Source organism: Odocoileus virginianus, chromosome 14, assembly GCF_023699985.2.
Source record: "Odocoileus virginianus isolate 20LAN1187 ecotype Illinois chromosome 14, Ovbor_1.2, whole genome shotgun sequence".
Taxonomy (NCBI): domain Eukaryota; kingdom Metazoa; phylum Chordata; class Mammalia; order Artiodactyla; family Cervidae; genus Odocoileus; species Odocoileus virginianus.
The window spans coordinates 12,651,208-12,773,181 of record NC_069687.1 but is presented as its reverse complement, the minus strand read 5'-3'; the positions used below and the strand labels follow the sequence as shown (position 1 = coordinate 12,773,181).

The 121,974-nt window shown below is 45.9% G+C and overlaps 3 protein-coding genes across 4 annotated transcripts; 1 reads left to right on the top strand and 2 right to left on the bottom strand.

The window, feature by feature from the left end:
* Positions 1 to 11,710: 11,710 nt before the first annotated feature.
* OTULIN (OTU deubiquitinase with linear linkage specificity) lies at positions 11,711 to 48,707 on the bottom strand. Of its 2 annotated transcripts, none has more exons than XM_020878008.2 (7): positions 48,389 to 48,707; positions 39,532 to 39,608; positions 33,872 to 33,966; positions 31,584 to 31,727; positions 25,406 to 25,531; positions 22,280 to 22,549; positions 11,711 to 17,110 (listed from the first exon to the last, which is right to left on the bottom strand). In XM_020878008.2, exons 1-7 carry the CDS (start codon positions 48,538 to 48,540, stop codon positions 16,916 to 16,918), a joined length of 1,059 nt encoding a protein of 352 aa, XP_020733667.2. In that variant the 5' UTR covers positions 48,541 to 48,707; the 3' UTR covers positions 11,711 to 16,915. The 2 variants fall into 2 exon arrangements, with proteins under 2 accessions (XP_020733667.2, XP_070332603.1); XM_070476502.1 differs by having other exon boundaries at positions 48,478 to 48,705.
* On the top strand, positions 48,539 to 80,329 carry LOC110127667 (uncharacterized). The gene is made up of 5 exons (XM_070476408.1): positions 48,539 to 48,549; positions 48,639 to 48,789; positions 48,844 to 49,282; positions 54,658 to 54,758; positions 79,779 to 80,329. Exons 1-5 carry the CDS (start codon positions 48,539 to 48,541, stop codon positions 79,875 to 79,877), a joined length of 801 nt encoding a protein of 266 aa, XP_070332509.1. The 3' UTR covers positions 79,878 to 80,329.
* Positions 80,330 to 87,496: 7,167 nt separating this feature from the next.
* On the bottom strand, positions 87,497 to 115,390 carry OTULINL (OTU deubiquitinase with linear linkage specificity like). The gene is made up of 8 exons (XM_020878012.2): positions 115,213 to 115,390; positions 94,480 to 94,639; positions 94,360 to 94,391; positions 94,168 to 94,259; positions 92,815 to 92,964; positions 90,602 to 90,730; positions 89,451 to 89,720; positions 87,497 to 88,440 (listed from the first exon to the last, which is right to left on the bottom strand). The coding sequence occupies exons 1-8, from the start codon at positions 115,268 to 115,270 to the stop codon at positions 88,267 to 88,269; spliced, it is 1,065 nt and encodes a 354-aa protein (XP_020733671.1). The 5' UTR covers positions 115,271 to 115,390; the 3' UTR covers positions 87,497 to 88,266.
* Positions 115,391 to 121,974: the final 6,584 nt, after the last annotated feature.

Sequence of the window (121,974 nt, the reverse complement as noted above, 5' to 3'; positions counted from 1 at the left end):
AATCTGAGAAGATGGGGGGGGGGAATCTAATTGTATCGGCTTTTTTAAAATACATGACTAGAAAATTAAACGGCAGTATTTTTTAACATGTGTGACTAGTATTTCATGCTTGTGGGGTTGGAACCTAAAGAGTACATTGGAGAAGCAAATCCGTCCCCTCCAGATCGGGGCAGACCAGCTAGAGTCTTCATTATGCAGCTAGAACACGGCATTATCAGAGACATTTTCGGTGATAAGGGAGGATGGACTGTGGTGTTTTGTTAGCATTTCAGAAAACACAGGAAGGACGCCCAGACCCAGGCCACAATGACAGGGCAACAGTTGTGCAAATCTTTCTCCTGAGGTGCATGCCCTTTCCTCCATTTGCTTGGGCTGCTTAAGTCACTCACGTCACAGCTTGGGCTCCCAAGCACACACCTTAGCTTCTAAAGCAAAACCAAACCGTCAGCAGGTTCTTCTGCAGCTGTTCTAACCAAGACAGGCAGGAGAGGAATGGGGATGAGTCTCCTTCCCACATTTCACGGGGATGGTGGGGCATCCCTTTGACTTGGCTCCCCCAAAGAAACATTCCCCCCCACACACAGGTTTCTTCTCTCATGCACGTGACTCAGCTGACAGGGAGCGCCCTGCCTGGAGAGTCTCAGGTCAAGGATCATGAAAAGACCAGAAGTGGCTTTCTCAGTGGGGGACCCATGCCTCGTAGACACACAGCTGCTTTTATTTAGATGCTAAGAAGTGAGCATGGACCACTCACAGTGGTCTCCCCATCTTGAAGGCCTTCTCTGGGCCAGCTCAGGTCAAGAGTGGCTGGTCATGTGGCCTCTGCTTTCTGGGGTGGGGGGGCACAGCTGAGGTCATTGTCGACGCATCTCGGTGGACTCCGAGCGGGACCTCAGCGTCCCTGGCATCGATGAAACACCAAGATCTGAGCCAGGAGGAAGCTGTCCAGGCTTGCTCCAGCAAAGTCAGGACGGGGCGGGACCTGCCGGCCACCACTCAACTCAGGGCTCCCGGAGAGGTCTGCACACCTGGTTTGCACGATGGCTGGGGCCCCTCACCTGCTTGGCACTCTAATGTGGGCACGAAGGCCGCTGGTTTATGTCACCATGTTTAAAAGCCAGGGGGTGCCCACTCAATGCCTGCCTCAGCTGCTCTTGTTCCAGAGTCCATCTTCTCGGTTTTGCATGTATGTTTTGTTTTGCTTTTTTTTTTTTTTTAGCTCTAGCAGGTGATTTGGCTCTGGGAATGTCCAGAGACAGCCAATTACTCTCTGAAATTTTCAGCGTTGGTTTAAGATACGTCAAGTGGGACCATGTAAACATGGCTACAGTAGACTTTATCACTCCCTGAGTTCTCCCAATATATAACCACAGGAGGCCCATGAGGAGATAGGCCCAGGGGGTCCACTCTGGTCCAGCTCTACAGAGTAGTCCAGGGCACCTCCCAGCCAGGGGCCAGCTCTGTGGTCCTCCCAGCAGCCTTGTCTGGTCTCTCTTGGGGTTAGGATAATTACTGCATGTCCCTAACATCAGAGAGTTATTCAATGACACTTTAGAGCAAGAAGTGTAAAACTTAACAGCTTCCTACCCTCCTGACTCATCCTCCTCATTTGGGGGTCTTTTGAAAGGAAGGGGTAGGGAGAGATGCACATTTTTGTACCCTTAATTCCCAGAAACACATCTGTTTAAATGCTCAACAGTTCTCTGACCGGATTCTTTTTCTTACTTCAAACTGAAGTGGGAGAGAGACTGAGAAGTATTTATATTGTTGTATCAAATGACATTACCTTGAAAAATATTTTCTTATATTTAAATATTTTTTTCTCCATCTGTAACTCTCTATGCAGACCAGTGCCTAAGACAGCATGAACTGGTATGTACCAATTACCCAGGTTTCTGGCTTCTTTGCAGGTCCATGCATGCTCAGTCGCTTCAGTCATACCCAACTCTTTGCAACCCTATGGACTGCAGCCTGCCTGGCTCCTCTGTCCATGGGATTCTCCAGGCAAGAATACTGAAATAGATTGCCATGTCCTCCTCCAGGGCATTTTCCTGACCCAGGGATAGAACCCATGTCTCTTATGTTTCCTGAGCCATTGGGGACGCCCCTTTGCAAGTGAGCTGACCTCTAAACTTAGGATGAAGTTTTCATCAATCAAAGCAATGCACGGTCCAGGAAAGGGGCTGTCATGTTCTAAGTTCTAAATCTTTTTTTTTTTTTTTAAGAATATAACCGAAATTGCAAGAAGCAAGGCTTTATAGCTCATGGCGATTTGTAAGTGTTGAGATGTCTGGGTTCACGTGTAGCCCATCCCTAAAAGTAGGCTCCTGCCTGCCCCTTCTGAGATGTGCACCCCCAAGCACAGCCCCCACTCAGCTATTTCATAAAGAGCACTTGAACAGTAGGAAAGCATGTTTTTGAGCAACGTGTCTGGTGAACATTCAGGATGCTCCTCAGGGGGATTATCTGGGGTCTCTATTTCTGTCCTTTGAAGCAGCAAAACATCACGTGACTCATCAGCTGATCTAACCACACATGAAACAGGATGTCGAGAAAAATCGAAGAAAAATACACGAAAAGACCCTTTTGCCCTTTTAAAGGGTAAATGTCTAAAATTAACTACCTAAATGTGCACAATGATAAACATGTAATTACATAATTAGAATAGCCCACACCCCACTCTGAAGTCAGAAAACATGTAGCGAATTGCAGTTTGCTGTCTGATCTAACAAGGGAAGAGGAGATGGTGAGATCTCATTTGGACATTTCACTTTCTCCTCCAGACAGGAGGCTATTAAGGTTGTCATCATCTCTCGTACTCTGAGCAAAGAAGAGCACCGAAGATGCGTGTCCAAAGCCTATTTTTTTTTTAATCATCTTCATCCAGTCCAAGGGGTTCCAGAAGAATATTTTTTTTCTGCTTCATTTGCAATCAAGCAGGGTCTCTGAAAGACTGTATAAGATCCATGCACTTTTATAAATGGCTGTCAGCTACCCACAGCTTCAGCTCATGTTTCTGTTTGGTGCCTCTTTTTAAATTAGGAGATTAACCTAAAGTGCACTTTACTAGCAAGATGTGGCATCAGTGTCTGCAATCTGTGTATGTAAAACAGAACTCACAAGAGCCAGAATGCCTTTCTCTCTCCAGGATACATGGTTTCCTTAGGTTAAAGAAGGGTGAGATGGGGAGAAACCTGCTAAAAATGCTTTTACCGTCAACCGTCTGGCTTCGCAGAAATTCAGTGATGTATAGAGATTGGTTGTTACTATAAGATTTAGAGGCAGATGTGCATGAACCATGGACTAGGGACATGAAATGGTGCCTTAGGGGTGGAAAACACTATGCCCAGGTGGACTCTGGTTCCCTGAAGTTGTGGGGCCATTAATGCGGGGGACCCACAGTTTGGATGAACTGGATACTGAAGAAGTTCAAGCCACCCTGCTGGAACCCAGGAGGTTCAGAGTTCACATCAACTCTAGCCTACCAGCACCTGCCGCATGGACCAGTCACCAGGAAGCAGGCCACATTCACAAGGCTTACGGGCAAATACACTTGAATCAGGGTTATATTTGGCTTGTTTAGTGATGTATTCAGACGGCAAGTATCTAAAGCTAGAACAACCAAGAAACCAGTCATACAGCTTCAGCAACCTTGACAGAGCCACAAATGGGATTCTGTTCAATACTGACAAGCCTGTGCTTGTTCATTTAAGGAGACCTTCCAAATCACATCACTCGCCCCTCTCCAGCCACATGTTGGTCACCCAGATAATGAGAGGCTCAGGCCGTTATTGCTAAGGTTCCTTCCTGGTCTAACAGTCTGTGTCGGATCTGTGGTGTAGAACATGGTACAGGGTCCTGCAATGGAAAAATATAATTACCTCTTTCTTTGTTTCAGATCTGAACATTAGCAACAATCCAGAATTTTTTTTAATGAAACCAAATGTACTAGGAGTCATTTTTCTAAATATGGCTGTCAGTTTATAGGCTTTTCAGTTTTTTATCAAAACTGGGGATTTAATTTAAACTGTTGGAACCAATCACATTAAAATATTTGCACAGCTTTGATTAAAACTGATTGCAGAGGTCAGTATAAAATATATGTTGCATTTAAACAAGTGCTGTGTATGTATTAAATAGATGTCAGTTTTTGCATTGTTAAGAGAGTTTATATGTGCTTTTCTTGGGGGAGGGGTAATTTTTTGGGAGAGATTTGTGCACATATACTGTCAAATAGCTTTCAAATAATTTTTACTTCAAGTAAAACTTAAACGGTCAGCATATGATTGAGATTGCTTTCAGTTTCTTGATTTTCTTAATCTGACCATTAGTCTGTTTACATACTCCAGAGTACGTGGTTTCCTAATCCTGACTACAATTTCCCTTTTTTGCCAAACGTACAGGAGATATTCAAATTTCGCCCTTTGCCTTGGTAGCTGAAACCTCTGCCCACTGGGATATTTCCCCAAACTCTATGTCTTATTTAAATATGACCTATTTCTTCAAATTTTAATCCATATTAAAATGAATTTTTACATCCCATCATGGCAGTAATATTGAAAGCTCTTCTCTGAGGCCTGGCTTCTCCCCACCCCTTCTAGAATGGGGATACCAGATGGCCGGGCTTTAGGAACGTTGGGGGAACAGAAGGTGAAAACCCCTCCTGCCCACATCTAAGGAATCCTGCTCTTAGCAGTCTTTATGTGTAAAGCAATTCTCTTCTCTCAACCCTAACGTCTTAACCTCAAAGAATGAAGGCTCTCATATTTTTAACCTATGAAAGATTATATAGAGTATGAGTTTTTGCTTTAAATATGTATTTATTTATTTGGCTGCACTGGGTCTTAGCTGTGGCACGTGGGATCTTCAGTGGAGGCCTGAGGGAAGATCTAGTTCCCTGGCCAGGGATGGAACCCTGGACTCCCTGCATTGGGAGCATGGAGTCTCAGCCACTGGACCAGCAGGGAAGTCCCAAGAATGTGCTTTATTAGCTGCCTAAAATCAGCAAGGATGCTAGCCTGCTACCAACTTGCTTGAGATCACATATTTTTACTATTTCATCACTTCTTTGAGTTAGATCCCAGATCTCAGTGTGACCTCTAGCATGCTTCCCCACGACCGCCTCTAATGTGACCCGAAGTCTAAGAGGTCATGCTTTTTTCCACCCACATACTTGGGATGCAGCATGGCTTCCTGCCTGGCTGTGATGTCAGGATATGGAGCCGTGCTGGCCTAAGCATTGTCAGTTTTCCCCATGGGGAGCAGTCCTACCACAAGGGACAAATCCGCCCCTTCTCACTCTTTCTCCTGATGCCCCAAGTGAATGACATTGTCACTCTCCCAGAAACCTACTCCACAATCCCCCCATCTCCTGCCAGGGGGATCCCCCTAACCCCGATCAGTTTCCCTTCTAGATTCTTGCACAGTCATCCCTCTCCCTGCATCTTCTTTAGTCCCACTGTCTCAGCTCAGGGACTCTTGTCACCTAAGGAAACTGTTTCCCTTCTCCAGGCTCACGAGTCCCCCTGGGCAATGATGTAAACGACACTTCCCAGAGTTCTGCAGTGCAAACCTGCGCAACCATTCCCAGCAGCCTGCCCATGCCCGCCTCCCCGGCCCACCTCACATGGCAGAGGACCTTCAGTGTCCACGCTGTTGTCGCTCAATCGTGTCCAACTCTTTGCGACCCCATGGACTGTATGTAGCCCACCAGGTTCCTCTGTCCATGGGATTTCCTAGGCAACAGTACTGGAGTGGCTGCCACTTCCTCCTCCAGGGGATCTTCCCAACCCAGGGATTGAACCTGCATCTCCTGCGTTGGCAGACAGGTTCTTTACCACTGAGCCAGCAGCAAAGTCCTTCTAGTGTTCCTACTTGTCTTCATTACATTCTGCCCCCAACAAGCTCCAGGCTTCTGCCTGGACAATGCAAGCCAGTAAATACCATGCTCATTTCACAGCTCAGTACACTGGTCTTTGCACAAAAGGAACAAAAGAAATGAGGAGCCACGAGTCCTAGTTCTGTCTCTGCTGCTTATCAGCTGTGAGCCAGGCAAGCTCCTGGGTCACTCTGGATCGGCCTCTTCTGCCCTACTGACAGAACAAGATCTTCTCTAGTTCTCATCCGCTGTGACATCAGGCTTTGCAGAGCCGTCAGTGGTGGCACATGAAGACGAGGGTGCACGTCTGCTGAGCTTCCAAACAGTTTGGAAGTGCCCAAGCCAAGAAATCTATGAAAGTCACGCCAGCCGCTTTCAACAAAGAAGAACTACTAGAGCTTTACAGAACAAAACAAAGACTAATCTTAGGTTTGTGTGTGCTAAGTCGCTTCAGTCGAATCCAACTCCTTGTGACCCTATGGACCCTGTGGCTCCTCTGTCCATGGGATTATCCAGGCAAGAACACTGGAGTGGGTTGCCATGCCCTCCTCCAGGGGATCTTCCCCACCTAGAGATCAAACCTGTGTCTCTTAGGCCTCCTGCTTTGACAGGTGTGTCCTTTACCACTAGAGCCAAGTGGAAGCCCATTTCAGGTTCAGAACCATTGAATTCAAAGACCAAAAAATAAGAATGAACAAATAGAACAGTTCTCATCTAACTTCACATTATACTACCTATTAAAATGCTTTTCATTTGCTTCATGTACCAGGTTCTCTTGCTTTAAAGGTAAATGGCTGAAGAGAGCTGGCTGTGGTCAGCTCTGGTCTCCCCCAGTCCTGGGGCCCTGTCAGGACAGACGCTCCCAGATTCATGGGTGATGGAGTCAAAAAGCAATTTCTGCCCAATGCCTGGCAATGCCACGTCCTAGTTCAGCTCTATACTTCTGCCTCTCCCCCAGTGCAGCCACTGGGCAGACGTCAGTCGCTTTCTTCACTCTCCACCTGTTTCTTCAAAGCTACCTAACTCCATCTAATTCCTTAAAAAGACTCAAAGCGGCATCCACAGCCTGGGCCCCAGACCAGCTCCCTTCTCGGTTGGAATCTAGTCCTACATGCATGCCCTGGGTGACCTAACTTGGGCCTGCTTCCAACTCCAAGGGCACGCTGGGGATCCCCAGGGCTCTTTTGCTAGCCCTGACTTGTTCCAGAGCTGCAGTCCAGTCACCACTCAACCCATCCTCAGAGGGGTCCCCCAGGGGTCTTGGCACCCTTCCCCCACCACCCCTCCCACGCTGTCTCCAGACTAGATGAATCACATGAGCACCCACCCAGAAACCAACCCACACTGCGTCTTGCACCTCCCTCGGTCAAGTCACTCACCCTGGTGATTCTCTCTCCCCCATCTCTCACATCTCTTGCTTCCTCTGCAGTTTCACTGCTTAGTTCAGGGGCTCCTGGTCAACTAAGGCCTGGATGCTAAAAGCCTCCAAAATAGTTTTCCTTCTCCAAGCTCACGTGTCCTGCTGGACCATGAATGGCATCCAGTTTGGCAGTGTGCAACCTGCACAACCGTTCCCAGCAGCCTGCCCACCTCCTCCTGCCCCATCTCACCCTGCTCCTCCAGGCTGGCCCTCTCTCTCTCTCACTAGGCATTGGTGTGTTATAAGGAGGACTCTGCACTCACCTGAGTGGGCATCACACTGAGTCTGGGTGACAAGCAGTAAACAAGGGCCCGGCCAGAAAGGAGGATGCTAACACCCGTGGAGAAGCAGCAACGCAAAACAGGGACCCCCTGATGGTGGTCTGCACCCCAGCTCCAAGCTTCTTAACACCACACCTCCTTCTAGCACCCGTTTCCACTTTCATCCCTCATTCACCATGAGGGCATCAAAGGCCCAAGAGGAGATATTTTAAAAAGAGAATTTGTTTAAAAAAAAAGAGAGAGAATTTGTAGAGATGGTTTCTTTGCAGAATTTCACTGATCCCTTTCTCTCCTCAGGGGTGTGTGTGCACGTGTGTGGTGGGGAAGAGGATGGGGTGGGGGTGTCTCTTGACACCTTAGGCCTAAGGGCAGGGCTCTAGTTCACTCAGTGAACTTGAGATGGGCCCCTACAATGACGGGCACTCTGTGAACGGGTGGCTGCCAGGATGGTCAGATCTGACAGAAGACAGTCACCGGAGAAGGGGCCTGTGCCGTGTTTGATGACAGAAGGTGCCAAGTTCTTTCCTATGAACCAGGCCTGGCCCGCACAGATCAACCAGCTGACCGGTGGGCGGGGAGGGGATCTGAGGTCCTGAGTGGGTGAACGGGGCTCAGAAAGAGAGGCTGGAGGTGACACTGGATTCTTGGGGCTGCAAAGGAGGAAGTGGTGGGCCATGGGAGGGACCCTCAGCCACTGCGCAGGAACCGCCGAGGAGAGGCCCAGAGCTGGGGTCAGAGGGGTCTCCAAGATCCGTGGAAACACCTGGTGTGGGAAGGAAGGGACAAGAGCTGAGCCCTGGGCAGGCCTGGGAGTAAGGCCAGTGCAAGACAGCAACTATGAAGAGAAATCTCTCACCCTCTGCCCTACCAGCCTCCTTCCTCCTGCTCCAGCTCCAGACAGGGCAGGAAGTGATCAGTGATTCTACCCCTGGTCCAGCTGATCTAGGCAAGGGGCAGGCGGGATTGGGGAGGAGGGAACTGGAGGGGTGGCGAGAGGAGGCCTTGACCAGCTTGTCTCACAGCCCTGGTTTTGGCAGGTGCCTGCCCAGAGCAGACATTCTTCGGTGAATGAATGAAGTCATTCACACCTTCCTTCCCCGAACACGCTCTGATCCCTGGTCACCTGCGTTAACAGCCCTGTTTCCTGCGGCCTTTCTCACCTCCAATCCTCTCTTTCTGTCACTAAGGTTGATCCCTCCACAAACTAAGATAACCTGAGCCAGTTCTTGTCACTTGCCACTCGACACAGATCCCTGGGAGCCCGTGCTGGCCTTCCCTGCTGGAAGCTCCCAGCCCCGAATCTGTGAAATACAGATGGGACGGCCCAAAGCATTCTCACATACAACTGCCTAGTGAGAGAATATAACCACTGGGCAAAGGGCATGAGCAGAAGGCTCCCAGAAAATGACCCATGAACAGCTTCTACAAAAGGGAAACAGGCTTCCTCAAGGGAAGGAACGTACACTGAAAGACCAGCTATCGACTCAGCAAAGATCAAAGTTTGACGGAGCTCAGCGTTGGCAAGGGCCTGAGCAAACTGGCATTCCTGCTCTGCAGTGTAATCAGTCAGCATCATCTCCACAGACGACAATCTGGCGAGATGTTTCAAGCTCACACTCAGCTAGGAAACAGGTTAATGTCATGGGCAAAGCATGTAAAAAAGCAAGGCAGAGAAGAAATACCACTGACCCACAAATATCTAGGAAAAATGTTCACCATTATGAGAATCAAAAGCATTGAATGTCTTTGTCTTTTCAGTTTTTTTTCTTGCCAGGTGGTCAAAGTTTAAAGTTAAAATACCCTTAGTGTCACCCAAGGGACAATGAAGCAGGACCAGTTGATGAGGGTGAAATTCTTGAAACTTTTTTGAGGGAAGGTTGGAAGAGCCTTGAACTGGGTCAATTTAGAGATGCATAAAAAGACTGATGAAAGAGAAGGCTCATTATAGCACTACCATAATTGAAAAAACTGGAAATAGTCAATGGTGTTAATCACCTAGGGTTTTTTTTAAACCTCAGAGTGTATCACAGGTCCTCACCATCTAGCACAAATAGGATGTGAACTCCACAAACATGCAAGACGATGCCCATGGCGTGTTTGCTTTTTATTTTGTCAGCATTCTCTCTGATGCTCCAAGGAGCGCCACCTCCTAAGTGAACGGCCCAGCAGCAGTGTCTTCTGCGTAAGTGTATCTGGATTTGGGGAAGACGGCAGTAGAGGGGTATTTGGAAGACAGAGTCCTCAGCTTTACTGAATAATCCAAATTGTAGCAGAAATGAAAAACCACCCTCACCAGACCTCGCCACCATTCTTGGGAGGATCCTGCAAGAGTGCAGGGCTGGGGGCTGCAGGGTGGTGAGAAGGTGGCAGAAACATCCTCCTTCAGCCCTAAGGAGCTAAGGAGAGGGTCACCCCAGCCTGTCCCACCCCAGAGCCAAATTGGCTTTGCCTCTGGGACTGGGCTGAGGGCCGGGAGTCTGGAGAGAACCCTCCAGACTCAGCAAGTCAGAAGGTCGTTACCAGGCCACTCCCACGGAGCCCAGACCAGAGGCGCCGGTAGGAGTGGGAAGGGGAGACGACTTGGAGAATCTGCAGAAGCAACACCCAGGTTTCAAGCAAGGGAGGGGTGGTAGGCGGGAACACAGCTGTGCATGCTGTGTGCGCTCCGCGTGTCCACCCTGCGGCTGGGTGCGCTCCGCGTGTCCAACCCTGCGGCTGGGTGCGCTCCGCGTGTCCACCCTGCGGCTGGGTGCGCTCCGCGTGTCCAACCCTGCGGCTGGGTGTGCTCCGCGTGTCCAACCCTGCGGCTGTGTGCGCTCCGCGTGTCCACCCTGCGCCCCGTAGACTGTAGCCCCCAGGCTCCTCTTTGTCCATGGGGCTCTCCAGGCAAGAATGCTGTATATACATATAAACGCTCTCATTTTATATACACCAAACACGGCTGGTACCTTGATGGCTGTAATTCCGGAGGGCGTCCCAGGATCCACAGTCTGGGGCCCTGTTTCTCTCCACACTTCCCACCATGGGGGTGGGGGTGGGGGCGGGGGCGGGCATGGAGGAACCAGGCCTGAAACACTGCCCTAGAAATCGAGAAGAGGCCCATGACTCAGATGAGAGGAGGAAAGAGTGTATTTACGTCTGACATCTAGCTCATTGGGCTTCCCTGAGAGTTCAGTTGTTCAGGAATCCGCCTACCATGCAGGAGACCCCGGTTTGATCCCTGGGTTGGGAAGATGCCCTGGGGAAGGGAAAGGCTACCCACTCCAGTATTCTGGCCTGGAGAATTCCACAGACTGTATAGTTCATGGGGCCGCAGACTTGGACACGCCTGAGTGACTTTCACTTTCTTTCACTTTAGCTCGTTACCCAACTGAACGGGGCACTGAGGAAGAGCCTGCTATTACTATTCGGCCCGGGAGTGCCTTCACTGCCCCTCACCAGCCTGGCACTGCTGCTCTCTGGATGCCCAGCCCCTAAGTGGCGGGGTCTTCAGAAGCACAGCACCGTTTTGCAAGCTCAGTTCTCTGACTCACAGGAAGGCAGGGGCTGGCCCATCTCTAACCCCCAGAGTACCTCTGAACGCCGGCAGTCTTCCCCCTTTCCCGTTACTGACCTCTTTCAGTGGGCGCCTGACTCATACAGCGTTAGGTTCTTGCTGTCGCACAGGCTGGGGCATTTCCATCCACCAGTCTAGATGGTTCTTGAACACCTAAGAATGATACACACACCGCGGGCCCGTCCCTGGCAAACACTCAGCCAAGGCTGGGTCTGGATGGTGGCTGCAGCCCTGCCCTGCAGGCCAGGGGATGCACCTGAAGCCTCCGCGAAGGGCTTGCACCTGGCTCCACCCCACTCACCCCAGAGCAGGTGGTGTGGAGGTGAGGACTGAGCTGAGGGAGCGGGGTAACCGGCCCAGCTCCCTGAGTAGTGTGATGGAACTGTTCGACTGAATCCAGGCCCAAAACCAAACCTAATCTGGGCAGGGATCATGTCCTGAAAGTTCAGCACCAAAAAGTTGTCGGGCATCACAGGTCTGTCCTGGTAGTGCTGGAAAGTTAAAGCACCGAACCCCAATCTCCCAGGTCCTCAAAGTCAGGCATTTAACCAGAGTAACACAGCCAGGCTTCCGAGTTTTCATTCTTTGAGTTTTTATTTTTAGTTATTGTTTTTACAGTCCTTTGTGGCCAGGCTTGCTACAGGGGATTGACAGCAAAACCTGAGTTGGCTTGGCCTCTGACAGTAAAGATAGGACTCAACGCGTCAATGAGGAAACCTCCGCCTTGGAGGCAGGTGGGACCGTGGTCCCAGGCTGATGGGACCCTCAGGGGCACGGTTTTCAGAGCAGATGAGGTTTTTGACAAACGCTGACATCTTAAGAGTGCAAACTGGACACTCTGCTAAAATAAGCCAAGACAGACGAGGCAGCCAGGTTCACACTGCATTCCTGTCTGCCCTCCTTAGGCAGCCTGGCAGATGGGGAAGGAAAACCGCCACTACGGACAGACAAGGGGTGGGTATCCTCTGCTAATTCACAACACAGAGTCAGAGGCCGCGAAAACCCGGCGGCGAGACCAAAACATGTTTACAGACAATGGAAGCGAGAAGGGAGCTCACTACATACATTCATTTTGGCTTTCTTCCCACACTGAAATACTCAGAAGTAACCAGCATTACCACAGACTGCCCTGGCTCCTGGAAGGAGTACCGTAGTTTAGCACCATTTGTGAGACGACAAGTCAAGGCATTTTTTCATTATAGAAAAGGTCTTGAGTACAAAAGAAAATTATTTTGAAGTTCAGAACTGAACTCAACCACCCCTGGTTACTGGGGAAAAGGCTGCCAAGATTGGTTTAATCTAGAGTCTCGGATCCTTTCCTTGGATCTCCTGCGTTTTGGCAGTTTCACCCACCCCACACCTACACCCGAGAAACCAACAGAGTAAGATAAAGCTCTCCTCAGTGCTCTATTAAGCAGCTCTGGCTCCCAATGAGCACGCAAGGCACGGAAACACAGAGAGCCGTGAGGTCTCAGCCTGGCCTTGCTGAGTCGCTAAGTCGTGTGCTGATGCTACTGCGACCCCATGGACTGTAGCCCACCAGGCTCCTCTGTCCATGGAATTCTCCAGACAAGAATTCTGGAGCGGGTGGCCATTTCCTTCTCCAGGGGATCTTCCTGACCCAGGGATTGAACCTGCATCTCCTGCATTGCAGGCAGACTCTTTACCCCTGAGCCACAAGGGAAGACCCCTGGAAACAGAGAGAAACGTAGTAAGTGGTTTGTTGATAACACATTTCAATACAATTGTTATCTCCAGACTTTATGAGCACTCTGGAGATTTAATGATACCTACTAACATCCTCCACTATTTCCAGTAATAAACTGCAATTTAGCATGGGGGAAAAAAAAAGGCAAAAGGGACAGCTCACCTCCACCCTCCCAAACTCGCAGGGTCTCAGGCTGTGGGACCTCGCACACGGAACAACATTGTGATTTGACTGCAGACCACAGAGCAGGCATCTTCATACACACACGCCCGCCCGTTCCAGTCACGGCCGAGCCTACCCTCCCCTCATGGCCACCAGGGCTGGGGGCAGCCACGCCAGCTGAGTTATTTGCTTTTCGCGGCTCCAAGTTACTCCCTGGATCAGTTACAAGTACTGATCATCAGCTGTCCGTTGTCCCACTTCACAGCACGATTCAGCACTGGCTTCCTGGTCTCTCCAGCCCCTCAGAAGAGACCCCCAAGAAGGTTTTCTAAGAGCTCAGCATTACGCAGTCTACTTCTGTTACACAGGGGCTTCAACTTTAGAAAAAGGAATCTGCAGAATCCACGCACAGAAGTGGATTTTTATCCTTTTATTAACTTAAGCTGAGGAGGTCTGTTAGGCATCCGTTTTGTTTTTCAAAGGCATTTTTTCATCTAAAATCTGTTCGTCCCTCTTCAGCTCACTCCTTACTGTTCTTGGGCCATTTTAACACATTACTGACTGGGGGGATTTTCACAAAAACTAATGCCTGTGGCCAGTGATTTGTTATCTAAGTAAAACTGAAATATTTCTGGTAAGTTGGCAAAATTATTTTGATACTGTGCCCTGACTTTGCTCAACTATGTGGGGACTCTTATATCTAAATATAATATTTAATATCTAAATATAAAATTTAAATATTATATTTAAATGATATACAGATCATTTAAAAAAAGGGATCCATGTATTTTTGTGTACGCGTACAACTAAAATTCCCTGGAGGTTTGCATTTTTTTAAATAACTGTCTAGCTTTCAAAGGGGGAGTACCTGCAAAGTTTTGCTTTAGAAAGACAGACAGGAATGAGATCAAACTTTACCACCCCAAAGGAGACAGAGTCAGGAGGAGGTATGTCTGACGTCTATGCTGCAACGTCAGGAAGCCGGATGCTCAAAGCTGAGACGGCACCTAGCAGTCACCACCTGGAAGCGCCTCAGAAAGGGGACAACAGGCTCCTAGGTAAAAGAGCACCCTGAGGGGAAGAGGGCAGAAGGCTAACACAGACCTGTGAAAAATAAACAAGGGAAAAACAAGCACACAAACACCAACAAGGGTGTTTTTTCTGACAGTGGGGTGAGATTCAAGGGGTCTGAGATTTTACTTGACAAGCCCTAGAACTGGAGGGAAAAAGAATGACAGAATACCAAGGGGATGTCTATTTCCACAATCAAAGAAAACTTCAGATATTAATCGAATGTACAACAGTATAATAAAAGTGTAAATGGCTCTATGTAGAGAGCAGGGTCAATCCTGTTCTGTGCCTTTAAGGTGTTTTCAGATATGCTGAACTCCAAGGAAGAGGAACTGACATTTCAAGACTGACATCTTATTCTCAACTGCCACCATCACAATTCTAATTGAGTGAAATCAATGGAAGCTGTAAACGCAGGTGAGGAGGGGGAAGACAGAAGGAGCAGTGCTAATTCCATGGAACTTGCTACAGGGAAAGTCTTTTTAGGTTTAATGCACCTTAAATGAGCTCAAAGGTATAAGCCACACCTGTTCGAGGCAGGTATCTTCTTGCTGCTAAGACCAGAGGGCTCCAAAACCACGGAACTCTTGCAATAAATCCTGGGATAGAAAGTAAGCAAAGTGTAGTTCCTATCATCTTCCTTCTTCAGAAATACTCTTACCATTTTAGAGATTCCCCTCTAAGTAAATTATCCTCCTGAATCCATTTTGGTCTCAACTCAATTTCAATTCTACTGATGTCACCCAACCAAGAGCAAGAATGAAAAACGGAATTAAAACTCTGGGCAACTATAGTTGGATGCTGCAACAAAAAAATGTATTTTTAAAGTTCGCCGATCATCTACATTTCCTGAAGTACTGTTTCTTTGAAAGCTTTACTTCTCTGATGCTATGATCCCTCTAAACCTGCAAGACAGTCTGAGGGTAGAGTCTAATATGGCCTTGGGACAGAAAGCAACTTAAATGCACGTTTTTGAGGTTTTTTTTTAATCAATGGGGTAGTTAAGACCCAGAAGCCCAGATCAAGTTCACTAAGACTAGAACATTCTCAAAAATGCAGAGATCATGAGTATTGTTAAAACTCATCACAGGCGATCTGCCAGCGGTTTGACGGACACAGACACCAACTGCCTTGTACAACTGACGTGTCTGAAGTTGTGCTTTTAAACATGCTCAAGAATGAACTGGTAGGCATTTCCTCTTGTTAGCTGCATGAAAATCAAGTAACATAAAGTGAAGCATCCAAGCCAACAGGAAGTCATTATTTTCATTTGGCTTCTAGGTTCCTTATTATTTGAGGCACCATTGCATTTCACAGTGAAAGACAAAGCCTCTCCAATATATTCACACACATCTAGAGTAAAATTCAATTCAAACACCCTAATGAGTTAAGTATCTACCAAAATGTGAATATTATTGATGAGGTAATGGGAGGAATACACGTCTAACAGTCTGCATAGTCTTATGTGTCCTCTGAGTTTTTTCTCAACAGAAAATTTTGATTTTTAAGTGAAAGCAAAACTTACATTTTTCACAAAAGTTCTGTCCCTGGGGGGCGGGGGGGAGGGAGAACAGATTAGATAGCTTATCAACTATATTATATTAAACCACATAAAGATTGTAATTTATAATTATAGAATAAAGCTTGGTACTTCAGGGTAACACCATCTCCACAAATACTGAGCCAATCCAGGTGCCGCTGATAGTCTGAAAGAGTGAGGTGTCCACGCACCACGAGGATTCGAGCCCTGATGCAGACGAGGCTCAGCTGGGCTACCCGAGCCCACCCTCGCCGGCCAGGCACCACCCTAGCCTGAGACTGACCAGGCAGGCCAGCACTCGTGGCCAGATGCTGCCTCCCCCGGGCATCCCAAACCCAACCAAGGCCGGGTGCAGCTCAGCCATGCCTCTGAGCATGTCAAGCACATGCTTCTACTGAAAACTTACTCATGAAAACCAGAGACCCTCTGCTGCTACTGGTCCCCTCCAACAGATGTGAAACAGGAACCTGGCAATGGAAGCACTCTCCAGAAACTCATCAATTGGCCTTGGTTTCCTATAAAAATGCACATGGGTCTAAGCTTGACTCTGACTAGATGATAGTGAATCTGTGGAACTGCAGATGAAGGAACAGCCCCTGATCCCAGGGGCTCTCCTGCCGATCACCCACCCCCGCACCAGGCTCCCGAGCCGGGGTGTCCGCGACCACAGGCACCTGGCACATCCTGGCAGAGCAACAATGTCCTGGGGCTGCTGCCTTCCTCCTGCAGCCCCTTCTCTAGCCTTTAAGCAGCTCACTTTTGGACCCAGTTCTGATTCCTCTATTAGACACTCGGCTTATAACAGCTTTAATTAACATGTGAATTCAAACCACTGCTGGGTGAGACTAGCAGGGATGCTGGGCTGTTGGCAGGCTCTGCCCCCGACTTCTACCGTGTGAACTGATTGCATAGTTGTAGAGAAAGGGCACTGCAGACGCTGTGACCACCAGAACAAAAATTACCACCTTAAAAAAAAGAATTGAAAGTCAGTTTACTATGAGAGAGCGCTTTGGACACTTTTCTGTCCAGCACGCGACTCCTCTAAAACTGTGTGTTTTATGGAGGAGGTGTAGTTTGCACCTTGTAACAGGTGTGCACTGAAGATCCCCACGGAAACATACTGCATCATAGATGAGGGGGAAAAAATCGCAGTTACTTCTGATTTGCCAAAGCTAGTCCCCAGAACATTCCAGTCTGGCGAGGCTAACTGGGCCCAGGCGTCCTCAAAGGTCGGGCTCAGGGACCTGCAGGCCCGAGGCCCTGGCGAGGGGCTGCCTGCGCCCCTCGGCCGCGCGCGGCTCACAGGCTGGTCTCCTCGCACACCCGGACGGGGACGTTGTAGTGCCGGTCGTCCTCGGCGATCAGGGTCACCACCGGCCAGTCCCCGGGGGGGTCGGTGGGGTAGACCGTGATGAACTCCTCGGTGCCGTACTTGGAGAGCCGGTAAACCCGGATGGTGTGGCGCACGGCGTAGGCCAGGAGGAACATCTCGACCTGCGGGGAGAACAAAGGCTGAAAGATGCAGCTGGCCCCCCGCTCCTGCTCTGGGGTCCCCGCGGGGCACAGCGCCTTGGCCCGAGCCCTTCTTCCTCCTGTGGCCCAGCCCCAGTCCTGCTGCTTGTGTGGGTCCTGCCGTTCTGTATGGGTCATTAAAATCAAACACGTCATCAAGAAGGGGTCATATGTCTCATAAGGGACTTGTGGTTTGAATACATTAAGAACCTCTCAACTTGACAATAAAAAAGCCAATAATCAGTCTAAAAACTGGCCAAAGGAGTTGAATAGAACAGATTCTTCTCCAAAGATGAAATGCCACTAAGTACATATAATACTTATGTATTATAATACATATAATACATATAATATAATACCACTAGGTACATGCAAAGTCATCAGGGGAACGCAAATCAAACCCACAGTGAGACACCACTTCCCACCCACTGCAACAGCTACAATCAAACAGACAGATGATCACAGGGAGAGACTGACTCCTAGGCACCAGGTTTTCTTTCTTTCAGGGGAAGGAAGCTGTTTCGGAACTTGGCACAGGTAAAGGTCACACAATGCTGTAAATCTACGAAAGTGAGTGAACTGTACACTTTAAAATGGTTACTTTGGTGTTATATGAACTTCACCTCAATTTTAAAAAAAGTGGTAAGTTCATCACAGCACTGTTTATAATAGCCAGGACATGGAAGCAACCTAGATGCCCATCAGCAGACGAATGGATGAGGAATCTGTGGTACATATACACCATGGAATATTACTCAGCCATTAAAAAGAATTCATTTGAATCAGTTCTAATGAGATGGATGAAACTGGAGCCCATTATACAGAGTGAAGTAAGCCAGAAAGATAAAAGAACATTACAGCATACTAACACATATATATGGAATTTAGAAGGATGGTAACAGTAACCCTATATGCAGTAACCCTATATGCAAAACAGAAAAAGAGACACAGATGTACAGAACAGACTTTTGGACTCCGTGGGAGAAGGTGAGGGTGGGATGTTTCGAGAGAACAGCATCGAAACATGTATATTATCTATAGTGAAACAGATCACCAGCCCAGGTTGGATGCATGAGACAAGTGTTCGGGCCTGGTGCACTGGGAAGACCCAGAGGGATCGGGTGGAGAGGGAGGTGGGAGGGGGGATCGGGATGGGGAATACATGTAAATCCATGGCTAATTCATTTCAATGTATGACAAAAACCCCTGCAATGCTGTAAAGTAATTAGCCTCCAACTAATAAAAATAAATGGAAAAAAAAAATGTGGTAAGGATGTGAAGAAATGGAACTCTGAAACATTGCTGGTGGGGATATAAAAGAATGCAGCTGCTTTTAAAAAGTTTGGCAGTTCCTCAAAGTTTTAAACAAAGAATTGCCATGTGGCCCAGCAGTTCCACTCCCAGATTAACATATACCCAAGAGAATTAAAAACATATGTCCTGCAAAAACTTGCACATGATGTTCACGGCAGGATTATTCACAATCACCAAAAAGTGGAAACAACTGAAGTGGATGTATGAAATGTGATACATCCATACAATGGAATACTATTTGTCAATAAAAAGGAATGAAGTATTGATACATGCTGCAATACTGATGAATCTGGAAGACATTAGGCTCAAAGAAGCCAGTCATAAAAGACCACATATTATAAAATTCCATTTACATGAAATGCTCAGGATGGATAAGTCTGTAAAAACAGAAAGTAGTTAGTGGTTGCCTAGGGCTGGAGAAAGGGGAATGAGGGTATGAGGTTTCCTTTAGGAGTGATAACATGGTCTAAAGTTAGACTCCACGATGGCTGCAAAACTCTACAAACATACTAAAATCCACTGAGTTACACACTTCAAAGGGGTAAACTGCTATTTAAACATGTTACAGCAGACTTGTGGGGACTCAGAAAGGACTAACAGAAGTCTAATACGCAAACTATGCTCTACCAGGCTTGTTAGTGCAAGCTCTCTGCAGCAGTTCAAAAGACCTAAGTAACTCAGATTTCGAGCACAAACAACTTTTTTTAAGAGTTTATCTTCGATCCTGGCTGACTCAGCAGTGACCGCCATCTTAGCTCTTTCCTGTGTAACCAGTAAAAGGCAAGCTCCAAGTCAGCCGTGCAGGCAGGAAAGTGGCACTCTGAATGGAAAGCCTCGATGCTTCTCAGATTAGTTCAATTCAGTCACTCAGTTGTGTCCAACTCTCTGTGACCCAATGACTGCAGCATGCCAGGCCTCCCTTTCCATCACCAACTCCTGGAGTTTACCCAAATTCATGTCCATCATGTCAGTGATGCCATCCAACCATCTCATCCTCTGTCTTCCCCTTCTCCTCCTGCCCTCAATCTTTTGCAGCATCAGGGTCTTTTCAAATGAGTCAGCTCTTTGCATCAGGTGGCCAAAGTATTGGAGTTTCAGCTTCAACATCAGTCCTTCCAATGAACACCCAGGACTGATCTCCTTTAGGATGGACTGCTTGGATCTCCTTGCAGTTCAAGGGACTCTCTAGAGTCTTCTCCAACACCGCAGTTCAAAAGCACCAATTCTTCGGTGCTCAGCTTTCTTTAAAAGTCCAACTCTCACATCCATACATGACCACTGGAAAAACCACAGACTTGACTAGATGGACTTTTGTTGACAAAGTAATGTCTCTGCTTTTAAATATGCTATCTAGATTGGTCATAATTTTCCTTCCAAGGAGTAGGCGTCTTTTAATTTCATGGCTGCAGTCACCATCTGCAGTGATTTTGGAGCCCAAAAAAATAAAGTCAGCCACTATTTCCACTGTTTCCCCATCTATTTGCCATGAAGTGATGGGACTGGATGCCATGATCTTAGCTTTCTGAATGTTGAGCTTTAAGTCAACTTTTTCACTCTCCTCTTTCACTTTCATCAAGAGGCTCTTTAGCTCCTCTTCACTTTCTGCCATAAGGGTGGTGTCATCTGCATATCTGAGGTTATTGATATTTCTCCCGACAATCTTGATTCCAGTTTGTGCTTCATCCAGCCCAGCGTTTCTCATGATGTACTCTGCATATAAGTTAAATAAGCAAGGTGACAATATACAGCCTTGACGTACTCCTTTTCCTATTTGAAACCAGTTTGTTGGTCCATGTCCAGTTCTAACTGTTGCTTCCTCACCTGCATACAGGTTTCTCAAGAGGCAGGTCAGGTGGTCTGGTATTCCCATCTCTTTCAGAATGTTCCACAGTTTATTTTGATCCACACAGTCAAAGGCTTTGGCATAGTCAATAAAGCAGAAATAGATGTTTTTCTGGAACTCCCTTGCTTTTTCCATGAGCCAGCAGATGTTGGCAATTTGATCTCTGGTTCCTCTGCCTTTTCTAAAACCAGCTTGAACATCTGGAAGTTCATGGTTCACATACTGCTGAAGCCTGGCTTGGAGAATTTTGAGCATTACTTTACTAGCGTGTGACATGAGTACAATTGTGCAGCAGTCTGAACATTCTTCGGCATTGCCTTTCTTTGGGATTAGAAAGAAAACTGACCATTTCCAGTCCTGTGGCCACTGCTGAGTTTTCCAAATTTGCTGACATGTTGAGTGCAGCACTTTCACAGCATCATCTTTTAGGATTTGAAATAGCTCAACTGGAATTCCATCACCTCCACTAGCTTTGCTCGTAGTGATGCTTCCTAAAGCCCACTTGACTTCACATTCCAGGATGTCTGGCTCTAGGTGAGTGATCACACCATTGTGATTATCTGGGTTGTGAAGATCTTTTTTGTACAGTTCTTCTGTGTACTCTTGCCACCTCTTCTTATATCTTTTGCTTCTGCTAACAGAAGCATTTCTGTCCTTTATTGAGCCCATCTTTGCATGAAATGTTCCCTTGGTATCTCTAATTTTTTTGAAGAGATCTCTAGTCTTTCCCATTCTATTGTTTTCTTCTATTTCTTTGCATTGATCGCTGAGGAAGGCTTTTTTATCTCTCCTTGCTATTCTTTGGAACTCTGCATTTAAATGGGTATATCTTTCCTTTTCTCCTTTGCTTTTCACTTCTCTTCTTTTCATAGCTATGTATAAGGCCTCCTCAGACAGCCATTTTGTTTTTTTGCATTTCTTTTTCTTGGGGATGGTCTTGATCCCTGTCTCCTGTAAAATGTCATGAACCATGCTTCTCACGTGGTTGGCTATTCCACTAAAGGACTTAGGCTGTTCAGGGCGACGTAATGAACCCATCAAAGAAAATAGCAAGCAGAGCGTGGTGAGCAACAGGTGACCCACAGGACAGCACCACACTGGGTCTCTGGGTGAAACCCCAAACTTAGCCTACCTGCTGAAGATCCAAGAGCAGGCTGGCTCTCCTGGCTAAAGTGACTCCACTTCTATTTTTAAAGGATGCTACCTAATACGACAGCAGCCAAGATTAAACAAGGTCCTTCAGAGGACTCCTTCCCAGGGCGTGGTTTCTTTCTGGAGCCAAGGGTTCTGGTCCCACCCACCACACGACAGGAGAAAGTCCAGGCTGAGACAACCATGGTGGTTATAAAACAGGTTCACCCTCGAGGGCTGGGAGGTGGGAGGGAGGTTCAAAGGGGAAGGGACATATGCATACCCTTGGCTGATTCATGTTGATGCATGGCAGAAAGCCAACACAATATTCCAAAGCAATTATCCTCCAATTAAAAATAAATTAAAAAAAAAAAAAAAACAGGCTCACAATTCTTCAGCATGCCTGACTTGAGCGTGGGAAGAATGACCTTATCTGCTTCTAACAGACGAGCCTAGTGTAAGTGCCAGTGAGTGACTTCCAAGGTTTGATCACAGAAGGCACTGGAGCATCCTGGGGGTCTTCTTGGACCACCTTTTGAGAGAAGCCAGCTGCCATGTCAGGAGGACATTTGAGCAGCCCTATGGAAAGCCCCACACAGCGAGGAACTAACCACCAGTGAGGGACTGAGCCCTCCCGCCAACAGCCAGGTGAGTGTGCACCATGCTGGAGGTGGACCCTCTGCCACAGTCGAGCCCTCCAGAGACTGAAGTCCCGAGCAAGACTCAACTGCAACCTCCGGCAACCCTGAGCCAGAACCACACAACTGCACGGCTCCTGAGCTCCTGACCCACAGAAACTGAGGCAGAGGTTGATGGCTGACGCTGCTGCTCTGGGCGAATGTACTCCCCAAGGCGCGACTCACCTGTTCCAGGCCGCCAGTGTGCCCCACCTGGTTCAGATGGTTCCGCAGCAGCTGACCAGGGTCACTGGATGTATCCCGAGCAAAGAGAAGCACAGAGAAAAACGGCACTTCCTTTCCCTTCTCTTTATCGTCATAGAGTTCAATGGCTCTGTTCAGCATTAGGAATTTTACAGCTTCATAGAGGCTGTACTCCTCTTCTTCATTTGTGAACAGTTCATCACAAGCCATCTGCCTTGCTTCTGCAGTTCTCAGTTCAGCCAGGCTTGCCCACTATAATAAGCAAGTTATGTAATAATTAAATTGTTGTTCTGAAAGTCCCTGGTAAAACCCCACACTATGAGCACAAAATTATTTTCAGAATAGGTAGGCGACCACAGGTCATGTGGTCAAGCTCAGTGTTCAAGCTTCCAGCTCAAACAACTGTACTCTTTAGAGCACACACTTTCCTTATTCAGCTCTTCCCCCGGTAATCTGAAACAAAAGTATACTGCACTAAGGAGAAGCTCTGGGATCATGGAATGGAAATTTCAACTCTTGTATCTTCCCAGGCAAAGAAATGGAACCAGTCAATGCACAAATATTTGCAGGAGAGCAAACATGCTTTTGAGAGACCTGGTGTGATGATGCCCTGGAACATAGCTGAAATCACCCCTCCCTTTTGAGGGGCTTATGGCAGCCGATACCACCCCGAAACACCAAGCCAACCTTATAACGTGAAGACAGGCAAGGAAAACTGTGGCATCTCCTGAATACCTGTTTACTAAACTTACCCTTCTAACCTCTTAAAAATTTACTTGAGTTTCAGATGAATAAGTCTACTCAGGAAATTCATATTGACTTCTGATTAAAAATAAAGGAGAGAATCAGGTATTCAAGGAGAAGGGAGCAGCAGGTTAGATAGGTTAGATAGTATCACCGACTCAATGGACATGAACCTGGGAGCAAACTCTGGGAGGCAGTGAAGGACAGGGAAGCCTGGTTGCTGCAGTCCATGGGGTTACAAAGAGTAGGACATGACGTAGGGACCGAACAATAACAATCAGGTATTCAGCTAACTTTAAGCGAAGAAGAAAACCCTATAAATATATGGTTATGAGAACCTCCCTGCGAATAAGAGATGCCAACCCCAAACTAATCCTTGTGTATAATCAGTAACTACTGCTCCTCTGCAAAACCATTAAATTTTTTGATTCAAGAGTAAATTTTAATGGTAATAACTGTGCCACAAGACTCTGAAAGCTACAACATCTCATATTTTCCAGGAGTAGACAAAGCTGGCAGGTGAGAGCACGGCTCTGGAATCAGAGTCAGGATGGAACAAGGGCCTCACCACTGAGCAGCTGCTGGCCTCTGCAGGGCCACAGTCTCATCACCTATAAAGTGGGCACAACCACAGCCACAATGCCCTGCTGGTCTGAGAATTACATAATATAGAACACTTTAGTGTACAGCCTGGCACCTACGAGGTGTTAGCAGGGCTGGCTCAATTAATGAATAATTTTAATGGAATAATTATAAATTGGAATCACTTTAACATTCCCCCAAATCAAGATCTAATTACCACAGACTAGGTGTGTCTTTATTAGGTGTATAAAGCAATTTCTCAAGAACTTAAAAAGAGTTAAAATGGACAGTTACCAGTGGCTATGCTCAAGCTTTCCTGTTCACTCCCCAAGGCCAGAGCCCTGTGCTCCACCTGCTGCTAACCCAGGGCCTGCTTGGGGCGGCGGGCCTCCAGCCCCTCTAATTCTGTGTTCAGCTTCAACAGGCAACAAGAACAGACCCCCCCTGTCCTTCTCTTGCTCCCAAGTCTTTATCACTAGTCCTTCTTCGACAGTATTATTTTCCAGCACACATTTCTCGTTTTTATAAATAAAAACTAGGCTCCAGCAAGTCAGGGCTCTCCACTCATTCAACCAAATCTTTCCCAAATGCCTACTGTGTGGCAGGCTCAGTGCCCAGCACTGGCTGCAAAGGAATGAAGAGGCTGCTCTCCTCGTCTGTAAAATGTGATGGCCACAGTGACAGCGCCCTGATGGTGGTGACAATTATGTAACATAGAACACTTCAGGTACAGCCTGGCACATATGAAGTGTATGAAGTCTCTCGTGAGGCTGCAAGTCTCATGGGGGCAGCAGACCACAGTTAGGAGTCTGTGTGCTGATGACTGGAGTGTGTGCTAGGAGTCTTGAAAGATGATGCCTGACACCTCTTTACAGCCCTCCCTACTCCATCTACGAAGCCTGGAACAACTAACAGGCCCTCAGTCCAGGGTTCCTGGTGAGGAGGGCTTACAGGCTGTTCAGAGGCCGGCAACCGAGAGGTCCGAGCGGGCCAGCGTGCAAGCAGGATACCCCACCCACGTAAGACAGGGGAGAGCCACGGAGAGGGAGGGTTTAATGACCAAATCACTGACCAAGTCACTTCCCACAATTCTGCTTCAGAGAAACCCTGAGGACAGTTTTCAAAAGACAAGTTACTAAATCTACTGCACTGGACAATCGTCATAAAAGAAAACATACCTAATAAATATGGACAGAATATTAAAACATGAACATAATTGGGAAGAATTTAATAAATGAGAATTCACATCAGTGATAATACTATAAGAGATACACGGACTAATGATATCCCTGAAACTTATCAGTATGACTTAGAAGACTACATCTGTAAGGTTTGCTTTATACAAAATTAAACATTTAACATGTCATCTCCTCTAGAATGTATGATGTTGATACCACTTCATTTTACCAAACACCTCAGAGGAAGAGTTTGTGTTTGCTTAGAATTACTTTGTGGAAAATCCAGCCAAGAGCAAGTGGTAACCCACTGTTGTTGCTTAGTCATGCCTGATTCATGGCAACCCCATGGACTGTAGCCTGCCAGGCTCCTCCATCCATGCGATTCTCCAGGAGGGAACACTGCAGTGGGTTACCATTTCCTTCTCCAGGGGAATCTTCCCGACCCAGGGGCTGAACTCGTATCTCCTGCATTGGCAGGCGGATTCTTTACCACTGAGCCACCTGGGCAGCCTGTGACCCACTAGGTGAGGACTAAGCAGCGGTGCGCTGGGAAAATCGGGAGTCAGAGGTCTGTACTTAATGAAGAAAACTGCATGTTCCCAACCTTCTTCCTCAGTAAAGCGAGGGACTCCTTAATTTTATCCACCAGGTCCTTGCTCTTCCCCTCAAATTTCAGTCCCAGCTTCCACTGCTTGATCCAGCTGTATTTGCTTATGAGTTTTTCTGGTAACTAGAGTTATCAAGAAACAGAGAGAAAAAATGTTAACATTTCAAACAGTCCATCACATGAGCCAAGCTGTAAGAAACAATGTAACCTAGAAGACCAACCTTTGTGACCTTTGTTTCCAGAATTAATTTTTGCACATCTGTCTGGGTTTAGGTCGGAGGACCTCTATCTAGAAGTCCGGAGGTCAGAAATAGCCACCCTGAGGAGGGCTGCTAGAGTGACATGGCGGTTCTGGTTGAGAGCCACAGGCACAACCTACCTTGCTGGGCTCCCGCCACAGCCAGGAACACTCCACAGCTCTGTGTAAGGGTGTGTGAAGGCAGTGTCCACTCAGGTCTTGGCAAAAGCCACGCGGGCGCCAGCTGGGCTCACTGGTCCCCACCCTGCCACTCCCTGATGCCTGACTCGGGAAGGCACTTTGGGTCTAATGAGATGGTCCGGAAAACAGCAAAAACCTGCTCCTTTCCTGACTAGGAAAACAAAACCTAATTTCCAATTTTTACACTATCATCAAAGTTTTAAGATTAAAAAGAAACAAGATGGGCTCCAGTTTAAGCACCTAATCAGTGTAAGTAAGATAAAAAATTACAACTGAGAATCTAAGAATCAAGGGTTAAGGGAGCCAGGATGGCCTGGCTCATTAAAGAACAGACACCATTACTTGGCCTTGTTTCCTGGAGTGTCTGTTATTTTGTTTTCCCCTCATCATCAGTAGAATCTGGAGTCTGAAAGGCAAGCTGGGACAAAACTCAATCGATGTCAGCATGGGAACCCAGACTCTCCCAGGAGTTGAGGGTGTGTCAGGAGAAATTCATGTTATTGGGTTGGGCATGGGCATGTCACTTGGGTGCTATAAAATGCAGAAAGGAAAAACAGTTCACTTCCAAGTCAAAAGATCATTAGAGAATGATGAATTCTTCCCTGGAACAACAGCTCAACAATCATAAATATAGTTTTAAATGAGGCCGTATGTTCTGTTCTCCTGAATCAAAGACACAGAAGACCCTTCTTGAATGGTAACTTGGTTTCACCTTCTCTATCTACAGCAATCATGAGAAACTAAGGTTGTTTCACCTCTCCAAAGAGACAAAACCACAACAGGGACTGAACTCCTCTTCAGCTAGTTACCACAGTGAGGCCGTCTACACTTACTCAATCGTGGGGGGTGGGGGGCTGCGTTCTCACTTATCATGACGACAAACGACCCCCCCACACCCAAAAGGAGCCCAGCGCTGCACCCACGCTGTCCTGCGTTTCAGCAACATGTGGGTGGTTCTCCTGCAAACCTTCTGTTAGGTCCTCTGGTTTGTCACCAGAACCTAAAAGGCCCTCAAGTGGCAACACGCTGAAATCACAACTGGGCACAAAGAAGCGCAATGAGCAGAAAGTACTGGCTGCACAGATACGAGCTGGGAGACAGGGTGGAGGGAAGCCCGGGAGGGCACGTGAGCATCACGTGACACTGGGTAGGGACCTAAAAAGCAGGCACAGCACTCAAGTACTCCAGAGACCCCAAAGACCTAACTCCACAGAGGACCCAAATAAAAGCCGTTCCCTCACTCCTTCCATGCATGGACCAAACTGTCATTGCTAGAGTCATTCTCCAGGGTTGTATACTTCTGGGAGATGTGGAGATCGTGGAAAAAGCCCCAAAATTGAGGTGTGAAAAGAAACTATGAGGAAATAATAATGGGAGTTGAAATCCTTTACTCCAATTAAAAAAAAAAAAAAAAAAAAAAGAGTATAACTTTAAATGCTTTCGGGGGTCATAAGACACATAACACACATACATACAAGGCTATTCTTTTACACTACACACTCAGAGACTGGACTTCTCTTAGAGTAAAGGAGGTTTAAGAAAGAAACAAAATTAAAAACAAGAAACAATGATGGGAAATACTTAACAAAGCAGGCAATTAGCTTTGATGTAATTTCATTTGTGACTGAAATATTTTTTTTTAAAAAGCCCATTTTCTCTAGCAAATGTCCATAATCCTTGAAATCAGTACCATGACTAAAGGGACAACAAATAACAAAAATGTGTCCTTCCCCAAACTTTCTCATAATATGAGTTTTGATACAGCCTATCATCCTCTAAACAAACAACGTCACATGTCCTACCCATTCAGAAACATTCTGAAACTTAACCGAACCCCAGGACCCATGTCCCTAAGGACACCACCTCTTAGGGGACCCAGGTGCTGCCCAAGTTTAAGAAGAGCCAGAGCAAGCCACATCCAAGGTCAGGGTCAGGGTCAGATGATCTGACTGCAGTCAACACCACAGAGACTGGGGTCTGGAAGGAGGCAGACACCACACACAAGAAGCCCAGACCCGACGGCCGGCGGTGAGGAGCGGCCAGACTGTGAGATGGGCCGTGACAGCAAGGCCAGAGCAGCTGAGCAGTGCAGGAAGCATGGCCTGGCCCCCCCTCCACCGAGCTCACACCAAGGGAGGGTCTTGGTCCTGCGCTTCCTGTTGCCCAGTCATGTCCTGAAAGCAAGCGTGTTCCAGGAGCAAGGGACGACGCCAAGGGCTGTGGAGAGTCTCTTCCCTGATGTGAATGGAAGCAGATACCGCCAGCTACAGGGCATGGGGCTTCTCTGGGTTCACCACACCGATTTCCTGATGAGATAAATGCATGCTGAGGTCAAGCGATGTTTGGCACAGCAGGTGGCCTGCAGGCTGGGGGCCAAGGCTGGCTCCAGGTCTACAGATTCACATGCCAGCTAGGGTGTCCCGGGACCTGTTTGACTCGCAGTGCCGAGGAGGGGGGTGGGGGTGGTGGTGGTCAGAAGAGGTCCTCAGCAATTCAGAGACCACGGATCAGGGGAAGCTGAGACTGACTTGTCAGATGGTTATTGTGCTTCCAACAGCAAGCCCACCCCATTTTAAACTCAAATCATTTATACTAAGCTCTAACAGCAAGCATGGTTTAATTCATACAATAGGATATGAGTTAATTGTAATTCAGTGGGAAGATGGACAGGAAACGGTCAGAGAGTTTCATAGCCAAACTCCTGTAAGATTTTCTTGTTTCGTAGACAGAGTTAAGTACCAGCGGATCTGCGTGTCTCAGGCATGTGTATTGACACATATTGAGATGTGTCCTTACTACAGTTGCACGGTGGGATCTGGTGATGGAGACCCCACTTCCAGGGGAGGAGGTCCAGGTACCCCCTCCACGGGCACACACTGCCAGTCTCTGTGGGCCTCCACACCCATCTGTGTTCATACTTGGTTCCACCGTGACTTGTTCCGGTCACGCCACACCATCCTCTCGCTCACTCAGCGAGGCCCCTTATCGGTGTGGACTTCCTGAGGGAGGACCAAGCAGACAGGCTGGAATGATAACAGGGATGGGATGGCGGCCACAGGCGAGAGCACGTGACAGCTGGGGGTGGTGAGAGACTAGTCTGGGCAAAAGCAGCAACCAGTCTACGCGCCCCTCCTGCACTGGGCAAGGGCAGCAACCAGTCTACGCACCCCTCCTGCACTGGGCAAGGGCAGCAACCAGTCTACGCGCCCCTCCTGCACTGGGCAAGGGCAGCAACCAGTCTACGCACCCCTCCTGCCCTGGCACGTTGAATAAGAAGCATGAGGTGCACCTACAACCTGCTCCAGACACATCACAGAACAGACCCTCCCGGGAAAAGGCTCAAATCAAGGGAAGATGCTGGGGACCAAAAAGTCAATACAGTGACAAGTCTTCTAGCTGAAGGAGAGCAAGAAAAGTTTCACAGACTTTCATACGACACTCCCAGCGGGTATGACGAGCTTTTGTCTGACTCAGGCCTCCTGGCCTTCAATAAAGGTTAGATGACAAAAATACCACTGTGACTGACTAATTAGATTATGCTCCCAAGAGAAAAACTCTACTGATTGGCTGATACATACAGAAAAGGGAAGAAATTAGAACGCTAGAGAATTTCCACATGACTCAAATTCAGCCAGGAAAAGCACCTTGAAGCCCCACAGCTCACACACACATGTTCTCATACCCATCAGAAACCAAGCACAGTCCATCTGGATTGTTTCTAATGTGACAGATGACCCTACCCAGATGGATCCTGTCAGTAAAACAAAAGGGACATCGTGCTTTACTTTTACGGGGAGTATTTTATATGCTTAACTATGTGGAGCGCTACTTGCAGGGCTCTACTTGCAGAGTTTCTCACTCACTACTAGGAGAGTTTCTTAGAAAGTAAAAGAATTCTAATTCATTACATCAATTCATAAATCTAAGCATCCCCTTAAAGTAAAAAGTTCAAAGGAAAACAGCCTACACTTGAGGAGCACTTTATGTCACAAGCTGTAATTTAAACTATGGTTAGCAAACAGAAGTTAAAGCAAAACCGAGTGAGGTCACCCACGTCTGCTTCCTCAGCAGAGGCTCAGGTCCACAGGCAGGCTGACCAACATTTCCAAGATATGTCAGTACTAATACTTAGCATAACCTGCAAAGCTACAAATAGCCTACTGTATCAATTTCTTTTTGCTTCTTTATTGAAAAAAGAAATAAGCTAATACTGAGAAATCTGCTTAAGACGATGCATCTCTGATTAGGAGAATCTTTTACAGATGTCATCTAGACAGCTTACACCAGGGTGCCGCTTTCATACCACTTTATAGAGTGGGTAATCAGACAGACAGGTGGTATCCTCCACCCACTGGTCCTGGCTGTGCTCGGAGGCTAAGTGACACCTCGACCATCTAACAGATCTGTAATTAGCTGAGCTGCCAGCCAGTACCCTCTACAAGTCTTTATCCCAAACAAATACCCCAGTTCCTTCAACTGTTCCCAGAAGGAGACAGATTGCCTAGGGCACATCCCCTTCTGTCCCAATGGTACAGGCACAGAGCTGCCCACAGTCCCTAGGATGGGATCTGCCCACTCTAGTTCAAGACAGGCTGTCACTGCCTGTGTTTAGAAAAATCCCCTTGTTTTTTGAAACTTTATTTTGTACTGGAGTATAGCTGATTAACAATACTGTGAGTTTCAGGTAAACAGTGAAGGGACTCAGCCATACGGATACATGTATCCATTCTCCCCCAAAGTCCCCTCCCATCCAAGCTGCCAAAGAACATTGAGCAGAGTTCCCTTTGCTGTACAGGAGGTCCTTGCTGATTATCCATTTTAAATACAGCAGTGTGTACATGTCCATCCCAAACTCCCTACCTATCCCTTTCATTATAAAATAGGCGTCCTCGTCACTGCGGCCATCACACACCTGTGGGCTGTGATCCACTAAAATCCCAACTTTTTTCCCCTAAGTTGCTGGGGAGGCACATCTCCCAGAGCTGACACTTTGGGTTTTGGTTTGGGGGTTTAAGACAAGCCCAAGTTTTCCAATTTTCCTCCAACTAACCCATGTTGTGAGCTCCGCTCAATCATGACTGCCCACCAAGCTCTCTAGGGATGGTCTATCACCCAACCTATCTGACCTCAGCTGGTGTCTGTCATGGATACATGACACAGGGACAGAGTGACTTCTTGGGGGTATTACTGTCAGGCTGCAGATTTAAAACAACTAACAAGGGCCAGGCACGGGCCAGCCCTCACCTCCCCAGGAAGCCTTCCCCAGCTGACAGCAACCATCTCTCTTCCGGTGTTTCCGCTCTGTCGCGTACCAAGCCGATGACCCTCCCTCTCCAGATGGTGCTGATTCCCTGAACTGGAGCCAGAAGCCCAGAAACGTGCCTTTGGAAACCCCAGCAGGTTCTCAGAGAGTACAATACAAAGCCCACTTGGTGGAGACTCCAACCCAGAAGTCAAACTGCCCTCAGTGCTCTGTGCAAGCCCTAAACCCCTGCTCTCTAGTTAAGCTGAGGCGCTAAATAAATTTTTATCATCTTTCTCCTCCGGGAAATAACAATTGATTTTCCGTGCTTTACTCTGCAAAGTCACCCCAGCCACAGAAAGCTGCAGAAACCCGCACGCTGACATCGCACTGCAGGCAAGCACCTGGGCACACGGCGCGGGGCAGACCAGGGAAGTCTCTGCTGCAGAAACGACAGCAAACAGTGCAGATTCAAACCTGCGGCAGCAGCGTACCAGCGTGAGCTCTGGGTCCTGCAGCCAGGAGGGCAGCGCCGTCGGCTGGCTCATGGCCTGGAACAGCGTGGCCCTCAGCGCACAGTAGTTATCTCCGCGGACTCGCCTGATGGAGGTGAATTTCTGGGACACCTCCTCATAGCCCTGTGCAAAAAGCATCAAAGAATTCAAATGGTCATTACTGACTTCGGAGAGCGGGGAGAATTTTATTCATGTGGAAGAAGTGTGTCCCCCATGCCCCCCGTCCCAATCAGGGGAAGAATGGCCAAATCTTTCCTGCAGGATACTTTAATTCCTTTTTTATTCATCAAAAGAAATTAACAAATGTTAGTATCATATAAAATATCAGCATATGCAGCAGACGCAACATACTAGAACATATAGAATAGGACATTAAGTATTATTAAAATGCTAGTCACCCCCAAAGTTGAAGTCGTACGTCCCTTTCTAAGCAACTGCTATAACACTCACTTAAAATAACCAGCAATCTGAAGGCTTTGGTCTGTGTTTAAGTTGACCCTAAACTCTTCAATGAGGAGACAGGAAAGAAAAGAGAGATGTACCAAGCTATGTGCCCAATCCCCCAGCCGTATCTGACTCTTTGTGACCCAGTGGACTGTAGCCCACCAGGCTCCTCTGTCCATGGGATTTTCCAGGCAAGAATACTAGAGTGGGTTGCCATTTCCTACACTAGAGGATCTTCCCGGCCCAAGGCTCAAACCCTCATCTTTTGTGTCTCCCTGCGTTGACAGGTGGATTCTTTACCTGGCTTATGTCTCCATATTAAAAATAACACCCTGTACCCCAAATTTCCATGAAATACATAAAAGATTATATGTATCATCTTGGAGGTGCCTGGATAAATTCTGTTTTATAAAAAGTGGATTGAAATGTCATTATTATTCAGCCTGGAAGTGAAACAAGGAAACGAAAATTCTCGGTGACAGGCTCAGTCACTCAAACACAGCCATTCAAACGGACTGTTTTGAGCACACTCCCCTTAAAATGACACTATGAAATCCCAGGCTGACTGAATTCTCCGCTGGACGCTGCTCAGGCCTTGGCATCAACTTTCAGCCTTTCCCATCTCACTCCCCCTTGACCAGGTGGATCTTTCGCTTGCCCTGCTCTTCCTCAACAGCCACTTAAAACCCTGTTCCCCCCCGCCCCCGCCAACACACACGTACACAAAGGAAGAAGTGCCAGCCCCCTGGGGTGGGGACCCTGCAGACAGTCATCCTGTGTCCAAGCACTGGACCCTGTCGTAAGTTGTTTTCAAGGTTCAAGTCACAAAGATGATGTTCGAACTGGATATGAAAGTATTTCTTTCCAATAATAAGATTCTGAAAGCTGCATTTCTGTTCAGTGGCCTAACCACTGCAACAGAAGGCCCATCGGGGAGACTCATGCCTACTAAATGTACCTCTTTCCCACGGTGAACCCCGAGCTGTCCCAAATACTAGTTCAATAGCAACTGCACCCTTCCAAATGCATAAGTCACTCATGGATCGTGCAGTACACTGTAGTCCATATTCAGTGAAAAAATCCAGAGAAGCGGGCCCCAGCAGTTCAAACCTGTGATGTACAAGGGTTAACTGTAGGAGCAATCTCCACCTATGGAGGAATGTTGCATTCAGGATCCATCTGAGGGGGAACCGAGAAGGGTTCTGTCTGACTACCATGCAGTGGGAGCAGAGACCCAGCCCAGTCACAGCCCCAGCAGGACTGCGTCATGGGAATCCCTGACATCCCAGAGCCTTGGAAGGACTACCTTTGGGTCACCAGGTTATGCAACGGGACTGAGAGGGGGCAGTTCCTGGGTGCCCTAAATAAAGGCAGGAGATCCAGGTCCCACTGCTAAGGGTGTGCGGGAGAGTCCAGGCCCCAAGGACTGGAAGATGTGAAAATAAACCCAGGGTGGGGTTAGGGTTAGGGTGGGGACAGCAGATGTAGGTCACCCGAGGCTGTGCCCTCACCAGGTCAGAAGGGCATTACAGTCAAATGCCCCCAAGGGGCCAACCCGTGGCCCAGCTCGGAACAGCACACAGTCATTTATATATTTTTCAAAGAAATCAAGCTACTGACTGACAATGATTCTATATTAATACTGAGATGGCCCTTATCTTTGCAGTCTGCTTCCTCATCTCTAAAAGTAGAACCCCAACAGTAACACAGTCTAATGGCAGTTGTCGTAACTACAACATCTAAACATACATAAGGACATATTAAATAATTACCTATGGTAGACTACTGGAAAAACTCAAAATGCACGCATCCAGGCGTCATACCTTTTTCATACATGTTGCTTTTTGCGTATTTCCCCTCCATTCTTTTTTGCAGTAGTCCATGATATCCATTTCAGGAGCTACACTTAATCTAGGTTCTGTGAAAGAATCCAAAAAAAGGGGTGGGGTGGGGGAGGAGGAATAAAGAGACAAAGCATGTTCAGAATTAAAAGCACAGCTTCGCCTGAGAGTTCCTTTCTCGCTCACTGCAGTCCTCCCACGTCCAGAATCCCAAGACTGCTGACCACCCAGTTGAGACCGCCACCACCTCGCTCCCAGATGACCACAGAGGTCTCCCGCTGAGTCTCCCTGTCACCAGACCCTACCGACCATCCCCCACACGGCAGCCAGAGTGGTGCATTCAAAAACCTAAGTGAGATGCTACCTATCACAGCTGGGCTCCAGGGCCCCCCATCACACCTGGGAGTCCACTCCCTTCCTCCCTACAAGAGGGCCCCTGCCCTGGCCCCCCACTGCCTCTCGGGTCTCAGCTTCCCTCACTATACACACCGACAGCTCCTGCCCTACCTGCGAGGTACCCGCTCCTCAGTCTCTGCAGGTCTTTGCTACCTCTGACACTCACATCCAATGTCAGAACATCACACACACACACACTCACACACTTTCATTCTGTACCCCTTACATGGTTCTGCTTTTCTTCTCCGCAGTGATCTACACCTGACATATTTCTTTCTCTGTACTCTGCCTCTCTCATCCCTACACACACACACCACACACACACACACACATACACACTTTCACTCTGTTCCCCTTACATGGTTCCGCTTTTCTTCTTGGCACTGATCAACACCTAACCTATTTCTTTTTCCGTACACTGCCTCTCCCATCCCTACACATACATACACAGCAAAACATGAGCTCCCTGAGGGCAGGGGCTTGGTCTGTTTCTCAGCGGTGCCCTCAGCACCCGCAACCACACTGACCTAGGTATCCTTGAATAATGTTCATTCAAACATGCAGTAGTCTAAGCTATGAGACCATATAGCTAATAATTTGTAATTTTTTCACGTCCATTATACAAAGAGATAACACCTCTATTACAGATGTATATTTAATAATCTTCATTTCATTACATCCTGCTTTGATCCCAAAGGGCTATAAACTGTTGATAATCAGCCAGAAACTAACGCAGCTCTCACTGTGAGCTGAAACACAGGCCTTGTTTGACTCTAGTAACACATACTCCCCAAATGAAAGCTATGACTGATGATCAGACAGATGTTACAGTAAAAATAAAACGGTCTTCAGACTTCCCTTGTTGAACACATGAGGCCTGGGGTTGGATTCTGTGGCCTAGGCATATGCACGCACATGTGTAGGTCTTTGTATGTTTTAGGAAGAAAGCGAGCTAAATTCCCAGGCATATCTTGACTTCCTCCTTAAAATATTGAAGAAGTAAATGTTAGCAAAGAAATCAGGACATAAACACAGAAGTACCTCATGGCATATTTACTCAAGAGGAAGCTGTACATAAAATAAAGATGGTATAGTCAACTCAATCCAACAAACACTGTGTGTCTAATATGTGCCAAGCACTGAGCTAGGAGCAGGCGGATATGAAGATGATAAAGGCCCAGAGTCAGTCCTGAACGGGTTTAGAGACTACTGAAGAAGAAAGGACTGCAGGCCCTGACCATGCAAGATGTGACGGATGTGGGATGATGGAAGGAAGAGCACAAGAGGAGCCCCGAAGCCCTTCCTGCACTTTAATAAGTAAAACAACTTTTTAAGACATAAAATGTCAGAATTGCCTATTTTTAAAATTTCATTGATAAATCCTTTCATAAGGAAAATAAACCTTCTATACAAAAGGTAAAATAACACACACATAGGTAACAGATACTTTTATCTGTGCTTAAGTCAGGACTGGCTTAAAGGTGAACCAGTCCTGGAGCCTAATCCGCAGAGACCACAAATACCACAGCTGCGCAGCCAACCCTCAAATAAACAGCAGTCACTGTTTAAAGTCAAAAACACTTTGTGAGTGTCTATTTAGTGGAAGGAAGAGCTCCCTTTAATCGCCTTTCAGCTCACCTCCTCAGAAAGCCCAAGGAGCTACATGTGACCAGAGTCGAGGACACTCACTGGGACACATTCTGCCACGAGCAGAGCAGCTTCCAGCTCGGGAAGGGCCCCCCCGAAGAAGCAAGTCCAGACCTGGCGCTCTCCTCACTCGCGGTCCTCTTTCCTGTGGGCAGGAGACCCGGGCCCTCCGCAGGGCGGCATGGGCCCCACCTCAGAACTGAGGGGAGGAGGCAGGAGGCTGACTGGGCTCAGAGGCCAGGCCACAGGCCGAGGGTGGGAAAACGGGTACTTGCACAGCTGCTAGCATCAGAAGTTCATCCCCAGTCCCATCCTGCTGGGCGCTGGGAGGACTCCGACAGCCACTGCAGGCAGGGAGCTAGAGACGCAGGATGGCCTGAGCCCGACCTCAAGCAGCTCACAGTCTATGTCAGCTCCTGCTGTTTATCCGCATCCCACACAGGCTGCTTACTGCCCCAGGAATGCACATTTCTAATGGCCAAACAAACTCCACCAAAAACACATTCAAAAAACACAAAGGGGAAGCTGAAAATCAAGAGTGGTCACCAGAAGCTGAAATAACCAAGAGGTTTTGTTCCTTAACCACCATATGGTGACCAAGACAAGGATTCAGACCCTTGGAGGATGGGAAGTTAAAGGTGAACCCCTCCAGAATGCTGGGACTCTCAATCAAGAGGCTAGGGCAAGAATTGAAAACTTTTTCTCTAATGGGCCAGAGTGTAAATAACATGGGCTTTTTAAGGCTATCAGGTTTCTGCACAACTACTCAACTTACTATGCATGAAAATCACCACAAAGAGATGTGTGAACTAAGGAGTTCCAATAAAACTTTATTTATAAAACCAGGTGGCATGTCAACTTTGGCCAGGGAGCTAGTGTTTGCTGACCCCTGGACTAGGTGGGGTCAGCTTCCCAAGTGGCGTGAGTGGTAAAGAACCCGACTGCCAATGCAGGAGATGTTAAGAGATGTAGGTTCGATCCCTGGGTTGGGAAGATCCCCTGGGGAAGGAAATGGCAACCCGTTCGTTCCTGGCCTAGAGAATCCCGTGGACAGAGGAGTCTGGTGGGCTCCAGTCCACGAGGTGGCAAAGAACAGGACATGACTCAGGTGACTTTGCACACACGGACTAGGTGACTAACAGAGAGCATGAGAAAACTTTCTGCCTTGACCTGGGCTCTGACTTGGGGAGAGAGGACCTAAGATCTCATAACCACAGCCCGGCTCTCACACAGGGACAGACTGTGACATCACACTAGCTGCAGACCCTGGGAACTCAAAACCAGAAATTCACCTGAGGTGGCCCAAGGCAGGTGACTCCCGGGTGCATGGCAGAAACAAGGCCGAATTCCCCCACACTCAAGACAGGCTACACAATCTCTCCACGGACACACAAGAGCCAAGCTTAGAACCAAACTCTGAAGAAACAAGAAGCGGGCAAAAACAGCAGCTGGCGTAAGTAGACCTGTCAGGATTTTCAGCTAATGGAATTATCAGGTCCAGAAGAGCATGTTTAAACTGTTTAGAGGAATAAAAGAAGGAATGAAAACTTGAGCAAAGAGCAACACACTATCAAAAAAAGACCTAGCAAATCTGAAAAGAAAATAGATCTTTTCCAAAAGAGAAAGAGGAAACCTTTCTAAGGGAACTATCCAGAATGCAACAGAGGCTAAAAGTCAGAAAATACTTGAAAGGGTGTGTAACTGAGGGCACTGGATAACTGAATGGGAGCTAGCAAACACCTGATCTGGAGCTCTGGAAGCAGTAAACAGAATAGGAAAAAGGCAGTATTTAGAGAGATAATGGCTGAGAATTCTCCTGAACTGATGAAAACTAGGCACATTCAGATTTAAAAGGTAAAAACAATCCCTAACAAAACATTTTAAAAAAAAAATCCATACTTAAGAGACCCTGAGGAGAAACTGTAGGACACCAAAGACAGAGAGAAGACAGGAAAAGACAGACTGCCAAGAGTCGGACTGACTGCAATGTTTCCAACTACAAAAGAAATGATAAGAGAGAGGAATGAAATTTTCAAGGAAAATCAGAGAAAATGTATTATTCACCTGGGGTTATTCAAGAAATAAAGTGAAATCAAGACATTTTCGCACAAACGGAGCTGCTCACCAGAGGCCCATCCACAGGATGTTACGTCAGGAAGGGCAACGAAGCCAGAAGGACTGAGATGCAGGGTGTGAAGGGACCTATGTTGACTCAGACCAGAGCTGGAAGCGACAAGACCCCCTGAAAGGCAAGGGCACCTGTGTGGGGCTACCCTGGGGACAGAAGGGAACCCCAACAGAGAGCCTGCAGAGCAAGCGAGGAGGCCAGAGGCCCCTGCAGATGGGGCAGGAACAGACAAGGGCTGAGGAAGCACTTTCTCCTCAGGACAGGACTGCTGAGTCCTGCTGCTGAGGTGAAGTGTGTGCAACTGCCGTTGGGGCCCTGAGACGCCTCTGAAGGCTGCGGGGGCTGGGAACCCGCAGGGCTGGACCACAACAGAGCACATCATCTTCCCCAGTTACCACAGGGAGGAGTTCTGCCAACTCCCTGTGAGGAAGACTCGAGAACTATCTTCAGAGTCTTCTGTTCCTAATGACACATCTTAACACTTTGTCACCCACACCATAAATGAGAGCCAGTTCTTAAACCAGAACATTACACGAGTGGTGCGCAGGAAAATGCCACTTGTGAATCATTCGGTGGCTCAGTCGTGTCCGACTCTTTGTGACCTCGTGGACTGCAGCACGCTAGGCCTCCTGTCCTTCACCATCTCCCGGAGTTTGCTCAAACTCATGTTATTGATTCCACTGTGATGGAGTTCAACCATGATGCCATTCAACCATCTCATTCTCTGGTGGCCCCTTCTCCTCCTGCCCTCAGTCTGAATGGTCTGTGGGGTATCCCCTAATGGAGCACCCCCTCCCTGGCCTCCTGCCCGGGGCAACTTGGGGAGGAAGGAGGTGCTTCCCCACACCCGGCCCCGATGGCCGTGGTCGAAGCATGGGCTTGCCCTAGCAGCCAGGGGTTGATGGATACTGAGGGATGAACAGAGCACACACAGTGTTGAACACAAGTGTGGACAGAAGTCACGACATGACAGGAGAATTAAGAGCTATCAAGTCCACCACCGTTCTTTCTTATAAGTCAAATCAGATTCACATGGCCTTCTGCACACAAAGACCCAGAGGGTCAGCTTCTCAGTAAATCCTTCCACTTGAAACTTGGCGCTTCAAACCCCAACTCTCCCTGTATGAAAATAAGGAAGTCAAGAACTTAAGAGAGAGTGGTGTCAAGAGGTTAGACAAATTCTCACGGGTACAAAAACGCTATGAATGTAAGGAACGCAAGCAAAGTACTTGTACTGAAACTTTAAAGCCTCAGGAAACAGTAGTCCCCAAATATACCCAAAATATTTTTACCCAGCAAAATGAATAACCCAATGGAAGTAAGACCAAATGCCTAAGAATGCTTCCTAGGAAGTCCATCTTCCTAGGAAAGTGTACCTCAAATATTTTATGAAAATGGATATACTGATTTAACTGCATTTTCTACTATAAGCAGCAAGAACTTTTTATAAAGAAAACAATTCCAGACATACCTGATGACCCTCTTTCATGTATAAGTAATTCTTTCTCCTTTTCTATTTCATCCGCTGCACGATACATGTCCTCCTCGCTGAAATCACACCAAATCAGACATTTCAAAAATTTGTGGACTGACATGTCCTTCTTATCACAACATGCAGCTGCTTTACAAATTTATAAGGCACACAAAGTTTAACGTTTTTACATTACATGATGACAGTCTGATAAAATATGGGTCTTTTTTCTTGTGTTTCTAGCATTACTAATTCAGAGTTTTTGAAGTGAGACATTTTACACCACTCCACTGGCTACGCAGCTCTGGGGCCATTTCAACTGCGATGTTTTTAATGCCTCAACCACATACATAAGCATCTTAGCATGCTCATCTATGCTCATCAGCAAAGCTGTTCATGACTCTTCAGGTTTCAAGCATGGAGATGGTGCTAATAAAAGCATTTAGGAGCGCAGACCAACCGCCAACTTTGGGACATCACAGGCAAATTTTCCAAGAGCTCCTCAAAAAAGAAGAACAGGAGAGTCACAAGATCCCCAGAACCACACCAGCTCCCCGAGGCGCTCCTGTTCCCTGATGCCCACAGGAAAGCAGGCCCCCGACCTTCTGCTGGGCACATGCCCACCATCCCCGACACTTTCGCTGGGACTTACACAAACAGCTCCCCAAAGAGTCTCCGGGCTCCTTCAGTGAGCCAACAAGAACCTACTAAGTCCTGGAAAGGAGAAAACCCCATTGGCTGCTAGACAAGGAGGGCAAACGGGACTTCCGGGTTCTGAGATGACTCCTGTTCCCCTCAAGATGTACCACAACGGTGGGCAACAGAGATGCCACTCTGTCTTTGCTGGAACACAAGACAGGTGAAAGCGCAAACCGTCCAAAAGTGGAAGAAGGGGCGGTAAGGCACGGGAGACGGGAGAAGCCTCGAGGCCCCTGGACCAGTGTCTGCTGGAAGGGCAGACAAGCACGCCCTGCAGGGCCCAGAAAGGTCAGGAGCTGGAGGTACACCGAGTGCTCTGGGGGGCATGGGCGATCTCCAGGGCTGCCAGCAGCAGAGCCCCCGTCCCCAGTCCTCCCACAAGAGCACACCCCCGCTCCTCACGCAGGACGGGAGGCTCCAGGCACCAGGGCACACAGGCAAGAGGAGTTACTCAGGAACTAAGGGGATAGCTCCCGCGTGCCCGACTCCGGGAGCTCCCCAGCACCTCGTACACGGCTCAGAAGCCGGAGGAAAGAGGAAGGGGGTGCCGCTGAGAAAAACAGACTGAGGTGGGGACCAACACACCCTCCACCCCTGAAACCCTTCAATGGCTCCCAAATAAGCGGGGAAGTCTAAATCTGGACGTACCCCAACACGCTAGCCCTACACATATACACACACAGACGCTTCAGTCCAAACACTTGACCAGCCCAGCCTGTGCTTTTACACCTGTGACTGGCTCTGCTGACGCCCCCACATGAATGGCTCGCTGTCCACCCAAGAGGGCACAGGCGGTGTGGGTGGCCTCACTGGAGCATGCCACAGGCTGCAGTTAGATTGCCAGGGTGTGACCACTTCTCACTCCAGCCCTCGTCAACCACGTGCATCACCCGTGGAACTCAAGGGACCACATTTCTCAGCACCTAAATTTATCCACCTGTAAAAATAACCGTGGGAGTACTCACAAGAGACTGCTCTGAAAATAAGACACACAGGAACTCGACAGTCAAAAAAGTTAGTTAGCCTCATTAATTCTCGTATCTATCCATCTGGGCAGAGTAGGGATGGACAATTCACCCAATGATCATTTCTTATCCCTGTTTTCCTTTTCTTCTCTCTTCACGAAAGTGATGGTGTGTGCACGCCTGTCTTTTTTTGTTGTGGCGGGATTGAGGGGGACATATTAGGGAAAAGGTACTTTCCATGTGTTCTAACCCCAGTGAGATTTCAAGTAAAAGGTGTGATGTCACCCATGCAGCCCGTGCCAGGGTGCAAAGCAAACAGAAACCAGATTCGCAGGGACTATACATCAAGCACTTAAAATAAAAAGTGACTAAATGTGTTAGATCTTCTTTCAATAATTTAATGTTATCTTTCAGCCTCCTTCCTAGCTTTATCAAACAGGAGAGAAATTCTGATCGTATAAAACAGGCATTTAAGTGAATCGTTTTCATAATACCATTACCAAAAGCATGTCTTTGTGGAAGCCACTTCCCTAATGTTGGCCTCAGTTTTCTCATCTTCAAAACAAGATGACCGGACAAGATCTAAATGATCTATGCAGTTCCTCTTCCAGTTCTTGGTTCTAACGGACTATGAAGCTATTCTCACTTCACACGAATTCTGTGGCTATGGGCAGGCGTCTCTGCTTCTACTCTTGTCTCCTACCTTTCTTATCTACAGAATAACCAAAGGGGCCCAGAGGAGGTTCTCTAAACTAGCATCTCTCTAACAGCCGCAAATACAAACTCCCTCAAGGACCAACGGCAGCGGAACGAAGAGAAGCCAATAGGAGAACTAAGTGCAATGGGAAGACAGAACAGAAAGGGAGGTTACTGGAAATAGAAATGCGGTGATTCAAGACATACAGAAGAAGCATAGCAGAAATTGATGAATGGGAGGCCCAGAGTGTATTCAAATCACTTTAGCCACACTATTTCATTCAGATTCTGTCCACAGATGATTGTGAGCTTCCACAGCCACCAAGGACATCTGCTAACTTGCCAAGGCCACCAGGGAAACTGTAATATGGCTTTTAAAGGCCACTGTATTTCCTTGGGGAGAAGTTGTAAGTTCAAACAAAAAAGCTCAATCAATACAGTCAGAAAATGAGACATTTAACAGCCAAAATGAAATATTCATCCAACACAAGACCCGCCAACTAGAAAGAGAGATGTGTGAAAGCAAGAAAAATTAAAATAATTTTATTTAAGAAAATACTTCACTCAATAAACCTTTAACTTTTTTAAAATATCAAAAAGGAACTGATATTTTTAACAGCAAAAAGAAATTATATTTAAAATTGGGAATCTGAAATAGCTGGAGGTTTAAATTTTTGGGGGGAAAGGAAGACAGGGAAACAATGAAAGGAAATGGGCTATTTGATAAGATCAGATCCTCCATGCTGACCAGTTTCAGAAATGTGGCAATCTTGGGTGTGTGTCAAGCTGGGGCTGGGATGAGAGGTGTTCACCATCTGGCACAAAGAGTCCACTGAAATCCATAGACTCAAAATGATCACTAGAGCAAAAAATTTCCTTCAGAAAACATACAGATCGCTAGAAAAGTAGTGAAGAAAAGTAAAAGTCTTAAATGTGACCTGGTTTCTTGGGGACCATGGCATGTGAGCTGTACTCAGTTAAAATTTTAAAACCAAAATGCTAATAATTCCTGCTTAAAAATTACTAGTTTAGCACCATAATGCTATTTTAAAATGTTTATTTTCAAGCTCCCATTTTCTCTTAGAGGTGAAATACTTTACTCTTGTCAGGAAGCTGTTTCCTATCTCTCTTGAGCCCTCTGTTCCTTTATCAGTCCCCGTCAGGGGCAAGAGGAGCAGGCAAGCTACTCCCAGGACAGAGATCTTTGATCTTTGATCCCATCTCTTTAGATGGGATGCTTGCATAGGATTTCCTTCATTAGTTTTTCTATACAGTGACAAGTACCCTCTTCCTTTTTGTGAACCATACAGTAAAAGTGATTGTCTACAACTCTCTCTCTTTGATAAGGATTGCCTTATGTTTTGTAAGTCTGGAATTTTAATCTTTATCTTTGCTGAAAATAACTACCTTGTAAGACAGTATTTATGCCCACACCATGTTGATTAAAACACCTTTGCTCCATCAGAGCTTGGGTCCCTGTGTCTGTCTGTCTGTCTTTCTACTTCTGGCTGACTCCCTGGAGCGCGAAAGCTGGCTGCGTAACCCAGGGAATATTAGCCTCTTTCTTTCTTTCACTCTCTTATCGTTGACTCCGGACCACCAGGTTCCGGTCCAATAAAGGACCAATACTTAATGTTAAGGCAATATACACCACTGAGCAGGTTACATGACACTCTGTTAAATTATAACCTTCCTCGTGCTCTGTTCAAAGACCTGGATAACAATAAATGTTTGAAACTTAATTTTGAAATGCTAACTACATTTAGACAAAATTATACTACTCCCCAAAACAAAAGTTATAATATAAACTAAAAACACAGAGCTCAGCAAAGCAGAAGACATTTCTGTGAAACCAATTTTTTGATTTCTGATGCAAGTAAACACATAAAATGAAAGACATCAACTCTTTAACATACATGCAAAGCTAACAAGACAGCAGCTCACTCACTCACTGTTGTGGACATTTGCACCAAGTTCCCCTTAGCTATCTAAAAAAACGAACTTGAGTGTGACTCTGTTCAGCTCTCCGGACTTGCAGATCATGCTTAATTTGGCCTGTCCTAGAAGACTGACAGCCCGGGCAGTGTGGGTGAGACAGTGTCAACCGCCGTGACACTGGGCACCGTCCCACACAGGCACAGGAAAAAGCAAAGATCACTCTACCCAGCTTTTCTCCACCTCTCAGCGGTTGTCTAAGATGAGTGAGCCACACATCAAATGCAGGAAAGTACCGGCGCCCAGGCCAAAATTCCACCTCCTTTCTGCAAGTGGACTTTCCATGACTGGCTCAGTGACTCCCAGAGGGGTCTGGGGACAACCTGGACCCCTGCAACCTAAGCTTTCTCAGGGGCACCCCAGCTCTGAAGCAGGTTCTACCACCCAGGTGGGGGAAGGACCAGGAGGGAGTAGCTGTTACCTCATCAGAGACAGCGCCCCCGGAGCTGCTAATGTGCAAGGTGAGTGGGAAAACACATTTGCTCGACAGTACACTTAGCAACACCCAAGAGCAAGAGCTTCACAAGTTGCTAGTTACAGCCCTTCTGAGAATCCACAGCTTTCCTTTGAACCTCCGTCCAGAAAGACATAAATATGCATACAATTTTGCTTTCGATTTCAGAAGGGTACACAGACACATCATGCTGCCCTCTACACACCGCAAGCCTGTGGACCCCAGATTTAAACCCTGTCCCCTCCTCAGGCAGATAGAGAAGGACCATGGAGTAGGCTCACTTGTCAATTCCCAAAGCACGTCTAGCCTGGCCACAAACCATGTCCAGGGCCACCCTGGTCCTCAGGGGCCTGAGTATTAGCTTAGCTGAAAGGAAGAAGTGGACCCACCCTAAGTTTCAATTTTATGGGTCAGGTGAGCAGGAGACGGAGGATAGGAGACCTGCTGACAGGAGGAGTGAGGAGGTTTCCAAAGAAGTCAAGTGAATCAGGTCTGACCTAACACTTCCTCAAAAGGGACCCTACGTCGTCGTGTGAGACATCCTTGGGGCTTGTCCAAGGGATGCCAGCCAACCACAGTTCTCAAATGAAGGAAAGAAAGGAAGGCAGGCCAATTCAGAATGCAGCTTATCCACAAGATCTCTGTGTCTGCCTTCCTCACGACTTCTCTGGGGGAAACCACAGTGAGCCCAGTCACAAGGAATCTGTCCCATGAACAGCCTAGGAAATGAGCCATCCCTCTGCAGACACATCACTAATCCCCTCAAAGTCATATTCTGAATGCATAAAGGCTGCAAATGCTGGGTTGTGATTTGTATTCGTAATTTCTATCCCCTGAATGAATTAAAACGACTCTGCAGGATGTCCCCAAACATCTGCATCTTATGGTGTTTCGTAATGGCAGGTGCAAGCGCTTTACTCAATTCCGGTGCAGATCAAACTGAACTCTCAGGGTGGGAAGAAGGGACTTGGCTCCAGTGACAGAAAAACACAAGGTTAAAAAACCATTTTAGGACTTAGTTCAGGCATCCCACTATGTATCTACATCTGCACTCAACTATTAGGCTGCATGTATCATGGAAGAATGGCATGCGTTACACTGCAAACTATACAATGGACAATGTGATGCCACAGTTTCTCTGGCCCTTAAGAGAGGATCACAACACAGGATAAGCAGCCCCACTGCCCGTATAACAAACAGGAAAGCCCAAATCGTGAGATGGGATGTTCAGAAGCTGCCATTTGAAATTCTTTTCACCTCCTCTCCCTTGCTTCCTTTTGTTCTCTTACCAATTAAGAGAGAATGAAGTCATCAAAGACAACAAAAATAGCAAGAAAAAGAAACTAAGCTACTACTTAAAAGGCAAACTGGAACATCTATTCCAGAAAAAAAAGGAAAAAAAAGTGAAGTTTGCAGTCATTATAAGTCATGCCTCTCTGCCCAGTTTTGCTGAGGAAGCCACAAAGATGTAGGGGCAGAGGGGGAGGTCCCCACCCAGGCATCAGGGGCTATAGCCCTGGAACCTACCTACTCCCTGCACCTCCCTGGCCAAGCTGCACAGATCAGATCTGCAGCTCAGCTTCCTAACATATCAGGTGACAAACCTGAACTAGGGTTTTCAGATGCCTTTCAGCTCCACACCTAGAACTCTACTGACAGCAGACAGGAGACGCCTGTGCACAAAACCTGTGCATCAGGAAAGAATGTTCCTTTTGCACCATGACCCACTTCCCCAGATGCTCAGACTCTGGGAACCACATCCAGCAGAAAAACTTGCCAAATAACTGTGTATTTTGGGGACCCTGGTTCAAAGTTGCTGCGTCTCCCAGGAGGGGCCATGAAATGGTTGAAGCCGAGAAGCAGCGTTTGAGGGCCAGGGCCAGTAGGTTATGGGCTCAGCTCAGACCACCTGGGCATAAGTGAGGGAGCAGCACTTAGCCTGGCAGCAGCAGGTAGGAACCAGCATGAGCTGTGAAGGGGCAAAAGCAAAAGACCATGCCCGCTTTATCAGGTGCCGAGTCTGAAGTACGGCTCAAATGTACAGAGCAAAACTGCAACCACAGGTCACAGCTGCTCACACATGGGCCTGCACAGTGGTTTCAATTTAAAAATAAAATAAAAGGCTACTATTTAAAAATCAAGGGAATTCCCTGGCAGTCCAGCAGTTATGACTGGGTGCTCTCACTGCCAGGGCCCAGGATTCGATCCCCGGTCAAGGAACTAAGATCCGGCCAGCGCTGTGGCATGGCCAAAAGTGAATCAGTAAATAAATAAAAATAGAAAATAAAAATAAAGCACATGGATGCAGTTTTGAAAAAATAAAGTAGGGGACTTCCCTGGCAGTCCAGTGGTTAAGATTCCAAGCGGCCACTGCAGAGAACACAGGTTCCATCCCTGGTCAGGGAACTAAGATCCCACATGCCATGCTGTTCGGTCCAGCCAAAATAAAATCAATAAATAAATAATCTTTAAAATAAAGTAAAATTTTTTAAAAAAGAACATTTCAAACAAAAGTCAGAATCTCTCAGCAACTATTGGCTAGGCTTCCCTGATGGCTCAGATGGTAAAGAATCTGACTGCAATGGAGGAGACCCAGATTCGATTCCTGGGTTGGGAATATTCCCTGGAGAAGGAAATGGCAACCCACCCCAGTATTCTTGCCTGGAGAATCCCATGGACAGAGGAGCCTGGTGGGCTGCAGTTCTTGGCATCACAAAGCGATGACTGAGTGGCTAACAAACACAGGTTGGAACTTAGTGGATTCTACCTCCATCAGACTCAGCTCTCCAGGAGCCCATGGTCTACACCTGGCCAGCTTCACCCAGGAGACCTGGCTGGCTCCTGGAGTCAGGAGTTTGAAACCTCCTGCTCTCAATCTTTCCCAGTGGCCATTAAATGCAGCTAACACTCTCCCAAAGGGTTTGGTGCTCAATGAGACTGTCACAGTCCACAATAAAGGACTATGCAAGCCAGATGATTATAATACATTATTTGTAGTAACAGTTCCCCACCCAGAACCCCTTTTTTTAGGAAATGGGGTGGGGAGAGAGTGGGAAGCGCAGGGCACTTTCCCACTAATCTGTCAACCTGGTTTTCTGAGTGGAACTGTGGAATTCCAAAGGTATTTGTATGTGACTAGCATTTCCAAGTGCAGAAAAGTTTCAGCCTTCAAGTTTATATTTTGCTTCCATCCCTGCCCCAAGACTCTCCCGATTTACACCACCTTCCCTACAGTTCAATAAAGAATTGATTGGCTTCCCTGATGGCTCAGACGGTAATCTGCCTGCAGTGCAGGAGATCTGGGTTCAATCCCTGGGTTAGGAAGATCTCCTGGAGAAAGGACTGGCAACCTACTCCAGTATTCTTGCCTGGAGAATCCCCATGGACAGAGAAGCCGGGTGGGCTACAGTCCAGGGGGTCGCAAAGAGTCGGACACGACTGAGCGACAGACAGTCTAACCATCACTGCCTTCAGGATTTAAAAATAAAGTGGAGACTGGGGACAGCTAGATAAGCAGCTGGCGGCCAAAACAACTGGGTCAAACTCCGTCCAAAGTCTGTCTAACAGGTGGGACGCTCATCAAGCAGAGACTTGCCTTCCAAGAACAAACACGTCGCGTGGTGCGGTGTTCCTGTGGTGGGGGACAAGGGACAACCTTATTTGCCTTCCGGCCACAGGTCGGAGGAAAGATCTGATGGGAGTGAGGTATATAAGAGTATATGCTGCCAGAGTTCGTTTCCCAGATTTCTGGAGTTTTCTTAGCTGTAGAGCTATGGAGATATCAAAAAAGAAGGGGGGGGGGGAGGGGTGGGGACACTGGATAACCAGAACTTTTAAGATGCGACTTCCGGAAAAACTTTTGTAATTGGGACACTGGATACAAGGATTTACGAATTCCTCTATTTCCGACGATGGTTCTTAGATGCGAAGGGCCCTCCGCCGGCTACTCGCCCGCCCACCCCATCCCCCCAATACTCCTCGCAGCGTCCCCTCAGGGGGCCGAGCCCGGTGCCCTCTCCCCGCCCCTGGCTCCGCGCCCCGCACTCACTGCTCGGACGGGCACCGCACCGCGATGCGCGGTGGCCCACCGGACGCAGACTTCCCGCCCTCCGGCGCCGCGGCCCCCGCATCCCATGCCTGCTTCTCGGCACAGCTAGCGCCCGGCCACGCTCCGGGCTGAGGCATCGTCCCCCGACTCATGGGGCTGCCGTAGCCGGCGGCGCCGCAGGGCTTCGGCCGCCTCCCAGCGATCCGGAGCCCCTCTCGTCGGGGCGCCCGGGCCGCGGCCGCCTCCACAGACGCGCCGCTTGCCCGCCGGCTAGCGACAGTGCTCAGGACGCTTCCGCGCGCGTCACCGCCGCCCGCCCCCTGACCTCTGACCCGCGGCGAGGGCGGGGGGGGTTGTGCGGCCCGCGCCGGCCGGAGTCCCGCGACGCCGAGCCTGCGCATGCGCCCGCGCGGGGGTGGAGCGGCAGGAGACGAGAGGCCCGCCCACGCAAGTAGCTACTGCGCGTGCTCCGCCCCCACGCGCTGGCGCCCCTCCCCGGAGCAGCCCGGCGGGCGCTTTTCAAGTCTCTGAGTGCGCCTCGTCGTCGCGTCTCCGGGCGTGAGGGCGAGAAAGCCCTGGCCCAGCGGCGGGACGCGTCCTCCGTGAGGAGAAAGCGTGACAGGGCCCTATCCTGTTTGGGCGCCGATATCGCCCTGGGCTTCGGAGCTTCGCCCTTCGCTGTCGGGGTTTCCTTTGACTGGAGAGCGAGGGATGGGGGCCGCGTGGGTGATGTGCGGCTGGCCTACCCCGGTGACAGTTTCGTCACCACCAGCCCACCGAGCCCGGAACCCGGAGCCCCGCGGGCCTTGGGGGTCGGGCTTGTGGCGCCAGGGCCGGCAGTTACCGTCTCTTGCTCCGTGAGGGCGACAAATGGGAAGTGGTTGAGCCTGACAGGTGAGCCAGCGTAGCACAGCGTCTGTTCTCGGACGACATTCTTTCGATAGGAGATTTGATTTACAAGGAACAAGGGGAAAATATTAACAGACTTAAAAATGTTTCATCGGTGGGAAGGGAATAGTGGGGCAGCCGCTAAAGATGCAAGGGGCAAAGAACGCTGGGCCGAAGCATGGACGAAGAGAATGGTAGTTCTTAGGGCAGAACGGGTTCATAACGGGGTTTTATTGAAAGACGAACCTCCAGTAATATGTAGTGGCAGCTCCACTATTTCCTCCAATAAGGGTGCTGGACAGAGAGACCAGATCTTGAAAAAGCCTCCTCCATCTCACTAGGGAGCTTGTGTTTGATCCTCTTCGAAAGATCAGAAGGAAGAGATTATTTTGAAAGATCTTGTGGTCTGCAGTTAGAGAAAGAATGGGAAAAGGCAGGAGAGGGAGTCTGAGTAGTTAGTCAGCATCAAAGGGAGAAACGATGGAAAAAAATACTTGTCCTTTAAGGTAACCCCCTTTAATTTTATATGGAAAAGTAATAAATATACATGATAAAAATGCATAGCAGTACAAAAGAATACACAGTTAAGTTTTGTGTGGATATTAACGGATTGTAGTGGGGTGATCAGTGTCCCCTAAAAGTCATCTTCCTCATTTGGAAATATGTTCTTTGTGTATTTTTAATGTATATGTGTATAATGTCTCACAAATTTTTTTACTAACTTTACAGAACTAAATTATTAGAGAGCAAGTGTGTTAAACTAAACTCAAAAACTAAATCAGAGTTTCTTGGAGTTGTGAGAGGTAAGCGCATGAACTGTTATATAATTACAGTGAGCCTACTCTTATGTCAAGATGAATAAATAATAGCAGAAAAATCTATAAGCTAAGTAAAAGTCTGTATAATCACATGGCTAGAGACAATTCCAGTTAGTTTCCAGCTTTCTCTTAGAATCAAACATTCCTAAATTAGGTAACTAAAATGATGACATCATAATTTGACTTGGTAAGGTATATTTTGAACCATCTCAAACTAACATTGCTTCTTCATTGCCTTGCCTAGAATAGTTAATGCATGAAAGATTCTGAGTTCCTTTTCTTTGAATACTTCAGCCTTTATTTACAGTTACCGTTCATGAAGAATATTACTAAGTCATTGTAGTTTTTGTTTGTTGGAGTGATTGATTTTTTTAAATTCTCTATAAAGAGGTTAGTGCAGTTGGATGCATATCTTCCTCTTTGATATCAAAAGCTCATATTTTACAGTAAAGTGAAAACACCCTATATTTTTACTCTATGGAATTCCCCAATATCACATCTATCAAAAATAGACTTCAAGTGTATTCTATACATCAGTTTCTAAAGTAGCCACAAGTATCTCTAGTTTCATTTAGAAATTAACAACTCTAAGAATACTGGAGTATTTATTTGGAAGACCCCCTACTTTTAGCATGTTTGCGTTTGTTTTTGTTCTTAATATGGACCATTTTTTTTAAAGTCTTTATAGAATCTACCACTACATTGCTTCTGCTTTGTGTTTTGGTCCTTGACTAAGGATGGAACTTGTACCCCCTGCCTTGCAAGGTGAAGTCTCAACCACTGGACCAATGGGGAAGGCCCAATATGCTTCTTGATTGTGGAATGTTCATTATGTGTAAATGGGACTTTGGGGCAGGGGGCTGCTATGTCTTTGCAGTTCAAAAGACTAGAATAAATAACTTTACAGCGAAAAAATGGGGGAAATAGTTCATTAAAAATACTTTGTACTAGTAATAGTTTACCTGGAAACCCCCAAAATTGTCCCCAAGAATTTTTCTTGGGAGAAGTGTGTGTCATAATGAAATTTTATCTTGAAATTTAAATGGTTTCATATATAAGGATATGACAGCGAATGATGTTATACAAATACTTGGAATTCTGGAAAATATTAAACCAGTCTTTTGCCTTCAGCTAAATAGAATTTAATCCTAAACAAGTAATTCAGGCAGCTGATAATTTTAAATTATTTGCAGAGCTTCTAATGGAATTCCATACCCTTAGAACCTTAATATCTGTTATGTACTGAATCATGGCTCCTCCAAATTCATACGTTGAAGCCATACCTGCCAATATGACTGTATTTGGTGATATGAGCTGAATATTTGTGTCATCCCAAAATTCATGTATTGAAACCCTCATCTCCAATGAGATGGTTTTAGGAGGTGGGCCATTGGGAGGTAATTAGGATCAAATGAGGTCAGAACTGAAGGACTCATGTTAAGCTGAAACTCCAATACTTTGGCCACCTGATGCGAAGAGCTGACTCATTTGAAAAGACCCTGATGCTGGGAAAGATTGAAGGCAGGAGGAGAAGGGGATGACAGAGGATGAGATGGTTGGATGGCATCATGGACATGAATTTGAATAAACTCCGAGAGTTTGTGGTGGACAGGGAGGGCTGGTGTGCTGCAGTCCACAGGGTCACAAAAAGTCGGACACGACTGAGTGACTGAACTGAGGTCAGGAGGGTTGGAGCCCTCATGAATGAGATTAGTAAGTACCCTAATAAGAGTCACAAGAGAATATAGTCTTACATTTAGGCCTTTAATCATTTTCAGTTTATTTTTGTATATGGTGTTAGAGAATGTTCTGATTTCATTCTTTTACATGAAACTGTGCAGTTTTCCCAGAGCCACTTATTAAAAAGATTGTATTTTCCGCATTGTGTTTTCTTGCCTTCTTTGTCATAGATTGATTGATCATTAAGTATGTAGGTTTCTTTTTCCATTTTCTGTCCTGTTCCATTGATCTGGTATCTGTTTTTGTGCCAGTACCATTCTGTTTTGATTACTACAGTTTTGTAGTCTTTTCTAAAGTCAGGGTACATGATTCCTCGAGTTCTGTCCTTCTTTCTCAAGATTGTTTGGTTATTTTGTGTTTCCATACAAACTTTAAAAGTTTTTGCTCTAGTTCTATGAAAAATGCCATTGGTAATTTGATAGGTTTGCATTGAATCTGTATATTACCTTGGGGTAGTGTGGTCATTTCAACAGTATTGATTCTTCCAATGCAAGAACATGGTGAATCTTTCCACCTGTTTGTGTTGTCTTCAATTTCTTTCACCAGCATCTTATAATTTTTGAAATACGGAACGGCTAGAGGAAAATACACTAGATACACTAGAGCAGAACACTCTATAACACAAATCACAGCGATATTTTTTTGATTCATCTCCTAGAGTAATGGCAGTAGAAACAAAAATAAACAAATGAGGTCTCACTAAATTTAAAAGCTTTTTCACAGCAAAGGAAATCATAAACAAAATGAAAAGACAGCCTACAGACTGGGAGAAAATACTTGCAAACAGTGCAACCAACAAGTGATTGATTTTCCAGATATACAAACAGCTCATGTAACTCACCTCCTGAGAAAACTGTATGCAGGTCAAGAAGCAACAGTTAAAACCAGACATGGAACAACAGACTGGTTCAAAACTGGGAAAGGAGTATGTCAAGGCTGTATGTTGTGACCCTGCTTATTTAACTTCTGTGCCGAGTACGTCATGCGAAATGATGGTTGTGTCAATCACAAGCTGAAATCAAGCTGGAGAGGCTGAGTGCTGAAGAATTGATGCCTTCGAACTGTGGTGTTGGAGAAGACTCTTAAGAGTCCCTTGGACAGCAAGGAGATAAAACTAGTCAACCTTAAAGGAAATCAACCCTGAATATTCATTGGAAGGACTGATGCTGAAGCTGAGGCTCCAATACTTTGGTCACCTGATGAGAACTAACTCACTGGAAAAGACCCTGATGCTGGGAAAGATTGAAGGCAGGAGGAGAAGGGGACGACAGAGAATGAGATAGTTGGATGGCATTTCTGTCTCAATAGACATGAGTTTGAGCAAACTCTGGGAAATGGTGAAGGACAGGGGGGCCTGGCATGCTACAGTCCATGGGGTCACAAAGAGACACGACTGAGCGGCTGAACACCACCACCACATAGCTCCGTATCAAAAATCCAACAACTCAATCAAAAAATGGGCAGAAAATCTAGACATTTCTCCAAAGAAGACATACAAATGACCAACAGACACAAGAAAAGATGTTCAACATCACTAATTATTAGAGAAATGCAAATCAAAACTACAATGAGGTATCACTACACACCAGTCAGAATGGCTATCATCAAAAAGTCTACAAATAATAAATTCTGGAGAGGGTGTTGGGGGGAAGGTAACTCCCATGCAGTCTTGGTGACTTCCCGGGTGCCTCAGTGATAAAGAATCTGCCTGTAATGCCAGAGACGCCAGTTCAATCCCTGGGTTGGGAAGATCTGCTGGAGGAGGGCATGGCAACCCACTCCAGTCTTCTTGCCTGGAGAATCTCCCATGGACAGAGGAGCCTGGTGGGCTTCAGGCCATAGGGTCACAAAGAGTTGGACACAACTGAAGCAACTTAGCACATGTACTATTGGTAGGAATGTAAATTGGTACAACCATGATGGAGAACAGTACGGAGATTCCTTAAAAAAACTAAAAATAGAGCTATCATATGATCCAGCAATCCCACTCCTGGGCATTAAGATGAAAACTCGAATTCAAAAAGAGATGCACCCCAGTGTTCAAAACAGCACTGTTTACAATACCCAAGACAGAAGCAACCAAAATGTCCATTGACAGATGAATGGATGAAGAAGATGAGGTATATTTATACAATGGAATATTATTTGGCTATAAAAAAAGAATAAAATGATGCTGTTTGGAGCAACATGAAGGAACCTAGAGATTATCATATTTAATGAATTCCATTTACATGTGGAATCTAAAAAAATGATATAAATGAAGTTTTTTACAAAACATAAATGGACTCACTGACATGGAAAACAAAATTATACTTACCAGAGGAGTAAGTGGGGGAGGGATAAATTAGGACTTGAGGATTAAAAGATATACACTACTATATATAGAATAGATAAACAAGAAAGACCTACTGTATAGCACAGGGAACTATGTTTAATATCGTATGTGTGCTTAGTCGCTCAGTCATGTTCAACTTTTTGTAACCCCATGGACTGTAGCCCACCAGGCCCCTCTGTCCATGGGATTCTCTAGGCAAGAATACTGGAGTCGGTTGCCATGCCCTTCTCTAGGGGATCTTCCCAGCCCAGGGATTGAACCCAGGTCTCCCACATTACAGGTGGACTCTTTACCATCTGAGCCACCAGTTCCCTATGATGGAAATAAATCAGAAAAAGAATGGACATAGATATAAGCGAATCATTTTTGTTATATACCTGAAACGTAATTTTATTACACTTCAGTAAAAGTTATAAAAACCAAAATAATTGATTAATTTAAAAAACAGTCACAAAAGAAGTTTACTCTTCCTCTCTGCTCTCTGCCAGGTGAGGGTATAAGAAGGAAGCAGTCTACAAATCAGAAAATATTCCTCCCCAGAACTCCACCATACTGGCACCTTGATCTTGGATTTCCAGGCTCCAGAATTGTAAGAAATAAATTTCTGTTGTTTAAACTATCCAGTGTATGGTAGTTTGTTAAACAGCTTGAACTAAGACATTTGGAAATAGGGACTGTGAGAAGGTGATGAAGGTTAAATGAAGTCCTAAGAAAGTAAAACTGAAAATCACTCAGTTGTCATGTCCAACTCTGCAACCCCACATACTCTACAGTCCATGGAATTCTCCTGGCAAGAATACTGGAGTGGGTAGCCTTTCCCTTCTCCAGGGCATCTTCCCAGGTCTCCCAGGGATCAAACCCAGGTCTACCAAATTACAGACGGATTCTCTACCAGCTGAGCCACAAGGGAAGCGAAGTCCTAAGGGTGGGGCCCTAATCTGACAGGGTTGGTGTCCTTATAAGAAAAGGAAGAGTCACTAGACTCTGTCCATAGAGAATGAAATAAGTCAGAAAACAAATGGCGTCTGTTAGGCATATAAATGGCATCTAGAAAAATGGTACTCATGAACCTATTTGCAGGGTAGGAATAGAGGCGCAGATGTAGAGAACAGACTTGGGGACACAGTGGGAGAAGGAGAGGGTAGAGTGAACTGTGAGAGTAGCACTGATACACGTACACTGCCGTGTGTAAAACAGACAGCTAGTGGGGAGCTCAGCCCGGTGTTCTGTGGTGGCCTAGCAAGGTGGGAGTGTGGGCGCAGAGAGGCAGGTTTAAGAGGGAGGGCACGCTTACATACTCACAGCTGATTTATGTTGTTGTATAGCAGACACCAGCGTAACATTGTAAAGCAATTACCCTCCAATTAAAAAAATTTTTTAATTTAACTACTAATTATGATAATAAAACTTTCAGGTAATTTTAAGTAATAAAAGACCTTCAAACATAAAAATATGGAATCTGTATTATGTAAAATTCTGGAAATGGAGAATGGAGTAAAAATATTAGAAAAAGGAATGATGTTAAATGCAGGTTTTTATAGGAATGATATGAATTTCTAATATGTTATTTAGATGGTATTAGAAGTCATGTGATTATTTTTAAATGTCAATATTTATAATACAGTGGAAATTACATCGTTTAAATTTCTAATGGAAAATTTTAGATGTCAGCTTCCAAATATGGTAACAGTTTCAAAGTCTTTCAGAACTCTTTTAAGGACAAGTCAGTTCAGTTGGTTCACTTGCTCAGTTCTGTTCAACTCTACCACCCCATGGACAGCAGCACGCTGGGCTTCCCTGTCCATCACCAACTTCTAGAGCTTACTAAAACTCATGTCCATTGAGTTGGTGATGCCATCCAACCATCTCTTCCTCTGTCATCCCCTTCTCCTGCCTTCAATCTTTCCCAGCATCAGGGAATGCTTTTCCAACGAGTCAGTTCTTCAAATCAGGTGGCCTAAGTATTGGAGCTTCAGCTTCAGCATCAGTCCTTCCAGTGAATATTCAGAACTGATTTCCTTTAGGATTTACTGGTTTGATCTTGCTGTCCGAGGGATTCCCCAGGGTCTTCTCCAACACCACAGTTCAAAAGCATCAGTTCTTATGGTCCAACTCTCGCATCCATACATTACTACTGGAAAAACCATAGCTTCGACTAGACAGACCTTTGTCAGTAAAGTAATGTCCCTGATTTTTAATATGCTGCCTAAGTTTCTCATAGCTTTTCTTCCAAGGATCTAGCGTCTTTTAACTTCATGGCTGCAGACACCATCTGCAGTGATTTTGGAGCCCAAGAAAATAAAGCCTGTCACTGTTTCCATTGTTCCTCATTTATTTGCCATGAAGTGATGGGACCAGATGCCATGATCTTACTTTTTGAATGCTGAGTTTTAAGCCAGCTTTTCCACTCCCCTTTTTCCCCTTCATCAAGAGGCTCTTTGGTTCCTCTTCACTATCTGCCATAAGGGTGCATATCTGAGGTTATTGATAATTCTCTTGGCAATCTTGATTCCAGCTTGTGCTTCATCCAGTCTGTCATTTCACATAAAGTGGGCAAAAATATTCAGATGACTGCCTCAGAATAACTAGTCAAAACCCTTTTGTTTTATCAGTGTGGGAGCTGGGGGCCACAGGTTCTGTTCTTGAGCCAGAACCCAAAGCCACATTCAGTCCCTGGCTCTGCAGCTCCCTTCCATCTCTTACTCACAGAGGACACCCAGGGTTCTGTGAGAAAGTCCATGTTTACTAATGATGAGGAACCTCTAAGGAAGAGGTCATCTCTGAGACGTATTTGAGTTTAGAGCTGTCTGACATCTGTGTTAGCCTGTCACCACCCGTCGTCAGGATTGTTTCTAAAGCAGTCTTTCTTTTTGGGGCCACACCACGTGGCTTGTGGGTTCTTAGTTCCCCAACCAGGGATTGAACCCAGGCCCTGGCAGTGAAAGTGCTGAGTCCTAACCACAGGACCACCAGGAAATTCCCTAAAACAGTTGTTTAGAAATATGAGGTGTCCACACATCTTGGCAAGCTGGATTGTGATTTATTAATATCTCACAACTGACTGGCCTAGCAAAGCTGGAAGTTGCCTGAGGGGAGTGGATTTCCAATGCCTTAGTTGGCTTGGGCTGGGCTGCCATGTGCTTAGTGGTTCAGTTGTGTCTGACTCTTTGTGACCCCATGGACTGTAGCCCGCCCGGCTCCTCTGTCCATGGGGACTCTCCAGGCAAGAATACTGGAGTGAGTTGCCATGCCTTCCTCCAGGGGATCTTCCCAACCCAGGGATGGAACCCAGGTCTCCCATACTGCAGGAAGATTCTTTACCAGCTGAGCCACCAGGAAAGCCCAAGAATACTGGAGTGGGTAGCCTATCCCTTCTCCAGGGATCTTCCCGACCCAGGAATTGAACTGGGGTCTCCTATACTGCAAGTGGATTCTTTATCAGCTGAGCTACCAGGGAAGCCCTGCCATGACAAAATACAATACCGTACACTGAAGGGCTTAAACAGCTGTGAGAAAATTAATTTTATCACAGTTCTGGAGCTGAAAGTGAGATGAGAGTGCCAACATGGTCGGGTTCTGTTGACAGTTCTGGCTGAGAGAAAGCAAGCCCTGGTCTCTCTTCCTCTTCTTCAGGACATAATCCTATCAGATCAGGACCGTACCCTTACACCCTCATTTAATTTTACTTAAGTGAGGCCCCACGTCCAATATGTCACATTAGGGGTTAGGGCTTCAACCTAAAAATTTTAGCTGGACACAAATACTCATTTCCCAACACTCATAAATCTTTATACGCCTTGTTCCTAACCCAATGGAATAATAAATTTCTTCTAGATTAAATCCTTATATCAATATCATGTGGCAATGTGTTAACAGTATCTGTTGTGTTCAGTTGCTCAGTTGTGTCCGACTCTGCGACCCCATTGACTGCAGCATGCCAGGCTTCCCTGTCAGTTACCAGCTCCCAGAGCTTACTCAAACTCATGTCCATCACGTTGGTGATGCCATCCAACCATCTCATCCCCTGTATTAATAGTATAGCAAAGAAAAAGTCAGCTCTATGGCCTTGAGTCAGTCATGTGACCTCTGTGAGCCTCAGCCTCTTCAGATGTAAAGTCTAGATAGCAACTCTTAATATGTTATGAGGCTCAGAAGGGAGGTGTGTCAAGGGTATGGAATCATATTTATGAAATAATAGCTAAATCTAATCCTTTTAACATTTTTTAGCTTATGAAGCACTATTGTCTACATCATCCTACTGAATGAAGACCTGAATGCCTGAGACACTTACTCCAAGCTTCGTGATCTTTAAGGTCTTAGATCAACTGGTATAGTGAAAAGACTTCACTAGGTCATCATTTGTTTTATGCAGTGAAGTAATGCAGTGCATTGGTCTAGCTCTTGGGGTAACCAAGAGACCAGGTTAATAAGTCTTCTGGCAAGGAGAAGAAAATATCAGGTGTTTTAATGTCTATTCTTTTGCAAAATTAATCAGTTACTTGCTATTTTCCTTAAATAGTTGTTCAGAATACGTATATGTTTGTAAGTCCAGTCCCAGACACTAGGTGGCACCATAAGAACCTCACCTGCACCAGATCCTGACAATCCAACAGCCCTTTCTCACCATTCACAGCCTGAAAATATGCTAAAGTTTTTAGCACAGAATCTAGGGCAAAACTTAGGGAAATGTTCTTCCTTTTCTGTGTAGAGTCTATGCATTTTCTTTTTAGGAAGTTAATCTCCTAGTTTGAATCATACAGAGAGGAACAAGGCTTTCAGGGCAAACTACAGCCAGTGTGAATCTAGTGAGGAGACTAGGTCTGAATCCCAGCGCTGATGCTTAGCATCTGGTTTTCCAGGGGAAAGTCTCTTTCCTGCCCTGTATATGCCTCTAACAGACTGCTGGAAGGACCGGGCAGAGCCGCTATGAGGACCGCCTGTGCTTCAGTAAGAAACCAGGGTTCCTTTCTGCCTCTGCAGCCCTCCTCTGCCTGGGGAGGCTCCCGCCTTGCACCAGCTCTGCGCCCCTGCTGCCCTGGCCCCTGCCCACTCCTTTCTCAGCTGCCCGATCCCTTCAAACATTTAAAGGACTCTGGCATCAGACTTCTTTTCAGCTTGCACTCAAACAGCTGAAACTCGCGCTTCTTGGCGTCCCTCACACCAGTGGTGCCGAGCTTCTCTTCAGTCGCCTTAGAGTGCAGAGTGCCCAGTGGAAGACCACGGGCGTAGAAGTGTATCATCACCCTGCTAATAAACAGCTGTGCGGATGTAAAGGGCACACTTTCGGACTCGGGGAGACAGCAAGGGTGGGATGATTTGAGAGAGTAATTACCATATGCGAAACAGATCGCCAGTCCAGTTTCTATGCCTGAGACAGGGCGCTCAAAGCCGGTCACTGGGACAACCCTGAGGGATGGGATGGGATGGGGAGGGAGGGGGGAGGGGGGTTCAGGATGGGGGACACATGTACACCCGTGGCTGATTCATGTCGATGTAGGGCAAAAACCACTACAGTATTGTAAAGTAACTAGACTCCAATTAAATAAATTAATTAAAAAAAATTCAACTGGCCTAGAAAAACTTTTACTGAAACTGGTAAGATGTTTCAAAAAACAAAAAAATAAACACCTGTGTAACCCTGAGCACATCATTGATCCCTCTGAGCATCAGCACTGGGTATTCTAGGGAATGAAAATATTTCATTTCTAGGGAATGAAAATTCCCTAGTATTTCATTCTAGGGAATGAAAATATCTGCCCTTAGGAGAATTAAGAGAGGCAGTAGATAAAAGAAATTTTTTAAAGACATATTTTTATGCTTTTATCTTTTGCATCTTCCATATAAATGACCTCTCCCTGTGACTCAGGTACCTTTCTGAAGGGCAAGTGGATGAATGCATAGACTAGGATTATTAGAATAAAACGCACATAAGAGGCATGGTGTAGTTTACTTCAAAAACAGTTCAGTCGCTCAGTTGTGTCCAACTCTTTTTGACCCCATAGACTGCAGCACACCAGGCCTCCCTGTCCATCACCAACTCCCAGAGTTTACTCAAACTCATGTCCACTGAGTCAGTGATGCCATCCAACTATCTCATCCTCTGTCGTCCCCATCTCCTCCCGCCTTCAATCTTTCCCAGCATCAAGATCTTTTCCAATGAGTTAGTTCTTCACATCAGGTGGCCAAAGTATTGGAGTTTCAACTTCAGCATCAGTTCTTCCAATGTAATTGAGAGATAAAACTAAAGGCTTGAGAAAAGTAGGGCTTAGTGATTATGCCAAAATATAGTTTGGAAATAAAACAGGGGAGACACAGGTATACCCACCTCCTGTTGCCCCACCACAACCACGGAGGGTCGTGAGGACCACAGAGGAGCCTCAGAGGAAGCGCCCTGGGAGGGCAAAGGAGCTGCATTGTCCCTGTGTGGCCAGGCCACCCAAGATGGCTGTCCTCTTGCTCTCTGTACATCCCCTGCACCCACCTCACCTGACTGACCTTCGCTCTTCAGTAAACGTCTACATACTTGCCCCAGGCCCTAAGTAGTGGTTGTTTTAATCCTTAGAGTAAAGAATCCGCCTGCAATGCGGGAGACCTGGATTCGATCCCTGGGTTGGGAAGATCCCCTTGGGAGAAGGGAAAGGCTACCCAGTCCAGGATTCTGGCCTGGAGAATTCCGTGAACTGTATAGTCCACAGGGTCGCAAAGAATTGGACACGACCGAGCGACTTCTCGCTTTTCATAGTATCTCCACCTTGCTGGCTTATCTGAGTGGTGAGGAGCATGCTCCTCTGCTGGTTTCCCTGGTAACCAGTGAGCCAACCTGACATCAATTCCCCCATTCATTGGTGACCTCCCCTCCCCGCCACCTCCCCCCGCCCCCGCGGGTAGTGAAGACTGCTGTCTGTCTGGCCTGCAGGCTGCCGCACACACACGGCAGGGAGTCAGTCCAAGACCTTGCTTCACACAGGTCAGGCCCTCCTTTCCCTTATTACCATAGATGTCTCTGTCGCTGACTCCCAGAGGCTTTCTTCAGTCTTTTTTGTTGTTGTTTAATTTTTTTTTTGGTTGTGCTGGGTTTCTTCACTGCACATGGGCCTTGGTCTAGTTGCGGAGAGCAGGGGCTGCTCTTCGTCGTGGTTCGCAGGCTTCTCACAGCAGCGCTTGTCACAGAGTGCAGCCTTTAGGCACGTGGGCTTCGGTGGTTTCTGCACACAGGCTCAGCAGTTGCGGCGCATGGGCTTATGCTCTGGGGCACGTGGAATCTTCCCCAACCAGGGATCAAGCCAGTGTCCCCTGCACTGGTAGGAAGATTCTCATCCACTGCACCACCAAGGAAGTCCTCTTTTTCAGTCTTTAAGCTGGCCAATACTGGGCTTGCAGGCTTGTGGGACGCAACAGTCCCCTTTCAAGAGTCCCAACACTCACCTAAGCGTGAAGCCACGAAACCTCGGTGCATTCCTTAACCCCAACATCAGGGAGGTGGAAAAAATCCACAGCGTATTAATATATTTAGTCATGTAGTCCTCTAAACAACTCCACCATGCCACTATTGCCCACGTTAAAGCAACACCACATGACTATCATTGGCCCCATTTTACTGAATGGGAAAGTGACAGGATTTTAATTCAGGCCAGCTGGCTTCCAAAGCCATGCTCTTTTTAACCATCACACCACACAGCCTTTCAGTAAACATCAGTTCCCTACACTCACCCCACCCCACCTCTGTTCAGTGCCAGGGTTAAGAGGTTGAGTTACAGAAGTTAGGCTACCACGTGTTTCATGCTGTTACCATTTGTGGTCTACACTCAGCAGGATCTTCAGGTGTGGTTCATCACCTGTTGTTTATTCTTGGTCAGCTCCCTTCCCCAAACCCTGCCGTGGACCTAAACCTTCATCATTCTCTGCCGTGCTCACCTGCACCAATAAACTTGCCTGTGGTTCATGGAGAAAATCAGTGCCATCAGGGGTGGGCCCTCCCAGCTTCTCTCCTTCCCTCAACTAACTTATCTTCAAGGGCGCCCTCTCCTCCCCCTTATCCACCATTTTCCGGGAAGAGATGTCTCTATCTTCCTATTTTAGTCCCTCTTCTCCTTCACCCTTTCACCTCCTCCAGGATTTCTCTTGTGTCTCTTTTTCCAACTTCTTCAACCTTCCCCCTCTCTGCTGCGTCCTTTCAGCATATAAACCAAGTAAAGTCCTTCCTCTCCTTCAAATTGTCTCCACCCATAATTGTCCTAGACATCAGAAATTTCCAAGCACCAGTCTCTGAACTCTTCCTAAGTAGTGAAGAAATTTCAGTAATTCATGAAAAAAATTGAGAAAATCAGGATAATATAGGGAGTTTCTCATTAAGCTAAAGGAATTAACTTTAAATGACTTTGTTCTAATGTTATGACTTTTTGTTGTTGTTGTTCTGATATTCTCCATATAGGACTCCCTCTGTGGGTCCATATCCTCAGATGCAGAGGGTTGACTGTACTGCGCCATTTTATATAAGGGACTTGAGCACCAGTAGAGTTTGCTATCCTTTAATGAATATCCTGGAACGAATCCCCCAAGGGTCCCAGGGATGATGGTATACCACCTATCAGAAGTGGGAAGACTTGGCTTGAGCAATGAAGAAAACTTTTTCTTGTGTTAAGACACCAAGATTTGGGGCATCTTTGTTATTGTGCATAACCTAGCCCAGAAGTCCTCAAGCTGTTTGGTCTCTTAACATCTCTACCCTCTTCACACTCTTATAAAACAATGAAGGACCTGTATTGACTATGTTTCCTTACTTTCTGTACTCTTAATGCTCTGGTGGGGCTTCCCAGGGAAAGAATCCCTCTGCCAATGCAGAAGACACAAGAGACATGAGTTCCTGGGTCTGGAAAATCCCCTGGAGGAGGAAATGGCTACCCACTCCAGTGTTCTTGCCTGGAAAATTTCATGGACAGAGGAGCCTCATGGGCTACAGTCCATGGGATCAGAAGGAGTCAGACATGACTCAGTGACTGAGCACGCACAGTGCTCGGGTACCTGGGAGCGTGCTGGCCCAGGAGAGACTGCCCCTTTGAGGACGAGCTGATTCCAGAGATAACAAACTCCCCCCTTGAGAATATGCCTTTCATGTGCAAACTAACACATCCAAAGCCATATCCTGAGCCCACCACCCCCAACCATGCCTTTTATCCAGCTCAGAGCACTCTTATACTTAAGGTCACTACAGGGATACGCGGTTTTATTGCACTTCATATGTACTGCTTTTTTTTTTTTTTAACAAATGGAAGCCTTGTGACAAACCTGTATTGAGAAAGTTTGTTGGTGCCATTTTCCCAGCAGTGTTATTTTTTAATTAAGACTACGTTTTTTTAAAAACATAACACTGTTGTACACTTTGATAGACTATACAGTCTGCTCATACACAGCATAGTGTAAACATAACTTCTGTATGCACTGGAAACCAAAAATCCATGTGACCCATCTTATGGCCAGGTTTGCTTTATTGTAGCAGTCTGGAACCAAACTCACAGTAACCTCTGAGGTCTTCCTGCATTCACCTTTGCTAATGACCCCAGGGCAAGATACAGGAAACCCTAGGACAGCACCTACAACCTAGAACGTGGAAATTACTCAAGTTAGCCAACCCTAAACCTGCTTACCCTGCCTTGCCTGTTCTTTTCTACAGAAGCCACCCTGAGACTCTCAGCGATCACTTCCCCTCACTCCGACCTTCTGACTGACTAGTTCTCCCCTATGTGGCCGTGTATGACAGTACCGGCCTCCTCCTCTTAGGAACAGACGTCCCCGTCAATGACAGTCATCACTGAACTAACCGTACCTGAGTAATAATAAAGGCTACATTTTGAACAGGATCCCAATCGACCTTTGTTTATGTGGGTTCTGTATGTGGATATTTACTGTTTTAGATACTAAAACTGAGAAAATGCAAAAATATATAAATGAATCCATTATACTTTAGCATAGTAGCATCTTAATGCAAAATAACTATATTTTCCAAAACAAAAAAAAAAATAACTGTCAGAAGAGTAGCCCTATTTCAGTTTTTGCAATTCTCTTTAATGTCTAACTGAATATAATGCAGCTGGACTTGGGGGCCTGCTTCTGCATTCAAAGAGCAGCATTATCACATTGTGGAAAATTCCAACATATATTCATGAGAGACTGAGGATAAAAAAGGCAAATAATATTTTAGCATTTAATCATCTATTTTGAAATGGACCTCATAGACCCGCTGAAAAGGTCCCCAAGACCACACTTTGAGAATGCTAACCTAGACAATATTGACTAATACAAACAAGTTCTTTAGAATTCCTGATGCTGGGCACCCACCCCCACCCCCCGGCCCAGGCTGGGAAGCCTGCCATGGGGCTCAGTACTCTCACTCCCACTGAAGAACCTCTGCAATATAATTATTCTCCGGTTTGTCAGTTGCCCACCTGGGGTTGGGGCGGGGTCAGTCTTCCCCTGGTGGTCCAGTGGTAAAGAATTCCCCTGCCATTGCAGGAGACCAGGCTTCCATCCCTGAGTTAGGAAGATCCCCTGGAGGAGGAAATGGCAACCCACTCTGGTATTCTTTCCTGGAAAATCCCAAGGACCAAGGAGCCTTGTGGGCTGTAGTCCATGGGGTCACAAAGGGTTGGACATGACTGAGCAACTGAGGATACACGCACACCCAGGGTGGCAGGGAGGGCATGGGATTTAATTACATCACGAGTCCATCCCTCCTACTGTCTCACTGTGGTTCCTTCTTTACGTCTTTGATTGTAGAAGTTCTTTTCTGGTAGGCCTTTCATCAATTGTTGTCCTCAGAGAGTTGTGATTGTGGTGTGCTTGTGAGAGGAGGTGAGCTCAAAGTCTTTCTGTTCCACCATCTTGGTTGCTCTCCTGTTCCTCATCTTAAAAGGCCAGCAATCCTACAGGATTAGGGACCCACACCTACAACCTCATCTAACCTTAATCACCTCCCTCCAGGCCTTATCTCTACTTATAGTCACATTGGTCATAGGACTTCAACCTATGAATTTTGGACTGGGGTGGGGAATGCAATTCAGTCCATAACAGGAGGTGAAAACTGAAAACAGAGATCGTGAGGGGAAAAATAACAAAGGCAAAGAAAGAGGTGAAGCAACGTGTTATAATGTGTTACCAGGCTGGCTACTAAACTTCAGAAAAACGAAAACAGGCTGGTCAATGCGTGGCACACTGGACTCTTCCAGAAGGACTGCAAGAAAGAATCCCATCTTGGACTATTCCATGGTAGGAAGATGCTACTTGCCTGAGTCCCTGCCCCAGCCCCCATCCCCTATTTCCTATTAGTCAAGGTTCACCCCCATGGAAAGCTAACTCACCACATTACTGGCTGGTGTCATCAAGCCTTTCAGTGCATGCAGGAGGGCTAGATTCCATTCTGTGTGATGGTGCATTTCATCCAAGCCCAGAAGTTAGGGAGGGACACAGCATGTGAGACACCAGGCCTGGGCCTTTTAGTCAAACCAGCTAGCCTTACAACTGCAGCAAAAGTGGTGGTGCTGCCTCGGAGTCAGAAGCAAAGAGTCAGCTGAAACAGTCAGAGATGTCTGATGCGGTGATTGACATTTGTAGAAGATTCAGAACTACAACTATACTGTTCTACCTAAGTACAGAGGTAGCTATCCTAAACTTGCACTTCCTGAATGGACCACAACCCTGAAGGTCGTTGAGAAAGTGCATTTTGATAGTCATGGAAAAAACTGTTGTTCTGCAATTGCTAAGTCATGTCTGCCTCTTTGCGACCCCATGAACTGCAGCATGCCAGGCTTCCCTGTCCTTCACTGTCTCCCGGAGTTTGCTCAAACTCATGGCCATTGAGTCTGTGATGCATTGTAAATGAACTATATTAAAAATATTACACCAGGGCTTCCCTGGTGGCTCAAATGATAAAGAATCTGCCGGCAATCCGGGAGACCTGGGTTCGATCCCTAGGTTGAGAAGATGCCCTAGAGGAGAGACTGACAACCCACTCCAGTATTCTTTGCCTGGAGAATCCCCATGGACAGAGGAGACCGGCGGGCTACATCATGGGGTTGAAAAGAGTCAGACACAACTGAGTGACTAAGCACAATGAAAATATTTAATAACCAAATAGTATAATTCATCCAATTTGAACAGAGGAGTCTTAGCCTTTAACAAATGTTATGTTGGATATCCTCCATATCCAACTGTTAATACTGGTTACTACACTGTATCCTTCAGATTTGTTTAAAAACCCAATGGAGTAAATTATACTATAGTTTATTTTTCTCATGAAATGTAAAATTTATCAGATGGCTGTGAAAAAGTGTGAGAACTCAAGATATATTCAGAATGGCAGTCAAATTGAGAGCTGTCTTATCTTGTCCAGGTAATTTTTAATTGAAGTGACATTGGAAAATACCTTGGGAGATGACATGGCTTATGCTTATTACAAGGCCACTATGCTTTTGCTATTTTAAAGAACAAAAATATATGAGCTCTACTACTTGACGCTCTATAATAAGAAATGTCATGATTGCCTACCATAGTCTTAAATACTGAACTGTGGAATATCTTCATTGCTGTTGAATCTTTTGAGTTTTCAAATTTACTTATTCCTGTTGTATTCATTGTTAGAGTCAAGGTTTATCACGTGACTTTTCATGCACAAGTGTGTGTTTGTGTCTGTTTTGTATTTAGGGAGTAGAATGGTTATTTCAGATGGCTTATGGAAGAGCAGGCATGCTCAGCAGACAATATTAAAACTCCCAAAGGATTGAAAAATAGATACATAAGTTGTCAGCTCCAAAACAAGCTGGAGCCATCGGCAGAACAAACAGGGCTAGCCAGGCAGGTGTGGCCGCGGTAGCAGCATGCCCAGAGGCATCAGCAGCTGTAAAACATTATCTGCAAATTCCGTGAACCAGAGGCAGAGAGTTAAGACGATGGTTCTGATGGCCAGAAGTCACACAAAACTCTGAGATCCACACAAAGTGTATCACATCTGCTCAATTAGAAATTTGTTCTTCTACTGATAACCCAAGCACCCATGCGAAGAGAGAGCCAGTTCACTGGAGAAGAACCTGACGTTGGGAAAGACTGATGGCAAAAGAAGGGGGTGGCAGAGGAGGAGGTGGTTAGATGGCATCACCAACTCAGTGGACATGAATCTGAGCAAACTCCGGGAGATGGTGAAGGACAGGGGAGCCTGGCATGCCGCAGTCCGTGGGGTCACAAAGAGTTGGATATGACTTAGCGACTGAACAACAACAAGCACCCAGGATCTCCAAATATCAGTCTACAGCCCCATCTTCCCTACCAAGTTCCAGACCATATATTCCACCTCAAAATTCTACCTCAAAATCATCATGCCTCAAACTGTATCTATCACAAGTCTCACCATTGCTTCATATTTCCTATCTTTGTTGATGATATTGCAATGCATTTGTTCTCTTTAAGTTATCCATTAAATTCATCCTTTCAAATGTGTTTTTTGTTTTTTGTTTTTTTTTCCAAATAAACTAGTTTATTTTTTTTTAATTTTTTTTTAAATTTTTTTTCCATTTATTTTTATTAGTTGGAGGCTAATTACTTTACAACATTGCAGTGGTTTTTGTTATACATTGAAATGAATTAGCCATGGATTTACATGTATTCCCCATCCCGGTCCCCCCTCCCACCTCCCTCTCCACCCGATCCCTCTGGGTCTTCCCAGTGCACCAGGCCCGAGCACTTGTCTCATGCATCCAACCTGGGCTGGTGATCTGTTTCACTATAGATAATATACATGTTTTGATGCTGTTCTCTTGAAACATCCCACCTTCGCCTTCTCCCACAGAGTCCACAAGTCTGTTCTATACATCTGAGTCTCTTTTTCTGTTTTACATATAGGGTTATCGTTACCATCTTTCTAAATTCCATATATATATGTTAGTATACTGTAATGGTCTTTATCTTCAAATGTGTTTTTTGGTGATATGCACTGGGGACATAACAGTAAACACAGCAAAGTCCCTTCCCTTATGAATCTTGTTTGTGTTGGTGAAATGGACTGTAGCTAAAATATGCAGGTGTGAGGGTATGTATGTGTTTGTGTATGTGAGGGTGTGTATGTGTTTGTGTGTGTGAGAGAGAGAGAGTGAGTAGCCTTTCTGGGAAACAAACAAAGCAAGTAGAGAGACAGTGAATGATAAAATATGCTATTTTATATAAGTTATCAGGAAAGTCCCAGTATTACTAAATTCTTGTCTCTTCTTTGCCTCCTATGTCCAACTGGTCATTAAGCCGAGTCATTGATTTCCCTGTCTCTGCTGTCTCTCCTCTGTCTCATTCCATTTTCTGTGCTTCCATCCCAGTCATTCTTTGAAAACTCAGATGACTATTTGCATTCACTATTATTGATGTGAAAGTCACAGTTTCATCCATCCTAGCTTCCAAACCATAACTTCTATCACTCTTCAGTTACCAGTGGGAAATAATTTCTCCATCTATATGGTTCCAAATGTCACCAGGTATAAAACAGCTTTATCAATATTTGTTTTCCATTAATCTCTTCATTATAATATGATCTCCTTCTGGTAAAGAGTGTACCATAGTTCTTTGTGTCTCCACACCTGACATGGTTCCCAGCCCAGAGTTAGTAACAAGCATATATTTGTTTGGTTCATTTGAAGTACAAAAAATATTAAATTTTCTTATTCTTTCAATAGAAGCTAGTTCTGGCAGAATTTCAGAGTGTCTAGTTGTTACCTGACTATCCAAGTCTTTATAATTGTGGTCCTTGGTGACATCCCAACAGAATGATATTATCTACTACACCAGATGATAGGAAATTTTGTTCTCCAGGTGTCATAATAATTCCTAGTGAGTCCTTCCCAGAATTTAGCTCTGTGAATTCCAGGTGAGCTTTTGTTCACCTACTCTGAAATGTCTGACAAATGAGTGGAGGTTGACAGAGTCCCTGTTTTCATAAGGCTCTCATCTTTCTGACATTATGTAGGGCAGGCTAATGACTGGAGTCATAACTTAACTGAGAAGACTCCTATGTGAAGATTTTTGTTGTGGACTGTGACTTGTCCGTAACCCAGTAATGAACAATGGTTAAAGAAATAAACCAAAAGCAAAAACACCAAACCAAAATAAGACAAAAACTCTTGCTTTACTGTAATTCTGATGAAACCGACAGAGAAAAGTTCAAAGTCAATTCTAATCATTCAGATAGCATCCTCAAAAGATGGAAAATTAACTAAAGTTGCAGTTTACTATCTTCTAAAGATCATAATGACATCAAAAATAAAACTCAGGTCTTCTGACTCCCTCTAAATATTTATTTTTAATATAAATTTACATAGGAATTATTTGGATAGCATATAAAAAGTACTTTACATGACCCAGTTATGACTTTAAGAAACTAGGGGGAAACATATTGAAAGCTACATAAATTAAGGATGAATTTCAGATGTTTGTAAATTAAACTATTAAATCTCACTTCTGTTCAAAAAATAAGCATTGAAACATAAGTATTAATAAATATCATTTACCCTTATGAACAAATTAAATTTTGAATGCTTGAATGATTCTTCAATTATATTGATAAGAATTAATGATTTTTAGCAGAAGGAAGAACATTTTGTTAACTGAAGCATATAATGGAAAACTGTCAATGTAGTGAAGATATATTTTTAGCTCAGGGTTATAAAAGAAGGTATTTTTTTCAACTCAGGGTAGGTATTGGATAAATGCTGTATTTGAAACTTTTTAAAATTAAATTTTATTTTGTTGATGTATAGTCGATTTATAACATTTTTTAAATTTCTGCTATGTAGCAAATGATTCAGATATTATATAATTAAGTTATATATATATTATTCTTTTTCATTATAGATTAAAAGATATAGAATATGTTTCATTTATATACCATATATTGTATATTTATATATGTGTCATATATATATAAACAATGAAAAAGAATATGGTTGTCTATACTGTAAATACTTGTTGTTTATCTATTTTATATATGATAGTTTGTATCTGCTAAACCCACACTCTTAATTTATCCCTCTCCCATCCACTTTCCCCTTTGGTAACCATAGGTTTGTTTGCTATGTTGGTAAGTTCATTTCTGTTTTGTAAATAAGTTCATTTGTATCATATTTTAGATTCCACATATAAGTGACATCATATATTTGTCTAAAGAGTCTCTTGATGAAAGTGAAAGAGGAGAGTGAAAAAGTTGGCTTAAAGCTCAATGTTCAGAAAACTAAGATCATGGTATCCGGTCCCATCCCTTCATGGCAAATAGATGGAGAAACAATGGAAACAGTGGCAGACTTTATTTTTTGGGACTCCAAAATCACTGCAGATGGTGACAGTAGCCATGAAATTAAAATATGCTTACTCCTTGGAAGAAAAGTTATTACCAGCTGAGACAGCATATTAAAAAAAAGAGACACCAGTTTGCCGACAAAGGTCCATCTAATCAAAGCTATGGTTTTTCCAGTAGTCATGTATAGATGTGAGAATTAGGCCATAAAGAAAGCTGAGTGCCAAAGAATGAGGCTTTTGAACTGTGGTGTTGGAGAAGACTCTTGAGAGTCCTTTGGACTGCAAGGAGATCAAACCAGTCAGTCTTAGAGGAAATCAACCCTGAATATTCACTGGAGGGACTAATGCTGAAACTGAAGCTCCAATACTTCGGCCACCTCATGAGAAGAGCCAACTCACTGGAAAAGACCCTGATCCTGGGAAAGATTGAAGGCAGGAGGAGAAGGGGATGACAGAGGATGAGATGGTTGGATAGCATCACCGACTCAATGGACATTAGGTTGAGTAAATTCCAGGAGTTGGTGATGGACAGGGAGGCCTGGTGTGCTGCAGTCCACGGGGTCACAAAGAGTCGGACACGACTGAGTGACAGAACTGAACTGACTGATATTTGTCTTTATTTGTTGGGCTTGCTCACTTAATACAATAATCTCTATGTCCATTGATATTGCTACAAATGGCACTGTTTTTCTTTTTTATGGCTGAGTACTATTCCATTGTATTTTCTTTTTCCATTCATCTTTATATGTTCTTCTGTTGGTGGACACTTAGGTTGCTTCCATGTCTTGGTTATTGTAAATAGTGCTGCTGTGAACATTGGGGTGCATTTATCTTTTCAAATTAGAGTTTTCATCTTTTCCAGATATATGCCCAAGAGTGGGATTACTGAATCATATGGTAATTAAATTTTTTAGCTTTTAGAGGAACCCCCATACTGATTTCCATAGTGTCGGCACCAATTTACATTCCCACCAACAGTGTAGAAGGGTTCCCTTTTCTCCATACCCTCTCCAGCAATTATTATTTGTAGACTTCTAAAATGATGGCTAATTCTGATTGGTATGAGGTGATATCTCATTGTAGTTTTGATTTCCACTTATCTAATAATTAGTGATGTTAAACATCTTTTAATGTGCCTGTTGGCCATCTATGTCTTCTTTGCAGAATTGTTTTTTTAGATTTTCTGCCAATTTTTTGATTGGGTTGTTTTTGTTGCTGTTGTTGTTATTGAGTTGTATAGCTGCTTGTATATTTTAGAAATTAATTGCTTGTTGGTTGCATTGTTTGCAAATATTTTCTCCCAGTCCATAGGTTCTCTTTTTGAACTTTTTATAGTTTCCTTTGTTGTGCAAAAGCTTATAAGTTTGATTAGGTCCCATTTGTTTAATTTTGCTTTTATTTCTATTGGCTTGGGAGACTGATCTAAGAAAACATTTCTACAATTTATGTCAGAAAATGTTTGCCTACATTCTCTTCTAGGAGTGTTAATATGCCATGTCTTAAGTCTTGGAATTTTATTACATTCTATTAACAAACCCTTTGACTGCAAAGAATATAATCAATCTGATTTTGTTGTTGACCATCTGGTGATGTCCATGTGTAGAGTCTTCTCTTGTGTTGTTGGAAGAGGGTGTTTGCTATGACCAGTGCGTTCTCTTGGCAAAACTCTATTAGCCTTTGCCCTGCTTCATTCCGTACTCCAAGGCCAAAGTTGCTTGTTACTCCAGGTGTTTCTTGGCTTCCTACTTTTGCATTCCAATCCCCTATAATGAAAAGGACATCTTTTTGGGGTTTTAGTTCTAAAAGGTCTTGTAGGTCTTCATAGAACTGTTCAACTTCAGCTTCTTCAGCATTACTGGTTGGGGCATAGGCTTGGATTACAGTGATATTGAATGGTTTGCCTTGGAAATGAACAGAGATCATTCTGTCAATTTTGAGATTGCATCCAAGTACTGCATTTCAGACTCTTTTGTTGACTATGATGGCTACTCCATTTCTTCTAAGGGATTCCTGCCCACAGTAGTAGATATAATGGTCATCTAAGTTAAATTCACCCATTCCAGTCCATTTTAGTTTGCTGATTCCTAGAATGTCGACATTCACCCTTGCCATCTCCTGTTTGACCACTTCCAATTTGCCTTGATTCATGGACCTAACATTCCAGGTTCCTATGCAATATTGCTCTTTACAGCATCGGACCTTGCTTCTATCACCAGTCCCATCCACAACTGGGCATTGTTTTTGCTTTGGCTCCATCCTTTCATTCTTTCTGGAGTTATTTCTCCACTGATCTCCAGTAGCATATTGGGCACCTACCGACCTGGGGAGTTTCTCTTTCAGTATCCTATCATTTTGCTTTCTCATACTGTTCATGGGGTTCTCAAGGCAAGAATACTGAAGTGGTTTGCCATTCCCTTCTCCAGTGGACCACATTCTGTCAGACCTCTCCACCATGACCGACTGTCTTGGGTGGCCCCACACAGTATGGCTTAGTTTCATTGAGTTAGACAAGGCTGTGGTCCTGTGATCAAGTTGGCTAGTTTTCTGTGATTATGGTTTTAGTGTGTCTGCCCTCTGATGCCCTCTGGCAACACCTACTGTGGCTCAGATCATGAACTCTTTATTGCCAAATTCAGACTTAAACTGAAGAGAGTAGGGATAACCACTAGACCATTCAGGTATGACCTAAATCAAATCCCTTATGACTATACAGTGGAAGTGAGAAATGGATTTAAGGGACTAGATCTGATTGACAGAGAGCCTGATGAACTATGGACGGAGGTTCGTGACATTGTACATGAGACAGGGATCAAGACCATCCCCATGGAAAAGAAATGCAAAAAGACAAAATGGTTGTCTGAGGAGGCCTTACAAATAGCTGTGAAATGAAGAGAAGCTAAAAGCAAAGGAGAGAAGGAAAGATATTCCCATTTGAATGCAGAGTTCCAAAGTATAGCCAGGAGAGATAAGAAAGCCTTCCTCAGTGATCAATGCAAAGAAATAGAGGAAAACAACAGAATGGGAAAGACTAGAGAGCTCTTCAAGAAAATTAGAGATACTAAGGGAACATTTCATGCAAAAATGGGCTCAATCAAGGACAGAAATGGTATGGACCTAACAGAAGCAGAAGATATTAAAAAGAGGTGGCAAGAATACACAGAAGAACTGTACAAAAAAGATCTTCACAACCCAGATAATCACAACGGTGTGATCACTCACCTAGAGCCAGACATTCTGAAATGTGAAGTCAAGTGGGCCTTAGAAAGCATCACTACGAACAAAGCTAGTGGATGTGATGGAATTCCAGTTGAGTTATTTCAAATCCTGAAAGATGATGCTGTGAAAGTTCTGCACACAATATGCCAGCAAATTTGGAAAACTCAGCAGTGGCCACAGGACTGGAAAAGGTCAGTTTTCATTCCAATCCCTAAGAAAGGCAATCCCAAAGAATGGGATTGCATAATTGCACTCATCTCACACGTTACTAAAGTAATGCTCAAAATTCTCCAAGCCAGGCTTCAGCAATATGTGAACCGGGAACTTCCAGGTGCTCAAGCTGGTTTTAGAAAAGGCAGAGGAACCAGAGATCAAATTGCCAATATCCGCTGGATCATGGAAAAAACAAGAGAGTTCCAGAAAAACATCTATTTCTGCTTTATTGACTACGCCAAAGACTTCGACTGTGTGGATCACAATAAACTGTGGAACATTCTGAAGGAGATGGGAATACCAGACCACCTGACCTGCATCTTGAGAAACCTGTATGCAGGTCAGGAAGCAACAGTTAGAACTGGACATGGAACAACAGACTGGTTTCAAATAGGAAAAGGAGTACTTCAAGGCTGTGTATTGTCACCCTGCTTATTTAACTTATATGCAGAGAACATCATGAGAAACACTGGGCTGGAAGAAGCACAAGCTGGAATCAAGATTGCCGGGAGAAATATCAGTAACCTCAGATATGCAGATGACACCACCCTTATGGCAGAAAGTGAAGAGGAACTAAAGAGCCTCTTGATGAAAGTGAAAGAGGAGAGTGAAAAAGTTGACTTAAAGCTCAACATTCAGAAAACTAAGATCATGGCATCTGGTCCCATCATTTGATAGGAAATAGATGGGGAGACAGTGGAAACAGTGTCAGACTTTATTTTTTGGGGCTCCAAAACCACTACAGATGGTGATTGCAGCCATGAAATTAAAAGATGCTTACTCCTTGGAAGGAAAGTTATGACCAACCTAGATAGCTTACTAAAAAGCAGAGACAATACTTTGCCAACAAAGGTCTGTCTGGTCAAGGCTATGGTTTTTCCAGTGGTCATGTATGGATGTGAGAGTTGGACTGTGAAGAAAGCTGAGCACCAAAAAACTGATGCTTTTGAACTGTGGTGTTGGAGAAGACTCTTGAGAGTACTTGGACTGCAAGGAGATCCAACGAGTCCATCCTAAAGGAGATCAGTCCTGGGTGTTCATTGGAAGGATGGATGCTGAAGCTGAAACTCCAATACTTTGGCCACCTCATGCAAACAGTTGACTCATTGGAAAAGACCCTGATGCTGGGAGGGATTGGGGGCAGGAGGAGAAGTGGACGACAGAGGAGGAGATGGCTGGATGGCATCACCGACTCGATGGACATGAGTTTGAGTAAACTCCAGGAGTTTGTGATGGACAGGGAGGCCTGGTGTGCTGTGATTCATGGGGTCGCAAAGAGTCGGACACGATTGAGCGACTGAACTGAACTGAACAAACCCTTGAGAATTGCTGAGGGAAAGATTGGGGGAGAATCAGAAAGATCACTGTGTTGAAAATAGTCATTTACACTATCAAGAAAGTGAAAAGGCAACCCATAGTATGAGAGGAAATATTTCCAAATGATGTATTTGACAAGGTATTTGAATCCAGGATATATTTAAAACAATTTTTCGTCTCAACATAAAAAGAAAAACCACCCAACTTAAAAAAAAAAAAACATGCAAAAATTCAAATGGCCATTTCTCCAAAGAAGATGACAAATGTCCAATAAGTACATGAAAAGATGTTCAGTGTCATAAATCTTTACAGAAATGCAAGTCAACCACAATGAGATACAATTTCGCATCAATTAGGTGACTAAAATTAAAAACAGACAATAACAATTGTTGATAAGGATGTGGAACATCTGGAATACTCATACACTGCTGAGTGGGAATGTAAAACAGAGCAACTACATTGAAGAAGCACTTGACAAAATATTTAAAAGATCATATAACCCAGCAAGTCCATCCCTAGGTATATTTGCAAGAGAACTGAAAATATATATCCACACAAAAGAGCTTGTACATAGATGTTCACAGGAGCATAACTAAAGAGGAGAAATAAATGTTCATTAATTGATTAATAGAATGTGGTATATTCATAACAATAGATTATTGTTTGTCAATAAAAGTAATGAAGTATTGATGCATACACAACATGGAGAGTCCTCAAAAACAGTATGCTATGTGAAAAGTCAATTACAAATGGCCACATATTATATAATTCCATTTTTCAAAAATTTCAGGATATGCAAATCTTAGAGACAAGATGTAAATTCCTGGTTTCCAGAGGCTTAAGAGAGGGGTTTTCTGAGGGTTATTTGGCAGTAATACAAACATTCTAAAATTAGATAGTGGTGATAATTCTACAACTTTGTGACTACACTAAAATCTACTGAATTACACACTTTGTATGTGAAATTTGCCTTAAATAACGACAAAGCTATAATTTTAAAAATAGTCCTTACAATGTTTAAAAAAGGAAAAAAATTATAAATAAAATTATTGATAGTATTGTCATTGGTAGTAGAATCCCAGAAGAAAATATATATCAAAATTGGTGAAGCCCATCCTCTGACCTGGCTTGCCTGGTCGCTCAGCGGCAAAGAATCTGCCTGCCAGTGCAGGAGACAAGGGTTCAGACCTTGGATGGGGAAGATCCCACTGAGAAGGAAATGGAAACCCACTCCAGGATTCTTGCCTGGAGAATCCCATGGACAGAGGAGCCTTGCAGGATACAGTCCATGGGATCACAAAGAGTCAGACACAACTTAGTGACTAAAACCAACAGCAATCCTCTGACCTATTCGCCTCATGATGTATAGGTTCAGCACCGGGGACAGCTCCCTATGTGTGCCATCTTTTCAAAGGTAGCTTACAAAAGGCTACCAAAATCCTGTAAAAGTTTCCTAACAGTGACATTTCTCCTCTGCTTTTCTTCTTTTCAAAACTGCCATATATTATGGCAGTTATGCTTGCCTTTATTTTTACATCTTTGTGAGCAATTGACTAGAATACCAAGGATCAGCTACTTCATGAATCCACTTAGCAAAATATATTGATTGTTATGTGCCAGGCACTCACTCAACATGAGATCTTAGACAAGTCACTTGCCTCTGTTAACTTCTTCTTATCTAACACTTGTGAATAATTACACATGCATGACATACTAAGACAATTTTTGAAATAAATCATATGACTTGTTTTCAGGAAAGGTGTTTTTATTACTGAATGAATTGTCTTTCCAAGGAAACTGCATCACTCTGAGCAGTCACACACAGGAGCCCCTGTCATTCTGAGAAGCTGGGAGATGGCTCTTGAGTACAAATATTTTCAAAAGCAAAGTCTTCCCATTTACATTCCATGATGATTCTTAACCCCTTTTTCTTCGGTTATAAGCCCATCAGCAAGACAGCTATTCTCCTGTGGTGACAGAATTTCATCGGTGTTCTCTTCCTTAGTGGCTTCCCACCTGCCTCTACTCTTCTTTGAGGTTTGATTTAAACATGTTGTGTCATTTCATATCACCCAGCAACATTTATTATACTTATACCATCTTTTTTCCAAATGTATTAATGTGGTTTCTTTTTGGTGTTCCTTTAGAGCCTTTATAAAAAAAAAAAAACCCAACCCATAATAATTAATATATGTTGTTGTTCAGTTGCCAAGTCATGTCTGACTCTTCCCAATCAAATGGACTGCAGCACAGCAGGCTTCCCTGTCCTTCACCATCTCCCAGAGCTTGCCCAAGTTTATGTCCATTGCATCGGTGATGCTATCCAACCATCTCATCCTCTGTCATCCCCTTCTCCTCCTGCCTTCAATCTTTCCCAGGATCAGGGTCTTTTCCAGTGAGTTGGCTCTTCTCATGAGGTGGCCAAAGTATTGGAGCTTCAGTTTCAGCATTAGTCCCTCCAATGAATATTCAGGGTTGATTTCCTTTAAGACTGACTGGTTTGATCTCCTTGCAGTCCAAAGGACTCTCAAGAGTCTTCTCCAACACCACAGTTCAAAAGCCTCATTCTTTGGCACTCAGCTTTCTTTATGGCCCAACTCTCACATCCATACATGACTACTGGAAAAACCATAGCTTTGATTAGATGGGCCTTTGTTGGCAAAGTGATGTCTCTGTTTTTTTAATATGCTGTCTAGGTTGGTCATAGCTTTTCTTCCAAGGAGCAAGCATGGCTTGCTCAGTGGCTACAGCAAGCATGGCTTGCTCATGGCTACAGTCACCATCTGCAGTGATTTTTGAGCTCAAGAAAAGAAAGTCTATCACAGTTTCCATTGTTTCTCCATCTATTTGCCAGGAAGTGATGAGATCAGATGCCATGATCTTAGTTTTCTGAATGTTGAGTTTTAAGCCATCTTTTTCACTCTCCTCTTTCACTTTCATCAAGAGGCTCTTCAGTTCCTCTTTGCTTTCTGACATAAGGGTGGTATCATCTGCATATCTGAGGTTATTGATATTTCTCTTGGCAGTCTTGATTCCAGCTTGTGCCTCATCTAGCCAATTATGTTGAATGTTATGTATACTCCCATTTCCCTTATAACAGTATAATTCCATTTCCCCTTCCATTCTTTGTGCTGTCATTGTTATACATTTCATTTTTGCATAAGCTATGAACCCAATGTGTTTGTTATTTTTGCTTTATATAGTTAATTACTCTCAGAAGAAATTCTAAAATGAAAAATACTTTTGCATTTACCCACATATTTTCCATTTCTTGTACTTCTCATTCCTTTATACAGGTCCAAGTTCCCATCTGGTTTTATTTTTCTTCTATCTAAAGAATGTTCTTTAACATTACTTACACAGTGGTGCTAAACGGTAAAGACTCTCAGCTTTTGTTTGTCTTAGTAAGTCTTTACTTCACCTTAAGGTGAAATTTTTAAAGAAGATGCTTGCTGGATACAGAAGTCTATGTTGACAGTATATTTTTTACTCTACAATTTAAAGATGGTGAACTGTAGTCTTCTCCTTTGTATCATTTATGGAATCTGCTCTCATTCTTACCTTTTTCCCTGTACATTATGTGCCTTTTTCCTCTGGCTGATTTTAAGATTTTTCTCTATCACTGTGTTTTTAAATTAAATTTGTCAGTTTTTCAGCCATTATTTCTTCATATATCATTTTGTCTCCCTCTCCTGCCAACAGACAGTTTTCTGGGACTCTAATTAACATGTAATGAACCACTTGATACTATTCCCAGATAATTGAAACCTTATGTATCTGTTTATGTTTCAGATTGTGTTGTTTGTATTGCTACATCTTCAAGTTCACTGATCTTTTCTTTTCCCACGGCTGAGCTGCAGTTAGTCCCATCCAGTGTATTTTTCCACTTCAGATATCTTTTCATTATTAGAAGTTCCATTTTGTTCTTTATGTCTTCACCATCTCTCCTGACTATATTCCTATTATTTAAAGATCCTTAAACATGTTGAGCACATTTGTAATAGCTATTTCAAAGTCTTTGCACCCTAATTACACCATCTCTGTCATTGCTGGGTCTTTTTCTATTGATTCCTTTTCTTTTTCTGGTTATGGGGTCTTATTTCCTGATTTTTGGCATGTCTAGTAATTTTTTTGGATGTTGAACATTGGGTTGTTAAGTCATTGAGCATCTCTGCTCCCCTATCCTCCTTTAAAAAAATGTTGGTTTTATCCTGAAAGGTTATATAGTTATATAGGTGTAACCTCTGGGTCTCCTGAATAGTCACTTTGGATGCTGGGTGTCTTGAAGGCATAATCTGAAAGATCCATAGCTTGACCTTGATCTGAAAATCCTTGGTAAGAGATTCATAAAATCCTCTCTCTGAGACCAAAGAGTTTCTATGAGGGGATATGGAATTGAGTTTGCCTGCAGTTGCATGGAGGGACCAAATGTGTGGCTGGCTGATGAGAAACAGAATGCTCCTGTAAAGACAAGCGGCTGTCAGATAATAGATCATTAATCACAAAGTCATTAATTCAGTGATACTTGATTCTCTGTGTACAGGACTTGACAGGCTTCCTGCCTGCCACATGGATGATGCTCAACTCCCTGCTGAGCTCCCTGTTAGGATACCACGGCGCTGAAGACCGCATCTTCTCATGATCATCAGCCTACAAATAGCAACTCTGAGGCACTGGCACGCTTGTTGAAGCAGCTATCCCTCATCACATGTCTTTGCTTATATTCCTGACATTTATAGAAGTTATTACATGGTTTTATGATGAGAGATTCCTTTCCAGGTCATATTTGAAGAAGCTTATCTTGTTTCACTCATTTGAAAATGCTTTTAGTTACAATTTTTCATCACTGTCCTTTGTTCAGCACAATAGCTGTCTTTGAAAATCTCATCATCTGGGGATGATTTAAGAGGAAAGTAAGGGAGATGGCTTGGAACTATTTCAAATCATGTCACCGTATGTATTTACTTCTTCCTGAGCTGGGTAAATAACTATGGGTTTAGCACCAACAGTATTTGTCTTATAAGATGCTTGCTTCTTCCCACTTGGATATTCAACTTGGTGTCTGAGGTTATTAAAATGAAGCTTTAAGTCTGACTACTCTTGTTATTGTGATTTTTACAGCATTCAACACATTTACCCATTCCGTTAGGTCTTGCCAATCATTAGCTTATAGAAACTATTTCCTCTTCTCTCTCTCTGTTTTAAGCCCAACTTACCTTGGTTTAGTTGTTTTGTTAACCTATGAAATGTAGGTAAGTTTAATGCCTCCAGCACAGATTGGTCCAGAAATAGATTTAGTGGATATTCACTTACTATGCCAAGCTATCTTTTCTGATATTCACCATGAGGCTCTTCAAAGATTTCCCATTGTTGTTATTTACTTAATGTCTAGGAAGCCACAAATGTGATCTGACCAATGAGAACAACCAGCAGGTTTACCCTGCTGCAGTCCTGGGTTCTCTGCTCTGTCCCCTGGCTCCAGGCTGTATCTTAACAAATATCCTGTAGAAGCAATAAGAAGTGGGAGCGGGGGTTAGGGGAGAACTTCCCTGGAGGCCTAGTGGTTAAGAATCCTCCTGCCAATGCAGGGGACATGGGTTCGATCCCTGGTCTGGGGAGATCCCACATGTTGAGGAAACTGAGCCCTGGTGCTGCAGCTACTGAGCCCCCATTCCACAACGACTGAGCTCATGTGCTGCAACCACTGAAGCCTGTGGGCTCCAGAGCCAGTGCTCCGGACATGAAAAGCACCGCAGTGAGAAGCCTGTGTGCTCCCCAACTAGAGGAAGCCCGTATGCAACAACAAAGAGCCTGTGCACTGCAACGGAGACCCGGTCAACCAGAAATAACAAATTATTTAAAAAAAAAGAAGCATAGGGAAAACAATATCTCATTACAGTAAACATTAACCTGTTTACTGTTAGGAATTCTCTGCATGAGGTGCCAGGCAATCAGAGTTGACCTTGGTGCTTAAGCGTAAGTGTGCAGGAGCCAATTTCCACTGCCGGTAAGAATTTACTATCCAGGGCACAAAGAGAACAACAAATTAAGGAAGTCATCATGGAACCTGGAGGAAGCAGACAATGTCAAATTCACCCTTTACAGCATGGAATTCAAGTACCGGAGCCAGAGTACTTTACAGAGCTAGCCAAAGGTTCAGCTGAAAACGCACGTAGGTGAGGTTTAGAGGACAAAGAAGAGGCATAAATCTCGTTCCATCAGAATGCTACAGAAAAGCTCAGGAGCCTTCAGGTCACGTTTCTAAAGCAGCACACGTGTGTCTTCTCAGCTCTTTATCTAGACAGATCAATGGCGACAAACCTGCACAGGAAGGGATTACTCTGGACACCTGTAACTTTTTTCCCTATCTTCCCTCCAACCACTGAGAAAACCGCCTCATGAGGCCAACCTTGTATGATTGTCACCCTAGTCTTTGATACCACCACATTTGTCTTTATTCTCCGAAGAGCTCATTAAAATTTCTATTAGTGAGATGCTAATTGGTTACCAGCCTTAATTACCAGGTGATCTGAATGTGCACCTAAGCTGTGAAAAACTCCACGTGCATTTAATGGTTTGAGGCATGCCCTGGTCACACCAAATTCCCAGAAAACGTCAGATCTATGCTGCAGGCACCCAGGCCCCCTATCCAGGTCACAGATGATCGGCTAGAGCCGTGCACGTGGTTCACCGGCCATTGCTGGTTGAGCCAATCAGATTCTACTTCTCAGGCTTTTTTAACTCGTGAGCTAAGATGCAGCTTCCTTCGGTGGCGGAAGCAGCCTTGTGTGCCCAAAGGATGGACAGCGGGAGACAGAGGTGAGAAGGGAAAGAGAATCACTTACAGAGTGAGGCGGGCAATCTGGAGCGACGAGACCATCTCTCCGTGATTCATGAGAGATGCAGCTGGAAACTCTAATTCTTGGCTCTCAGGCCCCAGCCGCCTTCCAGGAGGATTGGCCGTACTTCCTGCCCTGTTGGTCTGTGGGATTCTTATCAAGCTGACTTAAGTGGTTTTCTGTTTTTACCACCAAATGGCTGGAACAGAACCCAGAATATTTTAAGAAACATATTTTTTGCATTTCTGGCAAGACTGACTCTCAGGCAGTATTTCATATTAATCATAAAACAGCAACTGAAGCTCATAAACATGTGTCATTCACACTAAAACCCCACACAGAATTGGAGTTCACGGATGCGCTCACATCTCTTCCTTATTACAGACATTGAGCCTGTGCCCTCATTAGCCCGCCATCCACCGGGCCTGTGAAGGCCGAGCACAGCGTGTCTTTTCAGATGCATGAAGACCCTCAGTAACCAAGGCACAAAATGGATATGTCTGGTGGAGAAGAGACCTTATAAGCCATCTGATGCTTAAGAACTCTCTCCTATCCCATTTGCCACCAGAAGTTATCTGCTCTGTGCTGGTGATAAACTTCCAGGCCTTCATTTTTCCTGATTTCAGCCATGCACGCCGAGGGGTGCATCCTTCAGCTTCTGACTTGGATGAATACCTGAGCTGGGCTCCAGCGTACCTGCCGCGGCTTTGTGGATTCAGGCTGCTATGCCCTTGGGCCGTTTGCCACACCAGCCCCACCCTTCCCCGATGCCTCCTACCTGGGACCTGCCTGGCGACTCTGCTGAGCCCGGGCTGGGGTCAGGCCTCTTCCACAGGAGAGGGAACATGGAATGTGTGTTCTCCGGACATCTTAAGGTTCTGTTCGCTCTTAGGAGTTCGTTACCCCAATAAATAATGTTCTTTCATGAGCCATATTTGTTTAAGAACCTGTTTCTCAGTGAACTAGATGTCATTGGTTAATTTTAACCTCACTGTAGATAAAATGTTAGCCATACTTGATCTGACCTCTTATGTCTGTTGTGGCCATTTCATAGGTCACTGACTTGATGCATATGTTGGGGTATCACTAGCTTCAGGAAGCTTCTCTCCCCAGGACTCCATCTAAAAACTTGGTCTCTTCAAGTTTTGGATCAATAAAAAAAGAAGGAAGGAAATCATCACACTATGAGATTCTTTGCTTCTTTAAGAAGGTCAACAGCTGCACATGGCTTTCATTATCAACTAGTGACTTGGAATTTATTTGCTATTAGTGTGAGCACTGGTCAAGTCACGGTGATGTAAGACCCACACTCCTTCCCACAGGAACTTGAAATCCAGAAAAGAGATAAATGTGAAGATTCTTGTTAAGCATAAAGAACTGAAATCAAAAGGAGGTTCTTGCTGATTTCTGCTGAGAGAACATAGAAACCTATGGAAGCCTTCTCAAAAAGCAGCAAATGTAGCTGGGACTGTCTGATGATTGATCCAAGGAGTTCTGCCAAGCAGAGGGTCATGCCTCAGAAGAGAGACCCCAGCCCCCGCGCACCTCTTCAGTCAGGCATCCTGAGCAAGGCACACACTGGACAACTCCACACAGTGGCCTTGGTTGGCCCAAGAGCAAAACAAAACAAAAGCAGTGCCCTCTCATTCTGGCAAAACCCCAAACTCCCAGAGAAATAACATCGGGATATGTTGAATCTTGCCTGACACTCATGTTTCAGTATGCGCTATAGACCAGGGCCACATTTGCAAACTCTTTCTGCTTGTCTGCAAGAAAGTGTACACGAACTGAGAGTAAGTGTTCAGAAACTCATCGCAATCTGACCTCAGTGCAACATTTTACTTTTACAAAAGTGCCCATCTGCCAAGAATTGGACATTCAAAAAACGGGTCCATCACCACACTCACCACAGATAGCTTTACAAGCACTGCTCTGCCACAATGTTCAAAGGGAAAAGGGCACTTTACGTCCTGCTTTAAAGAGAGAATCATGCGACATTTCCTCTTCCTGTTCAGTGCATGGAGGGTCTTCAGCGTGCTTGCATGAAGCCAGGGACTCAGGAGGGACAACCAAAAACGCAACTAATAACACAACTGGTCTCACAAGCAGACTGAAGTGTCCACTCTTACCCCGTGAAATATACACCAGGTGGGAAAATTTCTCATTTACTGTTTTATGACTAATGTATTAAACCTAGGTCAAATATACACCAGTGCTGACCTTTTCCTTTAATCATGCTTAATTACACCTAAGGCTAGCTCCTGATGAGAGAGAAAACACATATTTATCTTTTTTATTTAGTTGTAAGACATGAATATTTTATAACATTTTCACCAAGTATCACCTCATCTCTGTTTTTTTTTATTTATAGTGTGATACAGTGTGTGTGCTCAGTCATGTCAAACTCTTGTGATCCCATGGACTGTAGTCCGCCAGGCTCCTCTGTCCAAGGGATTTTCCAGGCAAGAATACATGGAGTGGGTTGCCATTTCCTCCTCCAGAGGATCTTCAGAGTAAGTCATAAATGTGTCTCCTTAGATTCACACACTGAAAGTTCCAGAATATTTGTGCAGCTTTGTAGGTTTCCACTCCCGTTGTCAGTTTGCACCAACTCCTTCTCATCACCGAGCCCCGGGGCCCTTCCCACAAAGCTGGTCCAACAGAGAGGCCAGCACCCAAAGGAAGTCCGTGGACATGCTGAGAGGTGGACACAAGCTGAGACTAGCAGGTACATGAGGAGGTTCCCCAGTTGTTTCCTAGATTCTGTCTTTGGAGATGATGGTGATAACAGAACATGGGGCCAGCGAAGTCTCAAGCTTCCAGGTTTGTCCATGTAGACGTGTTGATGTATGCTAAAAAGCAATGGAGTCAAGCTGTGTGCTGTCCATGAAGCCCTCTAGCGTTACTGGTTCGACCTTCACTCCACCTTTCCAAATTCAAGGGTGAGCAAAACAGAACAGTTGTTGGGGAATGTTTAACAGTAGGATTCCTGTGTGCTATTTCCTATCTCTCTTGAGCCCTCTGTTCCTTATGAGTTCCTGTCAGGAGAAAGAGTGGCAAGCCACTCCCAGGACTGAGATCTTAGAGATGGGATGCTTGCATAGGATTTCCTTCATTAGCTTTTCCATTTGGTGAAAGGGATTACTTACAACCCTCTTTTGCTATGAATCGCCTTTTGGCCTTATGGCCTCTATTGCTCCTTGTTTCCTTGGTAACTTGTAAAGTCTGGTCTTTTGATCTTTATCTGAAGCTACCTTGTAATATGGTATATATACTCACACAGAATTCAATAAAGCACTCTTGTTCCATCAGAGACTTGGGTCCCCATGTCCTTCTTTTTCTCTTTCTGGCTGATTCCCTGGAATGCGGAGGCCAGCTGTGTAACCCAGGGAATATTAGCCTCTTTCCTTCTTTCACTTCCTTATTGTCAACTCAGGACCACCAGGTTCCGGTCCATTAAAGGACCTCAACAAACAGTAAAATGCAATACTGATAGTTTTAACTACCAACCTGTATTTGGTTCTGTCTAGATGTTCCATCTGAGGTTTTATAAGTTAGAAGCAAGAAATATTCTTTGCTTACAAAAAGGCTATTTCAGTGGAGACAATATTGCTGTACTTCAGGAATGCCTCTTAGAACACATCCCATGTTTAAAGAAGCTGTTGTTGCTGTTTAGCCTCTAAGTCATGTCTGACTCTTCTGTGACCCCATGGACTGTAGGCTCCTCCGTCCATGGGATTTCCCAGGCAAGAATACTGCAGCGTTGCCATTTCCTTCTCCAGGGGCCCTTCCTGACCCAGGGATCAAACCCGTCCGGCATTTTTAAATGGTGCTAATTTATATGTAGTTCCTTCTAATTAGTTTGTTACATTCATCATACATTGGAATTAAAAACAAAAACACACAATACCTCGTCCCCTAAAACCTTCTATTTTGATGTTTTCCCCAAATGCAGCAACTACTGAAGAGTCTTATTTTTTACTTTCATTATTATCATATTTAAATGTTTTCCACAATTTGGTCTTGCCCCTCTATTTAAAGAATTCTTTTCCCACCCTGCCCCTTCCCCCAGCACGGTTAAGGATAAGCATCATGGGTTGATAACACGGAAAGACTTATAAGCTGCCCGTGCCGTGCTAAGTTGCTTCAGTCCTGTCAGACTCTGTGTGACCCCGTGGACTGTAGCCCGCCAGGCTCCTCTCCATGGGATTGTCCAGACAAGAATACTAGAGTGGGTTGTCATGCCCTCCTCCAGGGGTTCCTCCCAACCCAGGGATCAAACCCAGGTCTCCTGCATTGCAGGCAGATTCTTTTACCGACTGATACACCAGGGAAGCCCAGGGATTATGAAAAACCATAGATGCAGGCAAGGGCTGTAGAGATTAAGAAAGGCTGTAGAGATCCTGCTTTGTGAGGCTCTCAAGGTATCACAAAGCCCCTGGGTCTGAGCTGGATACTCTTCAGCTCTTCACCCAGAGAACAAAATGTCAGCAAGCCCAACACTGGCTTATGTGGTGCATGCAGGAGAGTGTCCCCATTACAGAAGAATCTAAACGTTGGTTTCATAGACTGCAGCATTTAACATACCTCCTTTTCATTTACAGTAAACATATGGAAACATGAGAAAACATTAGCATCAAACATATTTATAAGTAAGTCATTCTTAGAAGGGGTTTGTAACTTTGAAATAGTATCCCATTAGCCACGGTTTTAAAAGTTACTTTCTAAAAAAAAAAGTTACTATGTATTTGCCAAAATACAAAACAGGACTAGCAAAGTACCTCCAAAATCAAGACTGCCAAAATAAACTGGAAAAGTATTTCCAAAATAGAGACGACCAGAAGCTAGTGAGCCTGAATATGTTAGCTGTCTACGGTTGCTGTAACACGAACCGCAAACTTAGCAACTTAAGCAACACGTTTATCTAGGTTAGAGGCCTGACACGGGTCCCACAGGGCTAAAATCAAAGTGTTGGCAGGGCCTCCTTGCTGCCTGAGGCTCTAGGGGAGAAAGTGTTCTCTGGCCTTTTCCAGCTTCCAGAGGCCGCCCACGGTCGTTGGCTTGTGGCTCCCTCATGTAACTGCAGTAACATCCTCCTTGTAGCTGCTGCAATGACCAAAACCAGCTGCCTCGCCTCTGTCTCTCTTACTGTTCGCCGCTCCCTCCCATCTCCCCCTGACTGATCCTCTCCCAAGTCCCCTCTTCTACTTTAAAGACACTTGTGACTATGCTGGGCCCACCTGTAGAACACAGACCACTCTCTCTATTTCAAAGTTAGTGGATTAGTACCTTAGTTCCACCTGCAACCTTATTCTCCTTTGCTGTTTAACCCAACCTATTCACAGGTTCCGGGGATTAGAATACAGATACTGGGGCGGGGGTGGGCATGATTTCTACCTACACACATTAATACACATGTAAATACACATTAAATACACCAGTTTAATATTTTTGTGACAGTTCAATAATTGTCATTCAGTTGCCTTAATCTGTAGAATGTATCTTTTTGGTCTATATAAAACATATTAAACTGGCCAGATGCAACAGTTTAAAAAAAAAAGTAAAGAGATATAAAACAAACTGTACAACATTACAAAGTAGTGGCTATGAGTATGTATGTGTTTAGATATATATATATATAAAACTATACATGTATACGTGCATGTGAGTATAAACACACACACGCACAATTTTAAAGTTAATCAAAGGGTTCTGGAAAATCAATATACCACAGAGATTCCTGGGAAGGTAATACTTATAAAATAAGGCCATGCTTAAGAAGATCCCAAGTCAGTCAAAGACAAGATTCCTAATGAAGAACATAAAAGGTTACAGCCAAAGAAATTCTTTCCCTTTAGTCCGTTTCCCATACTTGTTTTCTTCTCACTTGTTTCCTGTTGTTGTTCTTGTTCAAACTAAATGTCCTTGTGCCCTCTTGTGAGTGAAGTGACCAGTCTTCACAAACAAGGTCAAACCACCAACCCACAAACCCATCAGTGCAGCTGAGCTGGAGGAAACCAGTGTGAACAAAGGGAAGGCACCTCGGGGTCCCCTGTCCAGGGCACCTGCGCTCCTGGAGAGGGAGGTCCCGAGTGCTTCCACGGCAGCAATGCCAGCTTTGGTTTTCTAGAAACACTACTTGCAAGGGTGACTTCTGTCACTGGCGAGAGCTGCAGCCCAGTCCAGCCCGACTTAAAAGACAGGAATGTGGTAGTGGCGGTCGTTCTCGGTCAGCAGGGAGATCTCCGGCCACTCCCTGAGCGACTCCTCTGGATAGCAGACTTCAAAGTCTCTGGAGTTAAACTTGAACAGTCTGAACACTTTTATCTTTACTTCCAGGGAGTATCCGAGTATAAACATATCAATCTGTGGGGAGATGAAAGAAAGGTCACGGATGCACATTCCCAAATGCCCACCTCCCCGCTCCAGTGGAGGGAGAGTGGTCTGCAGCTTGTGAGATGATGGGCTCGTGGCCAGACCCGCACGTGAACTGTGCGTGGGTGTGGAATTGGGGACAGACATGGACGACGTCTGCGTGGAAGGCAGGAGACAAACATAGAGAAAGGTCTCTCTAGGAGGATCACAGAGCAAGCTGTTTGGAAAAAATATAAAGGAATGTTTGCAATAAGAGTTATCCCGTTTTCCAACTTTTTAAAAAAAAAATCATTTTAGATGAATTAATTTTTATTAAAATGTCTGGTAATTTTGAGTACCTCCTAGGAGAGCAAAGCAAAACAAAGCCCCTTTGCTATGCACATAGAAAAGCATTGTCTGGACTTTCAAAGTTTCAATAACTTCTGTTTACCTGCGCTAAATAACCACATGTTTTCCAAATGTTAACCTCAGTTCACAGCTGGACTTCCTGCCAGGTAACCTCTGTAGTGGGAGAGCCTGTTCCCACCTGAGAGGCAGCGTGAAGGTCAGACAGGCGCCCGGAACTGCTGCTGGCTGGCCACCGAGCTGCGAAGACACAGCAGCCAGTGTGGGGCAGGAAGGCTTGTATCACTCTTCCTGACTGGAGGGCAGTAATACCCAGCCGCCACCTCTCTGCGGGCTCCCCGGGTGGCTCAGTGGTAAAGAATCTGCCTGCCAAGGCAGGAGACCCAGGTTCGATCCCTGGTCCAGGAAGATCCCCTGGAGGAGGCAATGGCAACCCCCTCCAGGATTCTTGCCTGGAGAATTCCATGGACAGAGGAGCCTGGTGGGCCACAGTCCATGGGGTCGCACAGAGTCGGACACGACTAAAGAGACTCAGCATGCACGCCACTGTTTGCAGCTGGTTTTATCACTGCTGACAGTAAACTGCAATCACCTACATGCTGAAGTGTTGCCAACATTGTCCTTCATCAGACACATGATTCTTGTGCCCCGATTACCTGCTCCAGTCCACACGTGTCACCGACAGAATTCAAGTGATTCATCATGAAGCTCAAGGGGTCCGATGAGGTTTCCCGGGTAAACAGGAGTCGAAAAAGACTGGGGATGACCTTTTTGGTCTTCATTTGTTCATAAACCTCGGTGACTTGATACAGCATGATGAATTTCAGGGCTTCATAAAGTTTATATTCCAGGAGAGCATCAGAAAAAAGGATGTTGCACATACTTCCTCTCTTGTGATAATCTTTAATCCCACTAAATTCAGTCCACTAAAAACACAGATGTTAAGTGAAACTTAGAAGAGAAAGGTCAATACATACACCACTGCATAATCTTTAAAGTACTTGTAAAACAAACCAGGGATTAATGAGGGGACCCATTAACTTTTTATATTTTTTGACATTAATTGTTGTAACTCTAAGTATTGATTACTTTTACAACAAAGTAGTTTAGATATTTTTTCAAAAATACACTGTCTACTAGGTAGAATGCTAAAGAAGTCAGCCTCCTAAAGCTACTTCTAAGGATGTCAGATTACACAAAGGATAGTCCAGTGACAAAGAGTACTAATTAGCATTCTTCACTACTAGCTGTGTGCCAGGGTGGAGTATAAAGCAATCTATGGGTATTTGCTCATTAAATCCTCATAATAACGGTACAGAGTTGAGACTACTCATTTTTTTAGTTTTACAGATCAGAAAGCTGTGGCACTGAAACAGCATTTCCCAAGGAGGATTCATTTCAACATCTAAAATCTGTGTCTAGTAAAAGGCAGGAAAAACTCTTTAGTCAAATGATAACATCTGTGCTGACCCCGAGTTACTAACAGGGTGCATTCCAAAAGGCATCTCCCAGTGTCTTGTCTGGACCTCACACCACATTTTTCTAGAAAAACGAAAGTATGTGATCGTTAAGGTTGGCTGGCTAGTTAGCCAAAACTGGCCCAACAACCGTGTAGAACAACATTGCTCTCGATCATTACTTGGGAGGAGAACAAAGAGCAGGAAAGGAAATGGTCAATTACTAGACGAGTGTTTCTGCCTGCACTTCCTTCTCACAGGACACAGAGCGACATGCCTGACATGGGAGGCAAGCGGCTGCGTGTGGGATGCACGCTCTTATTCCTCATCTTTTTCCCCTGGATACTCACCTGTGTTTTCAGTAATTCCACACATTTGCGTAATTTTCCAAACACATTGGAACCTGTATACTTCTCAGGACCAAAACTGTACTGCTGGATCCAATTACAACCTTGCGAAAAGAGCAGTTTTTCAGGAAGCTTAAAAAGGAAGTAGATGCCAAGAGTGGTCAGTATCTCAGCGTGTCGGACACACAGCTCAGAATATGGCACAGCGGGTAATCCTATCTCATTCAGAAGTCTTCAGTGTAAAAGATTGTAATGGCAGTTAAGTAAAACATAGTCTCTTTTTAGATTTGTGGATTGATTTGGATCACCTTCTTGATTCACAGTTTCACAACAGATGAAAACGTGAATGAACACTGTCTACAGAAACAATCTTTTTACATAAAACACTTTCCAGACTTCCTAGGTATATCCATTTAGCAGTTATGTTTAACCAAACAGCATTAGAGTAATTGGCCAACCCAATACATCAGGGAACACATGGATTATAGAAGGATGCTTTTTGTGGTTCAAACCTAGCTCTTCACTGGTCTGTTGAGAGGTTACTCAACCAGCATTAGTTATGTTACCTCTTAGCACATCCTCCACTGTAAATGAAGGGCAATGTTATCCATTTTCCAGGACTCTTGTTGGATTAAATATGATCATGGAATGCGTAAGAATCTGATCCATTGAGCGTATCTGATCCATCTTCCACTCCACTGAGCTTGTGGAGCCCAGGGTCTCGGCTATGTTCTCTGTCCTCAGCAACAGGGCTGGCACACAGCATACACTTGACAACTGCTACATTAAACTAAACTACCAATAAAACAACTCTAAATAAAAGATGCTAAGGAAACAGACCATGTGGAGTTATATATATGCATATACTTTATATTTCTTTGCTTCTCCATCCTTAAATGTGCATCCGTGGTTAGGCATATCATTGTTGTTGTTTAGTCGCTAAGTCATGTCCGACTCTTTGTGACCTCATGGACTGCAGCACGCCAGACTTCCCTGTCCATCACTATCTCCTAGAGTTTGCTCACACTTATGTAACAGGCATATTACATTCAAATAAAAATTAAGGTTATTCATCAAGAATATATTGCCTGGCACTGTCAAGAAAATGAAAAAAAAAAAAAAAAGACAAGGTACTGGCTGGGAGAAAATCTTTGCAAATGACATATCTGATAAAGCACTTTTATTCAGAATAATAAAGAACCCTCAAAACTCAATTTACAAATTTGGGTGAAGGATTTAAACTGAGACTTCTCCAAGGAGGTAATGTGGGGGGCAAATAAGCACCTGAAAAGGTGCTCAAAATCATTACCTCTTAGAGGAATGCAAACCAAAAGCAGTGATACAAATGCACCCTTATTAGAAGGGCTAAAAAGCAAACAAAAAAACCTGAGAATGTAGCAGAATTGGAACTCACATGTTATTGGTGGGAAGGCAAAATGGCAGAGTCACTTAAGAAAAGACTTGGCAGGTTCTTATAAAGTTAAAGAAAAACCTATCATGAGACCCAGCAATCTCATTCCTAGGTATTTACCCAAAAGGAATGAAAACATAAGTTCATACAAAATCCTGAATGGGAATATTTGTAACAGCCTTATTCAAGCTGGAAGCACTCCACATATCCTTCAACTTGTGCATGAATGGGTAAACAAGATGTCTTCTACTCATATGAAGGAACACCACTCAACAATAAAAGCACTGAACTACAAATCCATGGAACAACACAGATGATCTGCAAATGCATTATGCTAAGTGAAAGGGGCAGATTCAAAAGTCTACACAATGGATCATTCCATTTCTCTGACATTCTGGAAAAGGCAAAACTAAAGGAACAGAAAACATATCAGTGGATGCCTGGGCTGAGAGATGGATTGGCAAAAAAGGGATATGAGGGCATCTTTGGGATGGAGCTTACACACTGTGCTTGTCAATGCTCAAATAGCCAGAGCAGAAAAGTGGATTAAAGGACCACTTCACTTACAAAAGACAGACGCCCTTCTCAAGAAAAGATGCTGGCATTAAAAACAAAATTGAGTACGACTATCTGAGATGATTTATTTGCAAACTGGCATGAGAGGCAGAGGACTGAGCTATAGGACCTTCCATCTCCTGACACCGTATGTACAATACAAAACCACCCGAAGAAGACCCCGGACTCGGTGTTGCAGTTCCCATCAGCATGACTTCTGCCAAATTTCCAGCGTGAGGACCTAACGTACCTTCACAATATCTTTTTCTTTCATCCAGGATGGGAAAGCGAGGCCCCGGTTGAAGATCTGAAACAGCACCGACCTCAGGGCATCGTAGTTGTCTCTCCTGACTTGTCGAACACATTTAATATGCCGCCGCCAAAACAGCTCCTCGTAAGCCTATTGACACCAGAGGAAAAAGCCGTTCTTAATTCCACTGGACAAGAGACTCAAGGAAGCTAATTCATGGCATCTTTAGCAAGGCGCTACTCCCAAATAAAGTGGGCAACAGAAACAGAACCAGTATGGGTTATGGATGAGACCACGTGCAATTTTCAAGTGACTTCTGTGTGTACAGAGTCCATGTGATGCTATTTAATTGATAACTTCCTGGAAGCCCAAGAGTCAGGGAATGTCATTGTGGGGAGAGGATGGCTACAACTTGACTGCAGTGAAAACTATTATATATACTTTTAAGTCCATGCTAAAGAGTAATTGAAAACTACTTCTTTTTCCTTTTTGACTTTTTTTGGCTTTTGCTAGTGACAAGGTTGACAACACAGCTGGGGATATTTACCAAGACTGGTCTGATGGAAAGTCTGGTCTAAAAAAATCCTCCAAATATTTTATGTCAATGTGTCTGATCCCTTCAAGGACAGAAGTCTCCAATGCATGTGCAGATTAAAAATATATCTTTATTTATTTGGTTGTGCCGGCTCTTAGTTGCAGCATGTGGGATCTTTAGTTGTGGCATATGGGATCTAGTTCCCTGACCTCGGATTGAACCCAGGCCTCCCGCATTGGGAGTTTTAGCCACTGGACCACCAGGGAAGCCCCCTGGTGGGCTTTTAATAGCCTTGGCCAGGAGAGAGCTGAAAAGGGTACAATGCTCAAGTGTCCTGAAATGAGGCCTAATTTACCCAAGTCCTCGAAGGCCCCAGCACTAGGTGAAAGGCCTGAAGGTAATGCCTAGTGGCTGTTTGGCTTTTAACTGCAGCCACAGTTGTTCTTGGCTCCATATTTGGTAAAGCATAGTGGAATGCATGGAGAAGGAAATGGAAACCTACTCCAGTATTCTTGCCTAGAGAATCCTGTGGACAGAGGAACCTGGTGGGCTGCTGTTCATAGGGTCGAACAGAGTCGGATACGACTGAAGCGACTTAGCATGCATGCATGCATTGGAGAAGGAAATGGCAACCCACTCCAGTGTTCTTGCCTGGAGAATTCCAGGGACAGAGGAGCCTGGTGGGCTGCCGTCTATGGGGTCGCAGAGTCAGACACGACTGCAGCGACTTAGCAGCAGCAGCAGCAGTGGAATGCGGGTTTCCTGATTTTTACACAAAAATTCTCCATCCACCATGACCTGAATAAACAGACACACACCTTCCTCATCAGCTTGGCATGGGGTGTCTCTCCTTTCCACTCTCTTGCACAATAACTGAGTAAATCAACTTCCGCCTCCACGCTGAGGTTCCCTGAACCAAATCGAAAATACACGGTGGTGAATTTTCCCTTCCCTTTTCCCTTCTTGAACCCTCTCTTAAAATAAGGAAACACAGGCATGAACATATTTACTTTTGAATCTTCTCTGCAGATATCCAATCCACCTAAAAGATAAACAGAAATAATAACATCAAAGTTCTATTTTGAACAGCAAAGGCATTTTTGAAATTTAAAGATGACAGAGCCACATACCATTTCAGCCGGTGCCCTAAATACAGCTGCAGCCTTCTGAAGTAGCAGAGGATGGCCGCCAGAAATGAAACTGCCAAGGTCACCGACCCCTTCACCACTCTCCACGCAGCATCTAAGGCTTGGCTGGTGACTAGTGTCCAGGAATGAACTTGGTCATTTCCTACAAAAGTGTAATAACAGTAATACTACTGTAGCGCACAGGGAACTGTATTCAACGTCCTGGGATAAACCATAATGGAAAAGAATACAGAAAAGAATGTATATATGTGTATAACTGAGTCACTTTGCTGTATAGTGGAAATTAACACTGTAAATCAACAAGACTTCAATAAAAAAAATTATGAAGTACAATTACACGAGCCTGCTTTATTTAAGGGGAAGAAAATACATTGGATAATTATACCTGTAAAAGGTCATCATTGATTTAGATAGACATTTTTAGAGCATTTAAAAATTCAATCTAAATACTGAATAATCAGTGTCATACATAAGAATGTGTTTGTCCTACAAAATTCAAGAGGAAAAGGGAACATAAAGAGCATGGGTTTCAGAATCCCTCAGAGCTGAATATAAAACCCGTCTTCCCCTGCTTATTCAGTTGTGTGATGGCGGGATCCCTCACTTCCTTTACCCTAGACTGTCTTGACTATAAAATGAGAGTCAAAATACTGACCTTGCTGGACAAAGAGGAAATGAAATTAGTTAAGAATCAGCACAGCGCACCTCACCTTGTGTAGAAGATCTGTTAAATCCAAGAATGATCAAGGGGGTCTGCTCAGCACCCAGCCCTAACCCCGGGGACCTCAGGCCATGGGCCACCCCCCGCCCCCGCCCCCGCTGATACTCCTCGGTCATGACAGGCCATGACACAGAGCATCACCGGAGCACAGGACGAGCCTCAGACTGCAGCCACGGAGAGGGACGTCGTTTCCAGAAAGGAGGCCACTTAGAAGAGACGTGCGTGGACGTAAGTGTGCAGCTTACGGGGTCCACTACGATTCCTCATGTGACCAGAGGGATAATTCATTGGCCCAGAGAGCTCAAACTGGGAACTTGCAATATTTTACCATGTGCAACAGATTCCTAATTGTATTATGTTCGAAGATGTAAAATGCCGAAACACAAATGAGGAAGAGAACTTTTGAATGGTCGCCAAACCTCCTGTGGTTCATTGTGAAACAGTTTCCTCCCTTAGCAAAAAGTCCAATGATTAACTGGAGTCAAAGCCTCATGGATTTGGAATTTACAATTTTAATCATAAGCAATAAAGTTGATATACATTCTCTAGAAGGAAATATATATACTCTCAATAAAGAAAGGGTACCTCACGTACCCTTTAAGATGTTTCCCCCAGGCTAACGTCTTACAAAACTATGGACAAATACATTTTCAAGAGCAGGTGCATATCTGTTCAGAACAATTGATTAGCTGTTAATTATGTATTTACTCTTTCGTAGACATTTATGACACAGAGAAGGCAATGGCACCCCACTCCAGTACTCTTGCCTGGAAAATCCCATGGACAGAGGAGACTAGTGGGCTGCAGTCCATGGGGTCTCTAAGAGTTGGACACGGCTAAGCGACTTCCCTTTCACTTTTCACTTTCATGCATTGGAGAAGGAAATGGCAACCCACTCCAGTGTTCTTTCCTGGAGAATCCCAGGGACGGGGGAGCCTGGTGGGCTGCCGTCTATGGGGCTGCAGAGCTGGAAACGACTGAAGCGACTTAGCAGCAGCAGCAGACATTTATGAAAAATTTTAATGAATTGTTTAAAAATGTAAGGTGTAATGCATTTAAATCTATAAGGTAAGATTTTTGCTAAAAACTCTATGGTATTCCTCTGAAAGGAGGTATAACATCATAGTATAAAGACAGATCATCATATGTGCACAGTCTCTGACTCGTTGATGAACGTTTGGATTATTTCCACATTTTTCACTCTTATAAACATTCCACTCCACCAGTCCTGTGGACTCATGGTGTCTTTTAGGGTAACTTCTAGAAGAGGCAACTCTGGGTCCAGAAGTGTGCACGCTTCCAGCTGTGACAGATGTTGCCAGAATGCCTCCCCAAGCAAACTGTCGGTTAACACTCCCACCAGATGCACGTGCCTCCGTCTCCCTAAAGCCCAGGAATGGTGATGCTTTTCTCACGGTAACACAGTCACCTTTCTTCTTCCATGAAGAGCCTTTTAGAGCAGCGGTACCCAACCTTTATGGCACCAGGTTTCATGAAGAATTTTCTTCCATGGACTGGGGAGGAGGAGTGGTTTGGGGATGGCTCAAGCACATTATATTTACTGTGCACCGTATTTCTGTTATTACATCAGCTCCACCTCAGATCCTCAGACATTATATCCTGGAGGTTGGGGACCCCTGAAGAGCATCTGCCTACATCCCACTGGGTCATCCTGGTTTTCTGTGGACATGGAGGGCTTGCAGGCCCTGGGGTACGGCTCTCACTGGTCACAGCTTCCAACCAACATACTGCATTCTTAAAAGGTACTGCCCAGCCCCTTGGGTTGTTTAATTGAGACCCCTAAAATGGGAGCTCCTCCTGAGCCTGAGCCCTCTCAGCAGCTGCCGGGGGCTCCATGGGGACCCACCACAGACTATGGTCTTCTCACACCCACGCCCACACATACACACATGGACTTCCCTAGCCTCCTGCCCTAAACCTCAAAATTAAACCCCACCTCCAAACTTGGAGAAAGGACGATCTGATCAACTTATCAGAAAAATCATGGGAGGGCTAAACAGTCCCTTTTCGGGAAAAATGGGAACCGCAGCCTAAAGTCTTTGTATTCACTCGGCCCAGGGTACCCACAGGTGTTGGTCAATAACTCAGACCATGAAGGACCAGGGAGTGGACCACGGGCACTGGTGGTACCAGCAGGACTCAGGCCTGCAGCTCAGAGACGACAGGAGGTGTTCAGACAACTTCATATGCAAACATTATCAGGAGTGAGGCTTCTCAGTCAAAGGAGAGGAAACACAGTGTTTTAGTAGGAAAAAGTATGATTTTTAATTAAATTAATTAAAAGAGCTACAATTTGAGCTTTGTGCCAGACTCTTTGGCAAGTGTTTTCTAGGAACTGTCTCATTTGCTCCTGCCCTGGTCCTGTTGTACACGGGGTGGGGGGTTCCATGCCCCCAAGTGTCTGTCCCTTAATTGTGGGAGGGAGGGAGGGCAGGACCCCCCAGTGCCAGGATGCAGGGAGCGCTGTTACCGTTACCCTGGTAGCATGGAGCCCCCTCTTGGAGCTGCTGGATGGTTGAAGGAAATACTGAGCTCTTGGTCAGGCGCACAGGATGTACCCAGCCCATGCTCATTATTATTTTATCACCTGAGGACACTTCGAGGTGAGAAAGATTAAATAACCCGCAGAGCTGGAATCCAAACCTGGGCAAGGTCAAGCTGCACGCCGTATTGCTCCCCTACCCACCTCTGAAGGACGGGGCTGAGTGGACCCCTAATCAGCTCCGCTACAGCAAATGGAATCTAGACTCTAAAAATTTTTAAAAAAATTCACCTGTAACAGGATTACAACTCCAAACAACAGATACAGAGGAGAACACCACAAGTGAGGTGCCAAGCAGAAGACTATCATGATCACAACTTTGATGGTCTTGTGAGTCAGATCTCATTTCCCCAAAACCAGCTAAGAGAGGATAAGATCTTCCACGTCAGACTCTTCCTGGGATCCCCCTGGGCCAGCCAGACAGACGGAAGTCAGCACCCGCCCGCCCCACTTCCCCTCCACTACCTGGCACCCTCCCAAATGAGCTGGCCTTGGGGGGAGCCCCCCTGGACTAACTGAAAAGAAGTTCCACTATCAGGGAGTCAGTCTTTCAACATATTCAACAGAGGAGGGAGAATGAGGGTCAGAAACAAGGGGAACCGGGCGGTGGGGGCGGGGGTTCTGGCAGTGAAGAAAAGCGCTGCCAGGAAATACAGATCTGATCCTTTTTAAGGCTCATCAGGAGATAAAAGTGAGATTTCTTTTTAACACTTTTGGGCTGGACCACCTGGGTGGTGGCTGAAAATGAGGTAATGTATAAAGCACAGGGCATTTCTGTGATGCTGGAAAGTGGGTGAAGTAGGTCTCACACATTCCCCACAACTCCATCCCCAGCATTACCACCTGCAGAGACCCCATCCCCCACCACCACACACACAGTCACACCCACACGCCTGGAAGGAACACCCAAGGAGCTGCGATCTCCTTGGGTGACGACGCCAGAGCCTCCTGCAGCCCAGAGTGTGGCCATCTTGACACTGGCATCCCACCTGTGACCGACAAGACCACTGACTGCGACTGAAAAAATTAAAAGCTCCTGTTTTTTCTCCTGTGGTAAAATTCTAGTTAGAATTTTTTTTTTTTTCCGTTCGCTAAAATGTACCAAAACTGAAATAATTCAAACAGGAAACCAAAAAGAAAAAAACAAACCTGAAAACAAAACTTAAAAAGACACAGAAGAGCCGGAAACTTGAGTGATAACAATGACAGCACTTTTGCTCTGACGTTCAGGGGAGACCCCCAGGGTCTGGCTGGCCTCCTACCTGCGGTGGTGCCCCGGTGCTGAGCCAGCCCTCCAGTCCTCCACCCCAGCCACTCCCCCACCCTCACCTCCTCTGCCCCCTGAGCCTGGCCCACTGACACGCTCCTGAAGCAGAAGCAGATCAGGGGCTACAGAACGGGCCTGGGGGGCAGAAGCTAGGCCTGAGCTACAAGACAGAAAAGGCAGTTCAACTTAGATGTCTGAGACAGATCACATGGTAAGATCACCTTGTTAAAAACTACCAAGTCCTGCCTTAGAGCAAACAGAACTCTGCTCCTTGGATGGCATCATCAACTCAATGGACACGAATCTGCGCAAACTCCAGGAGACAGGGAAGGATAGGGAAGCCTGGGTGCTGCAGTCTGTGAGGGAGCAAAGAGTCAGACAACGACTGAGCGACTGAACAACATCAGCACGTGGAACTCTGCTCAATGTGATGTGGCAGCCTGGATGGGAAGAGAGTTCGGGGGAGAAGGGATACATGTATGTGTATGGTGAGTCCCGTGGCTGTGCACTCGAAACTATCACGACACTGTTAATTGGCTATACTCCAATCAACCCAGAACACCCGGAGGAACCAAAGAGCCTCTTGATGAAAGTGAAAGAGGAGAGTGAAAAAGCTGGCTTAAAACTCAACATTCAGAAAACAAAGATCATGGCACCCAGTCCCATCACTTCATGGCAAATAGATGGGAAAAAAATGGAAACAGTGGCAGATTTTATTTTCTTGGGCTCCAAAATCACTGAAGATGGTGACTGCAGCCATGAAATTAAAAGATGCTTGCTCCTTGGAAGAAAAGCTATGACAACCTAGACAGCATATTAAAAAGCAGAGACTACTTTGCTGACAAATGTCCGTCTAGTCAAAGTTACGATTTTTCCAGTAGTCATCTATAGATGTGAGAGTTGAACCACAAAGAAAGCTGAGCGATGAAGAATTGATGCTTTTGAACTGTGGTTTTGGAGAAGACTCTTGAGAGTCCCTTGGACTGCGAGGAGATCCAACCAGTCCATCCTAAAGGAATCAGTCCTGAATATTCATTGGAAGGACTGATGCTGAAGCTGAAGTTCCAATACTTTGGCCACCTGATGCAAAGAACTGACTCACTGGAAAAGACCCTGAGGCTGGCAAAGACTGAAGGCAGGAGGAGAAGGGGATGACAGAGGATGAGATGGTTGGATGGCATCACCGACTCGATGGACATGAGTTTGAGCAAACTCCGGGAGTTGGTGATGGACAGGGAGGCCTGGAGTGCTGCTGTTCATTTGGGTCACAAGGAGTTGGATACAACTGAGCGACTGAACTGAACTGATACCCCAATACAAAATAATTTTAAAAAGCCCTGAAACTTCAAGGTCAAAAATACTTTTAAACTTGAAAAATACAACAGCTATTTCTATCAGCTTCAAGGCCATATTCTGGTTAATTAGCAGGAGATTGGCCAAGAGAGACTGACAGGTTAAGAAGCAACCAGGGAGAGGGGATGGGAAAGGCCCCCTGCCCCAGGACATCCCTGCAGGCTCGCTGCAGCAGGGCAGTGGAGGGATGGGGGTGCCGCAGAGAGGAGTCAACTGCGGCCACGTGGTTCAGTGGACAGGGAGGGGCCCTGGAAGCCCCCCCACCCCACCCCTTGGTTATTCTACTTCCCACCCTGGGCCGGGAGCTGGGCTGGCAGGCAGTAAGGTGAAAAGACACGGTCTCTGGCTCCAGGGAATTCAGGGTCTGGTGGCACGATGCCCTGATGCTGGGAAAGGCTACTTGCCAGCTTGTCCAGGCCCCCAGGTTACACGACCTGGTGTCAGGGCCCCACCAGGACTCAGAATAACACAGAGTCCTCATGCTGTCTGCCCCGGTGGGTCACCTCTCTCAGAGCTGAGTTCTGAGACATAAAGCAAAATGTGGTTTGTTCGTCCAAAGGAATAAGTGAAGCAATGTGGAAACAGAACAATAAACACACAGAACAAATCCTGTTAGGTCATCGAGGTTTCTGCATAGTCTGGATCCCGGGGCACCGCTGGAGGTGTTCAGAACATTAGCACAGTGGAGGGACAGCCTGGGTTTCTAACAACCAGCACAGCCTCAGGCTTGTGCAAAACCACAGGTTATTTGGTTGTTTCTGTGTCAGTTATGGGGAAGATAGAACAAATATCCTCTTCACAAATCTTGGAAATGGTGAGGTCCAAAGGTTTTCTACACTTTTGGATTTCAGATATTAATCCTGCTTAAGAAACAACAGTCTTCCACTTAGTAAAGTTCTATAACCAACGACGACAAGATCAGTATCACTGAGGAAGAGAACCGCCAACGAGCAAGCTTTTTATCTTGAAAGTTGTGACCAGTGAGTCACAGGACTGTCAGACAACTGATTTCAAGCTAGGTGCACAGTCCACATCCCCCGGGACTGGGCACGTCCACCCCAGGCTCCTTCCTGCAAACTCAGAGTTCAGCAAATGCAGCAGGAAATGCTCTTTGCCGACGCTGAGAGGACTGTACCATGTTTTTAATAACATCATAGCTCAGTATCCTCATATACTGGATGCATCACTAGGCGTGTTCAATGCCACCTATCACTTGAATTTTCTAACCTTGTGGAGGGGGCTTAAAACCCACCCAACTGAAAAAACACAGAAGCAGTAGGTGGGCTAGGCTCCAGGGATCCCAGAACTCCAGGCAGGCTCCCTGGCCCAGCCCCAGTGGAGACAGCAGGCTGGCAGAATAAGCCTAGGACCCAGTCTTTATTCTGCCATTTTCTAGCTGCAGAACCTCAGATGAGTCATCTTCAAGAGTCTCCCCAACAGTGGAGACCAACAGTGATGCGGGAGGGTGGTAATCAGACACAGGAAGCCTCTAGCGTGTTCATAACACACAGGCCGTAAATCTGTGTGAACTGTCAGCTGAGCCCCTCCACGTGGTCACCATCAGTGTCTCCACGCCTCTGGGGGTGGGAACTGATGGGAGCCCATTTCCATTTCTGGGATGTTTCTCCATCGATCAGATCTATCATTATTCTACGACTACAGATGACGCTGCTCTGCAGGCCGGGTACCGATGCTACCACAGTGAACTGGAAAGACTGGGCCTTCCTCCATCCATTCACACCTGGATAGACCGTCCTCGCATGTCTGGAGCACGACCAAGGTCGTGCAGAGGACGCTGGTGGGGGTAACACAGGGATCTGACCCGGTTGGGGGAGGCTCTCCTGAGGACATGAGGTGGGGCTGGGACCCAGAGCCTGGACGGGAAATTGAGGGGAGACCAGCAAGGCTGCATCCCCTTGGGAGACGCTGATGCTGAAGAGCAAGGAAAGCCCTCCACTGGGTTGGAAGCAAGAGGCTGGCATGACCAGACCTGTCACCACCACGTGCGTCATCACTGCTTGGGGTCACGAGGAACACGTCCAAGTCCCCTTCCACACAACAGCCTCTCAAGTGACCATTTTACAGGGACACAGGATGCTCTGGGCTGGAGGGGCTGGAATCCTACTTGTTCTCTGAGGCCCAAGTCACACCAGCCCCTTGGCAGGATGAATCCCTCCCCCAGTCCCCCCGACCCCACTCCCCGCCAATGCTGTCCACACTGCAGGTGGGTTCTGGTTCAGTGTATTCATGACTATGTCCCCTGTGGGCCAGAAAGTCCCTCTGAGGTGAAAGCTGAGCCTTAATTCACTGTGGACCTAGCCATTGGTGCACACGTGCACTTCATCTTTGAAGCCCGGAGAAAGCAAGCAGAAGCCAGAACTTGAACCCATGTGCTCCGACTCAAGGTCAGTGCCCCATGAATTAACTACACAACCGCCTTCCCCGAGTACTTCTCTTCCAAGAATTCAGAACAGTTAATGAGCACAAACTCTGAAGGCAGCTGTCATTCCCACAGTGCCTTGTCCTCTTCTAGCTCAGATATCCCAGGTCTCCCCACCAGGCCTCACTTGACATGGTTTGGTGTGGGGTGGTGGGTGGGAGGGAGGCCTCTTCACCATCCCTGTGACCCTTCTGGGGACCCTCCCCCCAACTTAAAAGTGTGATCATGGGCAGGAACACACTATCCTGGGTGTGACGCAGGCAGGGGAAGCCATCGACCACGTGACCACTGCTTCGCTCTCCAGCGGAGTCAGCAAGCTTTCCATGCAGGGCCAAAGAGGGAAGCTTCCAGGCACTGCCGGCCATCTGGCCTCTGTCCCACCCACTCAGATGGGCCCCCAGAGGAGTGGAAGCAGCCATCAGACAATACACAGTGGGGCGGTGTCCCAAGAAAACTTTCCTAGGGATGCTGAAATGTGAATTTCATGTAAGTTTCACATGTCAGGAAAAGGAATTCCTCTTTTGATTTTTTTTCCCCCCCTAACTATTTAAAAAAATGTAAAGACTTTTCATAGGTTGCAGGCCACAGAAAAACTGAGTGGCCCTTGGGCTGTGGTTGACCAGACTCGGTCTTGATGATCCATTCACATTATTGCAGCTTGTGACTGTATTAGTAGTCACCCTGCCATCGACCTGAAGCCCTTGAGACCTGCTGCTCCCCGTCTGCTCAAGGGGGCGAGGCAGGGAGGTGCTCTCATCCCCCCCATCCCCAAACCTCCAGGTGGAAGAATTTTCCTGGAGGTCTGGTACTGGCCTCTGCCCCTCTCCCCTTGCTCTTTCTTGAAGGCGGGAGACTTATCTGACAGCAGGTGTTAAGACCCTCTGCTCAGCTCAACCCACTACTGCCTGCCTGCAGAGAGGGGCCCAGAGGGAGGCCACCTCTCTGGGGGACAGGCCTGACCTCTGAGGGGTCAGCACACCTCAGGCACTGCCAGCAAGCCCATCTGGCCACACCACCTAAGACACAGGATTTTACTACCCAGCTGATGTTAAAAAAAAAAAAATCCCTGACTTCCATGTCCACCTTTTGGTAAGTTCAGAACCTGGGGAGGGAAGCAAGGGCTTATCCACACCACGGGGCAAGCTCTCCGAGCCCCAGCAGCTGGCACACATTCCCACGAAACTTCACATCACTGGACTCGGCTCACTGCTCCCACTCAGCTTCTGTGATGCTCTGTCCCCCTCTCAACTCTTAGACCTTTAAAGATCAAGCTTATCTTCCACACCCCAGCACAGGTCATTCATGAACACATGACCCAGGGAGAACTAAAGGGACACTCTGAGACAAGCCACTTTCACCCCGCAGTGATTTTTCCATTCCTCAGAATCACCTGGCCTCTGTCACTAATGATGACTAATCCTTCTAATTGACTTCCCTTCTCCAACACCATTTTCCAGTCTGAAGTTGGTGGTGTGTGTTTTTTGTTGGTTGGATTTTTTTTTTCCCCACAATGGACGTGTCAATTTTTTCAAATCTTTGGGCTTTTCTTAGTTGTAGGAAAGACCCACATCCTGGCAGCCAGTGGGGTCAGCTGGAAAGGCCTCTAAACAAGTGAGAAGGCAGTGAGGCATTGCTTATTGCACCATCCCAGCCAGAGGTCTCAAAGAGCTGGTTCTCCTGGAACCAGGAACCGGTCTCACACGTGACCCTAAGTACCGCCGGAACCGACTGAGAAGTTGGGCTGTACCCACGAGTGATGGAAGCCCACAGCGGGGGCCTCCCTGTCCTCCTCCTCTCACCTCTCAAGGACCCTTCTACCTTAACGTGGTCCTTCAGATCTGCTCTCCTAAAAGGAAAGCAGAGGCTTCAGAACAAACGTCAAACATTACAGAGCATCGTACTCAGTCTTTGCTGACAAAGGTCCACGTAGTTAAAGCTATGGTTTTTCCAGTAGTCACATCTGGATGCGAGAGTTGGACCATAAAGAAGGCTGAGCACCAAAGAATTGATGCTTTTGAACTGTGGTGCTGGAGAAGACTCTTGAGAGTCCCTTGGACTGCAAGATCAAACCAGTGAACCCTAAAGGAAATCAACCCTGAATACTCATTGGAAGGACTCATGCTGTAGCGCCAATACTTTGGTCACGTGATATGAAGAGCCAACTCATTGGAAAAGACCCTGATGCTGGGAAAGATTGAAAGCAGGAGGAGAAGGGGATGGCAGAGGATGACATGGTTGGATGGGATCACTGACTCAATGGACATGAGTTTGAGCAAGCTCCAGGAGTTGGTGAAGGACAAGAGGGGAAGCTGGTGTGCTACAGCCCATGGGGTCACAAAGAGTTGGACACGACTTTGCGAATGAACACCACCACAAAGTCTATTGACCAGCAATATCCTTATCACCTGGGCATTCAGAAATGCAATCCTTGGGCCCCACGGAGGTAGAATCTGTGATCTACAATATTCCCAGCAAATCACGTGTTCACCGAAGCCTCAGAGGTGCTGCCACGGGGCAGGGAATCACCCTGGCCCTACCTGTGGAGAATCTGATTTATTGGCCGGGGTCCCGGCGCCTTTTTGAAAAAATCCCAGATGATTCCAATGCATCACTGGTGCTGAGACACACTGCTCTGGAGTCGGGGCTTCCTCCATCCTTGCCTATTTCTGTAAGTTCAAACATATCATCATCTGCCAGTTAATCTCCAAAATTACCCTCAGGGGAAACTGCACAGATAGAACGGCCTCACGGGTCACGTCATCCAACAAGTTTAAGCGCCCTGTGCTGTGTGCCTCTTCCCCTTTGGCCAAGGCGAGGGGCTACTTCCATCAGTCAGTGGCTGTCTTTCCAAGGCTGGGAGCTACGCCAACCAAAAAAGGAACTTTGCTGTAATTAATAATAAAGGAGCATAACTGTATATTAATGTGACCTCCAGGGAGGGTGACCCACTCCTCCTGGCTCGCCTGGGACCTCCCCAGTTTTAGTGCTGAGAGTTCCTCGTCCGAGGACACCCACGGTTCCAGGTAAGCCGGGGTGGGTGCTCTCCCCAGCCCCGGGCCCGCCAGGTCTGACCCTGATTCCTCCCTGCTCTCTCGCCTCTTCAAAGCTCTTTGCTCCAAGATGACTGGCCGCCCTCAGCATCTCCATCAGGGCTCACTCCTGCCTCCGTGCCCACCATTGGGATGCATTCGTCCCTGTCTGGGATGCTCTTCACTCTACTCACTCTCCAGCTCTCAGCTCAGAGGTCATTCTCCGACCCCATCCCAGCCCCGCTCGCTCACAGCACACAGTGTCCTCTTCCTTCACGGCACTCATCACAGTTTACACAACTGTGTTTGTGTTTGATTAGGGTCTGTCTCCCCGTGTAGGTACATGTCTTAAGGACTGGGATTGTTTCTGTTTTCGCTCTGCTTTCTTGGTCCCTAGAAACATAGTAGACAGTTCATAAATATTTGTCGAATAAATAAAATGAATCAATGGAGTCAGAATCCAGTCTGTGTGTCTCCAGGAGAGACTGCCAGCCAACCCCAGAACTGTTGTCTCTTCTTCCACAGAAACAGAATCTTGACTTTGGCTGGACATGCAGTTCCTCAGAATAAAGACTACATTCCGCCCTCCCTATGTGTGGGTCTAACCATGTAAAGAGGGGTATGTACTCCCAGCCCATCTTCCTCCCTACCAGCTGGAATGTAGGTGTGATGAATGACATTTAGCAGCCATGTTGGATTAAGGAGGAGCTGTCGGTGTAAAAGCCATGCAGGGTGGAAACAAAGTGGAAGGAGCCTCAGCCTCTGACACCATGGAGGCCCTTCTAGCTCTGGGGAGTCACCTCTAAACTCTGCCATGAGAGAAATAAACTTGATTCACTCATTCAGGGTTGCTCTGTTATCCCACCATACCTGATCCTAACTGTCTTTATCTTGCCCATCCCTTCTGACTTGTAACACGCATGCCAGAAATGGTGAGCCACCAGTCTGTTTCCCCTTCCCTTAATTACACCCATGTAAATATAAAGCAGGAAGTGAGGTGTGAAGCCATCACCTAGTGGGATGGCGTCAAGGCAGAGGAATGGGCAGGCCACAGGGAGCGAGGAACTTGACTCTGGGTCTGGTCCTAGACGGCCGGCAGAGGAAGCTGGAACTCAGCTCCCTCGCCTACAGACACAAGGAGGCCAGGCCAGTTACCACCATTTCCCGTCATCCTCCAAAGGTCTCTCCATGTTAACATGTTTCAGAGTTTTGCTGGCAGAACTGTCACGTGATGGCACAAGGTATCAGATTTTAAGAAGCTGTGAGACAACTGAAGTTAAACTAGACTTGAGCTTTCTTTTTCACTCATGAAGGGTGGCGCTGAGGGTGAAGAAGGCAGTCCCTGCCTCTCCCAAAGCCGAAACCAAAACAAAGGCTTTGAGGCCAAGAAAGCGTGTTGAGAGGTGCCCACAGCCACAAGATAAAGAAGACCTGGAGGTCATCCGCCTTCTGGCGGCCCAGAACACTGCGGCTCAGGAGGCAGCCCAAATATCCTCGAGAGAGCACTCCTAGGAGAAACAAACTTGACCACTAGGCCATCAGCAAATTCCCTCTTCACCACCGAGTCAGCTGTCAAAAAAGCAGAAGACAACAGCACACGTGTTCACTGTGGATGTCAGGGCCAACAAGCACCCAGTTCAACAGGCTGTGACACTGACGTGGCTAAGGTCAAAACCCGGATCAGGCCTGATGGACAGAAGAAAGCCTGGGTTCGACTGGCTCCTGACTGTGACGCTTTGGATATTGCCAACAAGGCTGGATCATATAAACTCAGTCCAGCTGGCTAATTCCAAATATAAAAGTTTTCACTATTAAAAAAAAAAAAAACAGACTCAAAACATTACTCAAAACTTGCACCACAGGCAAGATGCCCTGAGCGTGGACAGAAGACACATGAGCCCTTGACAAATGCCAGCATACACTCCGCCCCGAGATGCCCCTGCCTAGGTCTGCAGGTCTATCACACGCTGACCTGAGAGCACAGCCTTTCCCACAAAGGCCTCCATGGAGGTGACCAGTTTCTCTAAGACATCAAGAAACAAAAGAGGAAGCTTGAGGAGCCTGGGGCAGGGGTGAGGGGTCTGTAGCTGCACATGTTACGGGCCCCAAACTGTGAATGCATCAGTGAGGTCTGTGTGGGAGAGGACGCTGGAATATCAAAGCCCGAGGAGCAGGGCAGTACTAGGTAGGTGTATAAGCGGTGTCTGTACTAGTCCTTGTCATGACAGTCAGCTGAGCACCCCAATGGGGGTTTAACCAATGCTTACGGAACAAAACAGAGGGCCACACCATAGATAGAACCCATCTAATAAACTCATTCTCAGGTCGAGTGATTTTTCTCTTTACTTCAGATTTCAGAGGAAGGAATCAATACAGCCGAGTCTCCCAGGGCTTCAGGTGCAAAAACTAAGGGACGCCACATTTATACAAATAATTCCATTGGCTACATTTGCATTTCAAGATGCCGGGCAGCCTTAGCTATGAACAGAACTCCCAGTTCACCGGTTAAGTAGCAAGTAGAATGACACCAGTGCCAGCAGCCCCCCACCTCTGGATGCTGGCTGACGCTCCTCAGCACACTGCCCTGGCCATCTCTCCCACTGCCCCCGTCCTCTCACCTGTCCTGGCAGCCAAGCTGGAGGACACAGAGCACCCAGGTCTCCTGGCTCTTCAGAGCTCTCACAGCGCAGCGGAAGCCCTCCTGGGACCTCTCCCTGGCAATCCAGTGGCTGAGCCTCCTTGCTCCCGAGGCAGGGGGCCCGGGTTTGAGTGCTGGTCAGGGAACTAGACCTCACGCACTGCAAGGAAGGGTTTGAATGCTGCGCCTGAACGAGCTCACCCGCCGTAACTAAGGATCCTGCATGCCGCAGCGAAGACTGAAGCTCCCAGGTGCCGCAAGGAAGACCCAGCACAGCCAAATTAAAAAAAAAAAAAAAAAAAAAACTTACCAAAGGAAAAAACAGCTGAGGCTCTTCTATGGGATTCCCTCGTTGTTCAGTCGGTAAAGAATCTGCCTCCAGGCAGGAGACCTGGGTTCGATTCCTGGGTGAGAAAGAGCCCCTGGAGAAGGAAATGGCAACCCACTCCAGTACTCTTGCCTAGAGAATCCCATGGACGGAGGAGCCCGGCGGGCTACAGTCCATGGGGTCCCAAGAGTCGGTCGGACACAACTTGGTGACTCAGCAACCGATCACAGGTCGGGAATCATACCCACACTGCACCTGGTGTTTCTCTAGGACTGGGAGTTCAGTTCACTGCTCTTCAACCTGAGAGGTCAAATGCTCCCGGGAACCCTCTCTGCCCTGGCTTGGAGGCAGGTTTACACGTGGTTCACAGCCTGTGTCCCCGCCCACCTCCCCTCCTGAGCTCCTGGGGACCCAGCCTCTGCCCACCAGGCATGGTGGGAACAGGGGTGCAGGGCCACCGTAAGGGGCACACGAGAAGGCAGGATGCAGGACGCGTGGCTCGCTTCCTTTTAACAGAAAAAGACAGCTGTATTTGATTCACAGTTCACAAGATTTACCAAAATGGGTGGGGCTCTTGCCCCCCGCCCCCACCTCACCCCCTGCAATCAGGGCAGCGCCTCCAGGACAGCCTGTTTGATGGGCCCAAGACTAAGAACCCAGTGTGTTGGGTCCCTTCCAGCTGCCTGGGCTTGACATCTGACGTCCACCTTGACCTCTGAGGTGGGGCCCGAGGCATAGAGTCCACCCGGGGTGCCCGAGCCCTGCAGGCCAGGGCCAAGCTGGGCTGGGAAGGCTCCTGATGGCTCTGGGGGCTGCAGGCACTGAAACCCCACCCAGGAGGCCAAATGCCGGTATCCGGGTGGCTACTGGTGCTCGGGGGAGGGGCTGGGATTCTGCTTCTCTCTGAATTGGAAGAGGACTCTCCTGAGAAACTGACTTCCAATTATATTATTTCTCCATCTGCTGGAAGACTGTGCGTGCGTGCTAAGTCACTTCAGTTGTGCTCGACTCTTTGCAACCCCATGGACTGCAGTCCACCAGGCTCCTCTGTCTATGGGATTCTCCAGGCGAGAATACTAGAATGAGTTGCCATGCCCTTTTCCCAGGGATCTTCCTGACCCAGGGATCAAACCCTCTTACGTCTGCTGCATTGGCAGGCAGATTCTTTACCACTAGTGCCACCTGGGAAGCCTGCAGGAAGACTAACCCTAACTAATAGTCAAAAAAAAAAAAGTAACAAGGGGATTTCCCAGACGGCCAGTGGTTAAGACTTTGCCTTCCAACGCAGAGGGTGCAGCTTGGGTTCCTAGTCAGGAAGCTAGAATCCCATATGCCTCACCACCAAAAAAACTGAAACGTAAAACGGAAGCAATATTGTAACAAATTCAATAAAGATGTTTAAAAAAATGACACAGGTTAAAAAAAAAAATCAGTAACAGGGTAAGCAGAAAGAGCTAATAAGGTGTTTTAAATGACTATGCATCTAACAATTCCACATATGCTCAAAGTCAGAGTCACCTGGCTAAATCAACAATAAGACTTACTGTTAAATTCTTAATTCAGAGATTGATTGAGCGTAGCGTTTTACGTGCTACAGTTGCTGGGACTGTTGTTTATTACCTGGGAATCCCAGCAACAGTACTAACAGACAATGGTCCTCAGTCTTCTAGAAATGAACATAAACGTTTTATTATCCTCTTATTTTAAACATGACGGCACCTGTCTATTCTGGCTCGATTAAATGAAAAAGTAGAAAAATAGAGTGTGACTCATATAAAAGGTCACTGGAAAAATGAGTACATACACAAAAATTTTTCCCTGTTGACTTAAGGTAAAGTGACATTTAAATGTTTTTCTATTAAATTAATTACAAATCAATAAATGTATATACAGCCTCTGTTTTGAGAACAGATTGTCCTAAGTAACTGAACATTTACCAGAGGATTCAAGGGGACAGGAGAGAAAGGTCAAACACACCAATCCATTAACTCCTTTAAAAGGTACATAGAGACTTCAAAGTTGTGTATAAAGAAACACATGTGTAGGAAGTTTTAGCTCAATAATGGTGACATTTTCATAATCTTCTTCCGTACACAGACCTGTGAGTTCCCTTAAACAACAATGGTACAAAAATGATAACCCAACTTTACTTTAGAACAGCTTAAGTGTGATGAGGTAACCTTGGAAGCTACGGTTTTTCAGATGTAAGACTTGGACCATAAAGAAGGCTGAGTGCCAAAGAATTGATGCTTTCAAACTATGGCACTGGAGAAGACTCTTGAGAGTTCCTTGGACAGCAAGGAGATCCAACCAGTCCATCCTAAAGGAAGTCAGTCCTGAATATTCATTGGAAGGACGAATGCTGAAGCTAAAACTGCACCACCTTGGCCACCTGATGGGAAGAACTGACTCATCTGAAAAGACCTTAATCCTGGGAAAGATTGAGGGTAGGAGGAGAAGGGGACAACAGAGGATGAGATGGCTGGATGGCATCACTGACTCAATGGACATGAGTTTGAGCAAACTCTGGGAGACAGTGAAGGACTGGGAAGCCTGGCGTGCTGCAGCCCATGGGGTCACAAAGAGTTGGACATGACTTAGCAACAGAGCAACAAGCCTCGGAAACCAGAGTGTCCCCAGGTATCAGTCTGACCGTTTCAGGAGACAGGCAGGTGGATGGTTCAGAATCTGTTGTGGGAGGGGCCAAGCTGCCCAGTTTGAATCCTGGCCACCACTTACTAGCTGGAAACTCTGAGGAAATTCCGTGACCATCCTGGGCGTCACAGGGTGGTGGTTGTAAAGATTACATAACACTCTCCATGAGCAGTGTCTCCGAGTCCAGCACATACCCACTGTTACTGTGGCAGGGACAGCCTGGGGGCTGGAGACTGAATGCACCCACTCACGGGAGCCAGGGAAAAAACGCCACTTTCAAATTCAGTAGGTGTGCCAATGAAGAATTTCTACTCAGCTAAGACACATGGTATCACAGTTTACATTTTATTTGGTATTTAGTCCATCTCACAGACACAGATGAAGAAGGAAATGGCAACCCACTCCAGTATTCTTGCCTGGAGAATCCCATGGACAGCAGAACCTGACAGGCTACAGTCTGTGGGGCCGCAAGAGTTGGACACAACTTAGTGACTAAACTATTACTACTAAAATTCGCATTGGAGAAGGAAATGGCAACCCACTCCAGTATTCCTGTTTGGAGAATTCCATGGACAGAGGAGCCTGGCGGGGTCAGAGAGAGTCGGACACAACTGAGTGACTAACACACACACACGGAAGAGTAGAAGAATAAAAGTGAGACACAAACAGGCCAACATAAATAGCAGCTGTGGACTACTTGCAAAATTTGAAGCATTCTGCTGTGGGCTTCTGGTGTGGGCATGTGTTTTCAATTGCAGTGTTTGTTTTCTTTTTCCTCAGCTTTCAAACTGTTTTTTTAAGGAAGGGAAACCTTTCTCTTCAAGGTTCCAAACAGCACACAGAGCACAGGAGCCAATTACTCCTCTGCTCCCGGCCACCACGGGCCCTCCCAGGGTCCCCTGTGCGTGGTTCTGCTCCTGAAAGCAAAGGCCTTAGAGGCACGGGCAGTGGGACAAGCTGCCGGCTCTCAGTCCCCGCTGCAGTCCGCTAGGAGGAGCAGCTGGGTGTTCCCTACCACCCTCGGCCTCCACCTGCTGTCGCCTGAAACACAGAGACGCTCTGCAGGTAAACTCACCTGCCTGCCCCAGGTGGTACCTGTGATGACCCCAGGGACCAGGCCGGAGGCTGCGTAGGGCGGGTCAGAAAACACCTGCTTCAAACATAAAGTAGGTCACCCCTGAATGGCTCTGGAATAATGCAATCCATGATATTGAGGAATACACATTTTAATTAACAGGAAAGTTAGTTGAATGGGAAAGTGGGGGCATCTACAAGTTTGTGCAGGACACAGTTTCAGAAAATGGGAATAAAAATAACTACCTTCTAGTATAATGATCATTGTAAGAATAGCAGCTAACTTTTGAGAGCTTATTAGAGCCAAGCATGGTTCTAGGCCCTTCATACATAATAAAGACACAGTAGCACTCAAACATATTAGCCATTTCCATTATCTCTAAACTCTTTGTTTAGCACTGGACTCTTTTCCCCAAACAAAATATTACCCAGAGCAGCATATAAAGCAAGAAAAGAAACACAGGTTGTTTATATGGAGCTGGAGTGAGGGGACTTGACTTTTGGGGCTCCCTCCATCCCACACCAGATGTTTGTGTCCCCCAGGTCAACCCCCAGGGACCACAGGGAGCCCTGTGGCTCCCGAGAACACGGTTGAAAACTCATTTATCCCCGATTCTTTGTACTAAACAAATAGAGATGGGCCTCGGTCAGAAACCCCAGCAGTGCCCAAACCAATAGGAAGTTAAATACCTCACAGGGTGGCAAGAAGCTAGAGGAGCCCCAAGGAGTGGTGGGCACACAGCCCCTCCTCAAATGCCAGACCCGCCAGGGAAACACTGGGACTGGTGAGCTTAGTCGCGCTTCCCTGTTTCTTCCCATCTTCTCCTGCAAATGACCGATGGGGCCTCTTCCTGGTCTAATATTCTGCTGCTGACAGTGTCTTTCCCATAATACTGCGCATGTTTAGTTCATGATCCTCAGTATCCAAATACTTGAAAAGAAATAGTTAAAAATGGCTACCAAAAAACTCCTTCCACCCCTGTCTGTTCAGTGGGTTTTCTTCTGCTGTTGCCTGTTTTATTACTGTCAAATAATATTTATTAACATTCACTATTATCGCAAAAGTGAATCTTGGTCTCTTACCAAAAGTCTTAAGGGTAGGTAAAAAAATCGAAAACAAAAAAAACCTGTCTCCACCCTAGCTTTGGCAACTAGTTTTAAAACTTTGTCCATCCCCCCTAGTTCCCCACCTCCCCAACCCCAAACGTGACCAGCAAAGGCGGCAAACTATGCTCTTAAGTCCGTGGAAGTTATGTTTTGGAGAAAGTTTTCCATAACCTGATCTTTGAATCACACTCTTCCACTGACACACGGACTGCAGTCTCCATGGGCTGGGGCTGAGGAAAGAATTCTCTTTGCGCTCATAATGCTGGCACACCCTGAACTTGGTGCGTTGGCAGGGAAAATTCCTGGCAACTCCATTAGGCCCAGAGTAAGACATCTTTTCGCCTCCTCAGCTAGCTTTTTCCAGCTGTACCCCTACCTCAACTTCCATCTCTGCTCTCTGCCAAAATAAGCCATGGAGAAGGGAAGAAAAATCACATAATAAAAAGTTCAGATGAATACACCCGCAGAAAATATTTGGCTAATTCTAACAATCCAAGGTGCAAAAAGGTTGAAAAATGAGATCGTTCTCCAAACTTTTGGGAGTGGGAGATACGTCAGTCCCCAGAATTCTAGACTGAGAGGGGCTTGATGGATCAGCTTAGCCGTGTGCCTTCGTTTTTAGGGATCAGGACCCAGAAATCCCGAATGGTAGACGTCTAGGCACACGGTCCTGGGCGGAATGATGTCTAGAACTCCTGTCCTAACTGAGGACCCTGCTGTTTTCCCACCACACCCATCAATCTGCTGTGTGAATTAAAAGCTCCTGCCCGGACCAAGGACCCCCAGTTAAGAAACTGTCGTAACAATTTCCCACCGACGCTGCAACAGCGGCGCGCTCTCCCCAAACCCACCGGTGGGTGGGTTCTCACCCCTGGGGTGGCTTTCAGGGAAACACGCAAACCGGAGCGTGCTCCAAGCTGAGAGGCAGCTCCCCTTCCTCAAACTTGGGGTTCAAAGGAGGGAGGGACAACCCCCTGCCCCCGTCCGGCGAGGGCGGAGACCCTGGCGACCTGGGGCCATATCCAGCTGCTGCTCCTGCCCCCGGTGACATTTTTGGGGTATGTTTGTTTTTGTTTCAAAAACCGGGAGTTTTCTCCGTTCGTTCATCGGGTCTCAACTGCCGCGAAGGTGTGGACCACATCCTCTGCCGGCAAAGCGCGAAACCCATCCACTTCCCTCCGACAACGACCCAAAGAGAGAGAGATCTCAGAGGGGACGCCGCCCCCCCCAAACCCCTTCACACCGCACCCCAAAGAGAGCCCGCGCGCTCTGTCCGGGAACCGGGCAGCGCCGCCTCAGCGGGTCGCTCGCCGCCTCGAGACCCGCACCAGCCCTGCCCGCCGGGGCGGGGGCAGGGGCGCAGCTCCCGACAGAGATGCGCCCCCCGACGGCCGCCCCAACGCTGCAGCCGGTTCCCCTCGCCACTCCCCCGTACTCCCCACACCCCTCGGACCGCCGGTCCCGGGCCCCCCGACGCCAAAGGCTGCGCCAACCAGGAGAGCGCGTCCCCGGCTGCCCGCTCCGCGGGCCTGGGGCCCACCTGAGGCGTGGTCGCGAGGCCGCTCCCGCTCCTGCGCGGGGCTCTTCCGCGCCGCCATGCCGGCCGCGCGCTGCCGACGGGCGCGGAGCCTCGCCCGCTGGGTCTGACGGACGCGGCGGCCGGCGGCCGGCGCCCGCGGCTCGCTCCCAGGCGGCTGGCTGGTGGGCGCTGGAGGCGCGGGGCGGGGAACGCGGTCTGCGCTCCGGCCCCCGGGCACCCCGGGGGGTTCGACGGACGCGCCGGAGCGCCAATGGGAGGCCGCGCAGCGACAGGGGGCGGGATAAGTGGGCGGGGTCTGGGGGAGTGGGCGGGGCCTCCGCGCCTTTTTGGATTCCCCTGTCCGAGCTGCTGTCAGCGGCTGCGTGCTCTGCTGCGAAGCGGGCAGCTACTGCTGGGATGCAGAACCTCGTCTCAGGAACCATCCTAGCAGTGGCACCTGGAGGGATCCTCGACCTCCCTGGCGTTTTATATCAGAGGCCCACTGAGTGGGAAGGAAAGAAGCCTGCTGAGTGGGATGATGTAGGAGAGAGGGTTACCTCAGTGGCAAGGTTGCAGGATTCTTTCCCCTGGCACAAACGTTAAGCCGCTTATCTGTTATGGCGATGGGAGGGCGAGACTGGAATCCAGCCTGTCGACCCGGGGCCTGACTCACTAGATTGGGCTGTTTTTTCTGATCTTTATTTCCCCTGACTCAGTGGAATGACGATGTGCTTACTTAGAACTCAGTTTACTTTCAGTTCGGTTGCTCAGTCGTGTCCGACTCTTTGCGACCCAATGGACTGCAGCACGCCAGACCTCCCTGTCCATCCATCCATCACCAACTCCTGGAGTTTACTCAAATTCATGTCCATTGAGTCGCTGATGCCATGCAGTCATCTCATCCTCTGTCGTCCCCTTCTCCTCCCACCTTCGATCTTTCCCAGCATCAGGGTCTTTTCCAATGTGTCAGTTGTTCTCATCAGGTGGCCAAAGTATTGGAGTTTCAGCTTCAGCATCAGTCCTTCCGGTGAATATTCAGGACTGATTTCCTTTAGTTTACTTTAGGAGAGGTTATTGACAAAATTGATCATCTCTTAAAGCAGTTTAACAGTAAAGGAAAAAATAAAGGAGTAACAAATAGTAAAAATAAACAGTGTGACAATAGAGAGGCGCTCACAACAAGGATCTTTCACCCCTGATTTCTTAGTAACATGACTTTTTTTTTTTTCCAGAGAAAAAGAAAGAAAATTAAAATCCTGGTGAACACTTCCTCTTTCTCCAATACACACAATTCCAGAGACAAACAGGCTTGCATGTGACATGGTTTGGCATCTTTTGAAAAATTCCATCATGCTGGCATTTTAGGTGGCTCCAGTATTTAGGGCAATGTCTGCAAGTAACCACTTTCCCCCTATTCTCTGGTCTTTGGTAACTCCAGGAAAATTCTGAATCAGAGCAACAGCAATTAATGTAGTGCTGGACATTTACCAATAGCTGACATCAGGTCAGGCACTTTGGTAATCCTTTTATGTATCATTTTACATATTGTTTGATCTAATCCTCACACCAGCCTATGAGGTAGGTACTCTCGTTATAAACATAAGGAAACTAAAGCTCAGTAAATGCTAGTGCAGAGTTTAAACCTAGTTTTGATCTCTCCATTGCCCCACCATTCTGCAACCCATGATTCACAGAAGATAATAAAAATGTTCCCAAATTCTGCTGCATGTTTAGGGGAAAAAAAAAAAAAATCTCCTTCTATCCAAATCAGATTTTAACCTAGAGGTGTGGTTTTCTACAGTCATAAACCATGACTTGCGTGTACAGAGCCTTGTTACTCATACATATTAAAGGACTTAAAATTGTTGTGTGTAATTAAAGTTATGAGCCATGATGAGTACAAATTGTCTATTCTAGAGGCTGAAAATACCAGGACTAATTTCTTGCGATAAAATAAAATTTGCTTGAGTCCTTTAACTACAAAACAAATCAGCCAGTAACTTTCCCCTCCTCCCACAAGATAAAATTTATGAACACAGCTGTTGGGACTCAGCCTAGAATTCTTTCAATTAATTCACAGTCAGGGTTCCTTGGTTTGGTTTGCTGTTATGTTCACTGTTACCCTGCAAGCTGAGTGGAAGGCCTCTTTGTGTGGTATTTACAGACGTAGACCTTGAAGCCAGACTGTCTGGTCTGGCTGCATACTAGCCATATGGACTTGCTCAATTATTTAACCTTTTTTGCTTCAGTTTCCTCATCATAAAATGAAGGTCAAGTGAGTATCTTCCTTAGGGGGTTGTTATGGGGATGAAGTGATTAGATATGTCCTAAACCCTTAGATTAATGCTTCGCACATAATAAGAACCACATACATATTAATCTAATCAAGGATGTAACTACGCATAGAGGTTTCTGATTGACCTTCTGGACTACCCATGTGTGATTTACTACCTGTCTTAACAATTACAAGGTTATCAGTCCTTTTACTGACCTGGAATATGAGATTAAGAATTATGATCTCGAATCCTTAGTGCCTAGCTTGGGGCTTGAATTTTTTTTTTGTATATAGACAAACCTTTATTGCTTTTACTAACACCAATTCTTGCCTTCTACATTATATCACAGCTTGAATGCACAGGCTTTAAAAAAACTATCAAGCTGATACTGCATTAGAAAAATAACTGTCATTGAGTCAGCATATTAAAATCATACACTGTGTTGTCCTTGGTCACTCAGTTGTGTCTGACTCTTTTCGATCCCATGAGCCCGCCAGGCTCCTCTGTCCATGGGGATTCTCCAGGCAAGAATCCTGGGATAGGTTGCCATGCCCTCCTCCAGGGGATCTTCCCAACCCAGGGATCGAACCCAGGTCTTGCAGATTCTTTACCATCTGAGCCACCAGGGAAGCCCAAGAATACTGGAGTGAGTAGCCTATCCTTTCTCCAGGGCATCTTGCCGACTGAGGAATCGAGCCAGGGTCTCCTGCTTTGCAGGTGGATTCTTTACCAGCTGAGCTACCAGGGAAGTCCATTAAAACCATATATCATGGACCTATTAGGTAGAGCTTGGATATGTCCGAGTGGGTACATTGAGAGTATGGTATGAGGTCATACTCTCATAAAGGTCACACTCACAAAGATACCTGTAGCAATTATCTCAGCTGAAATGTTGACACAGATATATTACACTCACCAAAACAGCGACCTTTGAACCACTGAAGACAAAGCCAATGCCTAGAAGCACATCACTTGATTGTGATGCTGGAGAGTTTGGAATGAGTGGCCGGGGCAACGGCTACTCCAGTTAGTCACAGGGATGATCTTGATATGGTCCACATCAGAAGAAAGAAAGAGAAGGGAAACAAGAGAAAGAAAGAGAAATGGGGGAGGGGTGGAAGAGAGAGAGAGAGAGATGCCTGGTCAATAAATTCTAGCAAATATTTTCTCAGACTTCTTGTTTTCATAAAGTTTTCTTGACCATTTGAACTCTGAGAATGGAATGTGAATGTCCAGAAACACTGAAGGCATTGCAAAATGTATTTTCCGTTGCAATGCCAAGCTTTTCACATTACTCAAGGGTCACTCATTCATATCTGGGTCAGTCTCAGGCTAGGACAAGTTGACATTTGTTCTGAGAACAGTGGAACCCATGACGCATTTGGGCAGTAACTGCAATTTTCATTTCTACTGAGTTTGCTTGGTTGACTGACTTCTAGTTAAATATCCTCCTCTTAACTGAGAGATTGCAGAGGGAGTTGCTGTAATTCCTGCGCCAAGAACTTTACTCGGCACTGGAAGGGACTTATTTCAGTACTCGCTGAGTGAGAACATGAGCCAGTGTGTGAGTGAGGCAACGACAAGACTTCCAGCTAAGAACCCATGGAATTTTCCCACCTGTACTCACCTCCAACTGTCCTTTATCCAAACGCATTGTCTTTCTTTTTGGTGGGGAAGTATACATAACATAAAATTTACCACTTCATTATTTTAAGTGTATAGCTGAGTGGCACTACGTACATTCACATCATTGTGCAAATATCACCAACCAGCCATTTCTCAAACTTCTTTCATCTTCCCCCTCCCTCAGCCCCTCTGCCTCTGAACTAGTTTCTCAATATGACTACTCTAGCTTCCTCAAGTGGAATCATACAGTATTTATCCTTTGGTGACTAGCTTATCTTACTTTGTCTATTAATGTCTTAAAGGTGCATTGCTATTGTACCACATGTCAGAATGGCCTTCCTTTTCAAAGCTGAATAAGGTATGTATATGTTACAGTTTGCTTATCCATCAATGGACACAGGTTGCTTCCACTGTCTAGCTATTGTAAGTGATACTGCCATGATCCTAAGTGTACAAATAACTGCTGGAGTCTCTGTTTTCAATTCTTTTGAATATAAACTTAGAAGTGGAATTGCTGGATCATATCTGTTTTGAGGAACAGTCATAAAACAGTCATACTTTTTCCACCACAGAAAACACTTCCACCAGCAAAGCATAAAGATTATATTTCCTCCACATCCTCACAGGCACGTTATTTTCAATTTTTAAAATAATATCCATCCTAACGGGTGTGAAGTGATATCTTACTGTAGTTCGGATTTGCATTTTCCTAATGGTTAGGGGTGCTGAGCATCTTTTGACGCGCTTATTAAACATGTTATACAACATTTGGAGAAATTATTAAGTCCTTTGACGATTTATTGTCTTTGAAAACATAATGGCATCACTGTTGATATCCATAAAAGTTAAAATTTGAGTAACCCTTATCTTTACTTCCATTCTGCACTGTATCAGGTAGGGTCACTTTTTCTAATAGAGGCAATGTATAGAGGTTAATAGGTCATGATGATGATGATGGTGATGATAATGGCAGAACTTAGTTGAGCACTCATGAACTGCCAGCCTCTATTAATTGCTCAGCATGTATTACTTAAGGCTCCCAGGTGGCGCAATGGTAAAGAATCCATCTGCCAATGCAGGAGACACAAGAAACGTAGGTTCAATCCCTGGGTCGGGAAGATCCCCTGGGAAAGAGAATGTAAGAGCTGGCGAGAAGGATACAGGAGGTCCGCTGAGAGCCATACAGGGAAGTGAAAGATGTGGAGAACTTCACGATTTTGTATCGGCGCAGACCAGGACTTAGTGTTTCCTTTTTTTTCGTGGCAACTTAGATGCTTCGTGTGCGCTCAGTTTCTCAGTCGTGTCCAGCTCTTTGCGACCCCATGCACTGTTGCCCACCACGCTCCTCTGTCCATGAGATTTCCCAGGCAAGAATACTGAAGTGGGTTGCCATTTCCTTCTCCAGGGGATTGTCCCAACCCAGGGATCAAACTGTTGTCTCTTGCATTGGCAGGTGGGTTCTTTACCACTGAGCCACCTGGGAAGCTTCACTCATTCCCCAATTCCTGATATCCGTCCTGCCTGTAGTTTGCATAGAGCCAGGCTTGCTCACCATCTCTGGCCTTTGACCTTGCACTGCTGGGTGTGCTTTCACCTGGCTGACTCTAGGGGTGCTTCCAGATTCTGCTCAGGCCTGCTAGCCTTTGGGGAACACTTCTGGACCACCCATGATGAGTTAGCAACTGGTTCCACTGCCCTCCTTTGTATTCCCATCATTCCCATTGCACCTCCACTTGTCGCTCCACACTTGACTATGAGATCCCGAGGCCAGGGACAAAGTCTCAGTCTCCCCTGGGTCTCCTGCTTAATATCTGGTGGACCCTGAATAGTCACTGGAAGGACTGATGCTGAAGCTAAAGTTCCAATACTTTGGCCACCTGATGTGAAGAGCCGATTTATTGGAAAAGACCCTGATGCTGGCAAAGATTGAGGGCAGGAGAAGAGGGTAACAGAGGATGAAATGGTTGAGTGGCATCATTGACTCAGTGGTTGTGAGTTTGAGCAAACTCCAGGAGATGGTGAAGGACAGGGAAGCCTGGCATGCTGGAGTCAGTGGAGTCACAAAGAGTTGGACACGACTTAGCGACTGAATAATAGCAACAACGCAAGCTCTTGCAGAACACAGAATATAGGAAACACGCTTCTCTCAAGGGCTCACCATCCACTTGCCTGCTGATTGCTGGGCTCACAGAGTTTGCTAATAAATTCCTTCTCTTTCTCTGTAAATGGGTTCTGGACGTCCTTGTCAGACAAATCGGTTTCCTGAAGGATGGCCCTTCCTCTTTCGTGCCTGTTAAGCTCTTTGAGATGACACGAACAGCAGGAGCCTCACCGCATGAAATATACAAATGAGAAAACAATTTTTCTGTACAGTTGGATGGTTAAGAGAAAACACATGAAGAGACACAATCTCGAAACCTTTTAGATGTGTTACTGGGCTTGCGGTTCTGATTAGCCAACAAAGCATATTTTTATATTTAGTTAAAGAGGAACAAACACACAGCAGCCTTTGTGGCTTTGTCTGCCCCCACCCACCCTCACTTTTAGAAGTAAATCCAGGAGTAGGCAAGAAAACCAGATTGCTCTTTTTCTCTGAATCACTTATTTTTCGGGCTCACCTGGGCAGGCACACTCTGTTAATTGACTGCTGACATTTTGCTTCAGGGTTGACATCTAAAAGAGAGCAGGTGGAAAAGAATCAACCCTGGAATCATCCAGATCTGGTTCCCTGCCATCAATCTGTTGTTGTTCAGTCGCTCAGTCATGTCTGACCCTGTGACGCCATGGACTGCACCATGCCAGGCTCCCCTGTTCTTCACTGTCTCCCAGAGCTTGCTCAAACTCATGTCCATTGAGTCGGTGATGCCATCCAACCATCTCA

What these genes read in the sequence shown, in the direction of transcription:
- LOC110127667 (XM_070476408.1), top strand. An exon ending in GAAGTGGTTGAGCCTGACAG is followed by an intron (nt 49,283 to 54,657) that starts GTGAGCCAGCGT and finishes GCTCTCTGCCAG; the next exon opens with GTGAGGGTATAAGAAGGAAG. An exon ending in GATTTCCAGGCTCCAGAATT is followed by an intron (nt 54,759 to 79,778) that starts GTAAGAAATAAA and finishes CTCTGTGTACAG; the next exon opens with GACTTGACAGGCTTCCTGCC.
- OTULIN (XM_020878008.2), bottom strand. Translation starts at nt 48,540, where the DNA reads ATGAGTCGGGGGACGATGCCTCAGCCCGGAGCGTGGCCGGGCGCTAGC. An exon ending in GTGCGGTGCCCGTCCGAGCA is followed by an intron (nt 39,609 to 48,388) that starts GTGAGTGCGGGG and finishes GTGTGATTTCAG; the next exon opens with CGAGGAGGACATGTATCGTG. An exon ending in TCGCTTTACTGAGGAAGAAG is followed by an intron (nt 22,550 to 25,405) that starts GTTGGGAACATG and finishes TGCTTATTATAG; the next exon opens with TGGGCAAGCCTGGCTGAACT.
- OTULINL (XM_020878012.2), bottom strand. Translation starts at nt 115,270, where the DNA reads ATGGCGGCGCGGAAGAGCCCCGCGCAGGAGCGGGAGCGGCCTCGCGAC. An exon ending in TTAGGGCACCGGCTGAAATG is followed by an intron (nt 94,392 to 94,479) that starts GTATGTGGCTCT and finishes TTTATCTTTTAG; the next exon opens with GTGGATTGGATATCTGCAGA. An exon ending in AAGAAAAAGATATTGTGAAG is followed by an intron (nt 90,731 to 92,814) that starts GTACGTTAGGTC and finishes TTCCTTTTTAAG; the next exon opens with CTTCCTGAAAAACTGCTCTT.